Source organism: Numida meleagris, chromosome 1, assembly GCF_002078875.1.
Source record: "Numida meleagris isolate 19003 breed g44 Domestic line chromosome 1, NumMel1.0, whole genome shotgun sequence".
Lineage (NCBI taxonomy): Eukaryota > Metazoa > Chordata > Aves > Galliformes > Numididae > Numida > Numida meleagris.
The window spans coordinates 28,721,184-28,857,275 of NC_034409.1; the positions used below are offsets into that span (position 1 = coordinate 28,721,184).

General features: G+C 39.5%; 5 protein-coding genes across 10 annotated transcripts in view; 3 read left to right on the forward strand and 2 right to left on the reverse strand.

Annotated features, from left to right (window-relative positions):
* Positions 1-1,339, reverse strand: part of DNAJB9 (DnaJ heat shock protein family (Hsp40) member B9) — an 8,697-nt gene extending 7,358 nt beyond the window's left edge. Inside the window, exon 1 of the mRNA XM_021384943.1 lies at positions 1,228-1,339. The gene's annotated coding sequence lies outside the window, so the exon portion shown is untranslated. The remainder of the gene's footprint in view (positions 1-1,227) is intronic.
* Positions 1,392-9,201, forward strand: THAP5 (THAP domain containing 5). The gene is made up of 3 exons (XM_021384942.1): positions 1,392-1,603; positions 6,378-6,567; positions 7,694-9,201. Exons 1-3 carry the CDS (start codon positions 1,521-1,523, stop codon positions 8,660-8,662), a joined length of 1,242 nt encoding a protein of 413 aa, XP_021240617.1. The 5' UTR covers positions 1,392-1,520; the 3' UTR covers positions 8,663-9,201.
* Positions 63,724-65,945, reverse strand: LOC110392818 (arg8-vasotocin receptor-like). Its single transcript, XM_021385182.1, has 2 exons — positions 65,033-65,945; positions 63,724-63,992 (listed from the first exon to the last, which is right to left on the reverse strand). Exons 1-2 carry the CDS (start codon positions 65,943-65,945, stop codon positions 63,793-63,795), a joined length of 1,113 nt encoding a protein of 370 aa, XP_021240857.1. The 3' UTR covers positions 63,724-63,792.
* On the forward strand, positions 84,263-118,994 carry PNPLA8 (patatin like phospholipase domain containing 8). Its single transcript, XM_021384944.1, is given in 11 exon segments — positions 84,263-84,431; positions 85,406-85,621; positions 85,623-86,609; positions 87,091-87,240; positions 88,474-88,625; positions 89,944-90,038; positions 93,579-93,750; positions 98,029-98,086; positions 101,329-101,523; positions 116,253-116,448; positions 117,879-118,994. Coding segments are annotated over 10 exon segments (2,409 nt in total). The 5' UTR covers positions 84,263-84,431; positions 85,406-85,492; the 3' UTR covers positions 118,154-118,994.
* NRCAM (neuronal cell adhesion molecule) overlaps positions 135,853-136,092 on the forward strand; it is a 145,418-nt gene continuing 145,178 nt past the window's right edge. For all 6 annotated transcript variants that reach the window (XM_021384947.1, XM_021384948.1, XM_021384949.1 and 3 more), the window contains exon 1: positions 135,853-136,003. The gene's annotated coding sequence lies outside the window, so the exon portion shown is untranslated. The remainder of the gene's footprint in view (positions 136,004-136,092) is intronic.

Sequence of the window (136,092 nt, forward strand, 5' to 3'; positions counted from 1 at the left end):
CAAAGACATGGATTTTTTTTTCCCCCAGAGAACATCTGTTTGATATGCAGTCAGCATCTCAGTGTTGCTATTGCCAACTAAGAGAGAACTAAAGGCCAGGTCTGACTGTCTACCCCCAACTACTTTCACAACTGCTTTCATAATAAAGTCTCTTTTAAATACTTACTCTGCATGTTTCTTCTCCCTCAGCTTCCCAACTGAGGGGAAAAGTTTCACTTTCTAGGCTTTGTACAGTAATTACTTATGAATTCTTAAGTAAGGTTTATGTTCTGCAAGCTGCTTTGTGTTAAGCTTATTCAACAGAACAGCTGCCCACAACTGTTGTGAAGAACACTATTAAGACCCACGTTTCATATGCATGTATCTAGCAACAAAGTAGGAGACTTGTTCAACACAGATTAAGCATTTAACTCTATTGGATAAGTAGTTACAGACCTCAACTGCTATTAAACTTGGTATAAAAAAGCACGCTAATGTTCATCAGAAGCACTGCAGAGATGACAGTGCTCAGCTGGGTAAGAGTTTATCAGCAGCGATGGTTTCATCCAGGCACAACACACTGCGTTTGTCATACGCAGAAAACAGAGCAGCTCTTTCCACCTCGCAATGCAAATTCTCCATCCCATCCCTCTTTTAAAGTAATAGACGAAGATCTCAGTTAAACGCTTACGTCTGTAAAGTCGCGCACACTCACAAAACCCACGCATCAATGCTCCGACTACACGAACTGCGATTTTCTTTCCGTATTACTATCGTCGCAAGCAACTTGTTACCGGCAAGAAAGTTCCCCAAGTTTCCCCCGGTTACCATTACGGCTAACCCCGTGATTTAGCACGTCCCCGCGCTCCGCGGCCAGCACAGCCTGCCTCCAGCCCACGGGGTTCGGCTTCCCCCGCCTCTCCCCCCGCAGGCAAACCCGGGAGCTGAGCGGGGACCGCGGCCAGACCCCGCCGAGCCGGCGCCGCGGGACGCTGCCCCAAGCCGGACCCCAGCGGGCGGGCCTACCGAGGAGCGGCAGCCTAGAGGAGCAAACAAACCCACCACAGGAGGCCCAGCGACCCCACGCCGCCCCGGGCCGCCTCCTCTGCGCTCCGTTGCCCCCCCGGCCCCTCCGCTCCCGCCTGCTCTTCCCTCCACCTTCGGCGCCGCTTCGCGTCCACCCGGCCCTCCCGCGGCGGCCCCGGGGGCAGAGCCGCAGCAGCGCATCCCCGCCGCCCCTCGCCTCACCTCAGCTGAGCGCCGCCAGCACTGAGGCCGCTGCCCCGCGGCGTCCCGCGCGCCACGCCCGCCCCACAGCCGCCAGCGCGCGCGCAGTGCGCTCCTCCGCGCCCCGCCGGCCGTTCCTACACGAAGCGCTACGCCATTGGCCCGCCGGCTCCACGTGACGCGGGGCCCTCGCCGGGCGGGGCGTCCCCCGGCACGAGGGGCGGGGGTGGTGGCCGTTGTCCCCGTGACCGCCGCCCCCTGCGCCCCCGCTGCCGCCGCGCGCATGGTTCCGGGCCGGGCCCGGCTGCGCCGCCATGCCGCGGTATTGTGCCGCGTCCTGCTGCAAGAACCGCGGCGGGCAGAGCGCCAGGGACCAGCGCAAGCTCAGCTTCTATCCGTGAGTGAGAGCGTAGGGGGATCGGTGGGCCGCCCCCGGAGGTGGCGAACTTCGGGTGGGCAGCGCTGGGTGAGGCGAGGCCCTCGGCTGCCCCTCGGGAGAGCGAGAAACCGAGCGGGGCCGGGGCTGAGGGGGGCGAGGCTTGTGTTTAGGGACCGGGGATGAGAGGATGAGGGGAAGGTGTCGAAGTGCCATCTGCGCTGCCTCCGCGCGGTTCGGTCTCCTCGCGCGGGTGATGTTCCGGCGGGAGCCGCGCTGCCGGAGGCGCGGGTTCGGCGGGGGGAGCTGAGGGCCGCCCCGTGTCCGGCTGCGTGCGAGCGGAGCGAGTGTGCCCCGTCCTTAGAGCGAAACGTTACCGCTGGGATCGATACCTAGCTGCGCCGCAGCCAGGAGCGTTGATGGGCGGACGGAGGCCGCTGGGCTGCCGCCAGGCTCACCAGCCTGCTTATCAAAACAGCGGCACGGCGCTGTCAGGCCGTGGCTCCGCGCTGCTGTCGGTCCCAGAGCTCAGCGCACCGGCACCAGCCTGGGGGGGAGTAGCGAAATGTTGGTGTGTTTCTGCTGGAGGAAAGCACGGTGAGCATCTGTCTGTGCGGAGAATTTTCTAGCATTTAAAAAAATATATATTGAGGAATCGATTTCACAGTCAACCCGAAAACTTGTTTCAATAAAGTCATAGAATATCCCAAGTTGGAAGAGACCCATAGGGGTCATTGAGTCTGATTCCTCGCTCCATGCAGGACCACCCCAAAATCAGAGTATATGTCTAACAGTGTTGTCCAGACACTTGTTGAATTCTGGCAGCCTGGTGCTGTGGCCACTGCCCTGGGCACAGCCTGTTCCATGCCCACTGCCCTCTGGTGAAGAACCTTTTTCTAATCCCCAGCCTGACCCTCCTTTTACACTGCTCCATGCCGTTCCATTGGGCCCTATCACTGTCACCAGAGAGCAGAGATCGGCATTGCCCCTCTGCTCCCCTCCTGAGGAAGCTGTAGGCCACCATGAGGCCTCCCCTCAGTCTGCTCTTCTCTGGGCTGAAAACACCAAGGGACTTCAGCTGCTCTTCGTACATCTTCCCCTATAGATCTTTCACCATCTCTCTGGCTTTCCTTTGGACATAATAGTTTTAAGTTCTTTTTGTACGGTGTCATCCAAAACCGCACACAGTGCTCAAGGTGAGGCCACGCAGCACAGAGCAGGACAGTCCCTTCCCTTGCCTGGCTGGCACTGCTGGGCCTGAGGTACCCAGAGTATGATTGCCTTTCCTGGCTGACTAGGCACACAGTTGATTCACATTCAATGTGCTGTCAACAAAGACCCCCGAATTTCTTTCAGCAGGGCTACTTTAAACTAACTCAGGACCTGTTGTGATAGAACAAGGAGAAATGGTTTCAAGCTTAAGGAAGGTAGATTTAAGTTAGATATAAGGATAAAGTGTTTTACAGTGAGGGTGGTGAGGCACTGGAATAGGTTGCCCAGAGATGTGGTGGATACCCTGTCCCTGGAGACTTTCAAGGCAAGGCTGGATCAGGCCCTGGGCAACCTGATCTAGCTGTGCATGTCCCTGTGCATTGCACGGGAGTTGGACTAGATGACCTCTAAAGGACCCTTCCAACTCCAAGGATTCTGTGATTCTAACTTGTAAGTTTGTTGCAGTTATTGTTATTCCAGGATGAGGAAGGTGGTGTAGGAATACCCACAGGAAGACAGCTTTGAAAAGGGTTTTAGTTTCAATTGAAGGAAACTACGTAACCTTGAATGTATATAGTACATGATTCAGCAGTATATGTTATCACTCCAAAGTGATCATGAAAATGAGTGGAAATAAATTATTCATATTATTTTAGAGAATGTAAGTGCCACAGATATGATCAAAACAAGTTTGAGTTCTGATACATATTTATATTCAAATGTATGTTATCAGTATAAAGATGATTTCAAAAACACAGCTGTTTTATGCAGCCATTGAATTGTGCTGTGTTATGAGTAACGCAGTCCTGCAGAAGAGGTACTGAGACTCGTTCATACCAGAGAACAGATTCTGATTATGGGGTAAGGGGGCATCGAGAGCAGGAGCAAGTTCTGGCAAAGTTACTCTTTGACTGAAATGATAAATTTCACTACCAGACATCATCTCTCACTGCAGGTTTTTGTTTTGTTTTGTTTTTCCTGATCTGAAGCTGCCTGATGGTGCAGAAGGGAGTGAGTGCTGTGTTGCAAGGGTTCTATCAAAGGAATCGAACACTCTCTAGGCCTTCTTGAGAGGGTGTGCTTGGCGACATGACCTTCAACTGAAAGAAGTCATCCTCTTACTGAGAAACTTGTTTGGACTATGTAGAAGCATGCCAGGCTAAGCTCTGTTACTCGTGAGACTTGCTGTATAATGTATGTAGGGTTGCTACTGGGTGCACACAATCTAAACAGGCAGGATTTGAAAAGACTGAGCCTCTAACCTGTCCTTGAGAGGTTATCTTGGTTTTGCTAGTATTGTTCTTCGCATTCCTGCTTATACTCGGAGCCAAATGGATCATCTGTTTGCTCTCTTTTCTTGGTAACTTGGAGATTTAAATGGCAGCAAATACAAAACTTGGGGTAAGAGTTGAAGAAGCGCACATTTATCCCGTGAATCTCAGGTATCTTTCTCTCAAAATCAACTCAGTTTGCAGTTTGAGGACATTTGTGGGCCTGCAGAGGAGAGTTATTGCCATGTGTGGCTTGTGAGGAAACCTACAGCTTCAGAAGTTCAAGAAGTTCAAGAAGTTTGCCAAGAGTTGACCTTTCAGAGAATTTGTGTGACACACAACCCCTCACCAGTCCACACTCTCTCCAGCTTCAGTTTTGTGTGAATACCTCACTTCTGAACCAATTTTTTTGCACATTGAAGTTGGATTAATGTTACTGTGGTCTATTAATGTATAGTAATAAATAATACTAAAAGAATCCGTTGCTAATTAAAAGGACAAATCATCTATTTAGATAGTAAAACTTCTTTAATGAAGCTGTAGGTACTTGTTAACATGTGGATGTTGTCCTTCACACTGCTGGTATCTGATACTCTTTACATCCTACAGTTATGATCACGTCAGGTTTGATGACCCAATTAATCTGTCACTTATGATTTCATTTACTCAAAAGCATAGATTTTTTTACAGTTATTATTGTTCATGATTGCCCTGCTGAGAAAGAATTAGGGATCCTGGTAGGTGAAAAACCTAACACGTGCCAGCATTGTACACTCGTGGCTCAGAAGGCTGACTTAATCCTGGGCTGCATCAGATGAGCAGGGAGAGGGAGGTGATCGTCCCTCTATATTCTGCCCTTGTGAAACACCATCTGGAGTACTGTGTCCAGGCATGGGGCCCCCAGCACAAGAAAGATGTGGAGCTGTTGGAGCAGGTCCAGAGGTAGGCACAAAAATGATCAGAGGGCTGATCTCTCCTTCAAAGTCAGGCTGATGGAGCTAGGCTTGTTCAGTCTGGAGAAGAGAAGGCTCTGGGGAGACCTGGTTGTGGTCTTCCAATATTTAAAGGGAGATTATAAACAGGAGGAGATCAACTTTTTACACAGGTAGATAGTGGAAGTACAAGGAGGAATGGCTTTAAGCTAAAAGAGGAGTGATTTTGATTAGATGTCAGGGGGAAGTTTTTCACTGAGAGGATAGTGAGGCCCTGGAACAGGTTGCCCAGAGAGGTTATGGATGCCCCATCCCTGGAGCTGTTCAAGGCCAGGTTGGATGGGACATTGGGCACCCTGATCTAGTGACTGGCAATCCTGCCCAAGGCAGGGGGGTTGCAATGAGAGCTTAGAGTGGTCTGGATGTTTGTACTGCCATTACCCTAATAGCTTGTCTTTTCATGCATCATAATAAGCATTTCGTTTCTCTTTAACTTTTGTGTATTGTTATTTATTGAGTAAACTACACAACTTTGCTCACCTTGTTTTAATTTGGTTCTCTTTCCCACATAATTAGACTGCTTGCTTATACTTCCAAAATCAATTATATGTATATATATTTCAATAATGCTGTATACTCTTCATTTTCAAGTAGGTTAGATGGCTGAAAAGTTAGATATGGATTACACAACATTGGGTGCTGAAACACTGTAAGAAAGCTTAAGTTCTGAAACAACACGGAGAAATGTTTTGTGTTGGTGTGTATTTACATTTTTAACGAAATTTAAGTCCTGCAGTGGAAATATTATTCACATTTCTAAGTCGTAAGTATGATGTATACTAAAAGGTGCTTTGTTAAATAAAAAAAAATAATAAAAGTTTTTGGTACTTAATTTGTATAGTAAGATAAAAAAAAAAAAGCTCCACGAATACTATTATTACAGTAAGGACTAGATCTAACATTTTCTTAATGAAATGAGTGTTTCCTGACATCAGGAGAACTTTTTGAGCAAGCATTACAGAATCGAGACTTTTAAACACATTGGCCTAAAGATCTGAAGTCCTTGACCAGCTGAAATCAATAGAAATTCTGCTGGACCCTTGAGCAAATATCCACTAGAAATAATTTGGTTAATTAGTAGATTAACACGTAAGTGACATCCTTATTGGCATTTAATATGTTCTGGGAGAGGGAGGGGCTGGGTTAAAGTGAAAAAGAAAAGGGTGATTTGAATTCCTTGCAGGGAATTCAAGTAAGGAAGGACAGCCTTGTAAGAAACTATAAGATGCTCTTTGTTTAAAAAGAAAACTGAAATAATAATTATTTTTTTAAATAACAGGTTTTTTTTGCTTTTTTTCCCCCCAACTATTTTTTAAAAAGATTTCCACTTCATGATAAAGAGAGACTTGAGAAATGGTTGCGGAATATGAAACGGGATGCGTGGACTCCAAGTAAGCACCAGCTTCTGTGCAGTGATCATTTTACCCCTGATTCCCTTGATGTGCGATGGGGTATAAGATACTTGAAACATACAGCTGTACCAACAATTTTCTCTTCCCCAGATGATGAGGTAATGTGTTTCTATCTTTTTTTATTATAGTAGAAATCTAACCGTTTATGCAATAATATGTTCTAATTATCTTTAATATACTCATAGTTTATTTTAAAAATAAAAATCTTTCCATCAAAATATTTTCTTAATGAGAGTGACACAAAAGTAGCATGTGGTTCCATAAGTAAAGGAAAAACAGCTGCTTTGACTAGAGGTTCAGTATTGTTTTTTTTCTGGAAATTGAAGAAACATTTCCCTTAGAAAAAAAATAATTTCCTGTGAGAATATTGTAAATATTTTTTTACAATGCAATTATTCCTTATATTCTAATGCTCTTTTAAAGCCTTCTGTTAACTAACTATACATAATAGCTGACTTTAAAATGTTTTAGTTTTAAACTCTGTGTCTCCTGTTACTAGTCTCTCAAACACTGTAGGCTACCGAAGATATGCTACAAAGGCGGTTCCATCTGGCCTTTCTCAGAGTTGTGAAAAAATACACTCAGTAATATTTTTGTTTCAGTGACTAACATCAAAAAGCTTGTTTGGATGCTGATCTTAAATCTAATCGTGCGGTGATATTGTTTACTCTTCTGCAAGTTTTTATCTTTTTATTTTTTTCTGCTGTTGATAAATTCTCCTTGAGATAGACTGCCTGGCTGAAAAATATGATCCAAGTTGCTGAAACAACTTTGTTGCACCTATAAAGCCATAATTTTGTACTGTGAATCTTTAATACGCAAATATTTAATACAGAGTTTCAGTTGTCATAAGGAATGGTAATAATGGCAATCAGTCTTTTTAAGACAGATTTGGCTAGCCTCGTCTCTTCAAGGACCTTTAAAATTATGACTGGTGTAAATCAGTGAAGTTCCCTAGAGTTTGAAAAAGAAAAAACAGATATGACTGCCTTTAGATATTTAAAATATTTTTTTTTTTTAGCATTTAAGACTGAAGCAAAATTATGGAAGGCACTTACTTCAATTTTCCAGTTTCTGGTGTAATTTTTAAACAATTCTTGTCTAAACTATGCAGTACCACACTACTGAATGAGATTTGCTTGATTTTGATTTTAATTTTTTATGCTCAGGTGTTTTTCTAGCTACAAGGTGTGATTTTTGTTATTTTTCTTTTATCTCCTCCAGGAAAAAGACTCTTCTCAGAACAGCCCAGAAGAGATAAAGAGAGAAGACCTGGAAGAAACCACTAAAAATGTAGAGTCCAAGAAAGTACCTGTATCACTTGAACTTTGTACACCAAAGAAAAGTCCTGTAACTGCAGAAAACCCAGATAAAAAAGCAGAAGTAATTTGCTCAGCTCTGTTGAGTGAACCTTTACATGTGCAGAAACTACAACTTGAAAACAGAGAAGACTTTGAGACAGACAGTGTCATTCTTGAAAATTCATCTCAGCAGCATATACATCAACCTGAGCCTGTTTTAGTGGCAGCAGCAGTCCAGAACATGGAAGCTACTGATGTTCATGCTTCTGTAGAAGTCCCAGTAAGTTGTACAGCTACAGTCTTGCAATTTTCAGACCCTGACTACTTGAATTCACCTCTGAAACTGAAAAATACTTTAGGTTCAATTACTGACTATTCACTTGAAAATCCCAACTCTCATGTTGTAGGCTGTTCTGTTGAAGTGCAGCCAACAACTGAAAATGCAGTTTTGGTCAGTACAGTCACACAAACTATTGAACAATTCAATGGAAGTGAGGAATCCGTCATTGCTATCATCGTACCAGCTGAGAGTCCAAAAGAGCCTGAAATAACAAACACATCTTTCCTGCCTATTAAACAAGAATTTCTTGACGCAGAAGAAGGGGAAACAGATAATTCTGTGCATATGAATGCATATAATGGAATTGAAATATTACAAACTGAGCATTCATACTGCAAACAAGACATAGACAGGGAACATCTCTGGCAAAAAATTTCAAAGCTCCACTCTAAGATAACTCTACTTGAAATGCAGGAGGTAAAAACTTTGGGGAGACTCAGGTCCTTGGAAGCTCTTATTGGACAACTGAAGCAAGAAAATCTGCTTTCTGAAGAAAAGCTCAAGATCGTAGAAAACTGCTTCACAACGCTTGAAGTGACTATGATACAGTAAAGGCTTTGAGTGATTATTCTTCAGTATCTTTTTAGCCTCTTTGACTGTCCTTTTGTACAAATTAACTTTTGTTTCAATCATGATACTTTAAGTATCTAATGCAAACTGTGTTCTTTAAAATGTTACATCAACAACTGCCAATCTTAGTTGGTAGACAGTTGCCCATAAAACATGACTTGCAAGTGAGCTTTAAAAGAAAAACAAAACCTGTCTCATTAAAGTGTATGAGGTGAATCAGTAAAATGAATCAAGGTTTTCCTGGTGCAGGCTTCCCTGAGACCTGCAAGTTTTGCATTTGGGGCAGCAGCATTAGAACGGACAACGTAACTATAGAATGGACAATTATAAAGCAGTTCTTTAAAAAAGAAAAGTTTGTCCTGGTTCTCTTTCAAATGATTAAAGAGGCATGTATTACACATTGTCCAGTGGAGCCACTGTCACTCTTTAGTCTTCTGTTCATTTAGTGTTCATTCTGATAGCTTTTTGTACAGTTTGACCCTATTAAATTTTTCTTCAATAAATGCAGTGTCCTTTCATTTAGTTTTGCTTTGTTTTTTGTTCCTAAGATAATGTTATTAGAATGAACAGATCCATCTCCTCTTTTTGGAATGTTGCAATATTCTGCTCAGATGGAAAGAAGCATCTTAAATAGTGACTGTTTTATGATTGAAGAGGAAAGTTGTGAATATTCAGTGAGTGCTATCTACTCAGCTTCGATTGTCATGCAACCTACATCTGCATAAATTCATAGATCCTTAATAATACTCTGAAGAAAACAACATTTTGCAGAGCAAATTGCTGTAGAAGTAGAAATGCACTAATTTTCTGTAATTTGTTCTTTGAGAAATGGAATTATGAGATTAGAAATTTGGTCCACTATGTCGATACTATGATCTGTTTCTAGTGCACAGGACATGAATGCGTTGGAAGTATACTGATAATCTATTTTGAGGGAAATTAATTTGCTTAAATACTTGCAGCTTATTCTGTCAGGATGCCAACCCCTAAGACTTAGAGTTTAATGAGAAATTATTAGAGTTCTTCAGGGACTTCTAGGTGCTTTCCTCTATTCAGATGTCCTCACCCACCACCAATTCAGTATAGGACTGGATCTGATGTGTTCTTCTGCAGTAAATTGGCTGCGTTCTCTGTCAGATACATTCTGCAATGTCCTGGGGATTTTTTTTTTTAATTAAAGAATTGAGGATCAAGCAGCATGATTTAAGAATCTTGACAAAACTAGTCAAATTTTGGAAATATTCCCAGTACTAATACCAAGGATGCTGTTCGTGGCACAGATATCTTTAAACTTGGGGGAAAAAAAGATGTTTAGTTTTCCTTTTTCTAGGAGGTTTCTTGGGGATGTAGCAGAAAAGCTCAGTTTCTTTGCAAGTACTCACCAAGCCTACAGATTTCTCTCTTATAGGGTGGTTTGAACCATTGGGACTTGGGTGGACTTAAATGGCCCTCTGCCTTTCTTCTTTACGCACTACTTTTTATGCCAGGTATGCTCAGGTGAGAAAAGCTAGATGTAGGCCTTAATAATGACCATTACCCTAACTGCTATCCAAAGTAACCGCTTCTCTCTTAACAAGCAGGATATTATTGTTTTATTTTTCAATGGTCTTTTTTTAAAAGGTATTTAACATTAGAATAGATGTTAAATAGCATAACATTCTATTAACTTTGTGCTTTCAAGCAGGACTTTACATATTTAGGTTAGAATTTACCAGTTTTCCTTAATCCTGATTTTTTTGTTTTGTTCTCTGTGTCAGATCGTGCTGCATCTCATCTAGGTTTGTGATTTCTGCGGCAGCAGCCAGCATCACGTATTTAACTTAAAATAAATAAATAAAGCCAGAGATTGAAAACAAGATCATTTTGTATGCAGTCTTTCTTAGGGCCAGTCTTGTAGTGGTGAAGAGGCTGAACCACCACAAAACAGTGTACAGCTTGAAGGTAAATCAGTATCAGGGCTGTTTTGTAGATCACTGTTGCAAATTTATTCCGATAAATTGTTTTGGGCAAAGAACTCTGTATATTTTAAAATGAATTTAGTATTATAGCTGGCTTTGTTTGCTTACAGGAAAATATAGCTAGGGTCTTAGCTTCAGCAGTGTGCTGACGCTGACTTACTCAAGTTAATCATTATAAACAAAGAAATGTACTATATGTACTATGATGGAAATAGCCACACATCACTAACTAAATGCTGCATGCACGTCTTGTTCTCAGTGTTTCCTGATCATAAAGCTGCATAACCTTTCTTACTAAACTTCATGGACTCTCAAAGAGGTTATATTACTCCTTGAGATCTCAACTGGTATCGTAGTAGTACACTGAATCGTTAAAACTTTTGTAATGCATCAAACTTAACTTGATCAAAATCATCTTACGTATCTTTTTATTAACTTTGCATCAACATTTTTTAACTTCTGACTTCCTGTTTTCACTGATGTAATTACTGTGACATTTTCAAATTTAATGAGTCAGCGGTTTAATACACCTTTTGAACTGTTAAGCTGTAATTGTTTTCTTCCGGCTACTGGAGGAATTTGGCTTCCTAGTACATCGTCATTTAAATTCCACCAATCTTATTAAACTAATAGACAAGCAGTGCATCTCCGTGTGGAATAAACCGGTGCCCATTTCCCCTAGTTTTTCATGTTCTTTACAAAGTGGATTTTGAAGTTTTATTTAACTCAATCTGAAGGCGATAGAGTTACTGGGGTTATTTTCTTTCTGTCAGACTAATGAGTATCTGGGATTTCTTGCATCAGTAGTGACGGCACTCTTCCATGCTTCATGAGCATTCATTAGGAGTCTGTCTAGACCTCTCATTAGATGTCTTCAGTTACCTTAGTGAGATTATAATTATTCTTCCTTTCCAATTAAATCCTCTCCTTCTCTGAACTTTGGCTCCTATATTAGAAAACTTGGATGTTGTCTCACTAGATGCTGTCTTTTCAGCAAACTTGAAGCTACATATTGCATTTTTAAAAATTACACTTCCCTCCATCTCCCACCTCTTCTGTAATAGCCTGAATTCCATAATACCTAGCCACACTTTGATCCAAACTGCCTTGTTTACAACTTGATGCTTCCTCTCACTTGATAATGCTGCTTAACTGCAATGCCTGTATCCAGTGCTGGCTTAGCAAAGCACTGGACACAGCCTGGCACAGCCCTTCCACATTGCAGTGATGTGGTATAACGGCCACAAACTCCATCACATAGCTAGGGGAGCAGTCATGCAGACAGGGATTTCTGGATTCCTTCAGCCATAATTACTCACTTGTGTCAATGACAGTGGTGGATTTCATTAGGCAGGATGCATTATTCCCAGACTCCTTGAGCTTATCCTTTACTCTTAGTTGTTTCAAACTTCATTGATTCAATAGGGCAAAGAAACCCAGAGCCTGCTCCTGTGGGAAAAAGTACCCAGAGATACCAGGAAAGACCCAGCCTGCTTTCTGGGCAAACCCGGAAGACCCTGTGAGCAGCAGCTTAATGATTCTCTGTCTTCCCAGGCAGAACTAGAGAAGTCCACATCTACCCTCAAGGAAAGGTGCACAAGGCAGGCTATGCTGAGCGACTCGGGCTGCTTCCCTTTTGTGAACTCCAAAAGCAAGAAGCCATGCACCATATCTATCGCAAGACTGGAGAGAAAGTGGCATCTGCACATCAGAACCTTGCAAAAGATGCTCAGGGTCATTGCATGGGGATGGAACAAGGAAAGAATGGGCATTGGCATTTAGAGTTCCTGCCTGGGAAAAGTTCCTTCTTTAGGATCCCATGTCCCAAGAACCTCTCAAAGCTACAGGGAAAACTCAGTAATGCCCTGGGAATGGATGGGCTACCAGCACCAAGGCAGGAGAGAAAGGAAAGTGAGACTATCTGCTTCTATGAACTAAAATTGGACTTAAACTTGGACACTGAATGTATTTTCCTTTGCTGAATTAATGAAGGACTTTATGACTTAATAACACAAGCAGAAACTTTTACAGTTTTATTCACACTAAATCATGTAAAAAAGCCACCACTCGATTTCCTCCTTTGCTGAAATCAGTGTGATGCTTTTCAGATTTACCAAGCTGTTTACTCCTGCTGTGAAGAGATGAATTTCTCCCCAAACATTTTCCCACAAATAAGGCATTATCAGAAGAGAACATTTTTTTCCTTAAGTACACCTCTTGGCATTATTAAATATTATGGGACATATTGCTGAAAGTCTGGCACTGTTTTAATACATGCTTTTCTTTCAGAGGTCATTTAGAAGAGTACCTCTGAGAGCATAAAACCAATTTAGAAGCCTCATTCGTTCTAAGAGGTTAAACTGTATAGATTCTTCTGGAATAGGTTGTTTGATTTGATATATATGGATCTCATGTATAAAAGCAGTGCTCCATATAAACAGCAGGTGGTGCTATTGGTTTGTGCTATAGAAATCAGCCTAAACATTTCATTTCCATTCTGCCGTCAGAAACCCATGCAAACAGATTAACTATGCAAGGATTTTTTTTCCCTTATTCTTTATGTGTATCTGTAATAAAGTAGGGTATTATCTGAATAAAACAGCATGACTAATTTTCCTCAGTTTTACAGAAGTAAAAGCTTCAGAGAAGAAACTCATTTGAATTCTGAGCAAAAAACATGAAATTCAAGAGCCTTCTGCTCAAGAGAGTGGTTAAAGATCTATTCATTGTCTCCATGGAGCATGATTGCATTCCTCATTTGTTGAAGTGGGTCAGTGATTAAAGTTTGCCTCCCATAAACAGTTTAGCATTGCTTGTTTGCATATTAATCAGGGTAATTATATGAGTGTTTAATCACAGCCTTCATCAAGAATGTCTGTTTTGCGACACAAGCACTATGGCCATGTTGTTGTAACTGGGAAGTTGCATGCACAGTGGTTTTATGCATGACTCCATTCCCTCTTAAGATCTCGTGGAACAGTCTTTGCACTGAGAACGCACAATTTCAGATGCTGTGAATAGTAATGATATTGGGGGAACATGGTCCTGCATACTCTAGAAAGTTCTGAGTGCTGTAGAACATCCTCACAAGGTGCACATCAGACTGAAGAGCTCTGCATTGCTTCATGAATAACATAAATTGAAAGTCATCAGATGCCTTATAGCCCCTTGAGATGGAAAATGACCTTGTGCCTGCTGTAGGCTCAAGTCAAAGCAGCATCAAACACCATGAAATGGTCTTTTTGAGCAATACCTGCTTGGGTAAGCACATTATATATCATTGATACTGTTAGTTTCACCTTCACCCTGAGCCAATAGACTATAAGGCTGCATAAGAATGGGTTCTGGGAGCCCTCAGTGACCAGAATGTTGACCATTTGGAGATGAGGAATAATAAAGATATGAGGGCGGTAGTTGCACAGCATGCAAAATACATCAAACTCTTTGGATATCATACCTGTCAGCAGGTGTTATTAAATTTACATCAAAGACCTACCTCGAGTGTTTTATGTGATGAGAAATCCTGCACCGTGTAGAAGTGACTTTGGCTACAGGGCGGTTACAGAGCACCGACCACGTACCCTCACTGTCTTTTGAATGGCTATGAACGTCTAGTGACCAGCCATGGACACCCTGGCAGCACTGCACTAGTTGGCCTCAGCAGACTCACCGCCAGCTCTCAGGAAATGGCCACCACTCCACTGTCACCAGGTAAGGGGAAGCAGGGCACTTGTTCTCTTCCCTGGAGCCCCAGCGAATACCTGCAGAAAGTCATGCACATCTCACTGGCAGAGCAGTGGCCCATCTCCACCACTGGTTTGGAAAAGGGGAAAATTGGCTTTTCACTGACCTAGCACAACAGTAGATTATATTAAATGATTCCTACTTTGCTTCTGGTGTTCTGAAAGGCCAAGGGCTGAGTGAGAGCCATGTTTGGCAGATGCCAGAGGGCATATTTGATGCCTTGTGAAATTATCAGCCCCAAACGTGTGCTGTGCAGTTTCCTGCTCAGGATAGCACCAAGATGCCACTTTGTGACCCTGTGTGCTGGGGGCTCACCCCAGCAGAGCTCTGCCCACTATGAGCGTAGCAAATACTCAAGGTTTAGCTGACGCAGGGGCACAGCTTTGAACTGTGTCAAGCCTCCTGCACGAACTCTATGAAGAAGCAAAATATGGATGGATGCTGGCTCTTATCCTTCCTACCCCCAAACCTTTGGTTTGCTTAGTATAGAAACAGAGAGGCCGGTAGGCCAATCTACTGAGAATTGCTGGGGTAGAAAATGCTGCACAGAGAAAAACAGGCAGATAATGAGCACAAAAGTACGTTTCACTTATGGGGATTAATTAGAATTAATTAGAATTAATTAGACAAATCCCAATTATATTTTTAATTAAAAAATACATTAGATACTGACACTTATCTAAGAGTTGCCACAGAAACATGAGCTCAGCCTCAGTTGCACTTGAATTGACTAATTTCACAACTTATAAACATATGGTTCACCATAATGAGATCAGAGTCATAAATCCAAATTAAATTGCATATTATTGTTTTAATATTGAAGCCACAAACTTACTGCTTTAGGGATCCATTGTGTGAGACTACGGTAGGCTTCAGGTATATTTTTTTCTGCATTTAACATCTGAAAAGAATTACAGCTTTACCCACAGTTTTTGATGAGTAACATTGTCCTGGCTTCTAACAGTACAAGAAAACTTCAGGCTCACAAATTAGACAAACTCTTCATTCAGAGGGACCACACTGGGGAACTGCAGGCATCCTTTTCTGACCTTCACTCACAAAGCACAATCACTATGAGAAGGCAGAGCCCTGATTTTCTTGTTGTTTTTGTTCACCTTTTGCTCTAATCTCATTGCAGGACTTAAGGAACACAGCTTCCTACGCAAAATCCCCAGCCAAGTGGCTGGGAGCCTGCAGCCTGGAGCAGGCACCGCTTTCAGGCTGCATCCCTTTGTCTCAGCCTGAGCTCACAGTAAAATCAGGTTAAGCACATGCTCAAGGCTTAGTATGCTGAAACCCTCAGCTTCCTTTGGCTGCTCTTTGGCTGGTAAGGTGAATTATTTTCCATCAGTTAATGTAAATATGTTGGATGTTTTCATTTCTAATGAATAGGATATCTTTATAGCCTACTTCATTTTAAAGTAACTACCCATCACGTCTGAAAGGATTTTGCTGACAATAAATCCTCAACTGTGGGGGCTGCACCTCCAGCTCCTTCACTGTTGACAGAAGATAATATATAGGAATGGCAGAATAAAATGCAAAGAAAGAAAACAAAATACACAACTACAGATGTTTTTGGTTTCTTTCATCTGTTTCTTTGACAAATAGAGACACTGAAAATTGACATTTTTTCCCCTCTCCATTAACAGATGTAGGAATCATGTAACAGTGGAAATCATTGGTTACTTCCCAGCACAGGGGATATAATAGCTGGAAGGCTTTTGGAAGCTGCTCTAAGAACTGTCTGTTCTGAAAACACCTGCAGCTTTGTTTAATTTTCTAGTTACATACCACAGGAAAAAACAGCCTGACAGCAAAGAAATATGGTAAGCTTGCCAAATAATATCCCAGCTAGCCATAAAAATTTTCCTTTAGGTTTTAAATAAATATCTTTAAGAACAATTAAAAAAATATGAGTGCAAAGTGTAAGTTTCATTGCATGTGAAGTGATGAAATGAGTGCCATGCATTTGTGTGAACACAATGGAGAACAAGTGTGAAGGGCCCTGCCTCTCCTTCTCACACACTGACACCCACAAAGCACTCCAAGTACTGTATTTGCTTCAAATAAAAAAGAAAGCTTTGAAATAACATTTCCAGATCAAGTCCTAGTTGTATTAACATCTCCCTCTAAGCATAAAAACCAATGTATTCCTGTTTCTCAACATCTATGGTGAAAGTACATTTTATTCTTTCTACAACATTTTAACAACAGAAGGTGAAGCAGTAATGTAGCACCATGTGGCAGGAGGGCATGCCCTGCCTTTTCTTGCAGAGCTGTCTCTAATACTGTGAAGTGTTGGAAATCACTTTCATGACACCTCAGAATTTGGCAGGATCAACATCCTTCTGGGAAATGCCCTTTACTGCATTCTAATCAGCAGAACTGATGGTTTTGGATGCAGAAACAAGTTACCTTTCAGTTACCTGTAGTTGTGAATGTCTGAATTGAAGTTAAGACGGACACAAGCACTACAGTCCAGGACTCTGCAGTGCTCTAGAGAAGAAGCAGAAGCCAATAATGTTTAAGAACTGCAGGAACATTGCCAGCATCCAGTGACTGTTCATTCCCTTTTTCTTCCCAGATCTGTGATTTTCAAAGGGTCTGAGTGAAAACAATAAGCAAAAGCAGTCATGGATTTTTCAAGTTTAAACCAACCTCACCACTCTTTGTTTACTACACCAATCACTTCTGATTGGTTCGTTTGTTTACAATAAAAGTACATTTCTCTTATGAAAGAAATTCCAGGAGTAAAGCTTGGAAAGGCAACTGTGTGTTAGACCCATAAGCAGGGGGAAGATGCACTGGGGGCATTACTGACTGTCTGAAATATATGACTGCAAATGCAAAATAAGGATTTTAATGCAAAATAAGAACTCCAAATTTCTGCTGTCCTTTCCCCAGCCCCTTTGCACAGAATAAGATGGAGGCAATGCCAACTTTTCAACATACGGCTTTTCACACTGCTTGCATCCCAGACGTGCCTCCCACTGCAGCCTGCCTTCCAAAGGGAAAGAAGCATTGTAGAAGCAGGCATAGAATCACAAAATCACTAAGGTTGGAAAAGACCACTAGGATCATCCGGTCAACAATCAACCCATCACCACCATGTCCACTAACCATGTCTCTTAGTGCCTCATCTCCACGCTTCTTGAACACCTCCAGTGATGGTGACTTCAACACCTCTCTGGGCAGCCTGTGTCAGTGCCTCACTGCTCTTTCTGAGAAGAAATTCTTCCTAATATCCAACTTAAACATCCCCTGGTGGAGCTTGAAGCCATTCCCTCTCATCCTATCACTGCCACCTGAGAGAAGAGGCTGTCTCCCACCTCACCACAACCTCCTTTCAGGTCACTGCAGAGAGCAGTCTCCCCTGACCTGCCTCCTCTCCAGACTGAATAATCCCAGCTCCCTCAGCTGCTCCCCATAAGACTTGTGCTCCAGACCCCTCACAGCTTTGTCGCCCTCCTCTGAACACGCTCCAGGGCCTCAATGTCTTTCTTGCAGTGAGCGGCCCAAAACTGAATACAGTACTTGAGGTGTGGCCTCACCAGAGCTGAGCACAGAGGGACAATTATCTCCCTAGTCCTGATGGCTTCACTATTTCTAAACATAATTTATGCAGCTTGTGGGCTGGGAGGACTCCACAAATGCTAAAAAGATCTAGCACCTTTGTCACCTGCTGCAATTTTGTATAAAAAGACTCCAGTACTATACTAATGAAAAGCGTATGTAGATCTGAAATAAAAGAAAAGAAAAATTCATATTCACTGATCATATTCAGTGCTTCCTCTTAAAAGTGCTCATTCCTCTTCCCCCTGCAAGTAACGCAGATTTGGCATCCATCTGCCATCAGAGCTTGCTCCAAAGGGCTCCAGAGCACTCCCAGCAAAAGACAAATGTTTGCTCTCTGCTCGATTTGGTGTCACATCTGTTGGAAGGAAATCACTGTGAAGTAGCTCCTAAGGAAGAAATGCAAACCTTTCCCTCCACTGCGAAAACATTTTATTCATTTGAAAAGTGAGAACGGTAACTTCTGAAATAGCCTATGCAAAATACAGCGCTATTAGAACAGGAATGCCAACAAAGACAACCTGCCATCTTCACACCATTTTCAAACTACATCACTCATTTATTTCCAACTCTTTCTTCAGGCCGTTCCACAAGAACACAAGTTCAACGTTTCCAAGATCCTTTGTCTTTTTTATTGGACTCTGAAATGGCTAATATTTTCTTTGTACATGTAAATATTAATAATAAATATTCAGATGATTTAGTTCCATACATAACATACTTCTGTTCTAAATGTTTGATGCAAAGGGAAACAGTACTTTTAAAGCTGCTGGAAAGCACTGTAATGGAAAACATTTATTTTAAACTTGAAACAAAACATAAACCTAATATGAAAAATGCAAAAGAAGAAAAGGAATGAACTCATGATCCCGAAGGGACAATAAAACGTGCTATGAAAACAGCTTGAGAGTGATTAAAGAGATACTGAGGGCCAAGGCAACATAAAATATCTAACTTTTATCCAAATTCCATCTCCCATGACCCATCACAGCCACAACACCACAGCCCGCTGGCTTTTAGGAGTAATTTGCATTACTACTATGAAGGGAATGTGTTTCTCAGGGATGATGGGTTCCAAAAGCATACCCAGTGATGAATGCAGTAGAAGAATTGATCAGCAGGTAACAGAAAGACAATTTTACCACCTCTATTTTGTGGAGCTGGAGCCACAAAGGGCTGCCCTTGGGGAAGATGGAAAAAGACCTCAGAGCATCTAAATGCCACTATGGTGTCATAGCCACAAATCACAGAACCAAAGAATCCCAGAAATGTTGGTTCCACCAGGCCTCTGGAGGGCACATAATGTGATCCCCTCCCAAGGCAGCTTCACCCCCCACATCTTCAGCCCTGAGCCTGCGGGGCTCTGTGCAGGGCAGCTCCCACCAGTGCCCCAGGGAGGGAAAGGGCCCAGTGCTGGCACAGCCTGCAGTGCCACAGCGAGACGCTCTCTGCTTTACAGGCAAGCTCTGTGAGAAACGAAGGGCACATCCTTCTGCTTATCATTTCTGAGCACAGCACTGGCACACAGACATGCTTGTGTTCACAAGTGCATAAAGCAAGCAAATGTTATTATTTGGCTGAAGACCTTTAATTGTCTTTTTCTGATTTTGCTATTAGTGAAGACATGCCATAAATGAAGAAGAAAACTACATAGAAGAATAACAACAGCTTCCAGCCATGTCCTGGCAATCGCACTTTAAGGCTGAAAAAAGTCATTTTGTTTTCAGGATGACATGCGGCATGCAGAGCTCTGACTTTGTTGGGAGAGGAGAATATCATGATGATGCAAAGCACAGCAGTATTGATGGAAAGACGCCCACATGCTGTCCTGTAGATGCTCCGGTTAGGGGAAAACGCTAAGGAAAAAAACAACACCTCTATTCTTTGACACAGCCTCTCTGAATTAGTACAAATGCTTAAGCAATAGCAGTGTATTTTTGCTGTAAGAAATGTACTTACTGCTTTAAAGGGTTTTCTTATGATTCTCTTGTAAACCTTCTCATTGCCACATTTAGCTTGAAAAAAAAAGAGTGAAAACGGAGCCAAAGGACGGAGGACAAGGGGGGCAGTAGAGCCTCATTTGCCAGTGCTTAAAATATGTAGGCTTTGAGGCTATGGTGGCATTAGGGACCCCTGCGTGTGATTAAGGGAGTACCAGGAACAGTCCATTTGAATCAGCAGTGATGAAACAGCATAATCCTCTTGCGCTAAGCCCCGCTTTGTTTTCAGGCAGCACTGCGGATCCTGAAAGAGAAATATCAATGGGAGAGTAAAAGTGGCCTGAGTATCAGCTGATGTTCTGTGGGATAAACAGCGCCATTTCTCCTTCCAGTAGTATCCCCCAGGGCTGCAACATGCCTCAAAACCCTGCTTTTGTCTGCTAGGTTCTTCATTCAGTCTCAGAAGTCAATCACCAAAATCTCCACAGATGATTTGTAAATCTATCTGTATATGTAAATTTATGAACAGATTGAAGTTTGTTTCCTAAAAAGTAAAAATGCCAAGAAATATAAAATGAAAAAGCCAATCTTCCACTGCCACTCTCCAGGCTCTATTGTATGTTTTGACAGACTCCTCTGGCTCGAGGCAGTCTCAGTATATTCTTATTAAAAGTGTGAAAATACATTCCCAAGGGAAGCAAAAAAACCCATCAGATCTTTCCCCAGGGAAACTGAAACCAATTAGCACAGTACTGCCCAGAAATGACTGAAACGTACCAGAGAACTTGAATGATAGAGAGAAAATCTTGTCACTGATAAACCCTCTTATTTCCCAGGTGCCATTCCAATTATTTCATTGGATCATACACCCACAGATATTAATAACTCTGAGTAGCTGATTTTAAAGAAAATCTATGATTTTAGCAGCATGGATGTTATGATATGGAAGCCGTGTTGTTTAACACACTGAACTACCCTTCCTAAATCTGGTAGGCTGCAAGAAGATTTTGTATTCTGCTCAAAGAGCCTTTCCACTCGAGCAGATCTGCTCAGACATCACCACCATTACAATGTGTTTTCCAAGTGAGTAGCGCCAGGCTCATCAATAGGGCACAGTAGTACTCTTGCAGAGGGAGCAGGCAGTGACCACCTCCACCAGAGTACGAGGTCTGCAGTGGGATGATGTGGTTTAGCTTTTGACAATCTGCAAGACCCCAGGAAATGACGTTTCAGTGGATGCTAATTATATGATCTCTTTTAGCTTAAATTTGCACTGAGAAAAAAGTGCTTTGCAGTTACTTTTTCCACTTAAGTGAAAATAAGCTTTCACATATTTTCAAGTGTTTCTTTTCCTATTCTTTACCATTAATATTTAAGTGTAAGTCAACCTTATACCATAATGCAGGGCTCCTAGGAAATGCCCTCAGGATGTTATTTTCTCCATCATCTCAAAAATGCTTTCCAGGATCAAAAAAGAGTTGCCAACTTGCTGAATCTTATGACTACTACATTTTTTGACTAATCTTCTTATTTGGTTTCCCCAGCTGTCGTCATACTCAATGGGATTTAATTTTCATAGCAACTTGCTTATCTTTGAAGTCAGTGTTATCCCTTCATGAAATCCTTTGTGTGTCGCAGTTTGGAGGAGCCTCTCTTCAGCATGCTCAGCTTTCGCAGCTCCTATGGGCAACCGAGATACTCCTGGCTAACCACTGTGGCTAGGATCATGTTAATTCTGCTCTGGGGATCAAACGTGTTGTTCAGCAGCTCAGCTTATCTGGGAAGGCTAAAATTAATGCAGTTTTGGATACCGCAGACAACCAGAAATGTTTCTCAGATCAGAAGGATTGAAGATCCCTTTTGACTAACTGGACTGAGGTCATTCTGATCTCACTCCACAGTTTGAAGAACTTTCCTTATTTTTCTCAGAATTCTTAAAAATATCCATTACATTCAGACACGTTTCGGCATTATACGGTCTTACTCTTTTTTGATGTGACATATTTACCATAGGAGTATAAAATAAAGTGGAAGAGTTAATTGGTTATATTTTCATTCTAACACCTAAAAGTAGATTTGGTACTGAAAGAGTTACTTTATTTATCAGCCTGGCTTACACCCAGGCAGTTTCCCAGCTGCTAATCAGACCACAGCAGCTGCCATCCTCAGAACAAGGTGGTGTGCCAAGAAGACTGCTGCGTTCTTTGCAACTTCCCGGTAGCTCCACAGGCTACTGAGTTTTTTTCTCTTGGGTCTGAATCTCATGGCCAACAAATAACAACTGCTTCTCTGGTTTCTAAAATGAGAGTTTGTACATCTACAGTAATATCCACCTAGAAAGAGGTTGTTGAATTTTTTTCTGTTAATCCCAGCACTCAGGTTTTTTTTCCCACAAAGAGCCACAGCACCAGCTGGCCACACTACCTGCAAAGCAGAAGACAGAGAGGGGTCCAGCTCTTGTCACCTGCAGGAGGAAGGGAGAAGACACCAATGGAGACCTACTCCAGGTGGTGCAATAAGCATTATGGGTTATTTCCACTTGGGTCAAGCTTTGCTCATGAGTTTAACCTGGCCCACTTGTTTCTCTTCCTGAAAAGAAGGAAATGCTCAGGTGTTACTCTGGCCATGGAGATACATGCTGGATTGTTCACATCTGCAGTATACAGTAGTTTTCAATCTTACAGATGTTGTGCCTTCAGCACTACAACAACTAACTATGCGTATGACAAATACACATACTAAAGATGAAAACTGGAGATTACAGTTTTTTATTATTTTATTTTCTGTAGAGCAGGCATTCTTTTCCATATCTCACAAATGTCTGAAGTACCCAACAGCAGGCAGTGCTTTGTGCAATGGGAAGAATAATTTTAAAACAGGGAGTTTCCTGACGCTCAGCCAGAGGACACTGTGGATGCAAATATTTTACTCAGGGTCAAGAGGAGCCTGACAGTGAATTGGAAAGATGCCCACTGATCATGTTTCTATATCTAGACCCACTAAGTAAGCAAATTACATTCAGGAGAGTAGAAAACAATTGTCAGACACATTGTCCCTGTTCATACACTTCTGACCATTCCTGGAGACAGAATACCAAAATAAGTGGATCTTTGGCCTGAGCTGCTCCAAACATACCAATGCTCTGATATTAATTTATGATAATTATTATGATAACTTTTTAATTTTTATTCAAATGTAATGCATATGAAAGAACTTTGCATATGTGGAAATACTAATGCTTCATTAATGACATTTAAGTATGACTTCATGGGACCATTAGTGATAATATGTTCAACTACTGGAATAATATTTGCAGCTAAAATCCCTACTTTGGGCATTTGCTGTGACTTTCATGCTTTTTTAATGAGAAAAAAAATCTTATTTTCTGAGAGTAATGTAATAACAATAATTCCAAAGCCGTTTTGCTAAGGAACCGGAACCATAAAGCATACCCTTATTTTCCATAGAAATCAAAATTCACTCTTGATCTAGTATGCTTTAGAAGATGGGAAAACATGCTGGTGTGCACAGAACTGACACAATTGTATTGTCTGTGTCTCTTGAAATTGACAAAACAAGTATCTTTTGAAACTTGAATCAAGCTAGAGGCAGAGGAATAAAATGATGCCATGAAATAGAACATGAATAGGTTCATATCTGTGTAGTCTGCTTCAGCACTTCTTATGTAATTTTAACCAATGCACGTGCACTAGGATTAGGATTTTCTTGCTGACATAGAGTACCAATTTTCCATTTTTGCCAATTTTCCATTTTTATTTTGCTTACTGTGAACAAACTCAGTGACCTAAAATGCATTTCGACATTTCCTAAGTCACTTCTAAATTCCACATTCTGTTTTACTTCACTTAGATGATACCTTCTGTCATGTGATTGGAAGATAATCAAAACTATTTCTGATATAAAATTCAAGTTCTCATGACAAAAGCTCGTTCTTTCTTCCCAGTTCTGCAGAAGTGCTAAGAAACTCAATGAATTAATAATTCTCGGTGAAGAAGACAGCCCCTAAGACCTGCTTTAGATTATTCCTTTTCCTAATTTTCATCTTATATTGAGAATAGTCTTGAATTACAGACATAATGAAAGTGAACCGATCCTCATAAGAATGGTATAGTCATCTTCTACCTTCCAACACCCTCTCCCCAAAAACAAACAGGTAGGTTTTCAGTGTTACCACTAAGCATAGCCTGAACATTCACCTCAGACTGGAAGAAGAACGCATTGACAGCAGCCCTGCCGAGAAGTACCTAGGGATCTTGGTAGATGAATAAATTAACATGAGCCAGCAATGTGCGCTTGCAGCCCATAAGGCCAGCTGCCTCTTGGGCTGCTTCAAAAGAGGGGAGGTCAGCAGGGAGAGGGAGGTGATTGTCCCTCTCTACTCTGCCCTTGTGAAACACCATCTGGAGTACAGCATGCAGGCCTGGAGCCCCAGCATGAGAAAGATGTGGAGCTGTTGGAGCAGGTCCAGAGGTGAGCACAAAGATGATCATAGGGGTGGAGCAGCTCTCCTCCAAAGTCAGTCTGAAGGAGCTGGGCTTGTTCAGTCTGGAGAAGAGGAGGCTCAGGGTAGACTTCATTGTGGCCTTCCAATGCTTAAAAAGAGCTTACAGTCAAGAGGGAACCTGACTTTTTACATGGACAGACAATGAAAGGGCAAGGAGGAATGGTTTTAAACTGAAAGAAGAGAGATGTTGAGGAATGTATTTCACTCAGAGGTTGGTGAGGCGCAGGAACAGGCTGCCCAGAAATGCTGTGGATGCCCCATCCCTGAAGGAGAACAAGGCCAGGCTGGATATAACTATGGGCAGCCTGATCCCGTGTCTGATTCAGTGGTTGGCAGCCCTGCCCATGGCAGAGAGATTGAAACTAGACAATCTTTAAGATCTCTTCCAACCCAAGCTATTCAGTGATTCCACGATTTGTTTCATGCAGTGGAAACCAAATTGTACCTTAAAGATATTTGGTGAACAGTTGTACATTCAATGAACAATTCCTTGATCATCTGAAGTGATGATAGATGCTAAGAAAACACTGCCTTTGATTTGCCACCCTTGGAAGGATGGCACAACTGCCACTTCACACTAAAATAAGAAAGCTACTCTGTGGTCAGCAGTTAAATGGGAACAGCTACCATCCAAGTAATTAGCAAACTAGCTTTAGTTGTCAAAAAGAAAGTGAGTCAAGAAGGTAAATATGTTTCAATGGGATAAATTGCAAAGGGAAAAGAAAAAAAAAGATGTTGTGGAGCCTGCATTCATTCTTGGCACATAAAAAATGAGGAAGAAAGCCAGTGGAGGACACATGGTGCCACCCCAGGGAAAGGCAATAAGACTGTCCCCAATTTCTGAAAGAGAAAACTGCCTCCTGCTGAGGCACACTCCGTATGAGAAGCTGCCAGGGAAAAGGAACCAGAGAAATACCAAAAATTGCCAAAAATGAGCTCTCCTGTGTCCCATGGCTCATAAAGGCCATGCTGCTGTTCTTTCTTTAAGAAAGCTCCAAAATACAGGGGATAAATCAAAGGGGAAAACCCAGCAGAAGCTTCACAGCTATCCCTATGTCTGCGCTACTTTCCTCTGTTGTTTTCTACTTTGCTTTCCTTTTTTTTCTGTTATATAGAACAGATCTTCTAACTCATAACCTGGTACGTCACAGTTACATCAAAATACACATTCTACCAAAATCAGAGTATAGGTCTAATCTGAGCAAGCAGCAAATCCTTGTTTCCCACAACAGCCTTGGCTTTCTGGGACACAGTTCAGCTGCCGGACACGTGGATGCAGTTCAGCATTCACCTTGGGAAATCCAGTATTTAGTTTGCAAGTATCTGCACAGAGGCTGATTTTGGCAATGCAAACACACATCAGAATGAGAACAAAAGCTGGTTCAAAACACCTCTCCAGATCATACATTAATCCATTTCACTCAATGCAATTTTTATTTCTGCTCACAAGTTTTTAACATCCTTGCAATCAGTTCTAACATTCAGCTCCTAAGAGTGCCCTTTATTAACCCAGTATATCTCAGTGTCTTAATTTATTTTTTAAAATGTTTTCTTCATTGATATAACTTGGCAAGTAACAACAGCTAATAAGTGCAGTGAGCTGATGAAATGACATTCCGCTCTTTCCATTTTCAGCTCTCTGATCCCCCAGGGGTAAATTGAGCTCTGCATTCAGGGGCTGCATGGGCTCTCAGCACAGTGCCCAACAGCCAGCTGCTCCTCTTTGTGCCCATTCAGTGGTGGTGGCACACACACAGCACTTGGAGTCCTTCAGGAGACGAGGGCACTGTGCTGTGTGCCCTGGCTTTCTGTTTGACAATTTGTCATCAAAGCAAATTGCTGCAAATACTCTAAAAGCATTTTTTATATAAACATTTGAACGGATTTGTTTCCAGGCAACTGTTGTAAGCTTCTAGATAAATTGCTTCTTACTCATTGCTTGTAAATTAGTTGCAGCTAATTTCTCTCAGCAAATGAGGTCTGCATAGGTCTGATAAAGGGAATTGATTTAGCGTGTTTTAGACCAGCTGACAGAACAAGTACTGTTTTACCAGTTGCCAGCCCCTGCTTTCCCTCTGGATTACAAATCTGAGACAGACCCAGAGCGATCCCAGCAGTGTTACATACACTGCACAGTTACTGGTGAGGCTGTACACTTCTCTTCTGTAGTTGGAAATGCTGCCTATTCTTTGCACTCCTAAGAATGCTAGTGATAATATATTAAAAGCAAGAAAACAACAAAAAAAAAACAACACACAAACCACCTGAAAAAGCATCACAACAGAAAATAAGCCAGCTTCTGATTTCTGGTAACTCTCAGCCATGCTGGAGGCAACAGGAAAATAGCAGCCAAGTTCATGTTTCTATCATAAAATGACCACAGCCATCTCTAGTTACAGGATCTGTTTCATGGCAGATGTTGTCAGAGGTTAATGTTCAGAAGCCACTGCTCTTTACACTGTGGTTAGATCCCTGTGGATAAGTGAAATGGAGAGTGAGCCACGGCCTGGTTCTGAGAACAGCAGTGTAGCACAGCCCAGGCTCCCCCCAAACAAAATATTAGTATAATACATATTAATATTGGGATAAAATGTAAATATAGTTTTATAATATAATCTTTAATATTCATACATTGCGTGTTATATTAATGCATACAATATTAAATATTGATAATAATGATATGAATATATAAGCCATTCTGAAAGTAAAGCATCCTATATATTTCTGTGGAAAATACAACAGATACAAAGAGCACAGTAACACTATTTGATCAAACAAATTCTCAGCTACAAAATATTGTTTTTCAACACAGTCACCACCATCAGCTGTATATTTTTGCTGGTGATGAGCAAGAGCGGCATGCCGTGCTCATAAAAATCTCTGCCAGTGGACGTGACCCTCTGTCACTGTCACCTCTGCTGGAACGCATCATCCACTGCCTCACTATGCTCACATCCACTGGTTGGTCTCCAGAAACATTCACAAGTCCTGATGAATGTCAATGGGTGCTTTTTTTCTACATAGGGGAATTCAGTGACACACATTTGCTTCATACGCACTTCCATGTCAGACGTCATTTTGTCAGGCTGCCCCTCTGCTGCCATCTGTCACATGGAAACAAATGTAATGGAATATTATCAGGAAGGTCCAGCCTCTACTGCCATACTACCAGCGTCCACCTCTGACATTGTGGACCAAAGTAGCAAAATAGGAGGCATTACCATTGGAGCGGCTCTTGTAGATGGCTGTCTGGGAGCAGTCTCCAGCTTGTGCACATCACCCCAAGCCTGAAGACTGCATGGGGAGCCCTGGATGACTGAGGCAAGAAATCTATGATTGGGCCAAAATCTATACAAACATTTTAGCAGATGGTGAGCACGTACCATAGCGCAACCTCAGTCCTGTGAGCATATTGATGCATACGAAGCATGTAATGCCTTCAGCCTTGGACAAACGCTTCACAAAACCCAGATCTGCAGTTTAACGTTGCTGGATTAGTACAGCTTTGAGAGTGCAGCGGCCAAAAGAACAGGAAACTCTTCCTGGATGTGTGGGTTTGGAAAGGTAGGCAGAGAGGAGGCTCCTGCACGTCATCCCATACGGCCCACTGGGCTGTCCATGGCCCCAACATGGCATGTGCTGGACCTCACGCCTCCTGCCAAGCAAAAACAAGGGTAAGGACACTTGATCCAAGGCTGAGCTTGAAATACAGTCACTGCCTTTCCTCTGGAGACCAGATCAGCCCACTCAGACCCACAGCCTGCCTCGAGGACTTGCCGTGATCAGACTTCTTTAAGGGAAGATGCATGGGACTGCATAGCAGGCAGACAGCAGCCTGAAATCAGGATCTTTTTATCTGGAGCTGGTGGATGTATTTTTCACGTAATTAGAATTTCCAAATAACCAAGGAGGAGCCCCGTAGTGCTGCTCTTTTTATCTCTTGTGCTCAGGTGCTTTGAACTATAAGCTGCCCTGGAAATTTTTTTGTATTGAGAAATGCTAATTTAAAGGAATTTTTGATAAAAACAAACCTCCCTGACAACAAATCTGATTCAATCCATATTAAAATAAACTCACGAAGGACAGCAAGAATAAATGTATAGCGAGCACTGGGGATTTATCTCTTTGCTTACTCCTTCAATTAAGATGCATTAACATTCACAGTGCAATCTAACAGCGTATACTCTATTTGCAGATATTCGCCCATTGTAATTACTCAAGTATAATTCATTTGGACATAATCAAGGCATAGAACCCCAGTCAATAACTGTAAATAACTTTCTATGAACTAGAAAGTACACAGTAAACAGTTAAAATGAAGAATAAGTATTAATTCAAACACACACACACACACACGCACACGCACACGCTATTGTCCCAGAATAGCTCCGATTACAATGTATTAGAACAATCTGATTTTTAAAAGCTTTACTGTCCTTCATCCCTCAGGTGTTACACATTTCTTTGCCATACCCTACTAGATCTGTACAGATGCATAATAGAAAGTAAATATTTTTATAAAGGTACTTTTCAATATATCCCAACTCAATATATCCCAACTCTTGTTCCTCACTTTGAGTGAGTCGATTTCTCCATTCTCTTCAAGGACAATTTTCTCAGTTATTCAACAGATATTTGCATGTACATCCTCTAGTCATTTCCATTGGTTTTAGCAGAATCTGGGTCAAGAGTTAAGTAAGAAGACAGGAATAACTTTTCCACATAAATTGTCTATTTTCTTCACTCTTCTGGTGTGACTCAACAAACACATGCATAGCAGAACCAATTCACCCATCTCCTTCCTTGTTACCACTGATGGATAATGCACAAAGGAACATCATCTAGCCATTGCTAAGTGGGGAACTGTGTTCTAGAAAGGAGGAAAATAGACACAAGCAAGAAGAGAGACCTAGATTTTGTTCTCAAAGTGCATAATTCACCTTTTCAATACGTGACACAGAAGTGCCATGTTTCTTGAAGCTCCCAAGAGAAAAGGCAGAATCATCCTCCAGATTTTGTCCACTGGTTTTAACTGGACAAGAATCCTTTTCCAGCCACAGGCAACTATTTTAAAGCTGCTTCGGATATTTTTCCAAATATGAATGATAGATTAGAAATACCACTTCTCATTTTTTACATGATACTTCTCCCAGCTAGTTAAACTTGGACTCCTGTTATAAATATTTATAGATACCCAGTGCATATGTAGAAACAGCTTTACCAAAACATTGACTCAGTCTATTAGCTTACCAGCTGTTACTGCTTGTCACGAAAGTTCAGCCCCCCCCGATATGAATATCTATCCTGAGAGCAACTTTTGCTAAAGAAAAGAGAGAAAGTAAAAATAATGTATTAGTTCTTTAAGCTACACTTATCATTTAACTGAATAAGATCTGTGCTTTAGAAAGAATAGTTTGCCTTTCTTGTTTGATGGTGTGCCTGCGGGTCTTCTATGGTGATTGTTAAGTTGCTTTCAAAAATCTCTTCCTTTAAGCCACGAGTGTCCAACCTTTTGGCTTGCCTGGGCTACACTGACTGAAGAGGAGTTGTCTAGGGCTACATCTACAAAGTTTGCTCCGAAAGTAATGCCTCTTGTTTATTTCCTTAGAAACTACACACACAATACAGAGTGCACAGGAACACTATTTGATAGAGAAAATTCTCAGCTACAAAACACTATTTTTCAACACAGTCACCACCATTAGCTGTGCATTTTTGCCAGAGATGAACAAGAGCCTGCATGCTGCACTCATAACAATCTGTATCAGTGGGGGTGAGCCACTGTCACTTTTGCCACTACTGAAATGCACCACTCACCGCTTCACAGTGCTCACATCCACTGGTTGGTTTCCAGAAACATTTACTAAGTGTCAATGAATGTCAGTGGGCATCATTTTTTCTGCACGGAGGAATTCAGTGACACACCTTTGCTTCATACGCACTTCCATGTCAGATGCCATTTTATCAGACTGCCACTCTGCTGCCATCTATCACACAGCAACAGCATGTAATGCAATATTGGTAGGAAGGTTCAGCCACTACAGCCTCTACCAACATCCACTTCTGGTATCATGGGCCAACAGAATAAAATAGGAGACATTACTTTTGGAGCAGCTCTTGTATCAAGTGCATTATATAGTTATAGTATAGTTACAGTGATCTTATAGTATAGTATATTATATAGTATATAAGTAACAAACTTTATTTTAATTTTTATTTTTTTATTAAGACATATAGAAAAGAGAGCAACAAAAACATTAAACCAGTGGGATTTTTGCTCTTGTTTTTGTAAAACTAATGCATCAGGTTGGTTCAATGGTAGTGGTTGCCATTCCTAGTGTGATCTTAAGATGTTCATCAGAGATTTTTAATGAAATATTAGTCTTCCTGTGCTTCATCCTTGACAGCAATTTTTCTCAAATGTACATACTGCCAAAAAGTGATGATATGAGCAAGACATGACTGTGAAGCAAGGGATATTTTTCTCTGGTAAGAGGGGGCTTATGAAAGTCTGGTAAAGATGCATTACCAAATTTTTCTTTGAGTTGAATGTGTGATTGCAACTCTATACATTCCATTTGAAAATTTGCAGGTTATGTGTTTATGTAGACTGAAAATGGAGTCTCAAATATACAAAAAAAATTTGATATTTTGTAGTCTTGAAACCTCTTCTATCTATTTACATAGATATCACTTTTTTTTTTTTTCCCAATAAAATTTTCCTTGGAAGACAAACATTTTCATCTTTATTCCAATAGCCAACATAGGAAAATAAAATCTTTGTTAGTCTTATTCCTAAATGTGGGAGAATACTTTCAAAGAGAATATTGTTTCCTTTTGAAACAAATTAAAAATGGTAGGATTTGAGGAGGAGGTGAGGAAGCAGAGGAGGAATGTTAGAATACTTGACCCTGAAAACTGCGTTTCAGGATTTCCAGCCTCCTCACTTCAATGTATTAAGTGGAATTTTCTAACCTTCCTTTGACATTTTTTCCCTCTGATCTTAGCATATACACATATAAAGACTTCAGCAAAAATATTTCTTCAAGTCTCTGCAACTTTCCTGAAATTCTAGTGATAAAAAACATAGTAAAGACCATGTTTCTGTATTTAAATCATAGCATGAGAGCCCTACATGAATTTCTAGTTCTTAAAGCTCTAACAAAAGCATGGTAAGATGACTCAAACACACAGTAAAATTTCAAAACAAAGCCCAAAAACTCTACTCTCAAATATACACTTGTTCATCAACATTTTGGCTTGAAATCATTCTTCATGGCTTCAGAAGGACCTCTGAATCTGGTCATGTGGAACTTGCAACAAAAATCAGTTGCAAGAAGAGACTAAAGAAGACTACTTCAGTGCATCGCTGTTGTACTCAGCTACAAGACTTGAGTAGAGCAAGTACCTTCCTCAGGCTCCCATTATGGGCCAGAAGGAAGCATCAAAGCTGATGTTTGATTCTTTGTTATCTACCAGGAAAATTTTGGAAGATTTTCAGTCTTATCATGCCTTTGGGATGTGGTTATGTTGTGTGAAAACAGCAAGATTGGTCTTAATGGTCTCAGTGGTTAGGATATGGGGAATAAGTGAAGGAAAGAAGTGAGGAAGCTGGCTGGACAGAAGGTATTATTTCATTCTTTCATCAAGCATTTTTATCTTTTAGTGAGACTTTCCTAAGATCCTTGAAGCATTTTTCTCTTTAAGGTTGATAGGCTAAATGTGTGTAGACTGGGTAGTCCTAATCTGTTTACTTTAACAGAGGCACCCCTTTCACTATGGTTTTGAACAGGGGGTAGACAGAAACTGAAGTCTAGGCTGAAAGGAACTACTGAAGCTGTTGCTCTAAGAGTTAAAAGTTTTCGTGCATTTTGTAGGTGGAATTTTCCAATAAATGGAGACCCTTTGAGGTGCTCTGTCTGCTCAATTAAATCTTCAGTCAAACCAAAAGAAGAAATTCCTAGATGTCTGAGCAAATATGAAACTAAATTAAATAAAACTGCTCTTGACTGCATCAGCATTAATGCTATCAGCAGCTATGAAAAGTTCGTTAACCCTAAATAAAATTGGTCTCACTTGGAAGATGTCCCAGTAAATTAGATGTCTTGTGTAAGCCAACAAAATGGAAAAGTGACACCTTTAAAAAATGACAGAAATTGAATTAAGTATAGAATCAGTCTGTATCTGCAACTTCAAAAGGCTCTTTTCAAAAGATATTACAGTGAGTTAAGACATTAAACGAAACTTAATTCTGGAATTTTGGTTCTTTATGATCACACACAATAAGGAGGTTCAGGCATGTGACATTACAGAAATAAAACCATGATAATTTCCCAAGTGGAGGGTTAGAAAAATAAAAGCCTCTGTAGAAGTGAAGCTTTATAGTATACTGAAGACACTTAAAGAAGGCTTGAAGGCATTCATCAAGAAAAAAAGGACAGCAAATATCTGAGAAATAAATGAAGGGTTTATCTGTTTTTCATTTAAACAAACAGAAGAAACAAATTCTCTATACCTCAGTAGTTTGACAATACTCCTTGTGGCATTGTATGCAACAACAGCGTCTGGGCCTAGAATAGAATAAGCTGGGGCTTAACAGTAATGTCATCAATATTTGCATTAAACATGATATTTCAGTAAAAATATAAGGCGGGAGACCAAAGAGAATGATACTCAAATTATCTGTCAAAGAATATGAGTTCTTCAGCAGGAGTGGAGGCATTCTAGTCTGGAGTAAATCTGAAAGAGACTGTATTAGCTCCTAGCTGCTCCATTCCTCTTGCCCTACAACAATGGTTAGAAAAGCAGATTAATGGGTTAACTGTTCATTCATTTCAGAATAATTTCTTCTTCTTTGTTTTTTTCTTCAAAGGGAAATTATTGTAACTTTGAATGAAATGTTTCACAGTTCACTGCCTGTACAAATCTAGTACTGGTAATAATAGTGGTAACTAGTAACAGCTAGCACCTCAAACTGATGCTCTAGGATCCATGATTCTTCCAGCAACCTAACTTACAGCAAGGTCCACGAGGTGCCTCAGTGGATCTTCCTCTTACTTCCTAACTCCACTTGTTAAAGTAAGTGCTCCTTTTTTATATGCAGCTTTCTATCACTAAGGCATTTGTAAAGCAATAAAAAGACAAATAGACAACGAAATTGCAATAATTTCTGCTTCCATAAAGTACAGAAATGACATATCTGATCATTCTGGAACCATTTAGTTATATATGAGCTCTTTCAGCCATCCTTCTGTGTATTTGTCATGTCTTTCCTTTATATTGTCTACATTAAAAAGCATTCATTACAGAAGTGAATTATACCATCTGGTCTAGATGACAAAAACCTTTTTAGATAAGAGCATTTAACATCTAATGGACACTAAAATACCTAACTATGAGACAGTTGTTGTCAGAATGGCACCAAAGTTTACAAAGTGTTGAAGAAAATGTGAAAACAAAATGATATATGTTGCATAGTTCAGCTCTTCTGGTACCTGTGAATGAAGTAACGTCTATTTTATTTATCTCAAGCAACAGGAGGAAAAAATGAATTCAGATGAATTATTGCTCCTCGGGTGCACTTCAGAATAGGACAGGACCCCCACTGAATTTCTAGAGCTGTCTTGGGCATGTTCCCAAGTCCAGACTTGCTTCTTACTTCATTTTACACCAATCAGAGAGTGATCAGAGCCTCCTCATTCTCACCTGCAGGGTGGTGTGTACAGATGCCACTGTCTTCCGAAATACAAGAAAATATGTCATCTCTGAAGGAGTGCTGCTGAGTGCATGCATTATCTTCAAGAGCAGTCTGCAGGTCCCTGATGAATCTAATCAGATAATCCCAATGGGAAATGCTAGTTTACATACTTGTGTGCCATCTGTTTTTTAGAGGTGTCATCTAGTGATACCGCTGCATTTTTTTCTAGAAGGACTGAATATTTTCGCAAGGATTACACATGGGATTTTTCAGCAAAGAAGGTTTATACAGGTTAGATTTCATGTAAGCAAAGCTATAAACTAACAAAAGTATATGCTAGTGGTGGCAAAAAGGATTTCTATCCTAGTGAAATGTATAGCATGGACAGAGATTATTTTTTAGTTCTATGTAATGGAAGACATATTTCAGATATAAAATGTGTCATGTTTGAAATGGTTCAGGAATTAAAGGTGAGACTGTTTCAGTTCACCTCCTCATTTCCACCAGCACATGCCCTATAAATTGATGTGCATCACTGAAAATTCTGGGCTGCCTGCACCTGCCAAACTGCTGCTCTCCTTCTGCTCAATGGGCCTGTGTGGGAAAGATACAAGAAGGGCAGTATCTTATCTCCAAGGCATTCAAGAGTTGCCAGTCTATCCTGAATTTTCTTCTTGGACCCATGAACAATTTTCTATAAATAATCCTGACCCAGACTAAATATGGAGTATAACAGCTTTATTGCTGTCACATAGCTTTTCTGGTTTGTCGTTTACACAGAAATACAGAAGAAACTGTGAAGAAAAGTAGATGGAAGAAAAATCAATTTGGAATGGTTTACTTGTTTTTGCGTGAGCAGTTTTGTCCTGGTATAACTTTAGTTACCCTGAAAGACATACATCCTTGAGTGTATTTTTTTATATATCATTTGTACTATATCTGTACATAAACCAGTACGATTAACCCCACCTCCATAAAAAGCATGTATCTCATCCCTATGAAAACACCCTTCAGCTTCACTTCACACAGATGGACAATCGCCAGTTCCTTCCAAAATGCACTACTACTGAAGCAGCAAATGATTCTCCCAATAACTATCCTTTCATCTTGAATATTAGTCAGTTTGTATAATAAATGAAGGACAATTTCCCAAATTCATGTGTTCTTTTAAACCACCTGTTATGTATGAGATGGCTTTCTGTCTTTCTAACATCAACTTCTGTGATGCCAGTCCATTCAGGACAGCAATTAAATTGGCTTTGACAGCTATCCCAAACGAGAGAGATAAACATAAAATGTATTAATTCCGCCCAGGATTAAAATGGCTCCATCACAAACTTCAGTAGAGTTTCAAAATCAAAGCATTATGGAGAGTTTTCTCATCTTGGGATCATTATACAATGTATTGTTGCTAAGGAGCCTTCTGGGTATGTATTGAAATGTTGGAGAATGAGAAGGGTGTAAAACCTATAGCAGCATTTTTCTCAGTGCTTAAAGGTACAACCCACTTTGAAGGGGATTGCAATGACTCTCTGCCAGTCCTGCCTCCTGGCATTCTTCTTAAAACCTGCTTTGTAAATGCAGCAAGTCATTTGTTGAATATGGATGGACATACAGTACACAGTCACTGAAGGGAGGAATAATTTGTCTTCTTTTCAGCACTGTACCCCTCCTTCCTCTGGCTAGAAAGGATTGTCATTAAGTCTTGCTGCTTTTCTGCATTTTGGTTTCATTCATGTCAGGAGAGGTTATCTCAAATTTGTCACAATATTCTTCTATTTTCCTGAATTGCATATTAGAATAAAAAGCAAAGGAGGAAGTAGGTGTTTGGTTTTTGATCCATCTTCTGTAGGCATAGCATTTTATAATCCTTTAGAAGTTCTCCAAACTCAAAAAGCTATATTCTTTCCCTTCATTCACCCCTAACTTATTGACTTCTCAAAGCTATGACTTATTTTCTGCGGTGGATAATATAAAAATTACACGCCCCATCCTCAGGCCTGCTACAGAGTTCTGTTCAGAATCACTGATGTAGCCCTCTGCAGCAAAGCAAGCTTATACTTAGTTTTGCTTTTATTTACTCCGCACTGGACATAGCTATCTGAAAATGATCTGAAATCCACTGTATGCCATTGCTTAGTAACAAAAAATTTTAACAAAAGGCTGATTCATACCAAGATTCTTTGTTTTACTTTTCTTTCTTCTTTTCTTTTTCTCCTCTTTTTTTAACATTAACAATCGGATTATCACAAATGCAGAAAATGACGGTTGCTTTGCTCTGACCACTTGGGAAAACTTGCCTACTCAATTAAGGAGATAAATGAATCCTTGAGGACTTTAACTTCAGGATCTTATTTACCAGATCTCTGTTCTCCAGTTACTTAACGGTATCCTCATTGACGACATTATCCTGCCCCTTCTGAGCACACTGATGGAAATCAGCAAGGCTCCCTGGCATGAAGAGAACACACCCTACAGAAACTTATTGCAATTGATGCTGATGCTGATGATGAGTAAGCAAGAGAGCATCCAGCTTATTTTTACTTTTTTCATCTTTGAAGTATTCATTCACGCACATCTGTGTGCCTCTAAATGCACTACAATGTTAATGACGAGTCTGTTGCTAGGCTACTAAAAACATGAGTTTTATACATCTAAAAATAAATTTAACTTCTGCATTTAATGATACTTCCTCTGTATTCTGAAGCACACATGATTACTGCAGAGCACTTTGGGTCTTCAGGAAGATGAGAGTTTTACTCTCTGTTACACAGCCCCATTGTTAAGACTGTCACAAAACCTAGAATGGGGCATGAGTGTTCTTGTATCATGTATTCTGTTCCTTTCTTGGCAATTGTAGGAAAAAGAGCTGGAACAGACTCTAAAGGTCATCTTACTTATTAGTCCTTTTAAGGCAGGAACAACTAAATAACTTCTGGCAGATATTTGTCAAACAAGATTCTGAAAGTTTCTGCTGATGGAGATTCTTTGACCTTCCTAGGCAACCTAATCCTGTGCCTAAATATCCCCAATAAAAAGTATTTCCCCAGTGTCCAACCTAAATCTCCTTTACTGTACTTTCATTTCATTTCTGTTTTCATGAAATACAGTTCATGGGTGTTGCCTAACCAGACAGTCTGAAAAAGAGCAGCCAACAACAGCAAAATTAGGTACCTACCCTTTTTCTGACTGCAAAGAAAAGTTTATTTCCAGTAAATAAACGCAGATGCTAAAAATATTTTAATAAATTTCTGTATATTTGGAATTCTGTATCTGATTTCTTCCTGATGGAAAAAAGCACCAAATTAGAGATCTGACATGAATACAGTGGATTGTCAAAGGGAGGTCATTTCAGAGGCTATACTGGAAAACCATGTTCAGCCTTATGTACCCACTTGTCCAAATTGCTCCTAAGTACAAGTGAGTATACGCTTAATTCCCCACAAAGTCAATGCCTAGACTTTATGGGCCGGAAGGCCAAGTCTCTCAAGATGGAAGTAGATAGTGGATGCATTTCTGCAGTCCTGTGTGAGTAAAAGAGCAGCTTTTCCCTGAAGATGAGTAATGCCCCAAGAGCCTACTTCAAAAGAAGAACTGTGTAAAGCCCAGCACATGGAGGATAGTGATGGAAGCTGGTAAGGTGATTCTAACGCTGTCACAGTAAATGACGTATTTTGAGTAAATAGTGAGTATTATGTCAAGCTGCTGAACCAGGAGAGACTAGAAAATAAAGCCAGAATTATACAAGTAGTGGTATCAATGAAGCTTGGTTCCTTTAAGATTTGTATCTTAGGGGTGATTACAAGCATAGATTCTACAGCCTTCCCATTGGGCCACCATAAGGATTTGCCTCCTCTGTCAAGCTACTGACTTTCAAGAAAAATGTAAGTCCCAAACCTACTTTCAGATTTGGTCAATCAGAATTTATTTCCATGATAGACACAGCTCACATGCCCTGACCAGGCAGACCTCCAAAATTAGGTCAGAGTTAAATAAAATTATTGCTCTAAAGTAAGTAATAATCTATATTTTGAAAATGTCACAATGAAATGGTATGACATTTTCAATGAGAATAACAATCACTGCCTCAGAACACATAAAAATGTTAAACTGGGCCCTTTAAAAAGTAATATTAAGGGAAAAAAAGCAAACTACAAAGAAAATGGCACTGCCCCCCTCTCGGCAGAAAGTCTGTCCTACCCTAGAAAATGATACAAGAAAGAGAGAGATTGCGCAGTACTAGAAAATCTGAAAGAGAACAAAAAATCACCACAAAAGAAACCAGTGTTGGAGGATTTGGACAGATGACCAATGATTTGAAGCAACTTACTGTCTTATTTTCTTTTAATTAGGGGCTGGATGGAATCAGCAACAGAGAGGGTTCAGTATTAATTGAGGTTTAATGCCTTAAAGACATAAGATGAAGTGAACTGCTTTCTGGAGGTACCTGACTAACATCAATCTAAATTTTAGATGGCTCAATCATGGTCTAGATGCCAAAGCCTTAAGCGCATGGAAGAGGAAAATTCCCCTTGACCTGTACTTAAAATGTCCCACTTCATGACTGGCATCTTAATCTAAATATTCCTTTATCATAGAATCATAGAATCATAGAATCATAGAATCATAGAACCATTGAATGGCTTGGGTTGGAAGGGACCCCCAGGGATCAAGTTCCAACACGCCTGACACAGGCAGAGCCACCAACCTCCAGATCTGGTACTAGACCAGGTTGACCAGGGCCCCAACCAACCTGGTCTTGAACACCTCCAGGGACAGAGCATCCACAACCTGTCTGGGCAGCCTATGCCAGCACCTCACCACTCTCTCTGTAAATAACCTCCCCCTGACATCCAAACTAAACCTTCCCTTCTTCAGCTTAAAACCATTCCCCCTTATCCTATCACTCTCTACCCTTGCAGGAAGTTGATTCTCCTCCTTTTTATAATCTCCTTTTAAGTACTGGAAGGCTGCAATGAGGTCACCCTCAGCCTTCTCTTCTCCAGGCTGAACAAGCGCAGCTCTCTCACCATGTCTTCACAGGGGAGGAGTTCCAGCCCTCTGATCATCTTTGTGGCCCTCCTCTGGATGCTCTCCAACAGCTCCACATCTTTCCTGTACTCGGGGCCCCAGACTTGGATGCAGTACTCCAGATGGGGCCTCACGAGGGCAGAGTAGAGAGGGACAATCACCTCCCTGCCCCTGCTGGCCACCCCTCTTCTGATGGAGCCCAGGATACCACTGGCCTTCCAAGCTGCAAGAGCACACTGCTGGCTCATGTTCAGTTTTTATCCACTAGGACCCCCAGATCCTTCTTAAATATTCCCTTGATGGCTGTGTCCAAGGTTCAGCTCTGTGCAAATGTTCAAAACTGCCTTGGTCAAAGAGCTAAGCACATACCCTCCATGAATATCCTATAAGTTTCCAAAAATAAGTCCTCTAAAGGGACCAATCTTTTAAGAAAAAAAAAAAAGTACTATTTAGACATAGTGCGTCCAAGAGCCCTGAGTCTCTCAATGGACAGTTTAAACAAGTTTTGGAAGGAGGGAAAGAATGTTCCCAGAAGTTACAGCATTTCACGTATTTCACATTTCACCTTGTATCTATACCAACTTTTATTAGCATGCTGGAAACAGCTGCCGAATCAATGCTTGGATTTTCTGAAATGCTTCCCTAAATCAGTTAGTCTTCCAGTGCAGTGTAAAAGCCCTGGTATTGATAGACTTTATACTACACTCTGGTGGATCAAACATCTGCTACATAGAAAATACCATAGTTTGTAGGAATTCACAGGAGGGATCGCAGGAGCTCTTTCAATTAAATTACTGTTGTCTGAGAAGTGGGTGACCCCAGATAATCAGTTCTGTCCCTTGTCTAGTGGTTGCAGTTCCTGCAACAGAGCACTGGGATAGAGTGTGGATCTGCATCAGAGCACACTCACTGGAATGTGCACATTTAGTTTGAATTACTTTCAGCAGTAACTTAGGATCACTGGAATAGATCAGGTGTGTTTAATCTCTCTCCAACAAAGTCTTGGATTAGTTGGGCAATACTTTCTAGGTGAAATGAGCTATTCCTGGAAACATAAGCTGCAGCACTGGTGGATTTGATCGCTCATTTAAATGAGTTAAACATGCATCTGCAAACTGAAAATCACAATATCTGTACTATGTTTCAGACAATAACATCCTTTAAAATGAAACTTAAATTATGTCAAGCTTATGTTATGGCAAATTATTTCATGTATTTTGACACTATAGAAAAACACTGTCCTGTAGCAGTGAAAAACATGCTTTCTGTTTTGATACCGGAATTGAAGAATAGGTTTCAAGATTTCAAAAAAAAATCATAACTTTTTGTATATTTTCAACTCTATTTTCAGTCTACTTAAATACATTACCTGCAAATTTTCAAACTGAATGTACAGAGTTTCACTCACACATTTGACTCAAAGAAAATTTTGGTCATGTCTCTTTACCAGACTTTCATAAACCTCCCTTACCGGAGAAAAAGATACCTTGCTTCACAGTCATGTCTTACTCATGTCATCACTTTTTGGCAGTACATACATTTGTGAACAATTATCAAGGATGAAGCACAGGAAGAGTAATATTTCATTAAAAATCTTTTGTTTCACATAAACAAACACCCCACTAGTTCAATGTTTTTTTTTCTCTGTATTTTATATTTTAATAAAAGAGACATAAAAAACCAAGTCTTGTTACTTATATATGTTAACTTTTTTATATATTTTATACGCAGTCCAAAATGACTCCTATTCAATAAATGTAGCCCCAGACAAGCCAAAAGGTTGGACAGCCATGGGTTGTTATGTTCTGTGCACAAGTATTATTGGCCAATGTTTATCTTTTATTTAAATGACTGTGATCTACTTTGCTGTACATTGCTTTTTCTTTCTCTTTTCTATAAACTAAAACCATCAAAACAATAGGCAAATGAAAGAGTTGGGGGAGGGGGGAGAATGGGGAAATGTGAAATTCTCACACTAATAATCACAACCTCCCATGAAATGTCACAGCACTGAATTTGCAGATCCATGAGACCAAAGGCACCAGAATAACAAAAGGTGAAAATACACCCATAGTGAGCCTGGAGAAACTATGGCATGGCAGGAGGAAGATGGTATTAGTAAGGCTGAGATACCAAGGCCCCTAAGGTACTGCATGAAAGTACCATGATGCTGACCATCTTCTTCAAAGCAAAACAGGATTAGCAGAGACACCATTACTTTTCAATTTCTTTTGTGAGAAAGTCTCGCTTAATAGCATGAAGACAACCCTGGAATACAAATAAAAATAAGCAAGTGGACCTAAAGAAAACCGTTTCTTCTCTGAAAAAAGCAAAAAGTAGTAATAAATGAACTCACAGGCATACATCTGTGGGGTGATGCAGATTAAAATGTGTCTTTGAGAAGCAATCATAAATATTTATAAACAATCTCAGCAGCAGTTGCCAAAGGATGAAGGGAATCTACAGGAAATTTCAGACTCACAGTAAAACAATTTGGGGTTATAAGAATAACAAGTTTGCATATGAAAGCAAAATGTATTAGTTTACTGAAGTTATTGTGATATATATTCCTCCACGGTTCCAGTATTCCTACACTTAGAGAGGGAAGATTTTTTTTTTTTAAACAAACCTTGCACTGAGACGTGATAGGTTTTTGTGACTTGGGAAATCAATACGGGCTATCATTGTCAAGCCCAGCAAAATACACAGAGAATTTCACCTAAAATAGAGCCAAAATTAATCTACAGACTAAGCTTTCAAAGGAAAATCTAGTGTTTAATGTAGGGTTTCATCCATATATTCTGACAGTAAAAAATATAAAATTGTTTCATCTTTCCTATCTGAAAGAAAATGGTTTCTTGTTACAGACACAGACAGTGATTGCTCAGATGAGATTTCCACAGCAGAGGGGATATTCCCCTACATAAGAAGTCCCATGAAGTAAACTTTATCTGTAGAAGATTTATAAACGGAAAGTGCCTAACAGATTTTACCATGTAAAATGCAGTGGAAAAAAAAAAAAGAGTTCTAGAATTGGGCTGTTAAAGAGCAACAAACAAAACTGGCTAACAACAAAACTTAAGAAAGGACTCCTTCCTCTTGCTGGCAGCAGCAGCATGTGTCCACGCTACTGCACACAACACTCAAGTCTCAGGGGCCATTATATTCATAAGAAATTCAGTACCACATAAAAGGCTAGTACTTCTATACTAAACTTACATTTCTATTTAAGTATGTCGTAGTAACAAATCAAAAGTCATGTACTGGCTTTTCACCTTGGAAACAAGAACACTGGCAGAGAAATGTGCTTTTGTATTGCTTGACATTTTCCTGATTTACAAATTTACATATGTTATGTTCATACAGTCTGCTTCAGACAATCAAGTCCCTATCAAAGAACCATAGTTTTCGCTTTATTCTGTAGATGTGCTTTGCCCCCAGCACATATTCTCTCCGTGCTCAGAGTTCTGACTTCCCCTACTTCACGTTTGGGTCCAGAAATGGAGAACACTGCCAAGACAGTCAGTGTGAGTTTCTCACTCCCCTTCAACACTGGCGAATTATATCATAATGCATGTCTGAGAGGAACAATACAGGGCCCTTCTTGAATCATATTCTGTTTGGAGCTAGGGTCAAGCAGAAGCCAAATTAAATGGATTAATGTGACAAGAACTACTTCAGTAACGAGCTGTTGTGACATGATCTTTCCTTTGGAGAAATTTCAAGCAAAAACAGTTTTAATGTCTGGCTGAAATGAGTATCTTGGTTAGCACATCATTTATTTTGTTTCTGGGAAACCATGAACACTACCTTAAATATCTTAGAAAAAGCAGAAGCAAATGCAGGACAAATGTGCAACTAAGAGATATGAACATAATCAAGCTTTTATGTTCACAAACAAATGATAGGAAACATGGGTTGTAATTGCAGTAACTTTAGACAGATGGGCTTGATTTATTTCCCTGCAAATGGCACACCTGAAATACTTGAAAAAGAAAATATAATACAATTCTATATTTTCAAGGTCACCAGTAAGTACTACCCATGTATTGACACTCAGGTAAATGAGTGCTTTAATGGTGCAGTGGCAGAAACAAAGTAACATCTTAAATATTTGCAGATGCAATATCAGTAAACCAGAAAAATGCTGCTCTGTTCTTGACAGATATAAATGTGAGAAGATTTATACATCTGTTCAGGATGAAATATAACCGGAGAAACGTTTCTCACCTTCATTACAGATCTTAAGATGCAGTCCCACTCATTTAATTTCTCTTAACAAAAGAGAACATTTTCAAATAACTGGAACTAAATTTGGGTATCTGTGTCTTGTCGGTATCAGTGAACACTTCACTGACAAGTCCCTCTGTGCCACATGAAAACAGCTACTCCTCTGTCAGAGTCTTAGAATTGACCATATTTCATCACAAAGAACATCTCCAAAAGTGTCTACAAGAAGTAATATCTCAATACCCCATGATCTGATAAATTTTTAATCTAGTGAGATGGAAATATCCTACAAAAATCCTTGCTAAAGCAATAGTAACTGAACAAACAGTAAATTAAAGATTCATATCTAATAGCATAAAACATAAAACTCAAATAAAATACAAATATTACTAAAGGCAGAAAATCAGCAGGCTGTGAACATTGTCACTGGAAGACTATGCCACATCTGGCCAGAGATTGCTTTTAATGATGAGGATAATCTAGAGGCAATACGCAAAAACACAAATTAACATCCCATCTGCACATAGTTACTTACATTCAATGACCTACATTTTACTCCACTGCGCACATACATACACATGCAAAAACCCTGGATTGCAAGAATGTTACGGCTTCAAAATCAAATGGTTAAACAGACTAGCATCAACCATATGCTATTCTGGGTAATCATAATGCACACCACATGACATACATTCACATGACAGTGTAGAAGCCTGCATCTTCCATATTCCTATAGTGGGGAATAAATGTAATGATTGTTTGCTGTTGTATTTTATGAGAAACTTGTGTCATTTAGTACACAGGGAAATAGAATTCAAATGATTTGTCTTGCTGTTTAATGAGCGGTTTAATACTGATCATTTGGCATGCACTGATGTGTTGCATACCAATCAAACTTTGTATTGAAGAGGGAGATCCTTCACAGACTTCCTTTTTGCTACTTCTCTTTCCAGTATCTAAACATTGCTGATTTATAAATGAATTTTCGGAAAATCCTGGTGACACAGTGAGTGTTGCTGCCTTACTTTACAGATCTGAACCTAAGACATGAAGAGAACAAGAAGTAGACATTAATTTTCAGAGACTGATTCGAGTTGCATATTGATTGAATTTCTGGAATACTCATCCTTATGCTGAAATTAGTACATATAAAATATCCAGTAAACTTTTCAGGCACAGGGCATGCCATATGATCCGAAGAGGGAAAGATGGTCTTCACCCGCCATCTATTTTTTTTTTTATGATCTTTCAGATTTTCTGGGTTTAGACTTCTAAATGTAATGATATAAGAACTGAAAATTGGAGTTCAACTGTAACAAATGGCTGTAAAAATCTGAGTGCAGCTCAGAAGTGCGCATAGTATCCTGTGCTGCTGAGGAACACACAGTCGCATTCTGTACTATTTGGAGTTTCCTAACAGTGGTTAATCTCCTGGCTAAATATATCCAAACATACTTCTGTCCTGTGTTTCCCACTGTGCTCTAGTTAGGAAAAAATTAAAAATAGACATAAGAATTGAAAGACTGCCAGAGATCTGTTATTTCACTGCACTCCTTTTCTGCAGAACTTCTAATGGCAGTTATGTCTCCTACATATTTTCACTGAAGACTGGTGAGAAAGCAAGATGACAGTACAGTGGTGCATATTCTTGTTACATGATGTGTGGAAGCTTTATATTTTATATTATTTCCTTTATCCTAATCAACCAACTAAGCAGTAGATCACCTGAAGCAAACCAGAATACCTGTGAGCTCTTTAAAATCATCATTAGGCAGTTTTCACCATGGTTTTAAATTCTGCAGGAACACCTAATGATAAGATGATACTCATTAATAAAATTATTGTTAATTGATCTCAATTAGATTGCTGAACTGTGATTACACAGATAGGCTTTTTTGTCCTTTTTGACATCATGTGTCATGATACAAGAAAGATTCACTCATGGAAGGGGACAGACTCTTTAGCAGGGTCTGTAGTGATAGAACAAGGGGAAAAAGTTTTGAAGCTTAAAGAGGGTAGATTTAGGTTAGATATAAGGAAAAAGTCTTTTACAGTGAAGGTGGTGAGGCACGGGAACCGGTTGCCCAGAGATGTGGTTGCTTGCCCCATCCCTGGAGACTTTCAAGGCAAGGCTGGGTCAGGCTCTGGGCAGCCTGATCTAGCTGTGGTCTCCCTGTTAATTGCAGGGGAGCTGGATTAGACGACTTTTGAAGGTCCCTTCCAACTCTAAGAATTCTATGACTCTATGGTACCTGACATATACTAAAAATGGTTTCTAATGAGGTAATGGTCAGTCCATTACAAAAATAGACTTTTGTATTCTCCATGTAAATATCTATCTAACAGGAAATATTGTATGGTTATAACTGGAGATGCAAATGCAGGAAAATTGCTTATATCTATGTTGTCCAAGTCAGTACCACAGGCTAATAAATAGTGTTTTAGGTTATTTATTACTATGGCCAAGTTATAAACTTAGTCAATATTTAGTCATTCAATTTCTATTTAAAATAAGAAATGAAGTTTTTCATCTATTCACCATCTATGCAATGAAGACTTTCACAGAATGCATCAAGGAGGATTTCTTCACACATATGCTGCCCGTGGGACAGTTTCATCTTCCACTTCAGTAGCTTCCACTTTAGTAGTTAATCTGCTACTGAAGCACAAGGAAGAACTGGCTTGGAATGTGATAGTCAAGAGCAGTTTTGACTGCAGGGACTGCAGTGTGGATCCTGAGTACATAATGAGGAATGTAAGTAGCAGAGAACCTTGTATGAAGGTACAGGGAAGATAAATCCAGACTGTTCTTGAAGGTGTTCGGTGATATGTTGAGAGACAGGCTCACAAGTTAAAGCAATACAAATTCTAGGTAGATAGATTTTTTTTTTTTTTTACATCTTGAAGGTTGTCAAACACCTAAGGAGATGGCACGAAGTGTGGAACCTCTGTCCGTGGTCCTGAGCAACCCGACTTTTCTCAGACACATTTTGGGAGTAGGGTTGGAGTAGGTGAACTCCAGAGGATCTTTCCAACTGAAGTTATTCTAAAATCTCCAGCTAAAGGCCATGGCATTTAAGCAATTGGAGTGAAGCTTGTTCAGAGGATTGTTTGACTGGTCTTCTTGGGGAGGTTGCTCTTAAGGCAAAAGTACTCAGGCGAGATGGCTGATCTTCAAGAACGATCTTCAAGAACAATGTGTAAGAATAATTCATCCCAGTCTGTAGGAAAATGGGCAGATAGAGCAGAAGGCCATCTTAGCTAAGCAAAAAAATCCTAAATTCTTAACTGAGCTAGACAATGACTGGATGGATAACTAAAAAAGGCAAATGCTGCACACATCTTCACAAAACAGTAAGCGGATTTGGAGAACTACCAACAAGTCAATCTAGCTTTAGACTTAGGATACTTGGAGAAAGAGGAACAAAACAGAATGATAACAAGATCTGTATGGTAGGAGAGTTTTCTGGAGACTTTCTGGGCCTGGCAGAAAAATTCAGAGTGGGGATTAGAAGGAAGAAAAGCATATGGTAAAAGACAATCAAATTCAAAGACAGGCAAAAGATTGCAACAAGATGGACTTTAAGACAATAATTTAAAGAAACTGAGTAATCAGATCAAAAGAAAACAAGAAGCAGAACAGATTAATTCTTCCAAAGAAACATTAGCTATTGAGGGAGAGGCCTCCTGAGAGAAAGCAGTTTTTATTTGGGCCACCCTGCCAAGGGTTGGGTTTATGAGCATCCCTGAAAGTGCTAGTGAAACAGCATCCACTCTGCAAGATACCCAGTGAGCATAGGGAAGCCTCATCATCAACTGCAGGGAAATCATCATCTGCAAAGATGCCAGTAAAATCCGTGGGAAAGCCCCTCACGTTTCCTGTTGCACTTCAGTCCCAGAAGCAGGCAAAGCAAAACTCCACAGCCTTAGTCCAAACATCAGGGTACCGTGATTATCCCCAGGATGTCTGGCAGAACACTTTTCCACATGGATTCAAGGAGTTATACCTGCTATGGCTGCTGAGCTACTTCCAGCAGCTTCTTCAAACAGTAAATTCAAAAGAAATCCACTGGTTCTGACTTGCCCATTGTTAAACTGTGTGCAAAGGTCAGTCATCAAGTCAATTGAGTTGTTTAGCGCAAACAAAACAGAAAACTATTTTATTACCAGGCTTCATTACAGTCACTCTTTGGAGCTTTTGCAACAGGTACAGTAGAAATAACATAAGTAGATGAAGACATAGTTCAAAGTGATTTTTGATGCATTAATGTCAAAATAAGAAGTTTTATAAGTTCCCTGAGCATTTTTTATCTGAAGACTTCATAAAGTTATATTCTTCCTTTCATTTCTTCAAAGTACTAGAAAAAGAAATTGGTTCAAAATGGTAAGATCTAAACACATAAATCATCAACTCCATTAATATTTAATGTTTAAATGAAGTAAAGGTTTAAAATATTTATTACACTTTCTTTGTTCACAAATGTATCTCAAAGTACAAGGACAAGGGCAAGAAATAATCTGCCACTTCGCTGTCACAAGGATTTTATCCACATTACCATGACTATCTGTAAAAATCTAGCCTACTTGTCAGACAATTAGTGTTAAATCTATCAGCTTCTGATGTTGGATTCCCCCTTGTTACAGAAGAAAATAATTCTACCTAACATGACCTTTTTTATCCATTGACTATTTAGTCTTAACCAAGCAAGAAAGTCCTGCTATTCAAACATGGTGTTTTATCAATTGCAGTGCCAATTCCCAACTCGGGTTTATGTGGACCCTCAAGATGCCATGCCTGCTGATTGCTTACCTGCCTTCCTGTCATTTTGGACATATTTAAGAACTCTTTTCAAAGAAGGTAAATTTTCAAAATCTTCTCAGACCTTCCATCTGTAAGAACCTTTATCTTCCACCCAACTATATACAAAACTTCTGGGCTAAGGCTCCTGTGCTATCTCTGACACGGGGCTGGTACAACCTCTCTGACCTGATTCTCCATCCATCCATGCAGGGAAACCATTAGAGGGCAGTGTAATCGTGTTTTACTGACATTTTTAATAAAATCTCTATATACTATGGTACTGGCTGGAGGGCAGGAAGGGTGAAGACAATATTGTGTCCTCCCCTCAGTGCTACCTTTGGATGCAGTTGGGCTCTCATTTGAATCAAAAATTGAATCTAAAATTAAGACCTCACAGGTCAAAGAGTAGAGCCATGGCCTGAACTTTGATTTCCAAAATACGTACCAAAAGCAAGGTAGTATGAATTTGTTTGTGGAATCCCATTCAGGCAGTATGACAATGGCAGTGCAACACCCATGATGTGAGAGTGCTTGTAGACCAACACTCCCATCCTGTTCAAATCCACAGTACCAAAAAATAGAAAGATAAAGAGCATAAATTACAATCTGCAAAAAAAATAAAACCATCAATTAAAAAAGATCAATATGTTTGAAATATCCATTAAAAGTTTTCCATTACACTGTCAGGAATTTGTAGTATCCCAAAATCTACATCTCATGCCTGTAGCTCAGATGCAAAAGTAAAGATGAATCCACAGAGAAAACCAAACTGGAAGCCAACATCTTGGCTATTTGTATATTGGCATTACTCAAGTGTGCTTGGGAAATATAATACACAAGTATTATGATCTTAGAAAATTGACTGGGAAAAATAGAGTAAATTAGCTTCATTAAGTTCTCCACCAGTGATCTTGCCTAGTTACAAATGTAGGGCTTTGAGACAAAAATAGAATTGATGAAGTTTATAATCTATGTAGCAAACTCTGCATAGTTCTCTAAGCAACCCCAACTAATTAAGTGTTTTGAGCAGGGGATTGGACTAAATTTCTTCCAGAGGTCTTTTCTAACCTAAATTATTTTATGATTATGATACAATACCTAGACCTTTCTCGTCTAAAGTTAATCCTACTGAAAGTTAGTATAAATTCTTGATTTTAGATAAACATGTTCCTCAAAAAGAAGCAGCATCAGACGCAACACTTAGACAAACTTCTAGAAGAAATGATTGCAACGTAGGATTTAACTCTCAGCGAGGTGCCTTTTAAATGAGCTATACTCTCTTCTGTAGGTGGCATTTTATTTATTACACCATGAAGTGTAAATGTGCTAAATCTTACTGGAATCCTTACCTTGCATTGCCAGTGTGCCATTTGATATGATAAATTCCAATCCATAAAGACAAAATTTATACCCTGAGATTTTTTATGTTATTATTCCATGAGAGATTTAGGATGCAACAATCTTGTCGCTAGGTTATTGCCTACCTGTTCATTTGCATTTGAGCCCAAGAAGTTTTAACCCATGATTCTTCTCCACATAATGCAGATTTTAATAGTTATTTAGAAGAAAACTACATCTAGCAGAAATATATTTCGGAAGCTCAGTTGGGTATAACAGTATAAAGCAGATAGAAATTGACACAGACATATGGTTGTAGAGGGCTTATAACACTTCATGTTTGCTGAGAACCCACTCATCTGTACAGTCATTTCAATAAATGGTGTGAGGGCTGAGCTGTAACTACCCAGACTGAGATCTCAGAGCATTCTTCTGAAATCTGTGGCATACCCAGTCCTTTCCTATTTGGCAGCACATTGGGCCAACTATTGCCCCAGAGGCTGAGCTGTTTAAATGACATAATTTTTAAGCTAGGACATTCACAACATTATATGGAGATCAATTCAAAATGGGGAGATTCTTCTATTTTATTGAAACAGAAAATTGAAAACAAATCATTTAAAAATGAATCTCTACGTTTTCATAAACTGATTTTTTGAACAAAAAGCTGATTGTTTTGATATTTTACAGTTCTTTTCTTAAACTTTTTTAGCTGAAGCCTTTTTGCAATGTGAACCAAATTCTCTGATTTGATTCCCCCAGACAAAACCAACAACCAAAATCTTTGCCCATAATCACCTTCCCCTAGAGTGTTAAATGAGGAATTCCCATCAACTCTCATAATAGTCTTTATTGTGATAGCGACAAACTATTAAAAAAATTGGAATATTATATACATATTTCTCTAGCAATGCTCAAGGAAAGATAAAAGTGATTCTTATCCCAAATCTGAGGAATAATCCAGTATTTGGAGGATGGAAGACAGATGCTCTGGCCTTATGAGCGTCTACTCAAGCCTATGCGTTTTCCTCAAGTAATAGCATGCAAATACTCAGTTCTGCTGCAGGTCTTGTTCACCATTGTTTCTTCTTCCTTTTTGGAGCTCTCCTCTGCAACTGAACTGTAGTGAATATCACAAGCAATCTACCACACTGTTAACAAAATCAATCTAGTGCACATGCAATCAAATTAGTGGATAAAACTACTTTCCGCAGCTCACTTTCTTCAAACAAAGATCAGAAACAAACTCTCAGTGGGTAATTAGATCCTTATCAGTTTGAAGACCCTCTGTTCATTTAACTGACATTCAATAAAACAAGTATGTCATGCTCAATGTAAAAAGAGGATAATACGTTTACATTCTTATTAATACCCAGTTACTTCGTTGTGGGCTGGCCTGTAGAATATCAACATTAGAGCTCAGGCAGCATTGTGAGGTTCATACTCATAAAATTTGCTGTAGTTTCAATTTAAGAATACTTTATAATAAAGTTAATTTTGTTGCTATATGGTAAATTTCTCACCAAAATATTCTTCCAAATAGACATATATAAAAAATAACAAGATTTACATGAAGGTTCATATAGGAAGCTAGAGAAAGCTAGGCTAAATTTCTGAGGATGTGCACTCATTTGTGTCCTTGTTACAATTTCTCTTTATTTTCTGTGTTCACTGTATTCCTTTATTTATTTAAAGCATACTTTTAAACCCCTCCGTCCTTTCCTCCCTGCCTAATTTCTTTCTTTTCTCACCTGCTCCTGCCCTGCTCTTTTCAAATTCAGCAAGACAAACAAAAGTGCTTCTAGGAATGAGAATATGGTATATAGAATCATAGAATCATTGGAGCTGGAAGGAATTTTAAAGATCATCTAGTCCACCTCTCCTGCAATAAACAGGGGCATGTACAGGTAGATCAGATATAACACTAGCATAGAGTAGAGAGGCAGGGTCACCTCCCTCTCCCAGCTGGCCACACTTCTTTTAATGCAGCCTAGGATATGGTTGGCTTAATCTGACTCATATTTAGAATTACACCTGTAATTAATCTCTGCTTTATAGTAAATAAACTGTTCTTTTAGCAGCAAGCATTTCAAAAGGTTTTGCCAAGACTAGACTTATCCTCCTTAGGCCTCCTTCTTTAACCACACAACTATGGACATCTATGAGGGCTGCTGTGAAAGTGATGTCTCCTGTTTTATTCTGTTGGCCCATGACATCAGAGGCAGATATTGGTGGTGTGGCAGTAGAGGTTGAACCTTCCTGCCGTTATTCAATTACATTTTGTTGACTTGTGACAGATGGTAATGGAGGGGCAGTCTGACAAAATGGCATATGACATGGAAGTGCGTATGAAGCAAAGGTGTGTCACTGAACTCCTCCACATGGAAAAAATGCACCCACTGAAATTCATTGACACTGTATATTTATGGAGAGCAAAAAGTGGATGTGAGTACAGTGAGGCAGTGGGTGGTGTGTTTCAGCTGTGGTGACAATGACAGTGGGTCAGATGCACTGGTGCAGATTTTGATGAGCACAGCATACAGGCTCTTGTTCATCACTGGTGAAAATGCATAGTCAATGTAAGTGTCTGTGTTGAAAAATACAATTTTGTAGCTGAGAATTTTCTCTTTCAAATAGTGTTATTGTGTTCTTTGTAGCTGTTATAATTTTCACAGAAATAAACAGGAGGCATTACTTTCAGAGCAAACAATGTAAAATACACGTTGTGTATCACACTGCATTATGATTTAAAGATACAGGAAACCTTTATAGCATTATTTGGTCTATGTGTAGCTGATGAATGTAGAAAGAGATGCACTCTCATTAACCTACTATCTTTAATTCTCAGTGCAGTGTTACCCTTTGGGAGCCATGATTTGATATCTGTGCTGAGACTGCTGAAAGACAGGACAGCCTGGAAGCCTCTGTGTTCAGGAGTACACAGTTAAAGTATAACAAACTGTTAGGAAAGTATTCATACTTTCAGATTACTGAGCAACAAAATCATTCCTTTGCCCCTGGAACAACTTGTTCCGGATGCTCTCTCCAAACAATTGGAAGAGAAGAAGGTTATCAGGAGTAGTCAACATGGATTCACTAAGGAGAAATCATGCTTGACAAACCTGGTAGCCTTCTATGATGTCATGACCAGCTGGGTAGATGGGGGTAGAGCAGTGAATGCTGCGTACCTAGACTTCAGCAAGGCGTTTGAGACAACCTCCTACAATACCCTTGCTATGAAACTTAGCTGGGAGGACTGGCTGGAACACCAGAAGGCTGTGCTGCCATTCAACAAGACCTGGACAGATTGGAGAGACTGGAGAGTTGGGCATGGAGGAACCTGATGAGGTTTAACAAGAGCAAATGTAGAGTCTTGCATCTGGGGAGGATCAACCGCATGCTACAGTATAGGTTAGGGGATGACCTGCTGGAGACAAGCTCTGCAGAGAAAGACTCGGGTGTTCTGGTGGACAACAGGATGGCCACAAGCCAGCAGTGTGCCCTTGTGGCCAAGAAGGCCAATGGTATTTTGGGGTGCATTAAAAAGAACGTGGCCAACAGGTCAATGGAGGTGATCCTCCCTCTCTACTCTGCACTGATGAGGCCACATTTAGATTACTGTGTCCAGCTCTGGGCTCCCCAGTTCAAAAAAGACAGGGATCTCCTAGAAGGAGTCCAGCAGAGGGTCACAAAGATGATAAAGGGCCTGGAGCATCTCCCATTTGAGGAAAGGCTGTATAGCCTGCATCTGTTCAGTCTGGGGAAAAGGAGAGTGAGAGGGGATCTGATAAATGTTTATAAATATCTAGAGGGGAGTAAATGGATGAGGCCGAGCTCTTCTCAGTGATGCATAGCAATAGGACAAGGAGTACTGGCCTGAAACTTGAACATAGGAAGTTTCATACCAACATGTGGAAGAACTTCTATACAGTAAGGGTGACAGAGCACTGGAACAGATTGCCCAGAGAGGTGGTGGAGTCTCTTTCTATGGAGATATTCAAGACCCATCTGGATGCCTACCTGTGTGACCTGCTGTAGGGAACCTGCTTTAGCAGAGGGGTTGGACTCGATGATCTCTTGCGGTCCCTTCCAACCCCTGTGATTCTGTGATTAACTATTTTTATCCAATTATCAGATTTCATTCCAATAATGTGTTTAGTCTTAAAAAACAAAGTAAATATATTATGGAATGAATAGTGTTCCTTTATCCATTTATATAGCACTCTGTATAATCATCTTTAAAGAACTGTTTTAGAGATCTTTTTATAGCATAGATGACAGTATGATAATGAAGAGAATAAATGGCTAATTTAATATTCTCCCCCTATTAGACAAACAAATCAATAAAGACCAGAATTCCAGTTATATGGCTGCATACCCCTTGCAGGAGAATAAAACATATGTCTTATAACATCTTACAACTCCTTCCTGCAGGTATCAGACAGAATGTGCCAGTGAACAGAGCAGGCCCCTCAGGCCAGATCACATGGATTTTTCCAGAGTGTTACATTACACTGAATCCTCAAGTCTTCAGCCAGACCTAAGATTAAGGACCCCAAAGGTGGCAGTTTGCTATCATCAGCTAGGTACTCCTTGGCTTTGAGAGCAGAATTCAGTCTTTACAACATTAAATTCAAGCTTCAGAAAAAAAACACAAGGCTTAGGGAAAAATTGTTGCCAGGTTGTTCAAGAAGCAATCAGTTTCAAGCCACAGATATATATATATATATATATATTAAATCATATAAGCAGCTTAAAAGAACTATATATATATACCAAAGAACAAATTGCAAACTTTAACAGCTATTACACAGTCTATATTTCTTCTTGGGAAAAAATCAACACAAATGGTTGATTGATGTCACAAATTGGCATCATTCACTGACCCTCAAACCTATATTTTCATTTGTCTGCTGCAGTCTATTTTTCCACAATAAATGTGTTGCAGAAAGAATGCTTAGTAACTAACTGTTCTCTACAGTCTATGCTTCTGTAAATGTATTTGTTTGGTACCAAGACAGGCTGCAAATGCGGCACTCAATTATGCAGCAATGAAAAATCTGACAGTACATGAGAGTTGCATTGACATTGTATGGCATGGAAATGGTAAAGACCGCGCATGTGACATATTAATGTGCTTCTAAATACAGTTTAAATACTAATTAATAATAGCAGAAATGTTCCCATTTCCTCCCAGATCACAAAGGAAACCACAGGTCTTCATGTGAGTACTCTTTTGCCAAACCTCAACTTAAAACAAAGACATGATAAACTTGTAGATGGGAACGTCCTGTGATTCAGCAACAATACTTTTTTTACTGTATTGGATTTTTGAGACTTATACCACACAGTCTAGTCCAAAATAACATTGGACTTGAAGAAGCTTTACAAGAAACTCCTCCAACTTACCTTTATGTTAAATGCAGAATTTGTTTGTCAAAAACTGTAAAAAAAATAATAATTGTTTCATACTTTGATTCAGCTTAAAGGGTTTGGTTTCATAGTTTTTCTTCTGAAATAAGGCCAGTTCTCCGATTTAACTTGTCCATCACACCATACACTAAGCATTTTCATCTCTTGGTGATCATTCAAATTCTGATGGCACAGCATGCCTTGAGGAGTATAGTCAATTGTGAAGGCTGGTGCCAGTAATGAGCACTCATCTGAATAATCTGCATTACCATTTATACCAGAGTGCAACATTTTGAAATAACTTGAATTAATAAAACTAACTTACAAATTTTTAGAGTTCGGAGGCATTCTGTGAAGGTGGAATTTAAAGTAGCAGAGTTTAAAAGAATTTTTTTAAGGTATTTCTATTTCCCCATTCTCATTATTACAAGGTAAACCATCTTTTGATAATAATGTAAAGGATATAGTGCTAATGCATTAATTTTGAAGGTAAATAAAATGATGATTCTATCCTATTATACTGTTACTTTTTCTTCTAGCTCCATAGCATACTTAGAATAATTTCCATTGTGTTCAGTGTTAACAGAAATTTTGAAATTCCTGGGATAAATGATAATGTTTGCACAATTTCTTTCTCTTACAGATGAGGGAGGTTGATGAACAATTTGAATGCAGTTCAGTTCTCAATTTTTTGTCTGAATCCACCTCTCCATCTAAGACATAAATGCATATATGGACTTGTAATTAGCTGATTTCTCAACCTGAGGACAGTGGCAATATTTTAGCCCTGGAGACCAGTACAGAAAAAAATCAATGTTACAACTTATGCATTTTAACATATAAAGGCACCTATTTTTACATTAATTTTTTTTAGTTACAGACTGGTAGATTTACATTAGAAATATACATCCCTATTCAGTAGCATTCTAGGGGAAGTCCTTTTATGTCTCCATATATTTTACATATAATGCACATTAAATATTGTATTTCTTCTGATCAAAATCTTGAGTTAACTCTTTGTTTTGTATCAATAAATTTATTCATTCAGCCTCAACACAGTTTAAAATTCGGTCGGACTGCCCTCATTTTACATTTATGATATTCCTCTCATCTGCTTTGATTTATATAAAAGAATCTTTATTAAAGGAAAATCTGAATCTACTGAATTAACACATAAGGCAAATCTTCAGCCAGTCTGGTTCCTGCATTTCAGTGACTTAAAATGTATTTTTTATGAATTCCCAGGGTAATTAAAAAGAAAATTCCACACTTGTGTCTTAGAGAGAGTCCTTGCTTAAATTGCGAGTAAGATGAGCTTAATTGCCTCATTCTCAGCAGAACAAAATCTATCACACAGTACCCCTCTTCTATCACAGAATCATTAGGGAGCTTCTAATATAAGTGTCAGACAAAGGTGGCACTGTGGCAAAAATGAGTCAAAAGATGAAGACAGCAACAGTTGAAAAAACGTTTTGAGTACATATCAGGGAGGTGCTTGTACTAGAATTATAGAATCATAGAATGGCTTGGGTTGAAAGGGACCTCAAGGATCATCAAGATCTAACCCCTCTGCCGCAGGCGGGGCCACCAACCTCCACATCTAATACTAGACCAGGCTGCCCAGCGCCCCATCCAACCTGGCCTTGAACTCCTCCAGGGACAGGGCATCCACAGGGTCTGGGCAGCCCATTCCAGCACCTCACAACTCTCTTGGTAAAGAACTTCCCCCTGATATCCAACCTAAATCTTCCCCCCGTCAACTTAAAACCGCTTCTTGTCCTGGTACTACATTCCTATTTCTTGCCATTGGTAATTTGAGTGCATTTAGACTTTCCAAATGCAAAGCACAACACTGACTTCCTCTACAAACACTCTGCATTGATATTTTTGTGCTTAGATGTGCTTTCTTTATGATCTGTTGGCAAAATGAAGACCAAAAGAGCCTCTGTCACTCTTTCACTGCCTGAAAATATTTTGAAGTTCAGAATCTAACAAACCCAGAACCAGAGATGCAAGGCTGTGCCATTTCCTCTTTGTAGTCCCACAGAATGAAGGAGAGGAGGAGGTGGAGAAGTGAAAAAGCACACCTTAGTAGGACATCCTTATATGCTAAAAAACGGAATCAACTTCCAGTGTGTTTGTCATTTGCTTTGTTTTGTCACATATTTGGTGTTTTGTTTCACGAAAAAAAAAAAAAGAAAAGCACAAGAAATACCTAAGGATATGCTTGTGTTGGTGCTTTTAATACAAACATTCCCTGAGACAATGTGTGGCCACTTGGCCTATTTGTGTGCATGTCTACAGGCAAACATCCTTGCTAGTAACATGTGGTCTATTTCCAGTCATCTGTTTTTGTCACTGTTGGCAGTCTAAATAAAAACAACGTGCTTCAGCCACCCAGTGTGCACCTTTAGTGCACATATAATTTCAGTGCATGCTGAGGGGACTTTTGTATTACATCTTACTCCTATTTGGTCTCCATAAATCTCCACTGGGGGGAAATGCCAGGGAAGTTCTTCATGCTGTGCATGCTCCATCCATGGCCTATAGGAGCAGCCTAGCTGCCCGATGGCAGCTCCATGTGATTAAGTGGTGTATTAAGCCCAAGTATACTGACATTCAGGCACTTCTGGAGCTCTAAGTGTTTGACTTTCCATCATCTCATTCCTTTAATACAGTCTCCGTGTGTGTATGATGCAATCCAGTATTACTGCTCTGTGGGAATGGAAAAACACATCAAGCCCAGATGCTACAGAGGAGTTTTTAATCTCTTCTTTTTACAGCAAATGCATTAAACTCCAAGATACCCAGGTGCTGAGAAGAAAATGAGGATTTCTTTCCTGAGGTTTTGCTATCATTTTTTGTGAACAGATAGATACAGCTGAACACATGACATCTCAGAACATGAGATTTCATCAGTCTTGTTCAACAGAGGATCAACAATATGAATCACATTACCAACAGACTGGAATTTGTATTAAATGTATCAATAAGCAGCATGTTCACATCATGACTTCTTGCCAGAAGGCTTGTATTCTCAATGATGAACTGCAATTTTTCCCATCAGTAAGTCAAAAGCTGGAGCCACTCAGCATTATATCATTTGAGGCCAGACATCCATTAACACATTTAGAGACATGGGCACACATTTCTAGTATACTGTGATAGCTACCAGATAATTTATTCTTAGTCTCTCTTCAAAGTTAATGATATAGGTAATAACTGAACTCAAGAATAAACCAGGAATACAAGAACAGCATCTTAAAGTAACAATTTGGTTTAATGTATACATGACTAAGTACATAGAAAGGAAAGTAATTTTTTATGTTTTGTGATGTTTTTATTTGGGTAACTTCATGGAATTCAATGGATAGAACATTAATCTTGGAACAAAATTGAGTATCTATATTTGTTATCTAAATAAAGTAGCAACATCAGAAATAAAAGTGGCATTTGTGATTGAAATCATGCTTTTTATGTTATTTCAGCTCCAGAACTGTTCTCTGTATGTTATACTCTGCCAAGTTTGTATTTTATTTAAAAGTGAATGTAGGTTATGTGTTGGTTTTATTTATATAATAGTAATGATGATGATGACGACAATGACGACGACAACTACGAGACAGTGATGATGAAAACAACAGCAATAACATCAGACTTTTCTCATAACTTTTTTTAACTCTGTTACCACATCAATTCTCTTGACAAGTGGTTACTGGGTTGTAAAGTGATGTATCTTGTCACTAGCTGCATCCAATTCCACAGACATAATTTCCATAGATCTTCAGGGTCAAATGTTTTTTTTCCAAAATTTATTTCCCAAACTGTGTTGAAGTGCTTCCTCCACAAGGTGCTACTGATTCCTGTGTTGTTGCATCAGAATTCAGATTTGCTGCTGGAATACAAGTAATTTACAATTTTAAAAATTAATCGTAAGTTTGGGTGAGTATAGTAAAAGGGGTGCAAGAAAAATAATTTCCTGATTCTGAAGAACTTTCAGAGTGCCAGCCATGATATAAAAAGCATTTTATAACTACAATATCGGTTTGCACTGCGTCTCTAGGGCAACATCTGGATAGACACTTAAGAAGACTTTGGTTAGAGTTTCATCACCTCCAAAGTACATTATGGACTGCATGATACTAATTAATTAATTGATTTAATTAGTTACCATTATTTAATGTTTGAAGGTATCTACTTTGGCCCGCTGTGCCGGCAAAAAAGAAATCAGAAGGGTATGGGTATGGCCTTCTTAGTTTCACTCAAAACCCTTTCTTTTTTTTGTTCCTGTAGAAACGCAAATGTGTACAGATTTTACAGAGGGATTGTACAGATACCCAGAATTTGCTTTCTTAGTGAGCAGACCCCAAGAAATTCCTCACATGGCAATAATAGGAGCCTTCTTTAAGCCCAGGAATAAGACACAGCTGTTATACTTTTATTTCAGAGAGGTCAAGTGAAGACAGCGTGGGGCAACTTTGCAAGAGACTAGGGTGGGCAGAGTACAGGCACAGTACTGCAGATCATGAGGCTCTGCCTAGAGCTTCAAGGGCAGAGTGGAGTCTGTTTTTGGAACACACTGGACAGGGGAGGTGGGTTTTAGGATGGCAGCAGGAGTTTTGATGTGGGAGCAGAAATTACATGAGGTTTTACTTCTGATTTTCTTAAAAGTTCAATTTGTCTTCAGTTCAGGTCTATACAGATTGGCCAATACAGTAGCAAATAAATGATTCATAACCTCCTTACTGCTATACAATACCCATTTTTTCTCATTTGCAATACTGTTTTGTTGTGTATATAAATCATCTGGTTTACAATCGTGCATGCTTCCTGTACATGGCCCAGACTACGCAGGGCCAAATCCTTGACTTAGGAAGACAAAAAAAAGGGCTTTTTTTTTTTTTTTTTTTAAGTAATCCAAACCAAATTGCATTTTACTTCAAGAACTGAATAGCTGGATCACCTTCCTTTGCCTTTGTCTGATTATGATACTCTTCAGCCAAGAATAGCTAACTTCTGCATACTCTTGAGGAGACTTTTATCCTGCCAATGTGTTGGGGAGCTAGACAGCGCAGCCATGTCTGCATGCCACATCTGCCTCACATAACACATTGCCAGCTCGTTTGGATCTGCACATTATGCTTCCAGTCTTCCTCCACTCATACAGAGACAGGAGCAGTTTATTTGACCTGATAATCAGTAATTGTCAGCAATCAAAGTGAAACCGGCAGGATATTGGTAAGGCACCATCTTTAAAACTCGTCAGTATCTTTTCACTGAAAGATTAAAGGTAAATATTAACATCCCGAACTTCTGGCTTCAGTATTCACCATTACAATTATCTGAGATGAAGTTAGCTATGAAAAAGCAGCAGTGGTTCTGTAAAATAACAGAATTTTCAGAACATACTGAGAAGACTGCAAAATGTGTGGGTTTTTCCTTTTATCTCCATTTGTTGTTTGTTTGTTTGTTTGTTTTTCTCATAACAAACACACACAGAATTGACAGATCACAATATCTTAGATTCTTATAACCTGTATCACAAAAAAAAAACCAAAAAGATAATTTTTAGGAAAGAACTTACCAAAATCTGTCTTTCCTAAATGGTAATAAAACCTGAATAAAAATAAATAAATAAATAAATAAGAAACAAAAAAAAAAAAAAACCAGCAACAAGCAAAGCCAGATACCCAGTAGCTATGCTGCACTGCCAATATCTGCAACATAGCTGTTCACTTTATGCATGAACTTGCAAACTGCATTTTCCTTCTCAGGAATTAATTGCTGTGAGAAATCAAAATCTAAGCATTGATGAAGGCTTTCATCTGATCACTGGATTTCTTCATTTGTGTGTGCTTCCACAGTACCTCCAGGGACTTGTATATTCAAGTTGCTGATTCTCCTGTACGGATTAAACACCCTGGCCAGACAACAGGGATGTCTCAGAATCATTGCTCTTAATGAGACACTGTAATGCCTACTGGAAATCAAAGCGACAGTGAATTCGGAAAGATACAGTCCAACTAAAGAATCAAAGTACAGAGGATAATGAGGGCACAAGATATTCAAACTATAACAATCAAGAAAATTAAAGTCCAAAACTTGCAGAAGGAAAAAATTTGTTATATTTTTAAATCTCTTTTTCTTAAAAAATAAGGAAAGTCCTGTTAAGAACACTGAACCAGAAGAAAAAAAGTTATCAGTATCTTTTTTACATCATTTGAAATTTTTTGTCAGAAAATTGTCAGCCAAAATCAAACTCCCCACTGAGTGTGTCTGTCAGAGTTAAGTGATACCCATGGGGCGCACAGGGCAAGCCATGCAGGCAGCCTGCATCCTCTGAGGGCCCTTCCCATGCGGAGTTCATTTTGGTTTATGTTCCCCGAAGTATCGATGAACGGGCTGAGGGGATGATGACCTGGATCTGCAATATGCAAGCCAATTCATTTGCTTGAAAAAAAATTAGGAGGAACACCTGCTGTTCAAATACCTCCTGATGGAACAAAAGTAGAAATGTTCATAGCCTGTAGTTTGACATGGTAGTACAGACTCTTTATTTTTCTTTGTAGCAGCAGGACTGATCCTCAGGGAAAAAATGAGAAAGAAAGCACTTGAGAACATAAAATATCACTGTTTTATAACATTACAGACAGTGAACTCTTTTTTTCAAGCAGGTGTGGCATTTCATTCACTACATGACCAAAGTATCTGAAACTCTGACACTTCATACTGCTCTAAGACTTTTGTAGAACACATTGAGCGACTGTTATCTGAGAAATCAAGCTCTGCCGAATTATTTATGAAGAAGCAAACATATGAGCAATGCAGAAACATAAGCAGTAGAAGTTACATTTTTTAAAAATCAGAGGCCAGAGCAGCTGATGTAACATCAAATGTCTCCACTTCAGTCTCTGGACAGTACTGTGACTAATGTCAGCTATAGATCTGGATGTCCATTTGCAATAATCTGAGTATCTGTTTTCCTGGAATATGTATACTTTTTGAGTCTTTCAATATGTTCTTCTGCAAATCCAGTAGTACCATCTCACAGGTAATTTTCTGAAGCCTTTCTACTTACGCCTCCCTTTAACACTGCATATTTTACTATGTAACTCACTGTAATCAAAGGAACCAGAAGGACAGAAAAAAACTTTAATCCGTGGATTAAGTCAAATGGGAGAACTTGACTGAGAGCTTGTTTGAAAGAAAGTTCTAGAACCTGAGTGGATTTATACAACAAATATCCTATTGGTAGTACAGATTACATCTTGGATCTTCATACTCCAAATAAGGACATTGTCGTTTAAGTTAATAATTTCTCTTACTTTGAATATGTATAGGGGTAGAATGAGTAACCACTAATCAAAGAGAGGGATGGGGGAAAAAAAGTAGAAAAAAAAACAACAAAAAAAACCAAATGCAGTTAGGAGAGTCATTTTACAGAGTCATCCCATTCCTGCCTAGCTCTGGCACTATCTTCACCCAGCTTCTTTCTCTTCCTTCTTGCTGGAACCTTATTCTAGACAGTTGGACTGGAGCACTGGCTTCTCCCACCTAAAGGAACAGCGATATTTGGTTAGAACCCTGTCTGCTCTAACTACACAGGGAATGGAAATGGTAGAATATTCAGTATCAGCACATACAAACCCGAAGTATAACTATTCAAGCAGTATTTACTCAGAATTACTTTTGGTGCAACTTAAAGGCTATTTGAAAAACAGTCATATCTTTTCCATTGAAATTTGAGATAGCTAGCACTCATAAAATGAAGCATGAATAGCAATGACAAAACACTGATATAATGTAGGCAAATGGTGTGCAAGCATTGCCAAGAATCTCTGCAAATGCAGCTCTGTTCTCACCTGAAAGAGCTTTGCTAATATTCCTTCCGTGCTGCTCTAATTAGAATTTAGACACTGAAAGGAGAATAGCTTCCTGAACAAAAAAGCCACACACTAGAAACCAAATGGAGTTTTGAAAGAAAGAGATGCAAATTTATTTTTACCATAAAGGTGAAATGATTGAATTTGAACCTGAATAGGTTCTAGCACACTGTCAGTAAATCACATACCAGAACAAATGGGTTTGAATACAACCTGCACAAAACTACACAGAGTACCAAATAGAAGTGTACACCCATGGCAGTAGTTTCTATTTAAGGCATGTATATGTGTGTATAAGTGTCGAGAGTTTCACTCAACAAGGAAGGCAGGGAAGATCACATCCTATATTGATGGCTATGTAATAGGAAGCCACAAACCTGGAATGTCGCTGAAGTGCATTTGAAACCGAAATAGGTGTTCTCAGCCACAAGGACACTGAGTTGCTTTCCACAAGAGGACAAAAGCTGCTCACCATTTTATAAATGTGCAGAAAGAGTGAATACAAAACAGGTACTCATTACAGCTGGCAACTGATTTTTCTGACTTTCTGCTGCCTTCTCAAGATTTGTCAAACTGTCCCCCAAGCACATTAGACTCACAACCAATTCAAAGTTCAGTTTAAGCACATATTTAAATCTAATTATGTCCGATTCTTTTCCAACTTTCTCCCAGTTTGTTGGGCCGGCTGTAAAATTTACTTGTTAGAGATCCAGAATCACAGAAGTAGTGTAAGACACAAAATATCCAAGTTGACTTTTTGTATCTTTGTCAATCAATACAGGAATTCATTTTGATAAAACAGTGATGATGGAAGTATTGAGTCAAGCTTGCACAATGGAGAAACTTCTGCATATGCTACAGAACTACAGAAAAATATACTTTTAACAACAAAGGACAGGTTTCCAGCTTCAGTACAAAATATTGATATGTCTCATGAACATAGCAAATGTAACAGAGTAACAAATAACATTCAACATTTATGCATAAGTACTGTTTTCCTCGGGGTCTCTGTCTACAAGATGAATGCTTCCTGTGACCACTGACTCCTCTTGAGCTGATGTGTTCTCCAGCTGCTTATTTGTGCAATATGGAATGTGGCCACAAAAATACATGTAAATCCATGGGTTGGTGCAACTATTTAAATTGCCGAGAAGCATGATAATGGTGAATGCTGAACCTGGAAAGAAATAGTTAAAGGAGTAACAGAGTAAATAAAGCATTCGCAGAACCACAGAATCACAGAATTGTACATTCATACAAGTAAGTAACATTTTCTTTGCTTGATGCTTTCTGGTGTACCTATTCATATCTTAAAATTACAGTAATACTGGGAAATCCTCATACATTCTATGTAGTTTATGATTGTATGAGTTACAAAGCATACGGTATGCTTTTCAGAGTTAAATAGTTCCTTAGAGCTCTTCGTTTGGTGTAGCTGCTTTAAATTTAACATCAATAGCTAATCTGCTATACAGGTAGAGACAGAGATATAGATATTGATGTAAATACATGTAGAGTAACACTCGAATCACACAGTTAGAAAGAATTCTCAAAGATCAGTTTTTTTAAAATCTATGTATCTATTTTATGTGTATATGTCTTTGAGTTTTCAATAGGTGAACTTAAATAAAGTCACATACAGAGTCTGCCTTTCACAAAGAGGCAATAGTAAAAGTCTGACAAGATTAATCCTGTTTCAGCATAGTGCTCTTTGATATCTCTGCTATGCTTGCTTTTTTGCTTTATAAAGAGCTGTTTCACAACTTTTTATAGTGTAACAGACATTTCATCAAAATAATTTCAATATTAAAGTTAAAAATAAGATTTCTTATAACACCATTGCTCCATACACTAAGAAATGCTTATTTTATTACTCTGAATAATTAACTATTTCTTTTCACCTCGAGAGCCCAAAATGCTATGGTATCCAAAACCTCTAAAAGTCTGAACTGAAGCCCTGTCAGACCATGACTTTCACTGTGCTGTTTATTATTCTTTGAATTGTTCATCACTCAAAACACACACACAAAAATATCTGCTTACATCACATAATATGTGAAGTTCTCTGTATGTAAATCAGCATAGTAGGTAAACAATACATAAATCATGCTCAAATGCTATCACAACTTTTACACAAAAGCAAAGTCCACATATGAAGCAACATAGCAATGGGCTAGTCTGCCATGAAGCTATTAAAAAGGATGGAGAGTTTCTTACCTTCAGTGATGCCACTGGGGAACCACACAGACCACAGCTGTGCAATGAAGAATGGTGACCAACAGAGAACATATGCAACAACTGTCACCACTGTCATTTTTACAGTCTTGATCATAGCCTTTGAAATGCAGTTCACACTGCTGGCTCGGGATGGCAGGACTTGCTTCTGATTCGTTACTTCATATTCATTCTGTTTTTTCACGTATATATTTCTTTTGATTATTTTGCAAATCTTAACCTGGCATATGATGAGGATGGTCGAGGGAATGAAGAATATGACTATAAAAATCCAAGTCACGTATGCCTTTGGGCCCCATGGTTGAATAAATTCAGCCCAACATTCAAAGATACCGGGAGATATTTCAGTCTTAGAAAAAATAAATACCTGTGGTAGGCTAAGAATCAAGGATATACACCAGCTGGTGCAAATGGGAATGTTCCACAGAGCTCTCTTCTTTTGGAAAGTGACCATAGGGTAGCAAACTGCTTGATATCTGTCCACTGTCATGACCACTATCATATAAGTAGAGGCAAACATGCCTAGCAATTGCAGATACTTGATAATTCTGCACAAGAAATCTGGCCCTATGAAAATATCTGTAATATCCCATATGAGTTGAGGCAGCACTTGAAAAAAAGCTACCACTAAGTCAGCTACGCTGAGGTGCAGCATGAATACATACATCCTAGAGAGCTTCTTTCTTCTTCTCCACAGCACCAGAATGAGAATAAAATTGCCCACAGACGCTGTCAGAAATATCACCCCCAGTACAGCAATCTCTACTTGAGCTAATTGCTCATCTCTTTCCGGTCTTCCAACAGGATCTGAATTATTTGTCAAACTCGGGAATCTGTGAGGAGGACTTTTAGTCTGATGTGTGCTATCCTGCATAGGAAATGAAAAATTCTTCATAGTGCTCAGAAGTTACTCCCAGTAGCTGCTACTTGCGACTCAGGATGAAAGCTGTGAAGTGCCAGCCAGCAATAAACCAGCACGGGTTCAGGTTTCAGGATATCTTCAAACAAATCTCCTCCTGCTTGTGCAAACTAAAGCAGTGGACCTGTGTCTCAATGAAATTCTGCCTCTTGCTGGAGTGCAAAAAGGCTTTATATAGGCTCTGAGTGGAGCTTATGTAACTCCAGAGTCATCGAGTAGGCTGCCGGCACCCGAGCCAATAGCAGCGCAAGCCACACAAGTGGGCGAAAGACATAAATAAAGGGAGAACTTCACAGGCTCTACATAATTAAATTACTCACTTCAGTCAAAAGCTTAACTTGTAAATAGCTGTGGCCAAAATCATGCTTAAATGATATTACTCTTGGGAGTGCGTTCAAATGTTTTTTTTATGCAATGCAGAAGTGTGTGCTTCAGCTTAATCAGAAGGAATGTTTGTACGTAGATGGAAAGTTAGGCCCCTGATCTCAGATGCATCATAACTGCAATCCCCTGGGCTCCTGGGACACGATCACATCCTAAATGCAGCAGAGACAAATAAATACATTTTTCCAGAGTGGTTTGTTTTGTTTTGTTTTGTTTGCTTGAGTCACCTTATTCTGAAAGGGAAAAAAATGTCTTAACTGCCCCAAAAATAATGCTTTTATTTCAAGAAGAACTCGAGTTTTAGATTTTTTTTTCTCAGTAAAATAAAAAATAACACATGTAAAATAAATTACTTCAATGGGACCGTGAGTCTACTGAGAATTTAATTGGAAAAGAAGTGAAAATTCAGTGGAAAATTCAACTGAGTAAAAGGTCTTTAAAATAAAATACTTTTCTAGGGATTCTATTCAACAACAGTGCTAAAGGCTGAGAGGTCATTTTTTCACTACCTAATTCTTTTTATTTTTGTGCAGCGAGTGGTATCACAACCATAAGAGTGTCATTGTTCTTTCAGTGTAACTTTTGCATATTGGTAGTGGCAGATAAGAATAACAATATTGATTTAATTTCATTTGTTCTCCTTCAGTCTGTCCTCTCAATCTCAAAAAGATGGATTTGAAAAAAAGAATTAATTCAACATGAAAGGTAACACATATTTGTATGCAAAGTTGTCTGAAGACAGAGCACTCATATCCTTTTGGATAAGGTCAGAAGAGTGGTAATTTGAAGTTCTTCTGAGGAGGTAACTGATTAGGTTATAATTCTGTCCATGCTACATGAATAGCACACTATACATTCACACTATAGTACCTCTATACTGATTTATCCTTGTGATCAAGACTATGTTATAAAAGCAGCTGAGGAGTCATGTGAACAGATTTATGTCTCCTTGGCACTGAATGTTTTCATCAACAGACAGGGGTAGGGCAAAATGCATAAAAAGGATGCTGAGAGACTCCAAAGGTTTGTAGACACAGTGCCACTTCTTTTCGCTCCATCTCTTTTCCCCTTCCATCCCACCACGGGACTGACATTAATACCTCAAGCAAGGGTAAGCTTATGAGAGCAGACAAAAGACAAGAAGAACAACCTCAGTAAATTCTGCCACTGACAGCAGCTATTAGTATCCTTAGCCCAGATTTGTCTGAACACTGCTGCAGCTGCCTGAGTCTCTAACAGCTTCTCTCTATGATCGTGTTGCAAAGACTATGAATCATAACCACTTAATCTAATATACCTGATAATTTTTTCCTAACTGGAAGGCTGTCTGTAAAAAACTCAGATTCCAAAGGTTGCTCCTTTTTATTTTCCACTCAGTCTATAATCCATCCCAAGTAATGAGATGCAGCATGACAAGACAATAAGGGACAAAATGCTTTCACCTTTACACTTCACTTAGTAACTTTCAGGAGAATAAATGAATTGACCACAGTCTGAGAATGTCAGGCAATTCTTCTGGTTGCAAACACTCTGCTGCAGAACAGGCTGGCTGATCTTCAACTCTGCCTTCAGGTGAAGACAAAATTTCAGGTGTGTGCTACAAAATCATTTACCCTGACAACCTCACTGCATGAGTTAACAAAAACTCAGGCATGTTCTTTGTTCTTCTAGCAGGCTGAGTAAACACCTACATCTAGGCAGTGTTAGAACTAAGTGGATTGAAACATTAACATGATGAATAGAAGACAAAGTCCAGGGTTAGGTAAGGAAGATAAATTTACACTTTGTGATCTGAAAGATGATCAAGGAATTATCTCTAAAAATACTAGATTATGAAACACAAGTCATTTCTGGGATAGTATTGGAAGACTAATCAGAATGTAATACCATAATCATATTTGTATGATTTTCACAATGCATCATGTACAAGTAGACGTATTTTGAGCAAACATGCATTTTCACCTACACCTAGGACAGCAAGAACCCTGGAAATGCACAGATCTTTGGATGTTTAAGTGTAGCCTCAGCACCCAGAGCCTGGGCAGCACAAATGCTGTAATAGGTGTCAGACCCAGCATGTGGACACAGGCTGAAGGGCAAGCACACTGTAACACATAACCTTTGTCGGGTTTATAGAAGGGGAGGGGATCTACTTGTACAAATTGTCCTAGTGATGTAAGACTCTGCTCCATCTTGCTTATAATTAGTTCAATATACGTTAATGGTTTCACAACTTTATTATCGCGCCCTTTCCAGCTTTTTCATCCATGCTAGCTGACATTTAGGATAATGTTATACTGAAATCGATTCCACTCTGGGAATATAACTGTCTGAGAAAAGAAAAACAGAATAGCAGATGAAAATATTTAAGCAGTCTTAGCTGTTCTTTTACTCTGATAGTTCTTTCTCCTCTTGCCCAGCTTTCTTTCATTCCCAGCCACATCTGTCCAAGTTAAATTCTTTCCATAAATTATTTACTTTCAGTAGAGTGGGAAGGCACATTGTAATTAACATGTGCTGAATTTCTCAGTGTGGGTTCTCATCTAATGTTTGTGAGGTAGCTGGTAGGGAGAGATTCAGCTCACAGATTAAGACACCTAAATTTATGTGTCTGCTTAGAATTGCAATCACATGGTCATTCAGTGAGGGCCTCTTTTCCAATCTCCTGCTGAAACCAGGGTCAGCAGTGGATTCAGACCAGTTTACTTTGTGTTTGTCCAGCCACACTTTGAAAACCTCCAAAAGCAGAGATCCCACAACGCTCCTGGGTTATCTGTTCCAAGTACCTACTAATTGTCATAGTGGAAAAGCTTTCCTTCTGTGCCACCAGAACCTCCCCTGCTTCTGACCCATGTCTCTCAGGTTTCTTCCACAACCTCAGTGAAGAAGCTGGCTCCAGCCTCACACTGAGCCTCCCTATGGGTACTAGCAAGACTCTACTAGGCCTTCTGAAAGCCTTCTCTCCTCCAAGCTGAACACGTTGCACCAGGAGCCCTGCAGAAGATACTATATTCGAGGAGTTAGGGATCTTGAACAGGCCGTCTCTGCTCTACTGGGCCTTACACTTAAATCCTGTGCTCTGTGCTCGTGAATGTTATGATGCAGATGACATTACACCCTGTGAGAAGATATATGATTGCTTCACAAAATAAGAGGCTCCATGACATGGGAGGAAGGGGGAACCTCTTAACAGACAGGATGCTAAGGGAAGATCTCTCCAGTGCTGCACAAAAGCAGCATTCCTAGCATCTGATTAGACCTGATTTGCTCACTATCTATACTTTTTTAAATCTTCCAGCCCTCTGAACACCTCCATGGCCCTATGCCAAGCTCCCTTAAGATCATCAACATATTTCCTGTATGGGGACTTCGAAACTGGTGGCAGCACCCCAGACACAGCATAAAGAGCTCTGAGTAAAGGGGAATAACTATTTCTCCTGACCTATGGATTACATGTGAGATGTATCTCAATTCTCATCACATCCAAAATAAATAGATAAATAAATAGAAATCAAGCCTTCACTTCAGGGCTTAGACATAGGTATTGAGTACTGTTTGAGTTGCCCTAGTGATATTGTCCAAGATTTATTTAGAATCATAGAATTGTTTGAGTTGGAAGGGACATTTAAAGGTCACCTAGTCCAACTCTCCTGCAGCGAACAGGGGTATCTACAGCTAGATCAGGTTGTTCAGATACCTATCCAACCTGAACTTGAATGCCTCCAGGGATGGGGCATCCATCACCTCACTACCCTCATTGTAATTTTTTTTCCATATATCTAGTCTAAATCTCCCCTGTGTTAGTTTTAAACCATTTCCCCTCGTCCTATCACAGCAGACCCTGCTAAAGTATCTGTCCCCTTCCTTCCTGTAACTCCCCTTTAGATAGTGAAAGTCCACAATTGTCACCTCAGAGCCTTCTCTTCTCCATGCTGAACAGCCCCAGCTCTCTCAGCCTGTCCTCATAGGAGAGATGTTTCAACTCTTGGATTATTTTTGTGGCCCTCTTCTGGATGCTCTCCAACAGATCCATGTCTCTCCTGTACTGAGGACTCCACATCTGGACACAGTACTCCAGCCAAGGTCTCACCAGTGCAGAGTAGAAGGGCAAGGTCACCTCCTTCACCCTGCTGGCCACACTTCTTTTGATGCAACTCAGGATACAGTCGGCATTCTGGGCTGCAAGAGCACATTGCTGGCTCATGTTCAGCTTACCATCCACCAGTAGTCCCAAATCCTTTTTGGCAGGGCCGTTTAATATCCTTTCATTCCCCAGCTTGTTTCAACAGTGGGGTTGCCACAACCCAGATCCAAGACCTTGCACTTGGATTTGTTGACCCTCATCAGATTCTCCTGGGCTCACTGCTTAAACCTGTCTGGGATTCTCTGGATGACATCCCATCTCTCGGGCATGTTGACCTCACCCCACAGCTTGGTGTCAACCACAAACTTGCTGAAAGTGCACTTGATCTCACTGTTGATGTCACTGATGAAAATATTAAAGAATATCAGTCCCAGTAGAGATCCCTGGCAGACACCATTCATCACTGATGTCTATCCAGCTGTTGACAGTAACAACAACAAAACTTCTAAAAATCATCAGTTGTTTCATCTCATGACAGGCATGAGATACAACTTGTTATTAAATACAACTTGTGAAGACAGTACATTTCCATTCTTTTATTTTGGAATGCATAAATAAATTCTAAAACCTTACTATTTAAGCAAAGATCAAATAGAAAACACTACTGTCTGCTTTTGACTTACAAAACCTGAGTCCGTCTCTTTTACTTGTGACATTCTGTAGATCTGAAGAGCTAGTAGATAATTGCTACTGAATTCATCAAGTAATGAAAACCAGTTAATTAAGAAAAACAATTTTTTGCATAGTTGGCTACATCTCCAAAGGATTTTGAAGAAATCGAAAATTTTTTCCTTAGTGGTGATATTATCCTATTTTTTTAAAAAATCTTCAAACATAGAAAACATGTACCTTAGAACCTGTAGGATAAAAAAAGAGAAGCATGCAGATTCAGTTATCAAGAACATGGTATAAACACTGACTTCTTACTTAAAATGTTTTCATATGAAACACTTAGTTAGCAATATGTTCCAGAGGAGACAAAAAAAATAACATAGTGTATTGAAATTGTTGTCATGGTAGAGAATACATTCTAGGGGATGCATTAAGTAACATAAATATATACTAATACCAAAAATGTAACTCATTTTTGGCGTAGTATAGTTGCTAGCAGATGGATTATTTCACTTAGTGAAATAGAGATTTCATATTTTAGATTCATATTTTTTCAGTATTAAAATACAGCTTATTTCCAGATACAGCATATAAACAACTTTGTTGTAAGTTGTTTTTACTGAACTAAAATCACGACCACCATTTTGCTGCTGCACTGGTACAACTTTCTACAGTTATGGTTTCTTAAAAAAAATTCCACCACTAACTCAGTATTTATACTAATGTGTATGGTTCTTTGGACAAGGAATAAAGATTTACTCCAAAACTATATAGTTAGAAGTTATTAGAGAGAACCTTTAGAAATAAAGCAGCCTCAAATGCAACAGTTAAACCCAAGGTGCCAACTAAAGACACAGAAAAAAAAAATACTGAAAATAGTATTGCAGGCAGCACATGTATAATCATCCAATAAAGACAACTACTAACGCTGTTGTCTCAACACAGTAAGACCCAAAGAAGTTTTGTGTAAGAAGCAGAAGTCTTGGGAAACACAAAAGACTATTAGAAAGTAAGTCTGGACAATTCAAATTCTCATCAATATTCAATCCAGACCTACTTTAAACTACCTCAAATGTTCAAATTAACATTATAATAAACATGGAATAACTTTCTGTCCTGCTAAACATGTTTATATATGGAAAGTGGAAATTAAACTCTTCAAAGTAGATCAAGCTCTTAGTTGTACATGCCTATGTTCTGTATGCACACCTGTGTGCACGTGTGTGCAGAGGTATGCGTGTGCAGAAGCTGCTCCCCCCACACACAGCTCAGACGCCTTTCACCTTCTGTGAAATTATGTTCAGAGTAGTATGCTAACTGTGTGTTTGAAGGAAGGGGGAGTTACTTCAGTAAGATTAATAGCTACATAAAAAATCCAGCTTTATATACTCAAAATGTTGGACTGCAACACATCAAATTACTATAATTATTCTTAGGCAATATTTTGGACCAAGACTCTCATAAACTAAGTGCAGCAGGAATTAGCCCCAGGCATTAAAGCTGGAGAAAAACAGTAGGTATTGGCCCCCTCTGGCTCATAACTAGATTATTACAGGTACTCATCACAGAACAGTAAAGCTGTCTACGTAAATTACTACGTGACTCTTTTTGATCCCTAACGATGTTGTGTCCAAGAGAATAACTTTTTAACCTTTTCCAGTAAACTTAAAACTTTATTATTCACCAGTGCTGACATCATTTTTCGTGCATGTTTCTGATTTCAGAGCTGTTACTAACAGCAGGGAGTGAGAGTCCCACTTGGCCTGAAGACTAAGTTTTCTAGATTCACATAGTTGAATTATGGTGGTAGAATTATTTTCCACATCCTGTAGATCATTCTCAAAATAACACCTTATTCCCATTGCCACTGTAAAAATTTGTGCAACTTTAATAAACCGTGCTTAACTGCACAGTGCTGAGCTTTTGCTGGTATTTCTATATCTTTCATCAGGATAGTTTATACTGAGACATAAATCAGTCTTCATAATTTAGGTATGTAAGCTTCTTCCAAAACTTGTCTTTTTAATTTGCAGCATTCCAGGCAGTCTGGATAGTCCATTAAGATACTGAATGGCATGCCAGTTCATCTGCCACCAGTGCTGTGGAACACAGCTGACAGAGAAGGATACCCACAGGAGCCTCTCTGAGCCTCCAGGCAGAGCTAAGTGGTGAAATAATGTGTAACTTAGGAGAAGGAGTTCTGGCTTAGAGATTGAATGGTTTTGAAGAATAATGTCAAAGTATTCCTTCAACAGATGAGTAACTAGAAATAGAGTTTTTGAACACAGGAACAAATGCTAAGAGGGAACTGGGCATAACACCTCAAGACCTGGTACAAGGGTCAGACTTACCTCAATGCTTAAAATAAAGACAAAGTAAACAGCAATGAGTCAGTTTCTCAGACAACATTGAATAAGTAATAGCAAACAATAAGGACAGTGAATTAATTCCAGAGTACCTAAAAGAACTGTGTGTTTTGACCTCTTCCATTCTTGCCAAGAATTTTGTCTGACACATACGCAATTATACCCTCAGCCAGATGCTGCAGTAATGAAATTCACATCTACCAGTTCTTGCATGCTGAAAGATAACAGAGCAACTATTATAGTAATCACAGAGGGATGAAAAGGAATTGTAATATGACCTCTAGCGTGAGTCTGAATTACAAACTCTAAGTAATCTACTGCATTATTCATAATTACTATGTAATTATTTGATTAATACATTCTTATTTTTAGCAGCTAAGTTTCTAGAATGCACAAAGGCCCCAGTCAAGGCCAGAGACCATTCACTATGGGCTGTGGAGGAGCAGGAAATCAAGGCTAACTGTAAGGAATATTAAGTAGCAATAGAATCCAACACCCCAGTTTAGGGAACCAAGTTCCTTTATTTTATGTGGGAAGCATGTGAGTAGCAGAGAATATAAATGAATAGAAAGGGACATAGTGGAAATCCCAGATAGAGATTCTAATTGAGTCTTAACTCCCAAGTCTGGTATCTTCATCCTCTGAAAATGCAGAGCCTGTAATTCTAAAGGTGTCTTAGAATCATTCCTTCAGGGAACACACTGGGACTAATCCAGTTATTTTAAATGGGGTGAGAAAAATGGAGGTCTGTGTGTAGGGAGAAGAGAAACAGGAGGAAAAGGAAGAAAGAAGAAAAGGAATAAGGTCATTGACAATACATAGTGTAAAACTATTTTGAACAGAATATTTGACCAGGTGATTCAAGAAAACAGTTCAGTGCCATTTTCAGCTTCAGGAAGTTTAAATACATATTTCTGATTCCATAAGAAAATGTATTGCTCCTTGATGTATTTGCAATGCAAAGCATAAAATGCTTTCTTCTTCTCTTGTTGAAACTTGGTGACTATGCAGAAAAGAAGGTTCATGGAACCAAGAAAAAACCACGGAAACCATAGGTAATCTTTAAAGCTCCCTTCCAACTCAAAACATTCCATGACTGTCTGAAAAAAGGACATAGCTCTACATCCTTGCGGCTAAAGCACTCCCATGGGAAGGAGAAGGACAGGCCATGCCCCGGTGTTTCATCCTGTATGTACCTTTTATATCAAAAACTACTGCAAAGTGAGAAGAATCTGAAGAACTAAGATCAGAAGCTATGGTCATCTTTGTCAGTGACTTCCTAACCATGAGATAGAAGAGTCGTATGTACTTTTGAACTTACCTTCTATATTAGTACAGTTACTTCTGCAATTTGGAAAACAATAGAAAAGATTCAATGAGAACAATTTGCATCTTTTCTGGTTATAGTTCATGAGGTTGCATGCACTGCATAATGCGTCACTGAAGGGAGCCAGTCTGAGACAGAATCTGAGCAGCCACAGTAGCAGCACAAAGAGAGAAACACTAGGTTTGATTCGGTGTGACTTGTTATGGTTCTAGTATTGTATATGCACATCAAGGTTTAACAGAAACGAAGGATGTGCTGGCGACCAGTTCTATAAATGCATCACACATCATGCAAAATAAGCAATGCAAATCAAGTTTCTGCACAGCAATTCAAGACTGTTCTGTTAGCTAACAAAAACTCATGCATGCATAGAGAGTAAATGTTGCATCCATGGTGCAGACAGTAGCCCAGAGCCAGCAACAGGCACACTAGCTTGATGCTGCAGGTCGATGGATTCAGATTTTGATGGATGATTCATTGCAGATGTACCCTCAGGGACACTGACCCTCCTGATAAATGAAGTATCAAACGCTTCTTTTAGAATATGCAACTGGGAGGGAAATGGAGTAATAGCCCCAAATATTACTGGCTGATAGATGATTATATAACTCATATTTAGTACTACAATTTCTATGAAATTGAGCTGCCTCCTTAATATACATTTTACTTCTCTATTACTTTCTGAAATTCAGTAACAACAAGGAGTAAAGCTGCCTAATTATTTTAGAAAATTGATATAAGATGAAGATACTAAGCAGTTGCAATATAAGTTTTACATTGCCTGTTTTTTTTTTTTTTAATTTACTGAAGTGAACTACACAACCACGAGACTGCCTGGTAAGGATAGTTGCCTCTGAAAGCTTTTCTTCAATTTGATTTGTTTAAGCCCTTTTTAGGGCTTAGAGAATTTCAGTCATTCTTTGACAAGAGAAAAATACTGAAGGGGAGTAACTGAGATAAAAAAAAAAAGCAATCAGAAATTAATGTCAAAAAGTTTCATTTGATTATTTGGAGTATTTGTGCCAAAAAAAAACACACATCCAAATGAAAGGCTGAAGGAGGTATCCAAGCTCTCAGAAGTATGTGACCAATAGTCTTCATTCTCATTAGTCTGAGAACAGTGAATGCCTATTCAAGTTGCAAATTAATTTTTCAATATTGTACCTCCAAGAACAGGGAAATATTTTCGCATTTTTGTCTGCCATCTAGTGTTAAAAGGCAGAATACCTGTGTTTTGCATTTAGAAAGCTTAAAAACATTGGGAGCAGAGCACTATGCAGATTCTGCCTTTTATACTACATTGATGAAAAAAGAAAAAAGCATTTTCCCTAGATCTTAATTGAAGATGTTCGATTTAAGCACTTATCTCAGATGCCATTATTAGCAGAACACTGGTCTACCAATTTCTGTTAATTTGCCCAAGAGATTTGAAATATTTGTGTTTGTTCCCCAAACAAACACAAATTTTGTGTTTCGCGTGTCTTGATTGTTCTGTGTTACCAGGACACTATCCATAATTAAATGGGTGAGTAAAAAACAAAAACACATCTACTAATGCCCGAAAGATATACATACTTATAATATCTTCATATTATTTGTACAGAGAAAGTATATGCAAAAATATTTTCCAGAAATAACAGCTCACCTCTGGAAGTTGATCAGGTTTAATTAATCTAAGCTGAAGTCAGTGGTCTCTGCGACTGAAACAGTGTCACTATCTAAAGGATTACTCAGCCTGTAGGTGTATGCAGATTGCAACTTTATCTTCTAAAAACTTCTGTTTATTAGAGATAACAAGTCACCACTAGCAAGTATATTTATGATAGGTTGTACTTAACAAGACTATACTTATGACAGATTATACAGGAAAGCAGCTCCGAAAGTAACGCCTCCTATTTTATTATCTTGGCTCAGATGTCAAAGGCAGACGTACATGGTATTGGAAGTAGAAGCTGAACTTTCCTGCCAGTATTCTGTTCCATTTTGTTGCAATGCAACAGATGGCAGCAGAGGGGGAGTCTGACAAAATGGCAATTGATGTGGAAGTGCATATGTCACTAAATTCCTCTACGTGGAAAAAAAATAAACACATTGACATTCATTGATGCTTGGTGAACAGCTATGGAGCACAAACCGTGGATGTGAGCACAGTGAGGCAGTGGGTGGTGCGCTTCAGCAATGGCAACAGCAACCTGAAAGACAAGCCATGTTTTGGACAGCCACAAGCAGCTGCCACAGCATGAAATGAGGAGTGTCTCGATCAGCTATCGTGTGATTTGGCAGATTACAACTGGAGAATATCAGCTTCAATACACTGGAAACAGCAGTGGCAGTGCTGGAATATTGCAAAGTTTGCAATAGGTGGGTCCCATAAGTGCTCACACAGAAACAGTAAGAATGCCATATGCAAGTTTTTCAGGACCTAGTGAATCAATACAAGGCTGAAGGTGGCAGTTTCCTGGATTGCATCATTACCCATGACAAGACATGGCGCCATCCCTATGACCTGGTGTCATAGTGGCAACTTGTGAATTTCCCATCAAAGAAAAACTTCAAGGTGGAGCCCTCAGCTGTCAAAGTGATATGTAGTCTTTTGTGATAGGAAGGGGGTGATCCTTCTGGATTTCCTGGAACCTGGACAAATCAGCAGCTCTGACCACTACATCACTATGCTGACTAAGTTGAAGATTCAAACTTGCCAAGTCAGGCCAGAAAAGAAGACAGCCTTTCTCTTACAACATAATAATGCCAGACCCCATACCAATTTGAAGACCATGGAGCACTTTGCCAATCTTGGCTGGACTGTCCTACCACACCTACCATACGGTCTGAATTTGAGGCCTTCTGACTTCCATCTGTTTGGGCCAATGAAAGATGGACTGCATGGGCAACGTTTTCCTAATAACGATGCTGCCGTAGCAGCTGTGAAACAGTGGGCCACCTCCACTGGTACAGATTTTTATGAGAGCAGCATACAGGCTCTTGTTCATTGCTGGCAAAAAATGCATAGCTAATGGAGGTGACTGTAGAAAAATAGTGGCTTTTAACTGAGAACTTGCTCTATTAAACAGTGTTACCATGCTTTTTGTATCCGTTGTAAGTTTCATGGAAATAAAAAGGAGGCATTACCTGAGTGACATATGAATGTGCATAAAATCACCAGTACCAAATGACCAAATCAATCCAAGAAAAGGTTTAATTGTCTTACCAACATCAAAAGTTCTAATTAAGAAAACTGATCCCAGAAGAGACCGATCACCCCAGGAAGCAGGCACAGAAAGGGGACAAATGTGATGGACAGTCTCACTTCAAAGCTGATCCACATCACAGGGTGTGGAGTGTCACAGAGTTCAGAAGTCAGTTCAAGAGTTAAGAGTCAACTCGATGATCCAGTGAAGTTTCAATCTATTTAAAATGAAAAAGAGAGAAGCGTACTGCAAATGAAGGCAGAGGGAGAGGGACAAAGCCTTTGATTTTTAAAATTGTTACTGGGATAATAATCATTAAAATGAAACTACTTTCAGTATTATCTGAAACTGGAAACTGTCACTTTTTAAGGGACCAGTCTGACAGAGCTTGAGGTGCTAGGCGTTCAATCTAATAGACATCAGCAGACAAAATATTGATAATCATAGAAAAAATCTTAGTTGAAGCTTTCCAAAGAAAGTATTGAAACAAATGTAATTTTAAAATAGCAAATGTACATTCTATTAAAATTAAAATATATCTCAAGATGTGTAAAAATTGGATCATTTTCATACTGTATGAAAAGTACTTTAATTGGAGTTTGCCACCCTCTGAATATCTTGGGCAGATTCATCTTCCTTATCTAAAAATCAGGCGCTTAGTCAAATGGGGAGAATCAGCTCTCCTTTGAATTCTCCTAAGAGAATCCAGAAAATGAGTTTAGTGAAGGTGCCTATCTTTTAGATAAGTGGAGAATATTTCTTCTTAATGTCTCAATTAGGGGTATGGGAATACACTTTAATAAGAGAGATTTAAACATGTACATTATGGTCAGGCACGGAACGAAAACATACTTAGAAAATAAATAGATTTGAGATATTATTAACCATCTCCATCAGTTCCAAGGCGTAACTGGCCAAGAAATTCAAATAGGAAGCTGGGTAATCAGTGAATCCATCTGTAGACATTTCAGATTTCTGGGTACAAAAATCAATGGCAAGGAGCACCAACTTATTGTAGATTTAATTGATAGAGAAACATTAATTCTTAATTGTAACTGTGAATGCAACCTATGGCAGCAGCAATTATAAGAAAAGGCAAAGAAGGCACCTTATCCACTGGAATTTCAAAGATGATTTGAAACAATTCAACTAAATTTGAAAAAGAATTCCAGTCCTGGAGGTATTTACTTAATTTTACTTCTGATCCCATCAACAATAAAGCCACCACTTTTGTCTTAACGATATGTAAGATTTTGGTATATATCATGTTTCCAACCATTGCACTAGGATTAAGTCACAGAGAGACTAAACTCTATTCATTAGGATGTAAAAGTGTGGGCCCAACGAGACAGAAACAAATGGCAAACTTGTGATATTAAAGCGTGCATTGCATGGAAATGACAAGGACTTATGATTCATAACATCATAACTCGAGACATTTGTCTTGACATTGAGCAGAATGTTATTTTGAAGTATATCCCAAAGAAACCCCTGAATCTGTACTTGTATATATTGGAAAAGGATGTGTTTGTATAAGAACCCTTTGTGATTTTATAAATATTTGTGCTTTTAACTTTACTGAAATTATGGGATGCAACCTTAATTATTCAACTCCCATTATGTCTTTTCAGTTATTACAGTCTGACTATATACTGACTCTGGATTTGTTGCCTGCTTGTACTGGAATGAATCTCGTACTGGTGAAGAGACTGCTGCGATGAAATGACCTGTGTCAGCTACTGGAATATGCTTGAAACAATGGACTAAAAGCCTAAGCACCATTTATCATGATGCAGAGGAGATACACCATGTCTGGAAAGAGTGAGAAAAGATGGAGAGCATGACTGGTGGGAAACTCTTCTTGAGTGGTTACTGACAAAAACATGGATTTTTAATCATCTGCTTCATTCAGTTATGATTTTACTAACTCTAACATTAGTGTGTCTGTTGTTATAATCATATTGTATATGAAGGTTTTGTACATGATAAAACAAATAACCCAACTTCAACCACCTAAAACATACAAAGTAGTACAGAACAAATAGCAATACTTCACTATCAACTTACTATGGATCTGTGAGCACATAAATTATCAATATACTACTAATGGCACACAGGCAAGGGGTGACCTCACCACTACTCTGTGAGGCTAAGATCAGTTGGCTATAGTCATGGGGTGGAGTGTGATGGTGTGCTTCCCCCAGCCTCCCATAAGCTGACCATTAGTCTTGCTCAGGCAAGGGCCATCAGTGGCTGCAGTGATGGATATGTCTGGTGATGATAGCTGAACCAGGGTCAAAGCGGGTTTGTGGGAGATAGCTTACACCCATCAAACATGGCTGGTATCCAAATATGACCAATTGTCAATCACCTCACTTTATAACTAGGGGACAGCCCAGAGCCTATGGAGCTCTCCTTGCATGGCAGTGGGTTGCATGCCAGGACCTCCTTCATGAGTAGAGACTCAGCTCAAGGCTCTTCCTCAAGGTCAAGAGATTTCTTACCTGCGATAGATACTTGGTAAGTGACTAATAGTTACTTCTTGGAACTTCACTTCTTTCAAGATGGAGAGACTACTTATCTCCTAATAACTTGCTAACTTGCTATGTGGTACTGAGTGATATAAAGGATTGATTGCACACATAATCCTTTATACACAAACTGTTGGCCAGAGATCCACTCTAAACCTTGTAACTCACCAGGAGGGTCTCCCTGACAGTTTTGTGTAACCCTGTTCTCTGTTCAGTACATAATCAAGTGACTTTGCCATCACAAGTCATGTTAAGTCATGTAAACTTTGTTGAATCACTTTATAGAACTAAAATATGTACATTGCTGCTTCTCTTTTACAAGTGAATTGTATAATCTACTCCATGACATGTTCACAGTTGGCTGAATATGAGCCAGCAGTGTGCCCAGGAGGCCAAGAAAGCCAATGGCATCCTAGCTTGTATCAGAAATAGTGTAGTCAGCAGGACCAGGGAGATTATTGTCCCTCTGTACTCGCACTAGTGAGGCCCCACCTCGAGTACTGTGTTCAGTTTTGAGCCCTTCACTACAAGAAAGACATCGAGGCTCTGGAGTGTATCCAGAGAAGGGCAACAAAGCTGTGAAGGGTCTGGAGCACATGTCTTATGAGGAGAAGCTGGGGGAACTGGGCTTGTTCAGTCTGGAGAAGAGGCTCGGGGGAAACCTTATCAGTCCCTACAGCAGCCTGAAGGGAGGATGTAGCAAGGTGGGGGCCAGATTCTTCTCCCAGGTAACAGCGATAGAACTAGAGGGAATAGCTTTACGTTGGTTCATGTTGGACATTAGGAAAAATTTCTACCCAGAAACAGTGGTAAGGCATTGGAACAGGCTGCTCAGGGAGGTGGTGGAGTTATCCTTAGAGGTGTTCAAAAAAAAAAAGGTAGATGTAGCACAGAGGGACATGGTTTAGTGGGCATTGTGGTGATGGGCTGACGGCTGGACTGGATTACCTTAGTGGTCTTTTCCAACCTTAACAATTCTGTGATTCTATGAAAGACAAGGCTAAACTGGTGAAATATTTGAGAAGGTGTTGATGCAGAATTTGTGCCTGGGAATATATGAATTCTGGACAAAAGGTCCAGTGTTTTTAAGTATTTTGCTGAGTTGTATGCAAAGCTGATGAATCATGGGTCTCTGAACATGCTTAGATCAACAGGTTTGGTCACTCTCAGGGAGACCTGTATGCAAGAATGTTTGTGTTTGTGATCAGACCTGGAATGTGAAATCCCTGAATCTTTTCCTTAGAAGAGGTGGTATATACACATCTCAGCGGTAAAATAAATACCTGAGCTGGCACAGAAGGGCTTACGGGAGAACGTGTGACTGTTTAGGAAAGAACTTTGTACAGATTGAAGGGATCTGTAGCAACTTTCACTATCTTATTTGACAAAGAAAAGCAGGATATGGACCAGCAGTATAAGGTTTAAGGGGGCAGAACCTTCTTACTGAAGTTGTTGGTCTTCTTTTTCCTAATCTTTTGTTGCTATAAGAATGCAATTTATCCTACTTAAAGCCAGCCCAAGCTGTTGCTTCAGATGGGCAACTGCTTCTTATGAGATCCACCTCCATTCACCACCAGGCAAACAAACAAGGAGTTCCAGGGTGTGCACCAGGGCAGACACAGCTGGGGAGGCTGCTTTGGCTAACACTGCTAGCAGAGAAACTGCTCCTGTACCTTAGCCTAAAATCTATCAGGACCGTAATGTTCTTGTAACATAACAGTAAGTGGTCTTTACATAAAGAAACTCATAAAACAACAGGCTACCTGCATAGCTATGTCTGGCACTTAGGGCAGAGACCATGACTGAGTCACCTGCATCAGAAATAGTGTGGTCAGCAGAACTAGGGAAGTGATGTTCCCATTGTACGCGGCACTGGTGAGACTGCACCTCACACACTGCTCAGGTTTGGGCCCCTCACTACAAGGAGGGTATTGAGTTGCTCAAGCATGTGCAGAGAAGAGCAGTGAAGCTGGAAAAGAGACTAGAAAACTGTAGTGACTGATGGAAGTGGGGCTGTTTAGTCCGTATAAGAGGAGGCTGAAGGGAGTCTTCATAGCTCTGTTTAACTACCTGAAATGAGGTTGCCACGAGGAGGGTGTTTGTCTCGTTTCTCAGATGACAAGTGACAGAACATGAGGAAATGATCTCAAGTTGCACCAGATGAGGCTTACACTGGACATTAGGAAAAATTAAGAAGAGGAGTGTCAAGCACTGGAAAAGGCTGCCAAGGGAAGTGGTGGAGTCCCAATCCCTGGAAAAGAACATGGCATTAGTGTGGATGTGGCAATAGGGGGCATGGTTTGGCAATGAGATTTTGAAGGTCAGGTTGATGATTAGACTTGATCTTGAAGTCTTTTTCAATCTCAGCAATCCTATGATTCTATTTGATTCAGAAAAAAAGTCTTATCACACATAGCAAAAACTCACAACAAACCAAAGAATAGCACACAAGTCTTAAAAGCGTTTGGCGGGAGGAAGATATCACTAAATAATACAACCAGGTGCATAGTCACCTACAGACAAAGAGCTGACCCACATACACGAAGAACAGATTCATGCAGTCTGGAAAGCAGCAACCCTGAGAAGGCTTCAGAGAGAACAGGTGAGCCCCTGGGGACCTGTCAGTGTGCTGTGCCACAGGGATCCTGTACAACAGGTGGCTCAGGAGCTCCTTGCAGCCACCAAGCATCCTCTGAGGGAGTAGTGTGGGGGAACTGCCTTTGGGTCTTGCCCTGAATCTTGAGAGTGAAAAAAATCACAAAGGCAGGAAAAAAGGAACTGCAAGCCATTCAGTATGCTATGTATGTCCTAGAGCAAAGGGGCAGGTGCTGATCTCTGGTGACAGCGACAGGACCCATGGAGCTGCATTAGGAGAGGGTCAGATTGTGTGGTGAGAACTAAGGCTCTTCATCAGAGGGTGGTGGGCATAGAACAGGCTCCCCAGGTCACCGGTCATGGCACCAAGCTGCCAGAGTTCAAGGAGTGTTTGGACAACACTCTCTTAGACACAGAGCTTGAATGTTGGGTGGTCCTGCATAGAGCCTGCTGGGCTCAGTGATCCTTGTGGGCCCTTCCAATTTGGGATACTCTGTAACTCATCCAATATTCAAGAGTCGGGGCATGTCCTGTAGGTTGCTGAATCGGTTTGACTCCTATACTAAACACAATGTGCAACAGACAAAAATATTCCTAGGGCAAAGAAAACATTAGGTAAGGAAATTAATTTTTGCTTTTTCATTAGTGAGGAAGAACAGAAGTAGGTGACAGAGCCTCACCCACAAACAAAACACTGCCGCTCTTCCAGGACAGGGCGAGGAGCCCATCACCCCACGGTGACATCACACCTCCTGTAATCAGTGCCGCACACTGAGGCAACTCCGGGAGAATTACACTTCAGGAAGGTGGAAAGGCTGGACTCCGCCCCTGCCCCTCACTCCCAACACCTCCACAAGCCGCCTGAGGAGAGGGTGAAGAACCGGCTGGTCCACCACCTCCCTGCCTGCCTGCCTGCGGACAGGCTCAGCTATTTCGGGCCGCGCCAGCCTAGCCGTGCCACCCCGCACGTCGCCCGCCAGCTCCAGCTCGCGCGCATGCGCCGCCGCCACCACCTCAGCCGCGACCTTTCCTCGCCGGGCTCCGCCCCCAGGCACCGCGCGAGGTGCGCGTCACACCGCCCGGCCCCGCCGCTTGGGGGATGTCACTCTCAGCTGTTTCCGGCGCGCTGGGAGTGGCGCATGCGCACTCTGGCAGCTCCCCAGCTATCGGTTGTTGTCACCGCCGCCCTACTCAGCGCGGGGGGGGGGCAACACCCGGTGAGCCACGGCCTCCGGCGGCCGCCTTGTTCGTGAGTGTGGCGGGTCCCGCCTGGCGGCCGGGGGAGCGGGGGACGGCGGGAGCCGCTGCCTGACAGGTACCCACCGCCGCCGGCGTGGCCGCCTCGGTGTAGGGGCGGAGGAAGGGGCACCGGCGCGTGCCGGGCACGCGGGGGTGGGCGTGGGGCGGGGCGGGACCGGGTGGGCTTCGCCGCCCTCTGACGCGGAGCTCGCGAAATCGTTTCCGCGAAGTGGCAAAGGTACAAACAAACAAAGCACGCCCTCCGGCCCTTCCCCCAACGCCTCCCCGCCTATATCAGCCCCGGGTCGGGGGTGCGGTAGCGCTGGAGGGGTCGGAGCGGACGCTGCCGAGGGAGACCGTGAGTAGCAGCCGTCGGCCTGCGGCTGAGCCCGCCCCCCCCAGCTGTGGCGCTTCTCGGCGGTTGGGCGGGGGTCGCCGTTTGCCGTTGAGGTGAATGGCGGATTTGAGCCCGCGCGTCTGTGCGGCTCGTGAGCGCCCTGTAAAGCTCCGAGCCGCCCTGGGAAAGTTCGTGATTTGCTCGTAGAATAAGAATGATATACTGTACTGGCTTTAGGATGGGATCGCTTCATTGAACTTAGTTTGGCTTTATGTAGGTTTGACCAAAGCATTGGTGCTCTTTCTGCCCTGAGAGGAGTTCCTCAAAGGGGCAACAGTGTGGTGTCATTTTCATTTGGAAGCTTGTATTTTTGCACAAAATCATTTGTTGGAGAAGGTGCAGATTTCTGCCTATGGGAAGGACCAGCAAGTGCTTTTCTGTGTGCCACTAAGTGGTTTTGGTAAAGGTTGCATGTTGCTCAAGGTGAACGTTAACTTTTAATTAATGTTAGGCCTTCTAGGAAGCACACTAGAAATTTAGTTCTTGGGACTTTACCACCAAGTGCCCTGAGCGCTAGGTATCACCACCGTAAGGTTATTTATCTGCCTTTACTGGAGCAGTAAATAAGCTTTAAACAGCTCTGATCTTTTAGTCTAACTTGTTTTTTACTTGATGTTTCCATTATTTTTTGTTTTATTTTTATTTTCTTCCAGGTAACACCACAAATTTGAGGCTTATTTATTGAAATATATTTTCCAGGATGAAGTAGACGAATGTAGGAAAGGTTTAATTTATAAGTAATGACAGTTCACTTGTCTTTAGATGCGTATTTGTTCTTTGTGATTAACCCAAAAAGTCTTTGGTGGAAGCAAAGAAACAAGTACCTGTGTTTGTATAGACCTAAAGCCTGCTGGAGGATAAGTCATGCCATTCATCATAAGAGTTCTTCATACCAGCGAGCCTCAGTGCAAATGGGCCAGAAGCAGAACGTTGTGGTATAACAAACACATCTTGAGTCGTGACTTTTTGTATTACAGAGTTTCTAAACTTTTAACTTTTTCCAAAGGACTTACGAAAGTGAACAATCGCATGTCCCGAATTAGGAATACTATAGAATCTGTTTCAAAGGCAGTGTCTGGCACTCACAGTGAACTGGTTTCACGAATAGCTCGTTTGAAGTCACACTCAGGTACTCTAGGAAAAGATACTAAAAGTAACGCAGATGAAAATAACCTCAATGTGAATCTGGAAAGTGGTAAACAAGTCATAGATGCCCGAACTCAGGAGGATTGCAACAGAAGCCTAGCTGCCAAGAAATTTTGTAACTCAAATGAAAACTTGGAGTTTGTGTTAAGCAGTACAAGTGGCACTAATCAAGACACTCCGGAAGATTCAGTGACTGCTAAAAACCACCTTTTTCATATAAGCTACCTTTCTACAAGTTTTGGAGAGACTTATAACTTTGTAGCTGATCATATCAACTGGTACTTCCGTAATAATTCTGTTATGGATCAAGAGAAGAAGAGGGATGCTTTGTTACAGGGCTCTAAAAGTGAAGCAAAGCTTGACTCATCAGAGAATACTGTAATTAGTGAAGAAAAGACAGTGAACTCAGCAGCTGCTTTAGCTCCGGAAGCAGAGACTCAGGGTGCTGAGAAGTCGAGTACTGCTCTTCCAGTTTCCACTAAAAAAAGTATTGCAAACTTTCTTTCATATCCAAGTAACAGTGTACAAGCTTTTGTAGACAGTTACATTGGTGGATTGGTTCCCAAGTTAAGATCTGATACAAAAGTTGCTGCGCAGGAAAAGAGTAAACAGCTGGAAAACGAAGCGTCTGAGAAGGATGAGGAGGACAAAGTTAAAGAAACTAAGACTGCAGAAGAGAGGGAAAAGCATCTGTCCCTTCAGAGGGAAAAGGCAAGTCTTTCAGTGTTATTTTTACACATATGTTGTTTCTACATATGAATACAGACACAGCTATAATATGTATAGTATACATATTATATATATATACACATATGTATAGTTGTGTATATAGGTCATATCTATAGGCATTATGGGTAGATACAGCTATTTATTCTTGAAGTAGTTATAGTAACATTATGCTTTTTCATGATATGCCTGCTGTAATTTTGGAGTTGCCCTGATAATACACCGCATTAGAAATACTGATACCAGTTTGTTTGGTGCGTTGTTAACTGTGAGCATTTTTATTTTCTGGTAAACAAAGCCTGTTTATGTGTAAGAAATCCTTGTGTTCTATAGCAGACCTGTAGTACAACGTGCTGTCCAGGACTTCTGTGAAATCTTAAAATAACCTTCTGCTGTTAGTCTTGACATTTTGCATACGTGTCTTAGTGTTGCCCTGTGTTCTTTGTATAACTTTTATCTGTTTTAGATCATAGCAAGAGTGAGTATCGACAACAGGACTCGAGCTTTAGTCCAAGCCCTACGCAGATCCTCCAATCGAAGAGTCTGTATCAGCAGGGTTGAAGAACTGACTTACCATCTTCTGGAATTTCCAGAGAGCAGAGGAGTTGCAATTAAGGTGCAAATAATTACGCTTAAACAGGCGATAAGTATCTGACAGAGGAATTATTATAATGTAAAACTTTCTTCAGTGCTTTTGTGGGCTAGGCATATTTTCTACTTGTAAAGACTATGGTGTGAATACTTTTTTTTTTTTGTAGCTATTTGTTTAGCTGTTTCTAGCAGATCTATCTGCAAGCTATCAGTAATTTAGCCCAAGACTCTTGGGATTGTTATGTTTAATTTAGAAGCATACAGCATTGTCACGTGGATAGATAATATAGCTTATTCTAGTGGTAGACGATGGTTGTACACTGTGTTCTGTTTTGCACTTGGCCAGAAAGGAATGTACGGTACAGTTGATCTCTGTGTGTATGATAGTTGTGGTGCTTCTTTACATGTTCTTTTCAAAGAGAGAGGACAGGACTGGAGCATAGCCATCAAATAATAAGTTTGTGTAATCTAGTTCTACTTGTTTTCTTTGCTGCATGCAGTGAGACGACGGGAGGTAGGTGGTAGGCTATTCCTGCAATACTAGCCTAATCACAGTGCTTCAGTCCAATGTCTTTTCCCACCAGATGTGACAAGTAGCTGACATGAACTGTAAAACTGGTAAAGTTCCAGCCAGATGAATTACCTTGGCTTGGCACAGATCAAGCATGCACATGAATAGTTAGAATTGTTTTATTATGAGAGAATATGCTTGCTACTCCCACCTTGATTATAATCCTGTATATCTTTGTGATAATAATTCCAAATGTAAAGATTAGTCTGTGTGAGGAAGAATTTTAACTTATGTTTGTTTTGATATTAATGTACTACTTCAAATGCACTTCCTACTTTGCCACAGAGTGATATTTATCCAGCAAAATCTGTGCTTTTAGCTATACTTTGATGTGCTCAATACTTAAGTTTCTATTTTGCAAACGTGACAATGTCAGTAAAACTAAATTGGTAAAATTACAAAAAAAAACAACCAACAACAACTAAAATACCAGTAAATATATTAGAAGGATTCAAATTTCAGCTTGACTGTTGAATTTTGATAGCTGGCAATTTTAACAGTAAGGAGTATACAGCATAATATTGGAGACATTTCTTCCCCTTATTACATATAGAGATGGGTTTAAGGAAGTTTTCCTTCAACTAATATACTGCTGTTACTCTAAAATGCAAAACTAGTAAATTTGAGTGTGAATTTCTTCAGCGTAAGCATCTTGACAAATACAAAGCTATTTCATTCTAACTGTAGGAAAGGATAATCCCATGCCTACTGCGACTGAGACAAGCAAATGATGAAAGTCTTCAGGCTGCTGTTAGAGAGACTTTAGCAGTAATTGGATATACAGATCCAGTGAAAGGCTGGGGAATTCGAGTCCTTGCTATTGATGGAGGAGGAACAAGGTGAAACTTCTATCTACTCATAGACTTTTTTTCATAGTGTAACTGGAAATAGAATTGCAGTTTCTTTTTAATAATTGTCCCTAAACATGCAATTTCCTGATTTACAACTCTGTTGCATTTAACTATTCAAGTTGTAGGAACTTACTTTTGTGTTTGTGCTTAAATTTCCATTCATATATATACCACAAGCCCTTAGTTACCCGTGTTCTAATTTTGCATTACTTTGTGTACCTACCAGAATTTGGAGAGAGTTGCAGCAAAATCATGTGCATTAAGTTTAAAATCTTGTTTACTGAAAGCTTTATTTTGAGGCATATTTGAAGAAATGTTTTTAGCAAATATTTACTGATTGATTAATCTTTATACTCCGCACTCTAACAATAAAGTCCATAGCATAAATAGTTCCACCAACTTTGTTTGCTTGTAGTATTTCTTTATGTGCACCAGAATGAGTAGCATTCAATAAGGAGTAAGAGTATGGCACAAACTTGGTATTTGCATTAAACAGTAGTATTTTAAAAATATGGGGCTACTGTGATAATAGAATGCATAATTATTATCAATAATTATGTATATAACAATATATATTATTGATAACTATTATGCATTATATTAACACAGTACTTAAGTTTGAACTTGTTTCATGGGAAGTAGTCTGTATCTTTGACTGTATAGGTATTCTTTTGTTCCAGTAAAATGTGAAGACAACTTGGGAGCACACACAGTACTGTGAAATTAATATAAACTTATTAATAAAATGAATAGGAAGAAAAGAGTTCTGTATGTGTCTCCTTGTGAATTGAGGAGATTTTTTTTTTGTGGTATGTTTTACAGAATAAGATTTTCAAGAACTTGCTACTAATTTGGAGTTTCCAATTGTTTCCCTTAAGACACTTTATTTTTAGAAACCAGTAACTGTATCTGTACCATTAAAATGAAACAAGTTGAGAGAGTAAGCCTGAGCACTGACTACTGTCTGTTGTGTGGCTTACTTGGTAGTGCTCAGCTGGTTTTAAACAGGGCTGAATAGTGCTCTTCAGCACAAGCCGGGATAGGGTTAGAGGTAGCATGCATTAGAGGCTGTTCTCAGCAGAATGTGTTGCCAATATGGTGCTTGATTTAGTGTTTCTTCTGCTTTATGCAGTTCTTCAGCATTGGACTGGAAAGGATACCAACATGTTTTCATTCCCTGACATATCCCAGAGTCTTAATATTGTAGATATCAGTTATAATCAAGCAAAGGTAGGTTTAATTAAATCTACAAAAAATAAAGCTACCATTGTGTATGAATGTGTTGGGTTTTTTTTGTGTATTTCAGGGGTTTAGTTGCACTTCAAACACTACGGAAACTAGAAGAACTTACTGGAAAGCCAGTTCATCATCTTTTTGACTACATTTGTGGTGTAAGCACAGGTAATTGTTAATCTACAAGTTGCAATTTTGTTATGAATATAGTAAAAACATCTGAAGTTAGATGTAGATTTTGCAAAACTTGCCAGATTTCTGATTTTGAGTGTAAGCTGGGAAAGTACAGGTATAACTTCTAAAGGCTTTCTTTTTTAGCTCTTCTACATTAAAAACCTTGAGTGATCCCTGATATACTTGTTAATTCAGCCTTACAAAGAAAAGGCTAGAGGGAGGCCTTATTGCTCTTCCAACTAATATGGAAATACAGAGAAAATGAAGCAAGACTCTTCTTGAAGGTACACAGTGATAAGAGAAAAGTTAAGAGTTAAAAGATAAGAGATAGTTAAGTGTGGCAGCCACACAGAAAGATCCCTATAATTATGCTGTAATGAGCTCTGCACACTTAACTCACTTGCCTATTGCTGAGCTTAATATCTGGGTCTAGAAGTACCAGAAAATCTTCAAGCCCATGAAATGCAGTGATGGCCACTGAATGTTGTTTTTTTTTATGTAGAACAAAGTTAATGTAAATGCTGTACTGTGTTTGTGCTGTACAAAAGTCCAAAGATGAAAGCAAGAAGTACTATTGCTCCGTGAACTGAGCTACTGGGAATTCTGTGTGTTTATCACAGAACTCTGGAGCGTGGTGTGCTTTCATAGGTGGACACAGCACTTAACCAGCTGAGGACATCTTACCTGCACATTTGCTTGTATTTAGGGACTTTGCAGGAAGTGAAGAGAGAATACATCAGTCAGAGATACTTCTCAGTAGTGGTGCACTTACAATTCAGTCACATAGAACAGTTTATAACATCAAGAATAGGTGATCAGGCCAAGTGTATACTACTGTGTTTTCCTTGTGTGGATCTCTTCCAAGAATGTTAATGAGACTTTTTCCTAAATCTTTGTAATCTAATAATTAGTGCCTTTCTGAAGTATTATATGGTGGATTGGATCATGGACATGCTCTGATATGCAATGGAAAACAGTATGCTTAGAGAACCACACATTTTACTTTAGAGACATGAATTGTAGTCATCTCTTTGATAACATGTTTTGGGTGTATATAAAGTTTGCATGAGGACTTCATAAGGATCTTCTCCAAAAATCCGCTGAAGTTAAGAACAATATAGGGCTACTTCCCCTGTGCGTTCTTCTAGCTTTCATGGATTTGTAGATTAGGAACCTCCTGAAATTAAGTTGGCATTTCTATTAATGGTTTGGGTTTTTTCCCCATGCTTTCTTTCCAGTTTTGAAATGCTTTTTGAACACCTTTCTAATGGAAGAAGTACGTTTTCAGGACAATTCGTAAATAAGTCATTCAATTACAGAGTTGGAATTGACCTTAGAAGCCTATCTCATTTCCCATGAGATGAATAAGCTATGTCTGTTTCATTGCTGACAGTTGTCAGATTTTCTATCCTAACAGATGTCTTCAGAAACCTTGTTCTAGTGCTCTGTTGTCATTAGACAACAACATTTCCAAAAGGTAATGTCAATCATCCTTTTGCAGATCAAATGTGTTTCCCCATGCCCTAACTCCCCCGGGACATGGATGACATTGTTTCCTTTCTCTTTGAGGCAGTTTGCTGTGCATTTAAAGGCTTTTATTGTTTACTTGGGCTTTCCTTATAGATTAATTACCTTGACACATGGTGGTTTGTTTTTTTGTGAATATATATATATTTTTTTTTCAGTTAATCTCCATTAGAACCAGATAAAGCACTTCAGCTGATGTCTTACTGGTGCTGAATAAGGAAGGAATACTTTCATTTTTCAGCTTACATTCTTGCCTATCTTATGTTTTATTAGCCTGCTGTTTACCCATGTTCTTCAAGATATGCTCCTTAGCTTCTCAGGTTTTATTTAGTTGGTGTTTTTTTTTTCCTCTAAAACGTGGGCAGCCAAGGCTGAGATAATAGCTGGAGTGTAGAAGTCTGTGATAACAGGCCAGAATGTAGCGGAAGCATTAGTCATGTTTTCATTGGTCATCAGGTACAGCCTAGACTATACCTTTTGATTTTAACTTTACACTCCTGGGAGTGTCTTGTTACCAAGGGTTGCAGCAAAGCCCTCTAATGGGTAGCTCGACTGATAATATCTGTTGCCATTTGTGTGCTAACAGACTGTGGGTTTTGGTGCTGGGGAATATGTTTTTGCATTTGGTATTCTGCAGCTGTGCTTTTTGAATACTGTTTCTTCCTACAGCAGTTAAGTCATTCTTTTTTTAGGCACACACTAGATGGCAGTGTGTATGAATAGAATAAATAGTTCATTTGGAAGAGACCTTCAAAAGTTATCAAGTCTAACTGCCTGACCATTACAGGGTTAACCAAGTGTTAGAGCATAACGGTGTAATGCAAATGCCTCTTCAACACTGGCAAGGTTGGGGGCATTAGCCGCCTCTCTAGGAAACTGTTTCTGTGTTAGACCACCCGCACAGTAAATACATTTTCCCTAACATTCAGTCTGAACCTCCTCTTGCTCAGCTTTGTGCTGTATGTCCTGTTGCTGGTTCCCAAGAGGAGAAATTGGCATCTTCCTCTGCATTTCCCCTCCTCAGGGAGCTGCAAAGAGCAATAAGGTCACCTATCAGCCTCTTCTTCTCAGGCTGGATATACCAGTGTTCTCCGCTTCTACTCATAGGACTTGCCTTGCCACGCTTTTACCAGTTCTGTTACCCTCCTCTGGAAGCTTTCAAGGACCTTAATATATGTTTTTATATTGTGAAGACCAGAACTGCACATGCTATGGTATCAATGCTAAACAGAGGGGGAGAATTATCTGGGCTGACTGGCTGGCACTGCAGTATTTAATGCACCCCCCCAAAATGCAGTGTGCCCTCTTGGCTGCCAGGGTGCACTGCTAGCTCATACTGAGCCTGTTATCACCAGCACCTCCAGGTCTCTTCCTGCTGAGCTGGTCTCCAGCCACTGGTCTCCCAGGCTGTGTCTGGTGTTAGTCCATTCCAGGTGCAGCAGCTGCCATTTTACTTTGTTGAACTTATGCTGTTGATAATCACCCAGTGCTCCATTCTGTCTAGATCCTTCTACAAGGCCTCCGTGAATGATTAATTGTAAATGGTTGCAACCAAATGTATTCCAAAATAGTCAAAGCTCCCTTCTTACACAATTTGCTAGCAGTTTCCTTTAATGAATCAAGGAGTTTGTAAGTTAGCAAGTAATGCTCCAAATATTTTTAAATACTGCAGCACAGACTACTCCTATTCATTTCTCTTTCCAAATAAAGCAGTGGATTTAACCTGTTTTCTGCCATATATGTTTTGGCAGGGATGAAATCTGCAAAACAAAAGAATACCATTTGTCAGTGTCTAGTATGTTCTTGAAAATAGACTTCCTATCTTCTAGTTGTCCTTTTAAAGTACTGTTTATGTTTTGTGGATGGGAATTTGGTGATAGAAATGTCAATTGATTGCCCTTCACAAAACAGACATTCTGTTAACCTATGAAAGTTATGGTAATTAGTAATCCATCATTATAGTCTCATTATGTGCTACACTTAACATTTCAAAATATTTCTTTTCAGGAGCTATATTAGCTTTTATGTTGGGGTTATTCCATATCCCTCTGGATGATTGTGAAGAACTATATCACAAGTTGGGATCAGATGTTTTTAAGCAGAACGTTATTGTTGGAACAGTAAAAATGGGCTGGAGCCATGCCTTTTATGACAGTGATATCTGGGAAAAAATGCTCAAGTAAGTTTTTCTTTAAAAGAAAAAAGTGAAATATAATTTACTGTTACAAGCCTGATAGCCTTCATTTTTATTATTGTCTCCTTGGTAAGCAAATTTTTAAAACAAACAAAAAAAAATTAGTCTGTAGCCTCATTCTTTTGAAATTTCTGTTTTCATATTTAACAGAACATTGAAAGCCTTTAATGTATATTTTTTTCAGGAACAGAGTAAGCTTTAATGCACTGATTTCTGATTATATTTTTGAATGCTTGCCAGCTACTTGATCTGACTCATTACAGATCTGCATCAAATTTTACTAGCCACCTGCTGTGCCTTTTTTTGTAAGGAGATATAGTAAGAACTGAAATAATAAGTTGTAAGAGGGATATTAAATCTTAGCTGCTCTGAAGGATTTTAACCATTTCCCATTCCTACAAAATAGAAAAAAAAAAAAACCTATCGGAATTGCAATGGAAAAAATACTCACGATGTTGAAGTTGGCAATGTAAAGGTATATAAAGATGTGTTAACGGATATTTGGGAAAAATAATCATTGGCAGAAATAATTTATTACAAATTCTATTGTTTTCATTCATCTGTATTCATATTGATAGTTCAGTTCTTTAAAATTTGTAGTGTAAGCTGGTACTGCTACTGAAAGAACAGAAATGACTTAATATGAGAGAAGATGTAAAATGGTAAAAAGCTTCTTTGGATAAGTAACAACAAGTTTCTTATAATGGCCTGTGCTTCCTGAGTTGTAAGCATCTCACTGCTTTGCTGAAGTGAAGAGAAGCTTCCAAGCATTTTTCTTTCTGCTCTTGCATATTTTCAGGAATAAATTTGTTGATGAAATCAATATCATGTTTTTCTTCTGGCCAGAAAATTAGGAAATTACAAAAATTAGCACATGTGACAGTATTTACATGCCTCTAATTAAAATTAAAAATTCTCTTCAGCTACATTTAACACAAGGGAAGTAAAGCATGCTACTCGTACAGTACACAGAAACAAGGTAATTACATTATTCTTAAAGTAGATTAAAAATTAAATGTACTGATCATAGAATCATATCATAGAATCACAGAAGGGCTTGGGTTGTGACAGGTTGGAAGGAACCTCAAGGTTTCATCAAGTTCCAACCCCCATGCCACAGGCAGGCTTGCCAGCTACTAGATCAAGTACTAAATCAGATTGCACAGGTCCCCATCCAGCCTGGCTTTAAACTCCTCCAGGGACAGGACATATTGCAACCTGTTCCGGCACCTCACCACTCTCTTGGTTAAAAGCTTCCCCCTGATATGTAAAGGAAGGGAGATTTAGACTAGTTTAAAACCATTCCCCCTCTGTCTTCCTCTGTCTTGCTGTGAAAAATGTTGATTTCGCCCTGTTGATAAAATTCTTTTAAATTTTGGAAGGCTGCAATGAAGTCTCCCCACAGCCTTCTCTTTTTCCAGGCTTGAACAAGCCCGCTTCCTTCAGCCTATCTTTATGGGAGAGGTGGCAGCCCTTGGATCATCTTCTTGGCCCTTGTCTGGACCCTTCCAAAAGCTCCACATCTTTCCTGTGTTACGGGCCCCAGACTTGGACATGGTACTCCAGATGGGGCTCTGTGAGGGCAGAATAGAGAGGAACAATCACCTCCCTGTCCCTGCTGGCCACCCAGGATACAGTTGGTCTTTTAGGCTGCAAGCACACACTGCTGGCTCATGTTAAGTTTTTCATCAACCACAACCCCTAAGTCTTTCTCAACAGAGCTACTCTCAAGGAGTTCTTGTCCCAGTTCAAATACATGTATGGGATTACCTCAACCCAAGTGCAAAACATTGCACTTTGCTTTGTTGAACTTCATTAGGTTTAGAAGTACCCACCTTTTGAGTTTATCATGGTTCCTCTGGATGGAATCTCTTCCTTCTGCTGTATCAACCACACTGCTCAGCTTGGTGTCATGAGCAAACTTGCTGAGGTTGCACTTAATCCCATCATCCATGTCTTTGATAAAAATGTTAAAAACTACATCAGTTGCCTTCCCTTTGTCCACCCATGCCGTTACTCTATCATAGAAGGCAACTAGGTTACTCAGTCACTACCTTCCTTTAGTGAAGCTATGTTGGCTGTCTCAGATCATCCACTTGTGCCTCACGTGCCTTAATGTGTTTTCCAGGAGCATCAGTTCCATGATTTTCCCAGGCACAGAGGTGAGGCTCACCGGCCTATAGTTCCCCGGGTCCTCATTCCTCCTTTTCTTGTGAAGAGGAGTGATGTTTCCCTTTTTCCAGTTCCTGGGCACTTTGCCTGACAGCCATGACTTTTCGAATATAGTGGAGAGTGGCTTGGCAGCCACCTCAGCCAGCTCCCTTAGGACCCTGGGATGCATGTAGTCTGGCCCCGGGGACTTGTACACATTCAGTGTCATGAGTCAGTCTTGAACATGCTCTACCCTTGCACTGGGGAAGAGTTTGCTCCCACAGTTCCCACCCAGAGGCTCAGGTTCAGGGATATGGCAGTCTTGGCTGCCAGTGAAGACTGTGGCAAAGAACTCACTGAGTACCTCAGCTTTCTCTGTATCTGTTGTAGCCAGTTCTCCCTTCTCATTTAGCAGAAGTATGCTCTCTGTGGCCTGTCTCTTCTGACCTATGTACCTATAGAACCCCTTCTTGTTGTTTTTTAACATCCCTTGCCAAGTTCAGTTCCATCTGTGCTTTCCTAATCCCATCTATGCAAGTCCAGACAGCATCTCTGTGTTGTTCCCAGGTGGCACATCCTTGCTTCCACTGTACTTGCCCTTCTTTTCCCTCAGTTTGACCAGCAGGTCGTAGCCAAGCCATGCTAGTTTCCTGCCTCCCCTGCCTGCTTTCTTATTCTGAGGGATGGAGAGCTCTTGTACTCTTAGAAAGGCATCCTTAAAGAGTAGCCAGCTTTGTTCCATTCCGTTGTCTTTAAGGATTTCTTACCAGGAGAAGTCATATCAACAGATGACTCTTTGTTATCCCAATTTTGCAGTGTTGAAGGGAAATGTTATGCCTACACAACATTTCATTGAAACAGTACGGATTCATGCAGGCTTCCTTGCAGCCTAGAACTGAGGAAGAAATCGAAAGGTCATATAGCGTATCTTTATGGAAATAAGAAAGTCATAACTTAGTTTCCCCATGTAGTTACTGAAAGTGCTTTGTATTTCATTTTAAATTTAAACCATAGCTGTGCTGAGCAAATTTTTTGTTTAGATGGTAGATAGGTTTGTCAGCCTTGTTTGAAATAGTGTACAAATTTACAATATACAGGTGTGCGATACGTATTTAGCATTTGATGGGATTATTTCCAGGAAGTAATCTTGCTGAAAATAATCAACTAACGTTGCATTCATTCATGGGGCATATTATAAATTCAATTTCTGAAAATTACAACTGATTTTGCTTTAGTTCTTATTCAGAGTGCTGAAGGGCATCAATTTTGTCTTACATGTTTGTTTTAACTTTTCTTATTGATTCCTTGCATTACAATTTGAAGAACGATTTCAATCATTTATTTTCATTACTTTGTGAAGAAAATTATACTTACTGTATATCAGTATGTAATGTGGTATTGATTGCATTTGCAAGCAGAACCTGGCATACTGTTCTAGTTTTTCTGTTTTCTTCTGGCTGTTTATATAAACTTGTTATGTTTGAGCACTCACTCTGTAAGCTTTTATAACTTTACTGTAAGCAAACACAAGTCAAAGCTGCTAAGAGGTTATTATCTAGTATGCTGATAGCCTCCAGTGTCCTGTACCTGGAAGTTTACCTTCTCATTAGCGATTAGAATACAAAATATGGAAAAATATCCACCTATAAAATAAATGCTAAATGCATACTGAATTATTGTTATGGAAAATATTCTTCTAAATCATGCAGGATCGTGCATTTATTTTCTTTGCTTTTGTTCTCTTAATGGAAAACATTTACATTTATTCCTGTGAAGCTTCTTGATGAGGTTGCTGATTTTTGAGTTCTTAAATGCAGCAAAGTACTTTGTTTTGCTCTCATAAAGTAGGTGACTAATCCTGATGGTTTTTGGTTATGTGATGAAGGGAGTAACTGAATCAAGACCCCAGTCACTCTTCAAACTCATTTCCAGCAGCCTAGAAAGCATGAAGCATTGGTCCATTGAAATTAACTCCAAAAACCTGATGATTAAAGTGAAATCCAAGCAGTGTTTCTTCTAAATGCACAATTCTAATAAGGGATTATGAAAACGTATGTCTTCTGTTCATGATAAAACTCACAGGGCATTTTCATTTTTTGCATTTCTTTGTAGAGAAAAAATGGGCTCAAATCTAATGATTGAAACTGCAAGAAATTCCAAATGTCCAAAGGTAAGTACAGTGTTCTAATGTAAACACTAATTGTATACTCCGTGGGTACCTGTTAAGAGTTCTTAAAGTATTATCAGGAGAAGAATATTGTGTTTAAAAAAACAAACAAAAAAAACATGAGTACTGAGCTCTGCAAGCATCTGTATAAGATAACCCATGCTGGTAAAGAATAAAAATTCTTTAGAAGCTTAAATTTCTGTAGCAGTTTCTCATGTTTTTAGTTAATACTGTAAGTTAGAAGATGTTTTAGGTTTATAAGCGGAGAAATGGTAGATGTCTCTATGTCCAGGTGGAGGCCAGTAAGGAGTAGTGGCCCCCAGGAGTCTGGTCCATCTTGGGATCAGTAGTCTTTAACATCTTTATCAATGACATAGATGATGGGATTGAGCGCACCCTCTGTGAGTTTGGAGACTCAGCTAAGCTGAGTATTGCAGTTGATGTGGCGGATGGAAGGGATGCCATCCAAAAAGGGACCTTGACACACTCAAGAGGTGGGCCCATGTAAAACCTAAGGAGGTTCAACAAAGCCAAGTGCAAAGTGTTGCGCTTGGTCAGTGCGATCTCAGATGTGTGTACAGACTGGGAGAAGAACTCATTGAGAGTAGCCCTGCCCAGAAGGTGGATGAAAAACTAAACATGAGCCAGCAGTGTACGCTTGCAGCCTGAAAGGCCAGCGGTATCCTGGGCTGCATCAAAAAAGGGGTGGTCAGCAGGGTGAGGGAGGTGATTGTGTCTCTCTCTACTCTGCCTTTGTGAGGCCCCATCTGAAGTACTGCGTCCAAGTCTGGGGCAAAGAAAAGTGTGGGGGGAGCTGGGCTTGTTCAGTCTGGAAAAGAGAAGGCTCTGAGGAAACCTCGTTACGCCCTTCCAGTATTTAAAGGGAGAATTTAAACATGATGAAAATCAACTTTATACATGGTATTTAGTGATAGGGCAAGGGGGAATGATTTCAAACTAATGGAGGGGAGATTTAGATTAGATGTCATGGGGAATTTTTTGACTGAGGGGGTTGTGAGGTGCTGGAACATGTTGCCCAGAGATGTTGTGGATGCCCTGTCCCTGGAGGTGTTCAAGGCCAGGCTGGATGGGGCCCTGGACAACTCAGTCTAGTGCTAGATCTACTGGTCAGCAACCCTGCCTGTGGCATGGGGGTTTGGAACTAGGTGATCTTTGCGGTCCCTTCCAACCCAAGCCATTCTATGAAATGCTTATGTCAACTTCCTTAAGTTTTGCGAAGGTAACTTTATATAGAAGAGAATTCTAGTGTCTGGAGATCCCATCATGTCAAATGAAAGGAGTCTCTCTTCACTTCATCTGGATAACCGGGTTTTCTTCAGTCTTGTTTGTTGGCCTTGAGATCTCTACTCTTCCTGTATCTGAAGGGCACCAATTAATTGGAGGGATGTTCTATACAGAAACAGCATGAAAGATGAGAAAGCATGGGTATTTTATTTTTAGTGAAGGATAGGGTGTGAAGAAAGAAGAGAAATATAATACCATATATTTCAGAACAATCTGTAATTAACAGGTGTTTTGGTGTCATAGCACTATATTCAATGCTTTACTGTTAAATGGAAGACATTCACTTTTTTCTAAACATAGAAACACATGCTTGACTGACTGCGTTCCTAGTCCGTGTCTAAAACGAGGACATGAAAAGGATGGAGTGGTATGTTACTTTCTGAGAGAGAAGCTATCCTACATTGACTTGAAAGTTATCTTTGAACTGGGATCTTTGGCCTCATTCCATGTTCTTTAGTAATAAAATGTGAATATAAATAGAATTGAAACTAGTTGTTCATAGTAACCACTCTATAGTGCTTGCACTCTTTACAAGGCCAGTAAAACCAAAATAAAATACATGGTAGTGTAAACTGTGCTGCTGTTAAATTCCTGAAGAGATGGATTTTTCCAAAATGTGTTCAGTGTTTTACAAGTTACACTTCAAGAAGTTAAATACGAGTAGTAAAAAAAAAAAAAAGCTCAAGTATCGATTTGATAGGTTTTTTATTCAATTTTTCAAAGTATTTTTTTCCTTAATGCTTCCAGTAGTGCTTAGAACCAGGCCCTCCTTTTGACAAAACAGAAAAGTTTTCCTCCATCAAATGATAGAATATAACCATGCATACATACATTTTCCTTCTATTTTTTCACATAGAAGCAATACTGTTAGTGTTTCCTTATTTTATAAAGGTGAGCTTACTGTAAATTAATGACTTACTTAGCTGAAGAATGGAAATGAATACAGTGATGTCACAGTGTCAGCTGCTAGTAATGCTGGTGCTGAGTAATGTTTCATAGAAAAAAACCCTACTCTGTAATAAACAGTACACAAAACAGAATTGAACACCCACTTGTCTGCTGTATTGTTCTAAACAGTGTCAGGCAGACTGGCTGCATCATCGCTAAAAGGTCTTGCGCATTCTAATGCTTATCCATAATTATAGGTACACCCACCTCACGTGATTATGTCTGGAAAATATGCTGAATTTTGCAGTCGTACATTTTTTTTAATGGCAATACAGCTTTGAATTTTCACTTAAATTTGCGTGACTAAAAGATGTTTCAGTGTCCTTGCAAAAAAAAACCTTGAAAGAAAATCAAAGATTTTTTTGGTTTTGGAAGAGATTCTTTCTGCAGTCCTTTAATTGAAGTTGCAATGTTAAGTAATTATTTTCCAGGATAAATTCATTGATATGTCAAATATATGTATTTCATGCCATTGTTACGTAGTTGAATACTAACCTGTGAGAAATGTACCTAGATCTCATGCGCTTCTCACATTTGCTAAGATTGTTCTTTTAAAGTGCATTGAAGAAATTGGAGTTTGAAATACTAGTTCATCAAAAGAAACATACAGGGATCATTTTTATTTGTACTTAGCAAACATGAAGAGTATTGGGTTGGAGTGTTTTTGTAGCACTAATGTTAATCCTGTTCGTAAGGGTGAAACTTTTTTAGTTGTATAGCTTTCTCTTTAAATATTGCTGGATAGATATTGGTGGAAACAAAATTTAAACTATGATAGGTTTAAAAAAAAGCATTCCCTTTGGGAGGTTGTGTTGTTCGTTTTTTTTTTTTCCCTTTATCTTTTAAAATTTAAATAGGCATTATTTGAAAAGTTAGTAAAGATACACTGAGGAGAGTTCCAGAGATCCGTTGAATGTATAAGCTGAATTTTTTAAGTTTGGGAATCTGTCCTTATCTATTATAACTTGATTTTACTCCTTCTAATTCACTAGGTAGCTGCAGTAAGCACCATTGTTAACAGAGGAACACCACTGAAAGCATTTGTTTTTAGAAACTACAATCACTTCCCTGGGGTTAAGTCTCATTATATTGGAGGCTGTCAGTATAAACTATGGCAGGCCATTAGAGCATCATCTGCTGCACCAGGATACTTCCAGGAATATGTTTTGGGCAATGATCTTCATCAGGTAAGCTGAAATCTTATCCTTGAGTAAATATTTCCTGGCATTATATCTGGAAAAAATCAGGACTGATCAAATACCTTTGTAGCAGAGAGGAAAATCTAGGGCAGGTAGGAGCAAGAAAGGAAACTTTGTTGATGTCTGTAGCCTTTACAGAACCAGAGAATGGTATTGGCTTAAATATCTTAGGCTTCCTAATACGAACTTAAATTCTTCTTCTGTTCCTTTCTTCTCTGCCTGGAAGGGAACTTTATGAGTTGTAAATGGCCTTTGACTTCCTGCTTACAACTGGTATTTCACTGAGCATTATTTCCGTGGATGGATAGTATGGCTTTCCATCTAACGATACCGCAAAGGGTGAAAATTTCAAGTTGCATGTTTCAGTGCTCGTTTTTATTACTGAATAGCTTCTGTTTATGGGCTACTTTTACTTCCTTCTACTGATAGGTTATTAAGTTCTACATTGATTCTGAGTTTAAAAGCAAAAAGAAATAAGAGATGCTATGGCAGTAAGATTAAATTCAGAGGACAACTGCAAAAGAAATTCACTTGAGTATGAGGTGATATATCCTATTAACAGTGAATGCTGTTTGATTGTATTACAGCTTCTTTTGGTGACCATGAGTGGTAAAGAGAGAGGGAAATTAACTTTACATAATACATTTTTTTTTTAACCTTATGTTATTGTCCTCCAGTGCCCCTTGATTATTTGTTCTATAACTCTGAATTTGAAAGGAGCCTCTTTACAGTATATATTCATTTAAAAGTAGTAATGCTTATTTTGGAAAAGCTATATTACAGACCTCTTGCAGAAAGAACTGTGAAGGATGACTAAATCCAAGACCTTCAGCAAAGACGGTATAGGATTGCTGTCTTTTTAAAGAAAGCATCTATTATATTTCCATCATATTAGTTCCCATGATGGCATTAGACTTAACTAATGGAAAGCAATGTTGGCATATTTATGTGAAGTGTACCATAATTAAGTGTAAATGTACCTGGATCACATCCAGAATTTCTTATGGTATTTATTAAAATACTGTATTATCTCATTAGCATTGTCATGTGCGTAAGTAATACTGAAGTTAAAAGACTAACAAATAATATGCTAAGAGTCAATAAACAGAACATTGATAGAAAGGCAAAACAGGTAGAATTTAATTTGAGAAATCAGCGTACTTAAAGTGCAGAAACTTGTCTGTAATAGTCCTGTGAAGAAACAGAAAGCAAGTCTGTGCACACTTTTTGCCTAGATTGAGCTCTCCTGCTTTATCAATGATATTAAGAGAGGATAAAAATACTTGAGGAAACTGTGGGCTGTGGCTTGTAGACTCATAAAGCAGTGTGAATGCAACATACTAGGGTTTGAGGGTATCTAACATTTCATTTAGATTTCTTTTTCCAGTGCTCAATTTCTCGTTCTGTAACATATACAGTTGCAGTTGCTGAGGTTTTTGGAGAGCTTAATGAGAGAGTTTATTGTAGACCTTATCCATTTCTTTTAATGTAAGGTAACTTTTTAGTATGTGGTGTACTTAGCTTACTCAGATCGGATGAACTTACCTAATTTTAAACATTAATTAATGAAAACTATTAATATTAGCAGTTTTGTGTGTGCATTGCGAAAAATATCAAATACTCATATGTAATGATTGAAAATGGTATTTTCAAAAGGTAAACCATATTTTGAAATAACATTCATAAGGAGCTGGGTAATTACACTCAGATAGATAGAAGTTTTGTAAGTTAGGGGGTAACGTTCCCATGAAGAGTAGGATAGTCTTATACGTCAATCAGATTGAGAATACTTTTATTTTCTTCGTATTCTGTTTTCCCTTTCTGTTTAGAGCCTTTTTGTTTTTCATTTTTTTCTTTTGTATGCTACATCTGGTTAACCCCAGAGCATTTTAATCAAATACCACCTGAGATAAGCTAATAAGTTTTTTTTTTTTTGTAAAGCTAAAAAGGGAGTGGCACATCAGATATTCTTTTTGAAATCTTGAAACGTGGTCATCTTCCACCTGTCCAAGCAGAACTGGAAAGGGGGCTGGTTAAGTTTTTGGAGCTGCTCCAAGCTGCTCCTTAACTACTTGATGGGTCAGTGTTAAGCTATGCGAGGCACTTTTCTTTCTCTTCTCACCATCCTACCCCCTCTTTCCTTGAACTGAGAGCACATCAAAGTCTGTCTGTGCTTCCATATGAAGAATAGATGTATAGTATGATTTTAAAATACAAAGTACTTAACTGTCAGACTTGAGTGAAACGTATTAAAGTGGATAGTAATACCACCTATATTCACTTTAAGTCCAATTTACCAGACTAGAAACATAAAATTATGACTAATGTTGTTAGAAATCAGATGCAATATTCTCAGATATATAGAGCTAGAATGACATCTAGTTCACTTTCCTTACTTGGAGTTTGTTGGACAAAGGCCTACCATGTGATCATACCAAAAAACATTCTATTTGATGTATTTGGATTGCTAAAGAGCAAGAGATTAGGATGTGACTTGGTTAATTCTACAAAATCCCTAAGGCTGTAGATTTTGTATTCTCTTTGCGGGGAATTGTTCACCTTGGTAAACTATGGAGAATTAAATATGTTTTCAGTATTAAAACAGTTTATTGTAGTAGAACTAGATGCTAGATTTTCTATTTATTCTTCCGTATCATCTGAAAATCTACATTCTTTCCAAGCATGGTATGCTAATAGTCTTGAATTCTTTTAGGTTGTCTTTTGACTTTCAAGCCTTACTGATTTTCTTTCCCAGATTACATTTTTTCTTAGCACATGGGATGTGCTTGCTTTTTAATGGACAGCAGGCTAGCAAGGTGCTATATGCCAAGTGATACATAACTATTTGCATGCAGATTAGTATCTCAGATTTAATTTGCATCAGCACACACTCAAGCTACCTTGAATTACCTTGTTTTGATCCTGAGGGAAGAACCCCTCCATGTCTTCAGCAAATTGTTACGTGTATGTTTTTGAATGTAATGGTGCCTCAGTGGAAAACAGAAGATGATGAAGGGGTTTTATTTCTAGTAAGTGTGCAAGATGACTGAAAACAATATGTACTCATAAATATTTCTAAATGGAATACTACATTCAGAAATATTCCTAGTTAAAATAGCTTTGTTACTAATATTACAGCTTTAAGATTTTTTAATAGGTTAATTTAGCCCCTAACTACAATTCTTGTAAGTATTAGTAGATTTTGTCAAGCGTCATTATTGTAAAAGTGCATTGTAACTGGCCAAGAACCTTAACATGACATTTTATATGATGCTATCCTAGTTTACATGAAAATACTTATTCTTTTCGATTTATCACTTTAAACCTGCACACTAACAGAATGGACTGCTTTTGAACTACAGAAACAAATGAAGCATACCACTGTTAGGCAATAGTACCATTATTTTTTTAATTCATCAATGTAGTATGCATTCATTGTATGCCATAGGCTTCAGTATTGGTGTGCAATGTAAGAAATATGATGGTCTTCTGTGAATTTTTTAAATTGATTGGAGGCTTGTATTAATTCATTGATATAATCTATTCTGAACATAAACTATGCTAGATTAACCTATATGCAATCTACTTCTGCAATGTTTGTATTTCTACATGATTCAAACAGTAGAGAAGGCCAAAATGTGAAAATACTTTTAAAAAGCCTTTGAAAACTCAGAATGGTAAATAAAATGAGATTTGTTTCTTAGCTTTGAAGTTTGGGAGTCTAAAGGATTTTATATAGACACCAGGTTTTGTACTGGCTTATCACTCAACTGTATGTTGAAATCTGAATGAAAGGCACTCTGTCAGTTGATTTGACTTTGAATGTGTGAAAATACTTACTTTTACAATGGAAACATAGCGGATTTTTTATAGTCAGTCTGCATATTCTCTTTTTATGTTATCTAGCCTTTGTTAAAACTGATGTCTTTCTCAAAGTGCATGAAAAAGGTGGATGAGAGCTATGTGGTTGAGATTAATCCTTACAGATCTTGTGTATAACTCTAGCTGTATATGCTGCAATCATGCCTGAGCTGAACTGTGGCTGTTCACTTGAACACTCATGTGCACATACATGTGTATTTGTGTGCACACACTCATGCCTTTTCTCTGGGAGCATTCCAGTCTGACTTCCTGTATTAGCCACTGCAAATATTTGAGAGGATTATAGTGTGTTAATTTTTTAATAAGTGAATAAATTATTTCTATAACTCCTCTGATATTATTGCTAAAAGATACTTCTAGGTGCCTGAACGCTTTGTTTTTATTTGTGCAGCTGTTAACTTGAGGCCAGATTTGTTAAATTTCCACAAAAAATAAGCAGTTCAAACAAGCAAATAGCAATATTTACATTCAGGTCAATTGTGGCATGCTATCTTGTTCCACTCTGTCAAGAAGGAAAAACAGCGCAGCTGTTGGTAGATGAGGGGAGGAGGATTAATATTCTTTGTGGTTCAAAAGAGGAAGACATTAGCATTCAAAGGGATTTAATCCCTGTAACATGCTTCTCCAGAAACTGTGCAAGTCGAGAGAGACCGAGTCATGATGTCACAGTGTAGAAGCCGTATTGCCACGTATCAGCTTTTTGATAGTAAAATCTATTTCAGAAGCACTGAGGGTTTCTTAAGCTCTCTCCAGGCCTGCTACAACCGGTGATTTTTTTTTTTTTTCCCCTACTTCTCACAGAGGGGTGTCTTTCTTTTTTTTAAGATTCCTCTTTTCTTCTGTAGTGTAGAAACCATTTCCTTTTTAGCTATTCAACAGTGTCATTTCAGTAGACAGTGTAGTATGCTGAGCGAATTGGCAATTAATTAATAGAGCAATTTGAGATTTAACAATCATTATGCACACTTCACTTACTTGATTTTACAGTAAAAACTAAACTTGTACCACAGGATTAATTAGGACATTGAGAGGATGGAAATAAATTTAACAAAGCCTCGTATTTTTCTCAAAATAAAATATACTCTGTTTAACACAACTTTTTCTGAGTACATTCCTATGATTTCACTGCTTTGATAGAATTCATTTAGTAAAATGCTAGTGCTGACTTGCAGTAGTGTTCAAATAATATTTTCCAGACCACCTTTGAGCAAGATCAGATACTGAAGTGGTTAAGAAATTGGCAGCTAATTTGTTAGCTGAGCTTTAATAATCCGAGAGTAACAATACGTATGGTGAGAATATGACCTGGAAATAAAAATATATACAGTAATATAATAGGTAACTCAAATTTCAAGTTTAACCTCAGTGGAGCAGGGAAAAAGCATTTTCTTCATATTCTTCAGACTCCTCCTTTCCTTTTAGTGAATGGTAAATCTGCAAACACCATTTCATGTTTGTAGCTTGTTATGAGAGAGGCCTTCAAAAGTGATTCGCTTAATAGATCCTACCCTAATTGGTTTTACACGGTAGCTTTTAAAATTAGATTCAAGGGTACTTCCCAGGCTCTAAGAAGACATAGAATATAGGTCACACTGGAGTTCTTTTCATTCTTAGGATATGCCACGGTGATCAGCATGCACCAGAGCTTATATAGACTGTGCTTTAATAGGTGTATCTTGTTCTCACAATGATAGAAACAAATATTTCTTTGTTTCTCTGTCTACTTATTGCCATACGCATTTCATTCATTGCACGGATATATGCGGTTTGTTTTCTCCTGCAGATTCTACGGGTTTGGTTAGAAGCTCGTAAGGTGAATGGCCATGGGGCAGTTTACCAGCCTTCATGAAAATGCTGTGTTTACTGCAGTGATGTTACTTTGCAGAGCAGACTGCTTATAGCATTCCCAGCAGAAAATGACTTGGTTTTGGAAGATTTGCTTAGTGAAAGGAAACAGAGGGTGTGGTTTGTTTAGGCTTTTAGTTTGGAAGCATTATGATTTGTAACTGCCATGAATCAGAGTGATACTTTGCTACTGTGTAATTTTTCAGAGTGGTTATATGAAAAAGGAAAACAAAAAAGTCACTCCCAAAGGAGCTGTATTAGATCTCACTGTTGTTGGTTTTTTTTTTTTTTTTTTACTTTCTCAGTCCATGTGTCCTTACTAACACCATGTACCAGCTAGTAGTTGCTATAACTAAATCTTGTAAAATCAGAGGAGACTGATATAATAAAAAAAATTAAGAGCTGAGGTAATTCAGTAGTGTCCAGTCAGTCTAGGTTGCTCCTCTCAAGTGCTGACATCACTGGCCATCATTTCTTAGGAGATCATAAAGGACTATTTTCTGTCAGTTGTACCTCTAGTTTTTATTTTAAGCTGTGCGTCTGTCTAATACTAAGTTGAAAGGGCCCATATTTCCTTGTGAAATAGCCTTGTGATAGTCATTGTGGAGGAAAGCCTAAGAAAGTGCTGTTACTATTGATACAGTTACCTCTTCCCTTAAGGAAAGCTTGTTTGTGATATATGGTGTTCTGATGAACGTTGCAAGTAATCACTTCATGCTTTGTCATATGCCATCCGTTCTGATTTGCCTTCTGCATTGTAGTTTAGGAAACTGCCCTCTTCTTGTCATGGATGCAGGTCTTGGTACCACAGTGGCGATAGTTTTCACCATGTATAGAAAATGTGTGTGAGGTTGATTGGTTAATACCAAGTACATTCACATTAGTTGAATAGAGTACAATGCCTAAGCCCCATTTCCTGTGCTGAGCTTCTCTTTTAGTGCGTGGATTAATCCGTAGTGCTAATTTTGCAAGCCCCAAGCAGGCTGGAGATCTCTTTAATGATTCTTTACCTTGCAGTTTTTCTTCTACTGAGTGTGCGTTCAACTACGTCTTTAGTAGTGCACTTTTTTTTTTATATTTTTGTCTAATTTTTGAGAATTATTTCAGCTGGCATTTCCTCAGGGGAAAAAAATATAAGAGTACAGATCAAAACAATTTCCCTTGAGTCAAATCCAGTCCTCTGTCATTGTTGCCAACTGCATTATAGACTGTAGTTCATAAACATGTAAAGCTGTCTTTGTTGTTGCTACCCTTGTAGAAGGTTATTTTGAGAAGGATATTTCTTCAGCTTTTGGCCAGAAAATTTCTGATTTTCATTCTGTTTATTCATAGCTGTTCATAGTGGATACGAGTTCTCCATGCACCTGTTCTGTTTTGCAGTTTAATTAACTCTTCTTTTACTGGTATTTACACCTCCTCTCCCCAGAATTGGTGATTCAAACACTGGGTAGTTCATATCCGTGTTAATTACCTCCAGTAATTAGTTTGCTTTTTCTTAAATTTAGTCCATTTTAAGATCCAATCCTGTAGTTATGAACCTGTTTTGTTCAATGTCAATGTAATGAAATTTAATATTTGCATCACAAAGAATAAAACTGCATTAAATAATAGAAATAGTTTGAATAGTTTTGTTTTTTTAAAAAAATTAATGGACTGATTTCGTTTGACTTTACAGTATGAAAGGTAGAACTCCTCTTTAACACTGCCCGTGCTTTACGAGTACAACAGGGAGAAGCGAAGTTGGGATGTGTATTTGGGGCCAGTGTGCATTTAACCACAACCCAGCTTTTTTCACTTAAACAAGAGAGGATCATAGTGTGCAGTTTGTTGTTGGGGAACCACATTTTAAATTGTCATTCATTGCTTAATTAATGTAATTAAATGTGGTACGTAGCTTATGCCTTTCATGGAATATCCGACTCTATATTTCATTGCCCAATAATTCTTTCTAGCAGATCTTCACCAATACAATGTAAGTACGTTTAGTACGTACGTTTCCTGTGTCTGACATAAAAAACATTAATTCAGTAATGTCTTCAGAGCAGCTGGTCGTTTTCTGTAAATTAATGACTTGCTGGGGTGAGTTAATAATTTAAGATAATCACCTAGTGCTGTACCTTGGCCAGCCATTCATTCTAAAGAAATGTCAAGAGCAAACATGGCTAATGTAGAGAAAAATAATGTAAAATACATTATTAAATATTTAGTAATAGCAGTAGCAATTGGTAGCTCTCAGAAACATTTAGCATGAGTTTTGTGTGTATACAAACAATGTAGTATGGCATTGCTAATTTTTAGAAAAATAAGTATTGTATGGGAGAGCAATTATACTGAAAAGTAAACTTAGTAAACTTTCCATCTTTATTAGATACTTCCTATATTTTATGTAGTGTGATCTCAATATAGAATGTTCTTTTTTCAGCTGATGTAGCGGAAGTACAAATGTAGCTTTTAATTTTTTTTAGTTTTTTACTAATCAAAGTCAGAAATAATGGAAATATTGAGTGTCATTTAATAATGCAAATACAAATTCATTCAATTATATTTTCTGCACAAGTACCTCCTAAAGAGTTTTTCTGTTAGCCACTTCAAATGGAATCCATTTTCCGCTCTAAACTGGAGCAGTTGTTTGTCACAGTTCCAGTGTTTGTTTTTCTAGTGTCAAAAATAAAAATAAAAAATTGATAGCCCTTATAAAACGATGAGCAGAAGACATTTATTTGAGGAATATCAAAGGAGCATCTGAATTTCATTCATAATTTCATTCTGAAATTCTTAGAAATTTGCTGTACAGGAGGAATGCATTAGTATTCTCACTCCTGTCTTCTACACTGAGAACATTTGCTGCTGCTCATATAAACATACTGAGCTGTTTTTGCAGAATGATTTGGCAAAGCTAATTTTTTTATTTAATGAAACAAGACTAAATGTTTTTGGAGTAAGTGTTTTGATTTTTCTCTTACAATAGTGCAGAGAGCCTTCAAGTCCTCATTTGAAACAGTGAGCCTTGTTCTTAATCTGCATCTGTTAATTATTTTTATGTTGATTTTAAACACAGAGCTTGAAAAATACTTTTCAAAAGTCTCTTCAGAATTTTAGCCTGTCTTGTCTTAGCCTGTGATAGCTTTGCAATAGTTCTTTTTCCAGTCCTTCCATAAATACAGTGAAAGTGAACAACAGAGCAAGTCTGTCTGTAAAAGTGAGCTAAAATGCAAAGCATGTCTGCATAGGCAGTGAGGTGAATTGGTTACTATGGAGCCTGCAAACCCAGCTTCCAAATATCAGGCTTGGCTTTCTTAAGTCATATCCTTCACCCAGTGCTAGATTATTTTCTTTACAAAGCTTAACATCACTTAAGTGGAACTTCAACGTTACACGGAGCAATTGGAAGGCACAACTTGAAATTGACAAAATTAAGAAATGGAATGATAGCTTCTGAATGAACAATGTATTCTGAACTTCATTTAAAAAAAACTATCCATAGTAAAGTGTGATTCAAACTGGTTTTTTTAAACATCTTCAGTTTAGGAACTGTTTTTAAATTACTGATTTGAATAGCTGAGTGGTGATTTTACACATGTTCACCATAATTATTTACATGAGACAAGAATTTTCAGGAGGTTCTATGCTTCCAGGCTCGAGTGTTCTGGAGCACTTGTTTTATTTGAGATCTTTGTGTATTTTCCGTCTGATTATGAAATAAATGGGGAAAATTTGACAGTGTTTAACCAGGCCTATCTTAACGCCTAGAACTGCATGAGCAAGGAATCTTCAAGAGATTTCATTGGAGCATACACCTACAAAAAATGCATTTCTTCTGCTTTAAATAATTTGATCTGGTAGTCAAACCACAAGGAAGCCTTCCCTGTTTGCAGCTATCAAAATACTCGGAGAGGATGTTAACTACAGCTTTAGTATAGCTAACAGTGGCCCCTAAATGTGTGGTTACACTTGTATTTAGAAGTTCTAGAAAAATCTGTGTTGGGAGGAGGAATGTTTCATAAAGTTCACTTGGGAATTACTTGATAAAATGTTAAGCAAAGCATAACAATTGAATATTTGCCACTTGGAAAGCCTTTGGCAAAAGACTGAAAACAAAGTCCGAGTGCCTGACTTCAGTGTTTTGCTGTCACAACCATGCTTGTTTATACACGTAGTAAGCTCCCTTTTAAGATTCATTTGTTTGATTACCTCCATTATTTTTATTAGATTTTTTTTTTTAAAGCCTTCTTCCCTACTGTTAACCTGCATGATGTCATCAGGAAAGCTACAAGCCCCTCTTCAGCACTTGCTTGCAGTAATATTCCTACTCTGGCACTTGATGCTGAGTGTACAGACCACAAAATAAGATGACTTAAAATGTGAAGTGGTTTTGCAAAGTTCGGAGTACGAAGGAGTGCGTAAGAGTTGCCAGTGCAGTGACCATAGCAGCACAGGAAAGGGGTAACTTTGTATGTTTGGGAAGTGAAAAAGTTTGTGATTACACTGAGAACTAACTGAATGAGAGGAGATGGCGAAATGTAGTCAAGGACAATGTAAGAACGGGAGAACAAAGCAAATGAGTCACTGTGCTACTCTGGCTGTTTGCCTGGCACATAGAACTTAGACAATTGCATATTTTTGTGGATGTTGATCAGCAATTTTGTCATTTAAAGAGTTGCTGTAAGTCACTCTTTCAACTCATTTCCAAGTGTGTGAAAAATGAATATTTGCTTTTTTTTTTTTTAAAGACTCCAGACTACTGATGTAGTGCTATTTTTTTGTAAGAAAGGCTTTTAAAAGTTTGCTTTACATCTAAAATAAAATGCATCTACAAGGATTCGTATGCTATTTCTTTAAAGAGAGTAGAACCTTGGGAAAATGAAAGAGGATGAGGCCTCAGGAGGTTGTCTGGTCCAGCCTCCTGTTCAAAGCAGGATAAACTTCAAAGTTGGGTCACGTTCCCAGGGCCTCACCAAGCCGAATTTTGAAAATATCCAAGATCAGAGATTCTACAGCTTTCTCTCTGCATTTTGTTCTGCACTTTCTAAAAAGAGTCTAGCTATGTCTTTGACCTTCTCTTTTTTCAGGCTAAATAAATCCAGTTCTGTGCATCATCTCCTATGTCATGTTCTTTGGTCCCCAAACCAACTTAGTGGTTCTTTCCTGTCTGCATCCCATTTCTTCAGCGTCTTGTAGCTGAGTGTCCATACGTGGACACAGTATTCCCAGTGTGACTTCATGAGTACTGACTTAAACGGAGTAATCACTTCACTTGACTTGCTAGTTATGCTTTTATCCCTACGTGTCATTAGTATCCATTCATGCAAATGAATGCTGGTAACATAGTATTATATCTAATATACTATTTATGTTGTCTCTCTCACAGACGGTGCTATACCATAGCAATATAGATAGAAGGGGCAACACGTTCTACTAGGAACTTAAAAGGTTTAGGGCCAGGCTTCTGAAGCTTATAGTATAATTAAAACTATCCCTTTATATCAACTAGACCTTTGTGATGCTGTATGTGGCATAAAGAAGCTGTTTTATTTACATTATTTGTTTTTATATGAAGGCATTAGGAGAGCAGAATTGTGCTATCCAACGTGAGTCCATTAAATCTAAGCTCTTCAATTATACATAGGTCGCCCCAAAAGTAATACCTCCTGTTTATTTCCATGGAAGCTACAGCAGCTACAATAACACTATTTGATAGAGAAAGTTATCAGCTGCACAGCACTATTTTTCAACACAGTCATCACCATTAGCTGTGCATTTTTGCCACCAATGAACAAAAGCTTGCGTGCCATGCTTGTAAAAACCTGCACCAAGGAAGGTGATCTACTGTCACTGTCTTCATTGCAGAAAAGCACTACCCACTGCCTCACTGTGCTCACATCCACTCTTCGGTCTCCATCAACGTTCAGCAAGTGTTGATGAATGTCAATGGGTGCAATTTTTTCTACGTGGTGGAATTCAGTGACACACCTTTGCTTCAGAAATACTTCCATATCAGATGCCATTCTGTCAGACTGACCCTCTGCTGCCATCTGTCATGCAGCAACAAAATGTAATGGAATCTTGGTGGGAAGGTTCAACCTCTACTGCCATGCCACCAACATCCGCTTCTAACATTGTGGACCAACATAATGAAACAGGAGGCATTGCTTTCAGAGTAGCCCTCATAAAATATGAGGTGTTACTTAGGGAACAGACCTCATATGTCTCAGGATGGACTTTTTGTGCAACTTTATGAAGACGGAGGAAGAAAACAATTGTTTGGAATCAGAAAGGTCAATCTCTGGTTATTTTTAATCTTAGAACTGGAATTTTTTTTAACTGTTTTTCTTAGAATTCACATACATGTGAGATCATTGAAACTAATTTTAAAATGGGTGCAATATTTTTAATGTGAGAATTCATTATTTGACTTAACGTGTTCTAGTGCAATCTCTGCAAATCATCAGTTAAATTATTGCAATACTTTCTTCACTGAGTCTTCTGAAGTCCAGTTTAACTAATAATGTTATTTACTGATTCAGTAGTTGATCACTGAAAGCAGAAGAGCAACATGATGGACATCATTATTTGTCAGAGTAAGCTGATTTGAAACACAATCTTGATTGGATCAGTATCAATAATAATCTGTTTGAAGGTGAAGAAAAGAAATAAATTACCCTCATTATTGGGTTCTATTTCTGACTTTCCAAAAATAGCATATAGTTATATGAATTCTAGAAATTATATAAAAGGTGTCTTAATGAATAACTACTGTCATTCTAGTAAACCTGAATTGAAAAGTGTTTAAATATGAAAATAGTTGCAGAAAGCTGTTGGTATTATTGTGGCACACCTTTGGTACGGATATGCTGCATCAAAAGAAGCGTGGCCAGCAGGTGGAGGGAGGTGATCCTACCCCTGTACTCTGCGCTGGTGAGGCCTCACCTGGAGTACTGTGTCCAGATGTGGAGTCCTCAGTACAGGAGAGACATGGACCTGTTGAAGCGCGTCCAGAAGAGGGCCTCAGAAATGATCCGCAGAATCGAACACCTCTCCTATGAGGACAGGCTGAGAGAGCTGGGGCTGTTCAGCGTGGAGAAGAGAAGGCTCTGGGGAGACCTGATGGAGGCCTTTCAGTATCTAAAGGGAGGTTATAAGAAAGGAGGGGATGCACTGTTTAGCCAAGCTCTGTGGTGATAGCACAAGGGGAAATCGTTTCACTCTAAAATAGGGAAATTTGAGATTGGACGTAAGGAAAAAGTTTTTTTATGATACAGATAGTGAAGCACTGGAACAGGTTGCCCAGAGATGTGGAGGATGCTCTGTCCCTGGAGACTTTCAAGGCGAGGCTGCATCAGGCCCTGGGCAACCTGATCTAGCTGTGCATGTCCCTGCTCATTGCAGGTGGGTTGGACTAGATGGCCTTTAAAGGTCCCTTCCAACTCTAAGGATTCTATGATTCTATTTTACCTTTCTTTGGTGTTTTATTTGTCAATTTGACAAAAATAGAGTGATATCCTGTTTCTAACTACACCCTATATTTTGATAACACTAAGCTTTCCCATGGTGGAAAAAAATCATGTTTAATTAAATTATATTGGCAAGATCAGTGGAAATTATTTGGTAAGCATGTTTTAATCTAGGTTATAAAGAAATAAATAAGCACCGTAAAGATAAGTATTAAGATTTCAGATTAAGATTCATGGGGAATTATACCAAGGACAAAGACATCCTTGTATTTTGTTTTCTGTGTAGAATTAAATTTATACGTAAGCAAGGATAATAGGCACTGAAAAGACTATTCATTATAGCAGTGTTTTGAGCAAAGTAGACAGTAGTGCAGAAGCAGTTCAAAGATCTTTTCGTAGGATGAAATAAAAAGCTTGATAAACAAAAAAATCCAACTCTATCTCAGCAATCCCATTTCTACTTATCTAGCACAGCTGTAGTTAATAAGTTTCTGTAAAGTGTGCAGTGATTCCATAACGTTTTTTATTCTAAGCTCTGCTTAAATGTCATTGGTTTCTTTGTTATTCTTGTAATGTGATTGACAGGTACAGGATATTGGTAATTCAGGGAGCTTTTGCATAATGCTAATGCAAATATTCATCTATATTTTGTTTCTTCTATATTTTATATGGTTTTTTGAATGGTTGTAAAAATCTTGGTCTCTGCTATGATTAATTACTGTTCTTAACCACTGAAATCTTGAACACAAAAGTCTCTCTTGTGTTCATGCATTCTACTGCTTGCATGCCAAAAGTATCTTAGTATGCTCTTCCGAAGTTGGCTGTCTTAGAAGCCTAGAAGACAGAAGCATACTAAAGTAGCAGAGATGTACTAATTAAGTGAGTGAGTTCAATGCAGGGCCACAAAGATCGTGAAGAGACAGGAGCATCTCATATGAGGGGAAACAGACAGTGGGGTCTGTTCAGCCTAGAGAAGAGAAGGCTCGTGGGGGAGGGGTATCTTACCAATGTGAATAAATAAAGGTTTGGAGAGAACATAGAAGAGGGAATACCCTTGGAAAAGGCAGGAGGGAACAGCACAAATTAAAACACATTAAATTCCACCTGAACAGAAGAAAATTGTGAGGGTAGTCAAACACTGAAAGAGATTGCCCGGAGAGGTTTTGAAGTCTCCATGTGTGGAGATACTCAGAATCCAACTGGTTATAGCCCTTGGCAGCATGCTCCAGCTGATCCTCCGCAAGGAGGGACCTTGGACCAGATGATCTCAGAAGGTCCCTCCTAATCTAAAATATTCACTCGTACCAGCGGAACTGACCAGAGATTTCAGAGGTGATCTGATAGTGCCCATAAGCCCAGGAAACTTAGCTATGCAGCTGCTGCATAGCACAAACAGAACAGCTGCACAAAAGATGGGAATGCCTGTTTCATTGAGATGTTTTTATATAAAAATGCTATGCCAGTTCAATTTGTAATTGCCATTTTGTTTTATTCACATCATATATAGTATTAACCTTTACATTTATTTTTAATTTACAGGATGGAGGCTTGCTTCTAAATAATCCTTCTGCACTGGCAGTTCATGAGTGCAAGTGTCTTTGGCCAAATGTTCCACTGCAGTGCCTAGTATCACTGGGTACGGGCCGATATGAAAGTGCAGGGAAGACGAATGTCACACACACCAGTTTGAAAGCCAAACTCACAAATGTTATCAGCAGTGCAACTGATACAGAAGGTTAGTGTCTTAAGTTGTCTTTGTACTGTGGCTCTTTTCAGCTTTTTGATGATTTTTATAATTTCAATTCAGAGAGCTATCTGCAACGTTTTGTTTTTCCCCTTCTGTCTGTCTGACCCACTGAATCTTCTGTTGAAGTCATATGACCCATACCAAGACCATGTTTGTTTGACTTTGTTTGTGTCAAAATCAAATTCAGACAAAAGGAGAGTTTTGAGTGGTGGCTTTCAGGAAGCTGTTTTCACCCAGCAAGTATTTGGAACAGGTTGTCCAGAAGGGGTGGTGGATGCCCTGTCCTTGGAAGACGTTCAAGCTCAGGCTGGACCAGACTCTGAGCAATCTGATCTAGCTATGGGTGTCCCTGTTTGTTGCATGGCCTTTTAAGGGTCCCTTCCAACTCTATGATTCTGTGATTTGAATTACAGCAAGAACACATGCAGTAAAGCGTGTCTCTTCTTAACTCATTACATATAGCTGGTGTTTTAATGCTAGTAGTACAGATTTTCTGGAGATGAGAATATGAGTGCATTTCTCAGTGTTAAATCCATGTGTCTTCATCATCCCTGTGCCATTGCTGAGCTCTTCCAGCTTATGAGGTCTCAGCTGTTGATGACACAGGTATGCTACAGATACCTGAAAAATGAGAATTACATTAGTAATCCAACAGGATTTGTACAAACGGATACTGAGAGGGAAAGTGGTAAGAATGCAAAGAAGGAAATAAGAGAGTGAAAGCTGGAAGTAGTCATGGAAATGGAAGTCTAAAGAAGATAAGAGAAGAGAGATCTTAAAGGAGAGAGAAATGAGGTTATGGAAGGAGAAGTAAAAAGAAAGCAAAGAGAGGAACAAATAAATCTGTTACATAGCCAGTTTATTTCTGTACTGGTTAACTTTCAGAATTCAAACATTTTAAATTAAATGAAAATTTCAAAACCAAAACCTATATTCATATTTAATAGTTGCTGTTTAAGGAAAGCTTTAAAGCCACATATTTTTTTTACTGCAGTCTTTGAGATTAGAGTTAAGTATATAGCTCTCCATTTCATAATACCTTCTCCCACTAATACTGAGTGTAACAAATCGTGGCTATCCTGAATGGGGATATGCAAGTTACATTACTGCTGTTCGGAATGTGTTCTTTGTAAAGGAATGAATGTATTTGTACCTGGATAGATCACAAAGTCTTCGTGGTCATCATGAGTGCAGTTGTCTTAGGATATAGATGAAGCTTTTCAGCAGAAACAGAGCTATGGAGTTGTTTGCAAAATGAATTTTATTTTTTTGTATAAGGCAGTGGTGGAAGAAATTTACTTAGCAAAGCAGCACATATTTACATGTGTCACGTCACTCCAGAGCACTTGCTCACATTGTAGGACTGTGTGCCTCTGTCATGTAAATGTAACAGTTTCCTACATTTGTTTTCAATGCAGAAGTTCACACCATGCTGGATGCACTGTTACCACCAGACACTTATTTCAGATTTAACCCTCTCATGAATGAAGACATACCTCTGGATGAAAGTCGGAAGGAGAAACTCAGTCAGCTGCAGACAGATGGAATTCGCTACTTAGAACGAAATGAAGAAAAACTGAGAAAAGCTGCAAAAATATTAACACAAGAAAAATCAACTTTACAGAAATTTCATGATTGGTTAAAATTAAAGGCTGACATGTATGAAGGGTTTCCATTTCTTTCCAAATTGTGAATATGTCATGCATGAAAGTTTGTAAATGTAAATCTTATTTCAGAAAACTCATTCAGTACTGTAGAGGAACAGTGTTTATTGTGGGCGAGCATCATCTTTGGAAGCTGTCCGTAGAACTCTGGTGCAATTCAGGATGGCTGTTTTGTGCACGCTTCCTTGATATCAAGTTTTATGGTGTTAATTTTTTGAACTTTAGGGATCTTACTGTTGCTCTTATACATTTGTTGAAATCGGTAAAACTGAAAATTATGAGAACAATGCATTTTTCAATGTATGTACCATATTTATGGTTGGAGCAAGACTTGATCAGCCACCGGGCTCATTCGAAATAAACAAATTAATGAAAAATAAAAGCCTCATTCACTTTAGGGTAGGCAGCATGGCTGTTAGGCTCTTATGTAGCCAGTGAATTTAATAGCGATGTAACATCTTACAAACAAAAAACTGCCTGTGTTAACTGCACTTATTCATTTGAAAGATAACATCTAACATCTAAATTCTTTTTATTTTCAATGGTTTTTGTACATAACTCTTCAGTAAGACGTTTGGATGACTGTAAATGGCATATTAAATTATGAAGATTAATTGATGTTTTTAGGACTTGCTGCCTTTTCTTTAATGACTTCGGATTGATTTGTTCATTATTTGAAAAAAATCCCAAGCCCCCCAGTTTCATTGAAACTGCTATTCCTGTTAGAAAGTAAAGGAAAGAAAACTTTAAAACAGTTCACTAGTTATGCAAGTGAGAAGCTCATTATAGAAGCTTCAGTTTTTGATGCCAAGGTGTCAAGAAAAATTTAGCTGTTGATACCTGAAATAATAAATGATGCATTCCCTTTTATCTTTCAACTTTCATACGTGCACTCTCTTGAAATTATGTTTGAGTTGTGAAGTTTTATTTACAGCTTACTATGATCTTACTGCTCATTCCTTTGCGACTTCTTGCTTACGTTAAGCAAGGTGGTATGGTAAGCAGTGCTGATACTGTACATTCATGAAACATTTTCAGCAACACTGTTAGAAACGCTGTAACTGTGCTGAAATTTGAGTTAGCTGCTGTCACGTGTTGGGGATCAATACAAGTCAAGCACTCTTCTCTGGGTGAGTTTTTACAACTTAGGCAGCTACGTGAAAATAGTTACTGCGTAACGAGTCCAGTTTCACCAGAAAGCAGTGTGTTTGTCCGTTTGCCTTTCAGGAGTTAGAAACTGCCATTGCATTAGTTTCTAGGATGTTACTAGATTACTTTTAAGAAAGGGACATGGAAGAAGACAACTGAGATCCTCAGGAGCTGCTGCGCAGCATTTTGTGTCTGTGTGGGAAGACATTTTGTGTCTTTTCAGTGTGAGAAGTTTTACCTGTCTGAGTGTTTTGGTTTGGTTTTTTTCTTTACTCAAATACCCATTGTTTTCGAGTGTTCCCTCAGTGCTCAGACTTGTTTTGTCAGTGAAGCTAGTAGATGCCATTAGCACATAAAAAGCTGAAGCCTTCAATTTTTTATTTAACTCTTCCCAGTGCAAACAAATTCTATCATAGAATGGCCTGGGTTGAAAAGGACCTCAAAGATCATCGAGTTTCAACTCCCGTGCTGAGTGCAGGGTCGCCAACCACTAGACCAGGCTGCCCAGTGCCACGTCCAGCCTGACCTTGAATACTTCCAGGGATGGGAGGTGCATAAGGATTAAATTCTAGGTGCATAAGGGTTAAATAAGCCTTTGTTGTTCAGCATGCGAGGATGGGAGAAGAGGAGAACCTGAGAGGAAGAAAAGTTGTAAAGCTACTGTGATTTAAAGATAAGAAGCGAAAGAAGGTATAGTCTTAATTCACTGGGGTTTTGTGTTTGCTTTTTTTCTTTTTTTCTTTTTGTTTGTGTGGTGGTTTTGGTTTTGGTTTTGGCTTTGTTTGTTTGTTCCTTTTTTACTGTGAACAAAAATAGTTCCCTGAATAGGGCAATAAAAAGTTTTATGATCATATTACAACTGTACTTTATACAACTCCCCTTCTACTTTCCAGTTCCTAAGGTCTAATTGATACAAAACAAGATCAAGTCTTTCTAATTGGTGTGAGTTGAAGCATATCAAAAGAAATGTTAACATTATTTTGATCAAGATGCTTTGGATAGCATCATGCTGCGTTGACAGTGTCCTGAGTCATAATAGCCAATGTGGGATATTCTCTTGTGACGACGTACGCAATACGCTTCCTCCTCTGGGAAAAGGGCATAGTCAGGGCCTTATCCATAAGGATACTAAAGATAGTATTATGAACTCATAAGTTTCCTGTCGTAGCTTTTTGCCATTACCATTTATTTAAGAAAGCACCAACATAGAACAAAGTGATTAAATCTCCATTTAATTTTTACAAGAATGAAACCTGTGAGCTGCTGGTGTTAGACACTTGGGTAAGTGTATATGCTGATCGACTCTATTAATATGAAATGACTTTGCAGGTGGAAAATCATTTCTGTTTTCAGGAATTTTTCTTCATTTGGAAGTTCTCAGAGTCCTCTGTTCTTTAACATTATACTAGAAGATGATTAAAGAGTATAAACTTGGAAAGCTCTGAGTCTTTTGAGTGAGAACAGAATATCTCAAATTAGCATCACTTAAACATCAAATTATTTCTGGTTCTTAAAGCTTTCACTACAAATCTGTCTAAAAAAAAGATTTTATGTAGAGCCTTGGCCTTTAAGCCTTTCAGAAGAATACATTAAGCATATTCTAGGCTGATGAGAGCAGTTTGTCTGAGTTCTGAGATCCCATATTTAAGAAATTACAATGTATTTGCTAAGGCATCTACCTTGCCTGCATGTTGGAAGTGTCCTTTCCAAGGGGATATGCATAAAAGCATTTAATCAGTGCTCAAGAGCGGAGGCAAAATGGCATCTGCAACTGTTTGCTTTCTCTCTGTGAAATCCCAGTGTCAGCGCTCAAGTGAGGACATGAGAAGTACACGGCCTCATCTTAGACCTCTGTGAAGCCTGATGTGTAATAGCAGCATTAGAACGTAAATCTCATATGAAGAAATGGTTCACTCTCGGGACTAGACGAAAACAATCATAGCTCTTAAACTGATGGGGCCAAGGCTACAAAGGAAGAGCAAGGTATGTCTGTTTAAAACAGGTTCATTCTGTGAAAAGTTTCTAGTACAGTTCAAATGTATTGCTACTTTTTTCATATATCGCTGTCTTGAGGGGGCAGAAGGAATTTCTTTCAGATCTGGATTTGTGATTACACTGGGGTTGTCCTGGAAGCTACTGTTCCTTTCCCCCCATTTGTTCTTGATGTAACTATTTTTTCTTAGGTGTGTTTTTTATAAGTACACATAAAATAGAGTTGAGCTACAGAGTAATTAATTCAGACTGTTTTAGGCCACGGTGTGTACAAACTCACAAGATGTATGTTTCGAATCCTTTCAAACTAAATTCTTTTATCTTTGGTATTGCCAGAGCGGCGCTGTCTGTCAGGCAATAATTAGGAGCAGGCACTCCCTTCTAAACCATTTCAAAATGTGCAAGCATGAGAGATTTATCACTCTGGCTGTCATTAGTTTTTAGTGACTTAAAAATACTAGCAGTTTCCAAGGATTCTCACTTCTCCTGTTCCTACATCACAGAGTACAACTACTTGCAGGAAGTTTATTGAGGCATTAGATCTGGAGTCCCAAATGATACTCTAATGGAAGAAAACAGAATTGGGGAAGCTGTAGAGAAATCAGAACTGGCTACATATGGAGAAAGAACTTAAAATTAAGGGGGTGAATAGGTAGGCAGCAGATGGTCTAGTTGTGGATCACACACCAGGATATTTTAAGCACGTGGATGGACTGAAGAACATGACAACAGGTAAATCCAGGAGGGGTCCTTAATGTTTTAAACAAGAGGAATTCTATGCAGCATGAATCTGAGGAGAAAATAGGTTAGAATGAAAGCAGTGCCTTTGAAGAACACTAGTGTAAGATCAGCAATGGAAGGAAGATTACTGTAATGCAGAAAATCGAGTTAAAGGAATCCTGCTATGAAGCAGTACCCTCAGGAATGATGCGCATTTATGCGGTTTACTAACAGAAACGGAGTCAGCGAATTCACAGCTACAAAACCAGGTGTGTGTATCAATGCTCCTCAGGGAATGCCACGGACAGACAGGTAGGAATAAATGTGCAATATGAGATATCAGTGTGAATTTGGAAAATTAAACCACAAGAGTATACTGGAGAACCGTTCCGGGTTGCTCAGCGTGAGAGCAGAAAACAAAGTTCTTCTGTGCAGGTGTCCAATCACGTTTGAATGTGCCAAGTTTGCATCCTGAAAAAAATAAAATCAGAAGGTTCGTGCATTAGTTCGTGCATTAGTTTAGAAAGTGATAATGCCAAATCTTTGTCAAATTGACATAGTATCCTTGCTCTGATTTTGAGGAGCAGGAAGAAAGAGTCTAGACGAGGAAATGAAAAGGTGAAGATGTAAAATAATCTCCCTTAATGTGATGTCAGAAAGAGAAAGTGCCCCTTGGACATGTCTTAGTTTCTAATTATCTGTGCAGCAGGAGATACTAATGAAAGATGATTAATTACCAATGGTAAGAAAACCAAACTTTTACTTGGTAAAATGTGAGGCATTGATTTTAGGATATTTCCTGTCAGTGGCAATTCAGTACCAATATGAAGATACTGATTCTTTGCAGAGGGCACAGGCAGCAGCAGCTGAATTTAGTTACAGTTGGGACACTCCTGTTAGAGACATTCAGACTGAAACAGATGCAAAGAAGTGCTGCCAAGGAGAATGTTAGGAGAGCATAGTTTGTTTCACGTTCTAGCTTAGAAAACAAGGAGGGTATATGCTGTTGTTCCTTCAGGAAGGAAAAGGTAATAAGATAAGGGACAGCACTTCCATAAAACTGCACATTTAAACTGACCAGAATTAAACTGAGACAGAAAACAAAAAGGTTCCAACCTCCAAAGCAGCAACATTATAGAATGTAGCAGAGCTATGCAGAGAATTAATGGGGAGAAAGAAAGTCTCCTGGTATAAGTTTTAAAACAATTCCCAAATAGAGTTCTATAATGCAATATTATAAGAGCTGCGGGCTTCAAGGCCAGCAGAATCCTGCTAACCTGTGCGGTAGGAAAGAGCTCATTAACCCCTTATATGCAAAAGACATATGGACCCCTTACTAGCCCCCTGATTAACCCCTTATATCCAACGAGTTTATGAACATGTGCATGAGGGAGAAAGGCATTCTGTACAGTTATCCTGTAATCTGTAATCACCTTCCTTTGGCTCCATTGAGCACCCATACTCTGGATCCTATAGATACACTTAAAGTATGGTGGCAACAAAGATGATGGGAGACATCAATGCTTCCTTTAGTGCCTTCCAGCAGTTGTTTTGCACTATAATCATAGAATCCTTAGAGTTGGAAGGGACCTTTAGAGGTCATCTAGTCCAACTCCCTGCAATGCACAGGGACACCACAGCTAAATCAGGTTGCCCAGGGCCTGATCCAGCCTCGCCTTGAAAGTCTCCAGGGACAGGGCATCCACCACACCTCTGGGCAACCTGTTCCAGTGCCTCACCACCCTCACTGTAAAAGACTTTTTCCTTGTATCCAACCTAAATCTACCCTCTTTAAGCTTGAAACTATTTCCCCTTGTTCTATCACCACAGACACTGCTAAAGAGTCTGTCCCCTTCCTTCCTGTAGCTCCCCTTTAGATACTGAAAGCCACTATCGGGTCACCTCGCAGCCTTCTCTTCTCTAGGCTAAACAGCCCCAGCTCTCTCAGCCTGTCCTCATAGAAGAGGTGTTCCATCCCTTGGATCTCCTTGGACTGAGAACTCCACATCCGGACGCAGCACTCCAGGTGAGGTCTCACCAGCGCAGAGTAGAGGCGCAGGATCACCTCCCTCAGCCTGCTGGCCACGCTTCTTTTGATCGAGCAGGATTTGCCCTCTCAGTCTTCCATGTGCCTTAGCATAGCTTCCAGCAGGATCTGCTCCACGATCTTTCCCAGCACAGCAGTTTAATGGCTAGATATTGAAGAATAAGCAATGCAGTCCAATGGAGGTAGGCCTAGAAGCTCTGCACCCTATATGTCTCTAAACTAGACTTGCAGAAAAGGCCACATCCCTGCACTGTCAGCTCAGGAGGCTGCTGTCCCACTGCTGCCCTTGTTCATGGCTCAGCCTCCTCATTCCCTTGCCTTCAGTTGGGTATCTCCTGGTACTATTCAATATCTGTGTGCCACCTGGCCTGGCTTTTATGAAGACTGTTCTATAATTTATTTTAATAAAGTTGGCAGGCGTCACGTATGGGAAACCATTAGTAATTTTCAGCACAACATTATAAGAACGAAGCAAGCAGTGAAACAATCCAGTACTGGTAATGCATGTTTAGTCTTTCGTAGTAATGCAATTTTGCTTTTTATTTATGATTTCATTTAATGTATTGCTTTCTTGTAAGACCGTCATCTATGGCTATCTCACTATATAGTAGCATAAAAAATACATGCCTGTTCTCCAATTTTTTTACTTTCAGGAAGAAGTTGTAATACATTACCTTCATATAAAGGCACAGAGACAAACGGAACATATTACTGAGATCATTAAAATGCAATGCCCGAGCGCAGCAAACTCATGATTTTAACAATGAAAAGCTTTCTTGGTTGTGTATGCTGAAAAAGGAACAGCTTCTTGATGTGCACACCATTATTTCATTATTGATTGAGACAACAGACATCACAATAAAGTGTTGTCAGGAATCATGCTTTCAGAGGGTCTAAAAAATGTTGATAGCAAGTTCCCAAAAGAAATTTCTTAAAAACTTGACCAGTGTCCACTCTCAGGCATCATCTCAGAAAAACTGCTGTTGCTCCTTGCTTCCTCACTGGCTCCTCTGTAGAAATCAGAAACCCAGCCTGTCCTTCTGTACATACATCTCAACTGAATGCATTTCCAGGCAGCTGGGCCAAGCAGTCAAGGAATGCTCTTAACAACGAAACAGGTAGACAGGTATTGCAGAGAAAAAAAGTCAGAAATGTAGAGAGCTAAAAAGCCAGGTATGGAGCACTGCTGTCTTCCCACAAGGAAAGGCAAATATATCATGTACTGCCTAAATGTGCAGTCACAGGATGAAACTATGGGCACTACTAAATCTGACCTTAAAGGATTGCTTTGAAAAGTTTGCAAAGATATAAGCATGTCATAACTTCACAGCTTGAGCACTGTGTCCATTCTAGCTGTTTCTTTTCTTATTGCGTATTAGATTTAAAGCCCCCAACAAACAAAGTGAACAAAGCTTTGAAAAGGTCTGGTTATAAATACAGCGAGAAAGATGATAAATAACACTTCTTTAGCAGACTGGGTTTTCATGAATTTGCACTAGATATGTCACAAATCCTTGGGAAGAGCTACAGATCAGCAAGGAAAGCTTAGATGAGATTAGCAGGAAAAACATGCTCTGAACAGCTGTTTATTGTGCGGGTTCACATATATATATATACACATCCACACACATATATAAATATATGTTAGAGAAAGTAAAGAAAAAAGGCAAGATGAAATATTTCCAGTGTGATGCCGTTCCCATGCACCTTATGTCTAGCCTGTATGCTTCAGACTGTCTTTGAGGAAAGGAAAGCCTTTCCTCATCTATTATGCAGTACTCAGCTTGCTGCAGCCTCTCAGGTAAATGTCAGCTCTTTTCAAACCAATACAGCAGCCTCATCATAATTCAACTTCAAACAAATGTTATTAAAAAACAGAATAGTTTCCAGGACTGTATACATGCAGAATGCTAGATCAAAATCGAGGGTCTGCTACCGTCTTTTGTCAGCAACTGGGGTGAGTGGTAGACCCAGAAAGCAGCATCGCTCCATGCAGTCACTGTACTCAGGCAGCAGTCAGTTATTCAGCAGCCACTCTCTTCCTTCACATTAGAGTGTACTTCATATTAGCAGTCAGTGCTTTCAAAAAGGAAGCTGTACAGAAAAAGACGCCTCTCTTTGCTCCTGGAGATAATGAGGAAGAGGACTGAGATCATTACAATCCAGGACACAGTGCCTCTGTTTTCCTCACTCACAATAGCTACTTAGAAAGAAGCAGCTTGTGCATCCAGGCCTCAGAAAACAATACCCCATAGTCAAGATAACCCATGGCCACAATAGCCTGCATCCAGCTAAAAGTCACTAAAAGACCCAGAAAGGATAATTACTCAGGTTCACAAACTGCTTTGAAATGTCTGATTTCCAATGGAGCTTAGACTGCCAAACACTAAAGGCAATAGGAAAGACTGGAGGTACTGAGCATCTCTGCAGAATGTCCTCACGGTGAGCTCTCCATTGCAAAAATGGTTCAGAAGTGTCGAGACCCCAGAACAAATAAACCTCCAGCTGACAGCCCATACCTTGTTCTGGTAACCTTATTCTAGCAGCAGCCCTCCTGATGAATGTTCATCTCTTAGCATCAAATGCCCAGCTGAAACATAAAGCTATTCATCAAATGGGCATGGAGCTGGTGATAAGCCTTCTGCTTTCTGCCCTGGCCATTTCAAGAGCAGAATACTCCCATGCCAATCCTCTCTTCTGCAGAAATCTGCTCTGCAGTGATACAACAAAGCTCCCAAGCTGGATTCAGTGTTGGGCTGAGGGATGTTTTAGCAGGTTTTCAGGTGTACTAAGGAGAGCAGACTGTTCCCTGCGCAAGCAAAAAGAGAAGCATGGGTGCTGCTCTGCTAACTCTACAAGCCCCTCGTATGACTTCTCATTGTCTTCACAGGGTGACATGGGGATGGGTAGGCTGCTATTCCAATTGTAGGCAAGTTCTCTATCACATGAAAGGGCACTCTCCTCATGGAGGTGGAAAAACATAATTGGTCCCAAAATGAGAGCATAAAAGTCTTGTTCCCTGAGGAACATGTTCCCAGAACATCAACTGGGTCACTTTCCAGAACCCTCAAGCAATCTTTAGACATGTGCATGGCTCTTTATGGGTGATGCCAGGGGTATGCTAAGGGAAGACTATTTGTGCTCCTCTTTGCAGTGGAGGAATCTGAAACTGCAAAGGAGACCCAGAGCCCGCATGTAGCAACAAACAGAACTTCTAATTAGGTGATCTTAGAGCTTTCTTTAAAAAACAGCGCAGAAATATGTGACAGTTCCTGGGCGGCTTTTCTTCCCCCGTCACCTAAAAAGAAACAAGAATAAAGACTTTCTTCAGAAGGTAAGTCACCCTGTCAGACTGTATTTGTAAAAACAAACATATTGCATATCATAAATCCTTTCTCCAGAACAGTAAACATCAGATTAGAAAATAACTGAATACTGTTTAGTTTGTAATCTGATGCAGACATGCTCAAGTAGCTTTGTAGAGATAGAGCACTGCAGCCTTCATCTGGATGGAATTAAATACCTGCTAGTCTATGCCTTAGTGTTTATTATTGTCTGCAGTCACCTACTGTGAAGGTCACAAAATCAGATCACAGGTTCCCTGTGAGTATCTGACATCTCTGGGCTTCTATTCAGGTATGCATGCGTGAGATGAGCATCTAATCTTCACATACCTGTCTCTATCATTACTAAAACATGATGTCATGATAGACGGTGGCAAGCACTCAGCTTTGCGCTCAGTCACATCAGTTCCCCAGCTCTGCAGATGTCTAGGATCTCATGGAATTGCTCAGAAAAGTCATCTTGCCTTGTTGAAGGTCTAGAACAGTATTTGTTGTGAATCAAGGTGTAGGTTTACTCTCCTAGGGACACGGTGTATAATAGCATTTCTGTACAACTTCCAATGGGTACTGCCTCCAGATCTTCCATTTTGCTTCCCCAGAAAAGATCTTTTTTTCTTTTTTTCTGTGTCATTGTTCCCCATTCTGAAGAATTCTGATTTTTTTTTTGGCTTTGTCCTTTGGGGCTCTATATCTGGTTTGAACCTCCGACTCCCCTGTGCATCTAATGTCGTGTATTTTAAAGTACTTTCATTAATGACCACACGGCTTATGTTGCTGTTATAGACAACAGTTAAATGGCTTATAGAACAGTCTTTGTGCTCATCTATTTCTCCATTTCTTTCAGGACAAAGGCGGACTTTCCTAAGATAGCTCTCTTCATGTTACTTCTTGACTTTGTGCCATAGAACAAAACATGATACAAGTGTTACAGCAACAACAACAAAAAAAAGCATTAGCCTCATCTCTCCTGCTCGAAAATGTCAGCATTACAGCATTTTTAAAACTTTGAGCTGAGCTCAGATGTTTTTCAGAACAACAGATGACAGGAGAATGAGAAAATCACTATTACATTGCTAAAATAAGAGATCATAGTGCCAAGGGATTGCTTTAGGGTTCAGATTCAATTGCTGAAAGGTTCCTCTTTAATCACAACAATAAAAATGAACTTTAGAAAATAAGGGAAAATCAGGAAAAAAACCACGAAGTTTATTGTCACATGTAATATACATAGGATGTTTTTGGAGAGAATTCTAGATGACAGAAGAATCTACTTGTCTTGAAAGCATACATTGAAATAGTAAACAACAACTTGTGTATTGATTGCAGATATTCATATATCAGGTATGGAAATTATTATTGAAGTGCTAAATAAAATGGTTATTTAACATATCTAAGCATGTGAGGAAACACAAACCTGTTTCTTTCATCCACTGTAGTGGAAACAGTGAACAGGTGTGTGCACTATACAGAAAAAAATGGAATGTATTCCATACACAGTTCAAGTTTTCTGTGAGGAGTACAGTCATTCTCTGGCTCATTTTTGGCTCTGTATTAGATTAAGAAGTCAAGGAGTCAGTCCCATGGATCCAGAGGTTTCCTTTGCCTCTCCTAAAGCTGGCTGACCCACCTGGCCTCCAGTTCTGGGTGTCAGAGCCCCCTCCGCCAGATTAGTGAAAGCCTGCGCCACATCACTTGTCACCAGATGGGGTTTGCAGCACCAAGGAGCAACAAAAGTGCATTCTGTACCTTTTTAGGCTTGTTTCCACTATGTCTTCATTATTAAGGGAGTGAAAAATCCAGTTGGTATTAGAGAGTTTGTGTAAAACAAGAAAACTTCTGGTAATAAACCAAATATTGCACAGTTTGTGCCCTGTCACTTCAACCATCTGATTTAAGAGCATTTAGCTGGTAACTACGCTAATATGTTTGCCATGTTTTCAAAGTATTCAGGGGAACTCCTATGCTGAAAGTGCTGGACTCCCGAAGTAGTCGGCATCACAGCCAGCAGGAGGTGAATGACTGTCCTTTAAATTTAGGCAGGAGCAGGTAATTCAGGAACGAAAGATTGACAGCCTTAGGAACACACTCTGGAAGAGGGCTCATTTCCAGTATGAGGAAGGCATGAACACCAGGGATCATATGTCATTAAGTAATTTTTTTAATTTATTTTAATGAGATGCAGCACATAGCTGGGAGATACCCAAACTTAACAATAATTGCTGTATATGACACTCACTTTGCTTGTAAAGTATAAATAAAGAGTGAGAGTAAATATTTCCAGTATTCGTCTCATAAATTGTGTCACATTCCTTCAGTTTGTGAAAGGAAAATGACATGCTCTTCCTGGAAAAGAATGGAAAATGATGAAGCTCAATGACTATGTTGCAAAAGGCAGGGGCTTATGGGAGAAGAAGCAGAAGAGGATGAAAGAAAGATATTCCTCCTACTTATGCTCAGGTTCCCTCTTGCACATGCAACAAGACTTTGCTACCTTGTTGAAACTCAATTTAATCTCCAAAGCATGGGTAGAGTTACTTCCAACATGACGTCAACTGTCGGCATTCTGAACATCTTAGCGTTTCATTATAAAAATAATTTCCTTTCTTAAAAGTGTATATGTTATATCTCTTGTTCGATTGCATTATTTTTAATTCATTTGTTGTGTTCCATGTTAAATATTTTGAGTACGTTTCTTTCCGAGTACTTCAAAGTATTGTATTTGTCTGAGACAGATTCCTTGAACTCTTCTAAATTCCCAACCGATACCCAGAGGTCCATACAAGAAATCTGCACTAGAACACTCCAGGAAATCTCATCTCCTCTTCTATGCTCTCCAAAGAGCTCACGATCAGCAATTCCAGTGATCACTGCATCTTACAAACACTATATGGTGCTGGGACTATGACAAAGCCTTTGAAATATTAACTAACTTTACTCCCAGTTAAAGCTGAGAATTACAGCCTAGATTGTTACTGAGGTGATGGGCTGCTGCTTTTCCTCCTGTCCTAGGTGCTTTGCCTGACTTTCTCAGGGTCAGCATATTTTTCTTTTTGTATTTTGGACTAACAAACACAAAGTGAGAAACTTTTCACACCAAGTAATGATAGTTTTCTGGACCTTTCAAAATACAGTTATCCTGATATGATGAGCAATGCAAGAGAATCTTAGAATTATGTTTGGTTATTCAGAAACAATGCTGATTGTTCACTGGCATCTGTTTTCAGAAAGCTATAAGAACCACGAACTGCAAATCACTGATGTCTCTCCTCCGGGAGTTTAGTAGAGCCAGCAAATTTATCCAGAGACTTTCTCACTTTAAAAGCTTCAAGGAATCCAAGCATAAGCCCTTAGGGCAATAGTGTGTTTACAATTTAAAAGCAATCTCACCCTCAGAAGATCCAAAAGACTTAGAGAACAAGACGTATCTTAAGCAAGCAGACTAGAAAAACCGTGTGGGCATTTTTTCTAGTTCAAGCCTAAAGGATAACTTCAAACAGACTTAACTGATGTAATTTTTTAACAAACTTTTTGTCTTTTTCTTTTCAATCACTCAGGCAAAACCTTTCCTTTATTTCAAGCCCACATGTGATCAAAATTCATATTCATGTGTTGGGAAAGGGAGCAGACCATACTCTTTCATCAACTTTACTCTTTTTCCCTGTCATCTGAAAAGGCTTGAATACATGCTTGTGTGTGTCTATCATTAAGTTTTTTTATTTTTTTTCACATGATACATATGCACAATAATGTGCACAAATATTAGGTGGACTGGAATAGAGTTCCATTAGAGCAATAACAGCAATAGCTCTAACAGTTGTTATTAGCCATTTTCCAGAATCTTGGGAATGATTCCTAGATCATTTCTATAGTGGAAGGCTCTCTGAACCTGTCAGGTATTTAGCAAAAAGATGGGACAGGTTAAATCATAAGGTTGTGCTTAACCTTAAGCTCCTGACTTTCAACACGGAGCTACTTAGTATTCAGCACTTTAGAAGTCCCTTGGAATAAGATGCCTGGTGTGTGCAGACTTTTGATCTTCATGGAAGCAGTTTTTCAAGAATTGTGAACCATGAATTAGGCTAGTAAGAGATTTTTAAGAGACTCAGCCAATCCTTTCAAATGGAAAAACAGGAACACTAATCATGTACTCAAATCATGTTTGGTATTTGCAGAAGGTTTAATCTGTTGTGTGAAGGACTTCCTTCCTTCGTTTATATACCAGATAAAACATGGATCCTGTTGAAATCAATATCCACTTTTCATCAACTCCAGTCATTTCATCATGTTGAATACAGCTGTCAAAAATGACTGCAGTTTCCATAGTATGCTACAGATCACATTAAATATATATTTCATATAATCCTTTCTCTCACTAGTTCCTGAAAAGTTACAAAGATCTTTGATGTCCCTTGGCCTTCTGAGAATGGCCAAAAGTACCATTCTCTGTATACTCTGGCATCTTTGTGTGCTTAAAAAGTGCATCTCCCTCTTTTACCTCTCAAAATTGCTCTCTTAAGCATTTTTAGAGCACTTCTATCTGATTGATTAAGCTTCACACAAAACCAAGATGGTAACATACTCCTGTAATTACAATTGTCCAGAGTGTTTGAGAAATACTTTTAACTCCTTTTTCAGCCTTTGCTACCTAGCAGCTAAAACAACAAGTATTCCAAATTAAAATACTGCTGTCATTTCTCCTTCCAAAGGTGTTGCACTTTGCATGGAACATACAAGAAAGAGTGCTCTGATCACTAGTCTAGGCTGTCAAGCTACTGGGCAGAAAGGAGGCCAAATACGACTTTAGTCAAAAATAAAAGAAAAAAAAAAGAAAAAAGGACAAAAATGGCACAAAGTATCTGGAGTAGGAATAGGGTTGAAACACATTTCTTCATAAATAGGCAAATATATTAATTACAGAGTTTCTGTGTGTTTTTGTGAGATGTATTTTATATGTGTAAGCTTACTTACGTGTACTAGTTTTAATATATTCAGTCAGATGTTTCTCACCAGTTTACTTTGTGTAAAACGCGTCATGCTACACTGTACTCCACTCACCACTGCAAAACCTCGGACCAAGAGAAACAGTGGCATAACTCATGTGAAAATCACATGAGTGATATTCAGCTGAGTAAATGTAGAGTATTAAAACACAGACATTTTACAGCTGGGCGAGACACCCGCTGGTCCTGTTACAGCCAACAGAGAGAAACAGGCATTTCTAGGATGCAACTCAGCTCATCCTAATGTAGACATCTAAAATAGGTTAGATGAATCATACACTAGAAGTGTCTATTTCTGGTTCCCTTTATGCTCAGTGCAGAGAGTGACTAGCTCAGATGCAGACGTTGACATAGTAGACTTCTAAAGTTAGGTGAGATGAACAAACCAAGTTGTCTTTCCATGTCCCTTAAAAAGGTCTGGTCTAGGAACAAAATGTTAAAGAATTATTTTCACTTAACAAGAGTCTCTTCCACTTCATCGAACTTCTGAATGTTTAGTTGGTAACAGTATGCAAATGCCCAGATCATTACTGATAGCTATCACAGACAAGTTTTTCATAGCTTTTCCTGCGTCACAATACTGCAACCATGTGTATAATTTTTGTGTACCAATTAACTGGCTGTATCATGCACCTGATCACTGCTTCCCTAAACAAACACTACAAAATACTCAACAGATTTTTTCAAATATGGAAGATGGTGATAGAAAGCTAAATGAATCCAGGTTGTTGTTAATGCGTCATGAGACTAAAACACTTATTTTGGAAACGCCCATTCACGGTTATAATTGCAACAGGCAAAGTGAGGAGAAATGCTAAAAAAAAAAATAATGGAATTATGGTTCCAGAGATTATGCAAGGCAGCAGTGAATTACTCTGAAAGGTAATAATCCTTCAGCCACATAACTTCTGCTTATGTGCTTCTGCCAACAAGCCCACTTATTTATTTTTGATTGATCCCACCATCCTTCTGCCAGTGTTGATGGCACTGTTCCACAACAGTAGATGCTACCACCAGCAGAAGTAGCTCTGAGCTCTGCTATCTGCTGCATAAATACTAAATTTTTATGCAATAGTAAATATTAATAATCATATGCATGCCACCATTTGGAAAGTTATACTTTATGCTGTTGAATGTAGGTATTAGTTTATCTCAGTAATAAAAAAAAAACAGAATTTATATTCTATGGGGTATCATGTAACCATAGCAATTGCAACATTTCAGCTTAATCATGCATCAAGGTAGAGCTGTCTGTTACACCCTTCATGCAACGCTTGAAAACTCCTCATTTATTTGGTTTCTGTGGTCTAACATGCACCAAGGGGTTTGCCCCAGCGCAATTGATTTGTGTTTACAAAATCCATCATACGTGGTTTCTGCCATCCAAATACGAACCAGATCTCCATTTCTATGCTTAAAACAAATTATAAACTTTCAACTCAAGTCTTTCCCCTTGAAGTGTGCTAAGTTCCTCAGTCCTCCTCCTGAAGCTTTGGCTCACCATGTTCTCCAGAAAGCTGGCAAGGATGCAAAAAGATAGCTGAGAAATCACGCTTCTCTCAGCATTTTATGCCCACGTTTTCTTGAAGCCAGAACTGGCTACATATTCCCCTTATGAAACAGCATTTTGGAAGCATAGTTAGCCGATATCCTAACATTTTAGGCTTTCTGTTTACACATTGCATGATTTTTACTTGAGCCATAGTGTTTCTGCATTAAATAAATTAGCAATGGGAATTTTATGCTAAGAATAAATACAAACAAATGAAAATATGGAAAATATAGGGCTACAGAGTAAATTCAAGCACTTACTTCCCTCTCTTTATAAAAAGGATTTTCTTCACATCCCTCTAATCTTCTTTACATATTCAGCTCTCAAACAATAATACTCTGGCATCAGATTGATAGGAGCCTGCATATCTCCAGAGTCTGAAGCAGTAGCGTTTGACTTATTATTTATCCCTTGGATATTTATATGCATGTGCTATATCATTTATAGCATCTGTTATTCATCCGGAGTGCTGTTTTTCAGTAGGTCAGCTGTTCAGATCTAACTTGACAGTGTCATAATTGGTTTTCGCGGGATGAGAGCTTTTTGTTTACCTTGGGCATTGTGTTTTGCACTATTAAGTTATCACCGTGGAGTTCACATTGACAGCTGTTTCCTGAAGCACATAACAAAGAGTTAACCACTAGGAAAGTTACCACCTTGCAGTCCACAAAAGGGTATTCCTAAAATGGCTGATAGCACACTCAGCAGTGGCAGATAATCATGTTTATTATGTGTTAAACACAGTCTTGGATTAATTTTGAGCAATATTGAGCATAGCCTACAGGAGTCTCAAAATGATATTAAAACGCTTCCTGACTGCTATTAAATGAACTGCAGGATGTGAAAGGGAAGTGCAGGTGTGCACTGTGAGCCCGCCTTGACTGAGAGGTGCCTCCAGCAGCACGGTCTATGTGAAATAGGAACCGGAACAGGCTGGAATATGTGGAACAAGCTGCCCAGGGAGGTGGTGGAGTCACCGTCTCTGAAAGTGTTCAAGCGCGGAGATGTGGCACTGAGGGACAGGGTTAGCGGGCATGGTGCTGGTGGGTTGATGGTTGGACCGGAGGGTCTTCGAGGTCTTTTCCAACCTTAACTATTCCATGAAACAACCCTCAGCTGGGACTTTCCTCGAGTGGCTTTGATCCACAGCCGCTCCCTCAGTGCCTGCACCTCAGCGCCCGGCATCCCGAACCCGAGCGCTGGGAGCTCAGCGCTGCTCGGACGCGCTCGGGCCGCGGCCGTGTCCGTGTGGCAGTGCCACAGAGCGCTGCGGGGCTGCCGCCGCCCCCAGCCTGCGATCCGGGCCTCCGTCCTCCCCCAGCCGGCTTCATTTACTGTATTGTTGTAGCCGGGGCGGACGGAGTTCCTGGCTGCGGCCCTGCACACACCCGTGTATGACTGCACGCATGGGAGCAGCGCTGCCGACCTCAATGGGACTATTCTCGAGCGTAAAATAATACCCTTGTCTCCCGTTTGGGAACTTGCTGAGACCGTCTATTTAGAGGGGCACTGCCGGGCTAAAATAATGCCTCTATTTAAAACGACCGCATTGCCCGGGCCCGCACCGCGGGGAGGGGGTGCCCCGCGGCGGTCCGGGTTCCCCGCCCGGGCGAGGACAGAGGGGCGGGGGCCGCCGCCCGCGCAGACCCCCGGGGAGGCCGCTACGGTCTAAGCCGTTGATCCTCATGATCCCCCTAAGGCCCGCAGCCAGGACGGTTTCGCTGCCCGCTCCCCCCAGTACTAACGGGAGCGGGGCGGCAGCGGCCGCGGGGCGCTGCCCAAGATGGAGGCCGCCGCCCCTCCGCCTCAGGTGCGAGGGACCCGCGCCGCGGACACAGCGCCGTCCCCGCTCCCTCCTCCGCCCGCCGCGCGCGCTCGCGCAGGCGCGCTCCATCTCCGCCCCCCGCGGGAGCGCGCGCCCCGGTACGGCGGGGCGGGGGCGGCGGGGAGGTGATAGGCGCGGGAGCGCGCCCGCCGCCGCTCTTCTCGCCGGGCTGCCGGGCGTGCGGCAGTAGGAGGCGCGCGGCCGCGGGTCTCCATCGACCGTCTCTCGGGCGGACGGGCCGCAGTTTCCCGTGAGTACCGGGCCGTCCCCCTCACCCAGCCCCGACGGCGGGGAGCTGAGCGGGAGCCGCCCCCCCCGGGCCGGGCGCGGAGCGGAGCC

Excerpts from the sequence above, each read along its gene's own strand:
- LOC110392818 (XM_021385182.1), bottom strand. The coding sequence starts at position 65,945 with ATGAAGAATTTTTCATTTCCTATGCAGGATAGCACACATCAGACTAAA. Across the intron at positions 63,993-65,032 it reads CCCCAGTGGCATCACTGAAG|GTTCAGCATTCACCATTATC; the intron begins GTAAGAAACTCT and ends ATTTCTTTCCAG.
- THAP5 (XM_021384942.1), top strand. The coding sequence starts at position 1,521 with ATGCCGCGGTATTGTGCCGCGTCCTGCTGCAAGAACCGCGGCGGGCAG. Across the intron at positions 1,604-6,377 it reads CGCAAGCTCAGCTTCTATCC|ATTTCCACTTCATGATAAAG; the intron begins GTGAGTGAGAGC and ends TTTTTTAAAAAG. Across the intron at positions 6,568-7,693 it reads TCTCTTCCCCAGATGATGAG|GAAAAAGACTCTTCTCAGAA; the intron begins GTAATGTGTTTC and ends TATCTCCTCCAG.